General features: G+C 43.9%; 2 protein-coding genes across 4 annotated transcripts in view; both read left to right on the forward strand.

Annotated features, from left to right (window-relative positions):
• Positions 1-9,690: 9,690 nt before the first annotated feature.
• E2f3 (E2F transcription factor 3) lies at positions 9,691-88,981 on the forward strand. Of its 3 annotated transcripts, none has more exons than XM_075969979.1 (7): positions 9,691-10,137; positions 74,832-74,943; positions 76,240-76,459; positions 78,016-78,174; positions 82,274-82,388; positions 84,268-84,403; positions 85,416-88,981. In XM_075969979.1, exons 1-7 carry the CDS (start codon positions 9,766-9,768, stop codon positions 85,676-85,678), a joined length of 1,377 nt encoding a protein of 458 aa, XP_075826094.1. In that variant the 5' UTR covers positions 9,691-9,765; the 3' UTR covers positions 85,679-88,981. The 3 variants fall into 3 exon arrangements, with proteins under 3 accessions (XP_075826094.1, XP_075826095.1, XP_075826096.1); XM_075969980.1 differs by having other exon boundaries at positions 76,258-76,459; XM_075969981.1 differs by lacking the exon at positions 9,691-10,137 and adding an exon at positions 11,066-11,304.
• A 45,285-nt stretch (positions 88,982-134,266) lies between these two features.
• The window catches only part of Cdkal1 (CDKAL1 threonylcarbamoyladenosine tRNA methylthiotransferase), a 514,315-nt gene continuing 504,402 nt past the window's right edge, over positions 134,267-144,179 (forward strand). The window contains 3 exon segments of the mRNA XM_075969982.1: positions 134,267-134,366; positions 134,956-134,999; positions 143,191-143,363. Coding sequence (XP_075826097.1) covers positions 143,194-143,363 — 170 coding nt within the window. The 5' untranslated portion in view covers positions 134,267-134,366; positions 134,956-134,999; positions 143,191-143,193.

The following is a 144,179-nucleotide window of genomic DNA, read 5'->3' on the forward strand; positions in this document are numbered from 1 at the left end:
TAGCTCTTTATTTGACCAATCAGGTGCCTTAGGCAGTCAAGGTGAAACAGACGCAACACATCTTCACACAATTAAACACACATCCTTACATTGTTAAGCAAATGTGGCATAAACAAAAGCAACACACCTTTACACTGTTAAAATAATATTCTGCAGCATAAAGAAATACAACACATCTTTACCTAGTTAAAATAATATTCTACCACAGAATCCGGAGCTTTTTAACTATAGAGATTTTGATTTGGGGGACTTCACATTTTGGATTACAGCACTTGGGATTGTGTCTTTAGAAATTAGGCCCAAATTCATTAACGGAAATATAGTGGAGGCATGTTTCTGTAATACAAAAACATGGCTAAATTTTAAATATAAAATTAGAAAAATTCAGTTAAGTTTATAGATACATGTTGTACCATACATTCTCCTATATGTGTCTAATTTTAAATTTAAGTAAACTAAAGCCAGGTGGAAATGAAAACTAAATTCACTGGTCATGCTAGCTGTTACCCCTGTGCCTCTTAGCTACAAGGGATAGCACACTAGATGCCATGAAATCACAGAACATGCCCACTATTTATAAAGCTCTACTTGACAACAATCCATAAACTATAGTCAGAATGTGTAAATAAGGACTAGGTTATATGGGAAGGGCCTCAAAAGGTAAAACAGAACTACAATATATTTATCGAAATTTCTGCACCTTAGCGTCTATCCAAAAGAACTGAAAGCAGGAACTTGAACATGCCCATCATGCGGTATTATTTTATTCACAACAGCCAAGAGTCCATCCGTAGGTAAGTAGATAAGCAAAACATGGTGCATATGAGCACAATGAAATATTATTTTGACATAAAAAGGAATGAAATTTGGAGATATTTCACAACCTGGGCAGACCTTGCAACCATTACGGCAACTGAAATTAGCCAGGCACAGAAGGCAAAATACTCAAGATTCCACTTATGAGCTGTACCTTGCAGTGTCCAACTGCTCGAAAGTGAAATACTAGCTATAGAAGAATGTGGGAAGCAGGCATGGAGAGTACTACGGTCTGCATGTAAAATGTCCCCACAGGCTAATTTTTTGGATACCTGACTCCCAACCAGTGATGCATTTTTTTAAACGTTGTAAAACCAATGGGGTGTGAGGTTTATAAGCAAGACCTACTGCCCGTTCTATCTCTGCCTTCTGGTCCATGGAAATGTGAACAGGCGGCCCCACGCTCCTGCTGCCACAGTCTAAAGCCACTCCAACCTTCATGCCTTCCCTGCTGTGTTGGACTCAAGCCATGAGCCCCAAAAGTCCTTGTTCCCTTAAGTTGCTTCTTTTCACGTATTTGGTCATAGCAATGTGAACAAGTAAGTCACACAGGACGTTACTGTTTGGTGGGGACAGACTTTCTAATGGGGGACAATGAAAAAGGCTTAGGTACAGTTGTGATGGTTACACATTGTGAGTGTATTTAACTGAATACTTACAAGTGGCTAAATTAATAAATATTATATTGTGCACGCTTAACCACAAGAAGAGGTGGTCCAAAAGAGAATGTGCAGAATAAGAGGAGACCCTTAAGGGAGTATAGAAAAATGTGAAGCCATCAGTGGGATCCAGGAGGTCAGAGGAGTAGAATGGGAATCGAGAGAGTGCTCCCGCCAAGGAACCCAGGGTAGCAAAGAAAGAGCAATTCTTTACCCACAGACCCTTGCCATCTGCTGCTGGCAGTGTGTCCCATCTAAAACCCACTGAGGCACAACCACCCTACCAAATCTGAAAGGTAGTGTGTGTTCTTCTGTTTCTTACCCACAAGAACTGAGTCCCTCGACTCCTGTTCATCTTCACCTCTCCTTTGCAAATGTTCTCTGAGAAACTGGAACTACAACAGCTCCTAAGTCTCCTTTTGATGCTGGTGGGAACATCTACCTAAGTGACACTGGTTCACAAGTCAAGTCGGTGGGTTCAAAATTAAGTATTTTAAAGCAAAGGGAATATATATCTGAAGATGGTAGATGTTCAATACCATTCTCCCATCCCTCCTCACCCCTACGCAAAAACAGAAACGACTTCTAGAAGAGCCCCAAATCTACAGGAAGTGTTTAAACAAAATTCAGTGATAAACCACCTCAGTCCCAAGGTGCAAGTGAATGAATGGCAACTACCAACAGCTCTAGGAGTCCTAGGCAATGCCCACGGGACCCAAGGACAGGAGAAGCCCCAGGTAGCAATGGATTGCCACCAGATGCCAGTTGTTAGATATGAGAAAAGGTTTGTTCTCCAGCAGCAGGTGAAGCCAAGGGACTGTGGCTGGAAGATCTAAAGGATCTGGGGCAATCTACCTTGCCTCCCTCCCAAAACTGACAACCAATTGGCTTGGGAGACAACTCATTCAATAACGTGCTTGCTTTGCAAGCATAATGACCTGAGTTTGACTTCTTAGAACCCACATTTTAAAATTCAGGCTTGGTGACACCCAATTGATAACAATCCCAGCATGTACAAGGGAGGGGAGACAGGAGGACTGTTGGGGCTTGTGGGCCAGCCAGTCTGAGCTACATGGTGAACTTCAAGACACTGAGATACTCTGTCTCAGAATCAAAGTGAAGGGTACCTAAGGAAGAAGAACTAAAATTTTCCTTTGGCACACACACACGCACACACACAGAGGCATAGGCACACATGTCCTTACATGCACACATACACACACATTCCCTCTTACACACATACACACATATGCACCCACATACACCTCCCATCACATAAACACTTATGTACACACACACATACACACACACCCACATACACGTGCATGCACATACAATCTCACCACTGGCATTCCTTTTTAAGGTATGGTCCCAAACAGAGGAGAAATCACTGAGAGTAGAGACAGAGTGGGTCAAGACAGGGATACAAGAGGAGAATGAGAAGTTTAGGTTAGATATAGGAAATGGAAAAGGTAAAACCAAAAAAATCTCAGAAGACATGTCTCCCTGTTCCTGGAAGCTGTGAAGATGGAGTTTTTTTTTTTTTTTTTGCATGCTTTGATTCTTACTCAACCCTGGATGGGTGTGGGGTGCATGTGGTGTGGAGGGCAGAGAACAACCCTGCAGAGTCAGCTCCTATCTTCTACTGTGGGTTCTGGGGATTAAACTTAGGTCATCAGATTTGTCAACAAGTGTCCTTGCTCAGTGATCCTGCCAGCTCCTAATGGGTATATCTTTTCAGAGGGCCAGCAATCAACCCAGTGCTTTCTTCAAGTTAAATTGCAAAAGATAAATTGTAAATGGTTTGGTGAAGAACTATAAACCTAAAAGATACTTTCAAAACAAAGTGACATTTTTGCTAAACAGATGAGACTCTACTGTGGTTCCTAGAAGTATGCCCTCCACAGGTTCACATGTTGAAGACCTGGCAGCCCCTAGTTCTATTGAGAGGTGACTAGATTTTGAGGTTGATAACTTCATTATTGGATTACCACTGATGACTTTAAAGTTGAGTGGATTACTGTATGTCTTGTTCCCGGTGCCTTCCTCACGGTTTCTTGGCTGCCATGAGGTAATCAACTTCCCTTCACCATGGCCTTCTACCTCAGACCAATCCTATGCCAATGGAGTTGGCTAACCATGTACAAACACTGCCATGAGCCAAATTCATCTTTCCTCCATTTAGTTGTTTTCCTCATCGATTTCAATGAAAACCGACAAACAACATGGACGGAACGACTGTACCCATCAGGCTCATGGTTACTTCCGGTGGGAAGGAGAGTTGTGTTCACGCTGGCAAACAAGAATTGGACCTCAGGGAGCTCAGGCAGAGCTCTACTTCTGGACCTCAGTGCAAATCACAAGGGTCTCATAATGACCCACTGAGGCATACATTTATTTTTATATTTCTCTCCATGTATCTAATATCATGATGAAACCATGCTTTAGAAAGTCGAGGAGACACACCCCTTTGAGATGAACCCTTTCCTCTGAGCCCAGCATATTTTGTCGACATCACACTACTTGTTAGCTGAGCAAGGACTTAAGTAAAAGAGGTCACTTCCGTCCGCATTACAGTAGTGTCGTGCTCACAGTGGTAGCAGCTGAATCACAGATGGCATCTATAAGGGAATTTCTGTTATCCTTACCCTTCCCCCACACACACACACAAAACCGATTTTATAATATAAAGATTGATGCTAGGTCACCAGTGTCTGTAGTTAGTGTTTATTGAAGTGTATTCTGTGGGTTACGTGTATCAAAATTACCCTGCTTACAATGCAGATTCCTGGATCCCAACCCATGAGCTAGATTCACAAGATGTGACTGAAGACAGCACCGTATGCCAGAAGCTTATCCGGGATATATTTAAAGAAGCCCTGCCCAGAGCCAGCAAGCATCTCCCTGCCCAAAGAGCTGAAGGCAAGTAACCTTATGCTGGTCAATCCACGCCTATCTATAATGACGTAATGATCAATTTTTTAGGCTATTCATTTAGACATTTTTTTTATCGGTGTCTAATGTGCTAGTGCCTCAAGAACACATACTCGTCTCTTTCTTCTAAATAAGGAAGCTGAAACAGAGTGTTATTTCTTTGTGGGCAACTATTAGATAAAACCCTTAAACTACAAAACTGGTCTTTTGCAGATGCTAAAATTTAATACTGTATATTCTAAATTTGATGTGGTAATTAAATTGTGTAAGGCACAATTTAAACCTTTGCTGGGCTAATGAGTGGTTTCCTTAATCACCTAAAACTATGATTTTTCCATCTGAGGATTCAATATTGAAATTTCATACAACTGTTAAATTTATGGGTTTTTTTTTGTATGGGTGGCTTACAGGGGCTGACGACTGTTTTTCTAAATAGAAAAGGGACAATTGTAGAGAAGATAGTATCAAATTTATATGGCTATAAGATAACATGTTAACACTGTAGGCAAAGGTGTACATATATGTGCATGTAAATTATGTTCAGGAAGGGGAATCCAGCGCTCCCATTAACTGGCAGGTGGGAACACGAGGGAGATTACAAAACAGTGAAGCACCTAGGTACAGGAGCAAGAATAAGAAGAAACAGCTCAGTGGTTACATGTTTGCTGTTCTTATAGCACCCATGTCAGGTGGCCCATAAGTGCCTGTAACTCCAGCTCCAAGGGATCCAATGCCTTCTTCCAATTCCCCAGGTACCTGAACTGAAGTCCATGTGTGTTCGGAATCGCCTTCTTTACACAGAGAATACCTGGAGATTCCTCACCAGAGTCTATAGCCCAGACCACAGTTAGGATCTTCAGTGTTCAACAAGGAAGGGTATGTTGGCAGGAGACCTACCAAGTGAGGAGCTGAGAGCCTTGAACTGCTAGGTAAACAGGATAACGGGCTGTGTTTGTTTCCTAAGATGTCATGCACATCACCACAAAGGGACAGCTCCGTAGAAACGTCTTCTAGCACAGGGCTGGAGGTCAAAAGTCCAAATGCAAGGTGTTGACGGGCCCTGTTCCCTCTAGGTTCAGAGATTCTCTGCCCCCCCTCCCCCGCCTCTTCTGCTTCTAGTGGCTGCCACATGGGCCTTGACTGCAGTCGCTTGCTGCAACCTGCCTTCAACTTCACAGGGCTGTGTGCTCCTCTCTGGATGTATCTTGTTGCTGGATTTGGGGGTACCCCGGGATAAACCCAAAAGATCATATCTTGAGATCTCTTTCCCTTGTGCTGGTTCTGGGACTGAAACGTAGATAGTAGGGCTTAGCAGCAAGTGCACCTGTACCCATTGAAACATCTCTTTGGCCATAATCTTTTCAGAAAAACAAAAGGAAAGAAAACAAACAAAACAAAACAAAAATGATGAAAGTTATGTAGCTAGGAGGTGGCAAACATCACCATAGTTACATCTACAAAGACCACCTTCCCACAGATAGTGTCACACTCATAGGTCCCAATGAATATACGTAGGCCTGTCCTTTGAGGGGCCACTCGATCAAACATGTAGGCTAATTCTAAGACATCTAGCTGGTTGTCAGAGTAAACGAATGGGAGTGGTGGGTGGCAAAGCAGTCTGCCTATAGCACTACTGTAACTCCAGCTCCAAGGGATCCAATGCCTTCTTCCGACTCCCCAGGTACCTCAACTGCCAACATACCCTTCCTTGTTGAACACTGACGATCCTAACTGTGGTCTGGGCTATAGGCTCTGGTGAGGAATCTCCAGGTATTCTCTGTGTAAAGAAGGCGATTCCGAACATACATGGAATCCACGTTGAGGTGGAGGTAAAGAGGGTTCAGAAGTGGGCCACTGAGAGATGAGCAGTTTGAAGTGGGTGGACAACAGAGCTGACTTTAAGCATTACCCTCAGTCTCTGAGTCAGGGTCCTATAATCCATATTCACCAGGACATGACTACAATTTCAGTGGGGAGAAGAAAGGCCCTAAGTTGTACCAGCAAGAGGACATCAGGAGTTCTCCGAAGATTAGAGGTTGGGAGTCAGGTTGGCCTACAAAGAAGGACAAAGCATACTCGTATGAATTAGTACACTCTAAGTGGCTGTCCCTTAGTTCACAGCTGCTGTGCTCCCAGTACAAGTCACGCGTGCCATTGATTCTTTTCAGCACCGCCTCGCAGCATGGGCTCCAGAATCTGAGCTTTCATTTACCCTTTGAGAAAGCAGGCTAGTCAGGATGGAAGCTAGTCAGGTGAGATGGTTCACCGGGAAACAGTGCTTGGCAGAAAAGTCTGATGAGCTGACTGCCATCCCCATAAAGTTGGAGGGAGAGAACCAAACCCACACAGCTGTCCTCTGAACTCTACATCCTTGTTTTGGCATGTCTACACTCCAAAAACACTCACATACATCATTCACCCCCCCACACACACAATACAATAATAAAAAATAAATGTGTTGTACGTAGCAGAGGGTAGAGACAGAGAACAACTTTTGGAAGCCAACTTTTTCTTCCCATCATGGGTTCTGGGGATCAAACTCTAAGTTGTAGCTCTTAGCAACAAATGTACTTTGACCAGCTGAACCATTTCTCTGACCTTTATTTAAAAAAAAAAAAACAAGGAGAAGGGGGAAGGGGCTAACAGGAGTTGGCAGAGCTAGAATTCAAACCCAGACTCTCCTGACTCCTAAGTGTGAATCTACTAAAATCTGCTAACTCTCCACCAAGGACTCATGGATTCTAGGGTCTTGAACTCAGGTCCTGAAGATTTACCAACCGAGCTGTTTCCACAGCCCCCCCCCCCAGGCTGTGGCCTACTTATCTTACTGTTCCTACCTACTGCAAGCTCAAGCTGGCAGAGTCTGGGATCTGGTATTGTCTCTAAGGCCAGAGGCAGCCCTTTAATGACTCTATGTTGCAACACCTCTCCCCATAACCTCCCTACCTCCAAAGGGAAGTTACCAGTAATAGTGTGCAGCTGGCAGCATCCTAGCTTACTGCATCCACTTTCTCCACAGTGACCCACAGTGCAAAGCAACAGTGACGAAATAAGATTTGAGAAGTTGCTATCATTCCTCTAGCTCAGCCAGGCTTTTGTGCCTTTTGAATTCCACTTCTCAAGCCTACAAATACAGCCGGTTCTATCACTGTCCACAAATCTTCAAATGTACCAATACTATGGATCCTCAAGAAGCTTGAAACTAAAGTATTCCCAAGCCTGGTATAGAGTTTCATAGTACTTTTAATTTCACAGAAGGTAATAGGACTGGACTTTTAGAAGGTCCTAACATGAACTGACCCAAATTGTTAAGTTTCCTATAGGATTTGAATGTCAGCTTGGGTAAAGTGATAATCATAATAAACAAAAGTCAGGTGACAGGACTCAGTGTGATGCAACTCTCATCACCCAGCAATCACCCTACCAAACACCCTACATTAAAAAAAAAAAACAATGTGGCTGAGGTAGAATGATTTCTTTCCGTATATCTCAATAGCTGTTTTGCACAATTCTCAGCTGCTAAATGAAGACCTGGTCTTTCCCTCTACATCTTCCCTCAGCTTCCTCCTCTGTCTTAAACACTCTTCATTGTGTGTACATGTGAGGAGTGTACATGTAGGCATGTGCATATGGAAGCCAGAGGTCAACCTCAGATATCTTCCTCAATAGCTCTCAACCTTATTTTTCGGGTTAGGGAAGCTCAGTGAATCTGGAATTTACCAGTCAGCTTCACTGGCTGACCAGCAAGCCCCAAGGATCTTCAGGTCTCCATGTCCCAGCTCTGGGATTGGTGACACTCATGTCATGCTTAGCTTTTAAATGTGAGTCTTAGAGATCAAACTTAGGTCCTCTTGCTTAGGCAGGTAAGCATTTTATTAACTGAACCACCTCTCCAGCCCCATAGTCCTCGTTTTAATGAGTATTTGCTTCAGTGCGGAAGTCAGCTGGACAGCCATTTCATTTTTCCTGACGGCATTTTCTGATTTACATATACACACATATATGCACACATTTTCCCTCTCTTTTAAAATAGGTTAGGTTAGGTTTGGGTTGTAGCTTTCTCTGGCAGTCCCACGTCACCATAAAAGCCTGTCCTTCGGATTACTGCATGGCGGATTAGAAACCCGGAGATCAGTTCTAGGTTAGCCCCGATTAACTCCCCTTGGTGTTTCTGGGCCAGAGAGGGTGTCTGTTAGACTGCAACCTATACTTGCTGTACGAGTTCACGGTACAAAAGAGTTAATTTTTACTTAAACCCAATTCGGGCTAATCATGAAGCTACCAGGAATGCTCTGGAATATGAACTAAAGTGGGCCTGCAGTCGCGTCAGCTGAACCTCCTACCCCCACGGTTCAGTCTGCCCACATGCTTCTGTCTATCAGCCCTAGCCTCCGGATCCGCTCTCGCGCCATTGGTTGGAATTCAGGAAGGAAGAAACGCAGGATTTAAAGGGCTCAGTTTTCCACCTGCCAGGCCGGGTCCAACTTGCCTTTGACACGTATTTGTGAGAATCACTAACAGTTCTTCACTCACTACACTGATTGGTTAAAGGAAAAGGAGTCCCCGAGGGTGTCACCTTGACAATCTCCAAAACCGAAACTTGCGCTCAAGATTATCTCCACACTGCGTCTGCGAGGCAGAGTCCCTGCCCAGGTCACCAGAGCCAGCCCCTCGGGAGGGGCCTGGGAGAGGCGTGGCTTTCCGTGGGAGAGTAGGATTTTGCTCCACCTTCTAAGAAGCCTGCTCTGCTTCCAGCCAATCAGGCTGGCCTATGCAAATAGAGCCCGGGTCACCCCGGTAACCATGCTGTATAGGGACCAATGGAAACCGGCCAGTGGCGACCTCGCTCCAGGATTGGTACCCAAGTAAGGCGACAGGGATCCAATGGACTGTGGGAACAGTCCTCGGCGGGCAGAGGGGAGGAGATATGCAAATATGGTTTGAAAAGCCGGCGGGAAATCTGAGTTTCGCGGGAGGACCTTGGCGCGTAAACCGTATCCCTTCATTCATTGTCAGCAGCAGCTTCCTGGAGCCATTTTTCAGCTGCCGGCCGCAGCACCCGGGCTGCCGCCGCCGCCTCGCAATCCGTTGCATCGGCTGCCCCCGACGCCTCCATCTCCCCTCGGGGCCTGATATCCAAGCGGCCGGGACCCTCCTCTCTCCAGACCCCCGATTATTTTTGGCCCCGGGACCTGTGCGGTGCGGAAAAATAAAAAAGAAAAGAGAGAGAGAGGGTTCGGAAGCGCCGGGAGGGGAGGCAAGAAGGAGAGACTTGGAAACTCCGACTGCAAATAATAAAGAAATTGAAAGCAATACGTTAATATATCGTAACACTAAAAAAGAGCAGGAGCGAGAGATGAGAAAGGGGATCCAGCCCGCCCTGGAGCAGTACCTGGTGACCGCCGGGGGTGGGGAGGGGGCGGCTGTCGTCGCCGCCGCCGCTGCAGCCTCCATGGACAAAAGGGCACTGCTAGCCAGCCCCGGCTTCGCCGCCGCCGCCGCCCCGGGCACGTACATCCAGATCCTCACTACGAACCCTTCCACCACGTCCTGTGCCACCTCCCTCCAAAGCGGCACCCTGGCCGCCGGCCCCCTTCTCCCCAGTGTTCCCGGCGCGGAGCCGGCCACCGGCAGCCTCCTCTACACCACGCCACAAGGACCCTCCAGCAGAGCCGGGCTGCTGCAGCAACCATCAGCACCAGGACGCGGCGGCGGCGGCGGCCCTCCGGTAATACCCTCCCTCCGCAAGGTCCCTAGCCCAGGTGGGAGGCGGGCTCCCGGGAGCGGTGGCTGCGTGAGCGCGAGGCTGAGCATCGTGGGCCTCGGTGCTGTCCCTCGAGCGTGTGCTTATTGTTAGACTTGGGGTGCTTCCTTGCGGACGTTGGGAGGACCTGGGGACCTGGGCAGGCGCGCGGGACAGTGGGGAGTCCCTCTTTGCGAACCTCATTCAACACTCCAAAACTTTTCGCGCCCCCCCTTCTTTTCCTGCACTTTTCCCTACCCCCACTCTCCCCTCCCCTGCAACTCGAAGCTTCCTCTTTCTCGGGCGTAGGAAGGGGTCACGCCCCGGATGGAGAAGGGGGTGGGGGAGGGAGTAGTGCACTGGAGAGTGGGGGACCCCAAGGGATGTAAACTAGGGGACCCGAGCCGTGCCTGCCTCCCCTTCGGCCTCTGCTACCCCTGGGTTCCCGGGGGTCCCACAGGCGTGCTCCAAGCGTACGGGCTTCAGTGCCTGGCACCTTTGGGGACCTAGCTCCCGGCAACAAAGGGGATCTGGGAGGTGGAGGGGTATCGCGGTGGGGGAGGTGGGGCTGCGATCCACGGGTGGGCCAGGGCTCGCGCTGTCTGTGACTAGGGGCCGGCGGGCGGGTGCTCCGGCCTGGGCGCATCTCCGCGGTCGCGGCGGCGGCGCCCGCGTGGCCGGAGCGCCGGGGCCTTGCTTACCGGGCCCCGGGCCTGCCCTTGACCCGCCTCTCCCCTTGCCCCTTCCTTCCCCGCCCTGTCCCCCTCCCCGCCCCCCGGCGACGGAGGGCGGGGGCAGCCGGGTTCCCGTCCCGCCGCCAGGATCTGTCCCTTCTCTCCGGGACCCGCCGGTGACGTTTCGCACACGTGCGCGGAGGACGCGCCTGTGACTGGGGAGGAGGTGGCGGCGGGAGGGGGCGCTGGAGGGGGAGAGGGGGCACCCACTTCCTCCTGCTCGCCGGCTCCCAGGCCTGGGACGGTCCCGGCGCCCTCGCACCCAGCACCGCCACCCTCCCTCTCCCGTCCCCACCCCCCCCACGGCGCCCGCCCTCGCCCGGCGCCGCCGCTCCGCTCGGCCTCGGGCCCCCTCTCCAGCCGGCCCCCCACCTCCCCCGGAGCCAGGCTGCTTTCGGAAATGCCCTTACAGCAGCAGGTTAGTGACCCGGACCGCGCGGGGGCCCGAGCCACGGCCGCGGGGACCCGGGATCCCCGGGGGGCCCCGAGTCGGAGGATAGGCGACCGAGCGGGGTTTTGGAGTGGGAACGGGGGGTTGGGTGCTTGAGGGAAATGAGTAAGCAAGAAAAATCTAACTAAGTAAATCCCCGGCCTCCGCTTTTAGGAGCCCCGGGGCGGGAGTGGCCGCCCCCGGGGTGGGTATAGTGTTTACGTGTGTTTCTTTTGGGGGGTGGACGGATGGGCAATTGAAACCCAGATGAGGGCTTCACGCCCGTGGCCGAGTTGAGCTGCTTTCTGTCTTGCTTCCCTTGTGCTGAAGGGGGAGGGGGCGGGTCAGAGGGTAGGGTGTCTGTGGGGTTCCCAGGCCACCCGCCACCCCCTCCCTTTGTCCCTGTAATTTATAAAGCGCCTTTGAGAGATGATTTAGGTCAGTATGCGTCTTCCCTTTTTGTTGCTACTAGAAAGAAGTGTGGCCCCGAGGTCTCCCCTTCTTCCTTTCTCTCCTGCATTCCTTCCTCCATGCCTCCTGTCTTCACCCTCGTGTTGAGGATTGGCCCAGACCAGGCTCGAACCCACCCGGACTCATATCTGTGGTTGCATGTATAATACCAGTCAGGGACCTCATCTAGTCTTAGGTCTCTATGTGTTTGTTTTGCACAATCAATAATTTGCTAGGGTCTTTTAAGAAAGTCTGTGCACATATATGGGACTTTGGGAGATGGAGTGGGTAGATAAATAATTAATTTTTAGAAATTCCCTTTCTGTTCATAATTTGGCTTTGGATTGGATCTTTAGTGCTTTCCAGCCTGGAGATACTTAGTGGGGATGTGCGATACAGTCCCAGTGAAAGAGGTTCATCCTTTTAGTGACTAGGGTCTGCCAGCAGGGGGGAAGCCGAGTACAGTACCTGCTTACACATACTGTATCCAGTGTGCTAGATTCTCAGGCACAGAATATTCCATGCTTTTATTAGCAGTAAATAATTTTGCCGACTTGATTAAACATGCGTGGCCATACAGTAAGCCTATTTCCCCTACACAATCGCTTCCTATATCATAAATAACCTGAAACAACTGGCTATTGATATGCTTCTTGGATTAGATTCAGATTTTCAGGGAAAGTTATTTTTTGATAATAGGAAATTGTGAGACTACTAAATTGCTCTTTTAAAAAAGAATCTTAAGATTATTTGTTGGACTAGGTCACCAAGGCTGGCTAGCCAAATTTATATGTAGTTCACTGTAGTTAAGTGTTGAAAATATAAAAATAATGGTCTCATCGTCTTCCAAGTTATTTCTAAACTTTATTATCCTTGCCATGAAGTTATTATTCCAGGAATATAGGTTGTTTTGAATTTGGATACTCAAAAATAATGTTTCATTGTAGGAATATAAATGCTTCTTATACATATTCAGAAGTCATTTTATATAAGATTGTAATGTATGCTGAATCACTGGTTAATCTACACTTTCAATGCTGTATCTTCTGGGAGGGGTATGAAGTTTATCTTACCAAGTGCATACAAAGTCCTCAGTATTGCAGGCAAAGTTTGATTTATTTTTTTTAATCAGTATTTTTGTGGGCTTCCAGTTAGCTTGAAATTTATTTTGTATTTTGAGGCAAGGTCTCTTATAGCTTTGAACTCCTGATCTTGCCTCAAGTACCTGTGTTCCGAGATTGAAGACATCCACCACCATGTCTTTGGGAATCCTATTGATATTTTCCCCTAAGCTTGGAGGTTGGGAAGGTGTAGAGAATGAACAAAGATGGGACCATCCAAACATTCTAGAATTCTAGACTCACCTGGGTCCACCTTCAAGTTCTTTCTCCAAACATTTAAGAACTTGACAGAGCAAGTGACTTGCCTTCTCACTAACTGTAGCCTCCTGTCTTTATTGACATGCTGTCTGCTTGTAGACAGAAGACAGATAATCTGTCAGAATTGTCCATTATTCTATAAAATAGGACAATAATGCTAACTTTGAGGCTTTTTCAAGTAATATAATGTATGTACCATCCTTAAGCACAAAGCCTGGCAAATAGTAGCTGCTCCATAAAATTAGCATTCATAAATCAAGTATTTTTATAACTCTGGGACTGCACACATACTGTCCCTTTGTTTACCTATATGAGCAGAATGATCGTAAGTTTTCTTAAGGAGCATGCCATTTCATTCTTCCAGAAATGGAGGATCTATTAATGCAAGAGGCGGTAGCCTATCACGTCAGATTTGCTTTAATTCAGTCCTAGCAGCCTTCTGATTATACTGTCCTTCGAAAGAGCCCTGCACGCCTAAAAACCTCATCTGAGAATGAAGGACTGCACATGCATTTCAGCAGGGTCTTTTTTTCCTGAGCAAGTCTGAAAGAAGAAAAATGTGGGTTCCTGTGGTTCTGTATGCAATAATCTTGCTTCTGCTGAGATGTATGGTTGATGCCAAGTTGAAGCTGGGAGAGAATTTTTAGGCACTACATACCCCAAAATGGAAGTTTTAATATAATGGCAATGCCCAGACGTGGGCAGTACAAATAGCTCCACTATAATCATTCCCGAGGGCGCCACCCTAATCGTCCCTGGCAACAAAGCACCCTTAAACTGAGCTAAAGCACCCAAGCTTGAGAACAGGAAAGGATTTTTTTTTCAATGTGTATTTTTCTAAAAATCGCCACCTTGTATAATACTTGGAGGAAGGACAGAGTCTGCGGAGTTTAGGAGTTTAATGACGTGCTGTGTAAAGTTAACTTGGGAAAAGAATATCTACTCTGGTCTTAGGAATAAATACTAACACCTGGGGGCTGAAAGACTGGCGGGAGGCGGGGCACTATTTGGTGTCTTAGAAATAAAACCCAGTAGTTTCCCCTTACCTTTTCTCATGCTGTCTTCAGTGAGACCACACACACACACACACACACACACACACACACACACACACACACTCTTCCAATTGGCTGTTTTCTCCAACTTACCCCGATTTATAAATAGTCCATATGACTGGCTATAAACATTGTCCTAAGCTAGCCAGCTCCAATTCTTTTTACCCATCTACTTTTTAGTGATACTTTAGTCAGGATGGGTGGAGATCATTTACTTAGTATACCGAGTCCCCCAAGGTCTGTGAAGCTACCTGAAGTAGTGCAAGGAGGAACGATGCCAGTTTTCGTCCCCGTGTTGAGGGGAACATTCCTGAATTCTTTGAGGTGCAAAGTATATGGTTTGGTGTGCATTTTCATGGTTGTTAGCAGTTAAATGATGGTTCAGGGACTGTGTTTACAATTGCTGAAGAGCCCCCGCCCAGTAATACTTCATGGGACTACGAAGATGAGATAAACGGGAAAGTATTATGTATAGGAAACCACAGATGTAGGGCCTTCCTTCTCCCCATCCTGTGTGCCTTCTAAGAATGACTGGGAAAATGATGTCACATGGAGAAGAGGCTTACTACAGAAGCTAGTCACTAGAAAGCAGCCACTCAAGAAACTGGCAAGGTGGGGTTAACACAGCAGGATTATTTAGGTGACTTTCCAGTGGGTGGGGTCTTCAGTTTATCTTCATCTCATACTTTTTCCTTCAAACGTTCCTCTCAAATATTTAAGTTGTAAGAATGTGTTTCCACCCTGCTAGCCTTAATGGGAATCGGTCTTGTGGCCACAGTTACCTGCAACTTCGAAGATGTGGTTAAAGCCAGGATGGAATCCATAGGTCCCCATAAACTTGACTTTGCTGGAGACCTTGAGTACCAGGCTGAGGTTGTGCTTTGTAATGTAAGGCAGGAGCTACGTGAGCTTGAGGTTGAAGACAGTGGGGTGATAACATTGAATCCAGAAGATAATAATGAATGAATGACCGACTTCCCTAAGGTAGCCCAACTGTTTGTGGCCATTCGTAGTGTCTGTGCAGCATTCATATGACTTGACGACAGCATTTCAGATTAGCATATCCGAGACTTGATAAATATGATGGTTCTGGAATCGTAACCTGGGAGTTTATAAAGTGTAGTTCTTAACTATCCAACCCCCTTTTTTTGCAGGTGACAGTTACAGGCCACTGCAGTTAAGTTACGCAGCCAAGGTCACCAGGCAGCAGGGGGCAGGCCAGAAGTGAAACTGGAGATTCTTGCCTTATCAACTCTTCAGTGAGAAGAGGGCTAGCTGACTTAATGCCCTGCAAGGGAGGCATAGGTGTGTGAATACTTAAGTTACCCTCAGAAGCAGTTATACTGGGGTTTCATGAAGACACACACTTTGAACCACCAACTCTGAGGTCCCAACTTATTCCCAGCGACACTAAAAAATCAAGGCTACTGTAGAGACTCAGTGAAATGGACTTTTAAATGGAAAGGAATGACAGGATTTCCTAAATAGTGACAGCAATTTTTTTTTAAAAAAAAAAAACAAACTTGATCTTATATTTGAATTATTCATTGGATGTGACATTTCTGGTGTCCCAGGAGAGATTATTTTACTTAACCAACAACAGCCTAAAAGGATCTTTGGAACTTTCTTGGGAGAGGGACATCATGCGAAGTGTTGTCCTGAACCATCCTGAGTGACAGACAAGAGTTTTACAAGGTTCCCTGGGCCTTTGCCTTGTACCATTGACCAAGAGGCTCTTCCTCTGTGGTTAGCGCCAGGAAGATTTCTGATGTGTCAAAGCCGCCGATCAGTTAACTCTTTCAGAGGAAGTCGTCAAAAGCCAAAGCTCATTTCCTTAAAATGACCTTATTTTACTTGTGGAACTGAGAAAGCTTAAAAATAGAATTGCTTCAAGCTCTGAAGCTGGAAAGTGAAACATAATCCAACATGGTTGCAGCTCACAGCCTGCCCTGGGACAGGGGTATCTATTTATCTGTAATCCGCAAGCCAGGAAGGTCCCCTGTGTGCATGAGGACTGACTTCCTGTGAACCATGAGTAGCAATTGATGAGAGCCCGGTTATCAGTGAAGCTGAGTTCCTCTGGAAGCACATTTGATGGCTGGAGGAGGTGAATGCCCTTGGCCTTCCCTGCCAGCTCTTGCCAGTCTGCCCTGGAGAACCTTGTCGTTCTTCTAGCATGCTGTTGGGTGACTGTTGAGAGCGGCTCTATCCTGTTCTTCTTTCGCATCTGTTACGTGTGGCTATGAACTCCTGGGTGTAGGCAGTGAACACAGACTCTGTATGTTTCACTCCTTCGTGTGGTGGGGCTTTTGGGGAGACATAAGCAGAACAACATCCTTAAGTCTGACACCATCACCTCTGCCCTTCGGCATTTGACCTCTCTGTGTGCAAAGACTGTGTGTTGAGTAGAAAAGCAATGCTCTCCTAAAAGGCATATGAGAAACAGCTAGGTCTAAACTTAAATGGAGGCTACAGGGCCTGGGTTTCTTTTCTGCTTCCACCGTCTGCTACTCTCTTCATTGGCTCATCCTTCTGGGGTGGGGGAGTATTCATAAGGGGGAAGAAGATGAAATCAGTTGTTGCCTGGGAAGTGCTTAAGCCAGTGTCCCACAGAGGTGTAATAGAGTTGCCAGGCCCTTTGTGGCCATCTCTCGTACTGCATTCGGTGACTTGGTTTCTTTCCACTGCCCGATAGTGTTCATTTCACGCCATTTGCCCCTCTAAGAATGCTGGTGTCTGGAAGGGGAAGGAGTGTATCGCATCCTACCGTGGATGTTGCCTAAGTGCTGTCACTGGGCCCCTGGTCTTTGTTACCGTGTTCAGAGCTGCTCGTTGGCTCAGGAAGAGAAAGAAGAATAAGTTTCTTATTGTCGTAGTACAATCAGTAATGCTGTTATGAATGAAAGCTTTCTTTCTCCAATGGAACTTGTTGGTGAGACGGCACGAGGAATGCAAATTGCGCTGTTAACATAACTTCATGTCTGTGCAGTAAGCCATGGTCTGAGGCTAGTTCAGAAACCGGGGTGCCTCTAACTTGGAGATTCAGAGATTCCTTGGATACGTACATGAGGGCCGAGAAAATGTCTCTTGCTCACCAGAGGCCTCTCAGTTTCCCTCTGAGCCATTTCTTCTCATCACTCTGTTTGGTTTTGGTTTGGAGATGGTCTCAGGTAGCCCAGGCTGGCCTCTGGTTCTTTATCTAGTTGCAACTGAGTCTTGTTGGCCCTGAGATCACAGATCCGTGCTGCCACACATTCTTCCTGTGCTCTCTACTCCCCTCTTCTCTTTCTTAGGGGTGAGACTTGCAGCTCTTTCCCTGGCTTTGGGGTATGGTAAAATCTTGGTTTGAATTTCCCTGCCTTGTTTTCCCTGCTTTCCTACGGGGAGGGGCGTACCCCTGTGGGTGTTTTGAGTGGACATAGGTTGCCCTCTGGAGCATTGGTCACTCCAGAGTGACCTTTTTTCCTTTTGCTGCCCTGCCCCATTCTCATTGGTCCTTCCAGCCCACCTGAAGAAAGTTCACACAGAGTACCCCCTGACTTTCCAAGCCTCAGACCGCTTCCCTGAGTGACTTCTGTCTTTCCTGGCGCATCCAGTCTTCCTTATATCCTTTTTGGCTTTTACAAACCTTCCCGCCCAGTGATGGGGTAGCTGGCTCTCCAGGTGCTCTCTGCGGGTCTTTTTGATTGTCGGTCTGTTTGAGAAGAGGCGTTGTCATTAGTTGCCTCAGTGGTCTTGGCATCCCGTTAGCTCTGCTGGGGCAAGAAAGAAAGATGTGTTGGGGCATCTGCCCACTCTTGAATTTGCAATCTGTTTGGGGAGACAAACTTTAAATACAAGTCGATCTGCAGGCAGGGCTAAAAGGAGTCGGAAAGAAAACAAGACTCATGTAGCCCTTTGTATGATGCAGACAGGAATCATTAGAGAGCGATCGACATTCTTTAGACTTCACCGGATTTTCAGGACCAGCGGCCGTGGTTCCTGCAATGGCTGATCTCAGAGCGCATCCATGCATACCCTAAAATGTTCTTGGGTAAATTTGGGCATGGTGACGTACACCTTGAATCCCAAGATTTGGGAAGTGGAAGCAGGAAGATAAAAACTTGGGTAGTATATTAAGTTTAAGGCCACCCAGGCTACTTGAGACCCTATCTTTAAATTAGAAAGAAGTATCTCCCAGGACACAAAAAGATTTTGAGATACGTGGGCCCTATCCTGATTAGCAGTCTCTGAGGATAAGATACAGATGTGTCTTTTTTTCTTTCTTTAAATGACCCAGACAGTGTCAAAATGTGCTGCCTCTTAGACCCTGTGGTTTAAGCTTCTCGAATGCCACAACAATTTCAATATGCCGCCTATTGGACATCCTTGACTAGGCTGGGGAGACTTGAACCCTTGGTAGGAAGCAGGAGGTTGGTTGGCATGAGGGGCACCAGTTGGACTGGTCAATATGGGGATAAGGAAACAGTTGGATGCGTTAGAATTGGGCTAGAAGGACTTAGGAGAATTACTGAGTTCAAGGTCAGTCTGGGCTAATGTGACCCTATCTCAAAAAACAACAAAAAAAAATGGTCTAGAATAGGGATTGTTGCTTTCCTGAAAAAGCGGGGTTAAGGACAAATTGGAGGTATGGGTACGTCAGGCAGAGCTGTGCTTACAGAGAAGCTGGGTGTTATCACAAGGGTTGCGAGGGCCCTCACCTTGCGTTGTGGATGCCAGAGGCCAAGGCTCTCCTGTGTGTTGCCAGACATCCAACCTAGTCTAAAAATTTACCAGTTTTAAAATGTTGGTTTGATTGAAAAGGAAAATGTGCGGGCCAAACAAAATAGGTCTCTAGGCCAGATTTGGCTTAAGGGTTGCCACTCTGCAGTCGATGGTCTGTGGGATAATAATAGCCAGTGTTTACGGAGTGCCTGTGGGCATCCAGGGCAGGAGACTAAGTGCCTTCCTCGCCTTAGCACGTTATCTGCATGGCAACCTACAAAGTGGGTGTCATTTCCATCCTTGTTTCACGCGGGAGGAAGCCGGCTGTCAGGGGTTAAGGGGCTGGCTTAGGGCCCTGACAAGAAGTGGGACAACCAAAATTAAACCCAAGGAGCCTGGCCCCGAGTCTCAGCTTATTTCTTCTTTATCCTTTGTGTCCTGGCATTGGGTTAAGTACATAGCAGGAAACCAAAGTTACCCGTCCAAAGGAAAGAAGTTAGTGTTTTACCTTTGCAGGTCGAATAACCTTTATCCAAAGTGCTTGGGACAGAGGTGTTTGTTTGGGACTTTAAGACAATCACTTACTGCTTAGGCTAGCCTTCACTTAACTGTCCTCGAGGGTGACCCTGACTCTTGCCTCCACCTCCCAAGTGCTGGGATTACAGGAAAATGCCCTACCTGGCAGGTTGGGATTTGTTCGTTTGCTTGTTTGTTTTTAATACAGTGATATTTGCATATAAGTAATGAGATGATTTTAGGAGTGAGACTTCGGTCTGAACACCCTTTGTGCTGTTGCCGCAGCTTCGAGGTCATTTTATACATTGCTTTTGCTAGTTTTGTGCAGGGAACCATTTTATGAAGTGGAATTTTCCACTTGTGGAGACATGGCGGCACTCAGAAAGTTTCAGGTTCTTAAAGTCTTTCGAGATTCTCAGATTAGGGATGTCCAACCTGTGGTCAGTTTAGCCTGAGGCACTTGATCCAGGTAAAGATCTCCAGGTTCCATCCCTACCCTTAGTCGGAAGCTTGACATCTGATCTTGCGAAATGTGTAGGCAGCCGAGAGTGCAGGTTAAGGTTCTCCAGCTGGCAAGAGTCTTGTATAGAATATATGATGCTCAACCCATCGTCCATTGTAGAAAAGAACAGCCTTGAAGACCTTTGTTTGCGCCTACTGTGTCAGTACCAGCTTCTGGATTTCTAGGTCACTGCAAAGCAAACCATCCAATGATCGTGCCCAAAGGGTCCTGGGCATGGTAGCACATGTCTGAATCCCAGCTCTGGAGAGGCAGAAATCAATCCCTGGAGGTTGATCCCTGGAGTTCACTGTCTAGCCAGTCCAGCTTCAGGCTCTGTGAGAGACCCTGTCTCAAGAAACAAGGTAGACCTGGGTATGGTGTCCCCTGTCTTCGTCCTAGCACTCAGAAGGGAGAGGCGGTCATGTCTGAATTGCAGGCCCTCCAGGCTATGCAGTGAGACCCCGTCCGAAAGAAGAGGAGGAAGACCAAATAGAGTGGAGAGTGGTCAAGGAGGGCACCTGATGCCAGACTGGCTTCTGCGTGCATCCAGTCACGTGCCTTTACCTCCACGAGTACACAGATCCCACATAAAAACCCAGTGTGTTACAGGGAGTTTGCCAATGACTGAGGATCTAAGCTTGGGAGGTCAAACTGGGCGAGTTTGCTGTGTCCAGGCACCGACCCCAGCTGGATGCCCTGCCTTGAGCGGTTTAGTCTAATTGCAGGCTCTCTGTTCTGCTGGGAACAGATAACCCAATGAACAGAAAACTGGACTTGAATTAAAAGAGAGCTAGGGTGTGTCTTTGAGGACATGGGTACTGTAGAATTGGAATAACTGGAAGAAGCAAAGAGAAGGGAAAAATTAAAAATCTTTGGCTCAAGATATTTAACTCCTGGGGTGGAAGAGAAGTTGAGGCTGAACTCAACCCTAGGAAGTGCTGTGTGGAGAGAGTACCGGACGGTGGCGAGGAATGTGTGTGCTTTCCAAGGTTCTGGGGCTGAGCCCTGGAAATATTTGTCACTCTGGTACAGAGGTTATATACTGCTCAGAAACCACAGGCCAACAACTAGTCTTTCTAGTTTTTGGAGGGAAAACCGCATAGGTGTAGTAGCACAGAAAGCTTTCGTTGTTTTGCTTTTCTCTGTGATAGGAAGACGAGTCAGAATCATCAGGTTGATTTGATGGGGGAGGGGTCGGTACTGTCAGGATTCCCAGAGACAAAAACCATCAGATGTGATTTGTGATGCTTGACCAGGTGTGCACTTGGCCACTCAGCTGCTTGGACAGAGAGGCTCGGTTTTGCTGTGTCAGAAAAGCACAGGGCCAACAGGGGAGTGACATTTGTAAGGACAGGTCGTGTGATTACAACTGAAACCAGTGTGGCCCCTTTCTTCAGAATATCTACAATTAATTTTTAAAAATATATAACCATGTTGAAGCCTGTTTACAGCACTCCTTGAATTTTGACTGATTTTGTTGCTATATTGGGTAGCAAAGTGTGTACCTATCACATTGGTGATGTCATAAGGCTTCCAGAGCTTCTTGTTACTGCCCTGCTTGTTAGCATCTCAGACACCCTGATTCAGGGAATTGTCTTTAAAGTGAGCTCTCGGCCTTGCAGACCCATGACACAGCAGTGGGGTATGGTAGGAGCGTGGGACTTAGCAGTCTGACTCTAGAAACATGCTTTTCCACTCACCAGTATGTGACCTTTCACCAGTTACATCGGTGAGACACACTTACCTAAAATAGTGATCCGATCTCATTGGCTGGTCAGCCGGATTAAGTGAGATAGTGTTGATAGGAAACACGGTTTGTACTTCACGGCACCCTCCACGTCCCAAGGTAGGAAGTGTCCAATTTTGGCCTAACCTTCCAGGAAAACAAGCTATGTACAGTACTTCATTGTGGTGCGTCCTGCTACTCTGGGGAGTTCAGGAGGTGATTGATTGTCTTTGTGGCCTCAGTAGACAGGAGTGGTGTTCTGTAATGATGAAAATAATGTACAAAGTGGTGAGGGAAATAGCAGTCATGTTTCTCAGGCATCTGAACTTGGAGGCCCAGGGAGGCTCCCAAAGCAGCCTTAGAAAGGTTTAACATAGAGTAGGCTCTTAACCCTGTTAACATCTTGCCGGATCCTTGTTTTGTTGAAGAAGACAGTCCTGTGCATTTTGGATTCTTTGTATGTCTGACCTCCGTGCTCTCAGATGCCAACAGCATCCTGGCAGATGTCATAATCAACATTGACTCCAGGCATTGCTAAATGCCCTGGGAGCAAAACCACTGATTGAGAACCACTGAAGAAAAGAAAGATACAGTGATCGATCATATGTGCATCCCTTCTATAGATGCTATAAATATTGTTGTAAACGTATTGATGTGTGTGCATGTGCATGTGGAAGGCAGAGACAAACTCGGGTGTCGTTCCTCAGGTGTCAACTCCCTTTTTAAAATTTTAAGACAGGGCCCCTCATTGGCCTAGAACTTGTTAAGTAGGCTGGCTGCCTTGGCTGGCTGTTAATCCTCAGAGATCCACCTGTCTAGAGCTAAGGTAACAATCATGCACTTCCATACCTCGCTTTCGGGTTCTGGGACTGGAACTCCAGTTCTCCACCTTGTATGGTAAGCACTTTACCAACTAAATTATCTCCTGACCGTGTGTGTGTGTGTGTGCATATAGTTTTAATATTTTAATATATTTTAAGCGGCATACATTTGCAAGCAAATGGCTCCTTATTGAATTTTCACTTAGAAATGCCCAGCCGCCCTGCGGAACACCACAGCTCTAGCCTCCTGCTCCCACTCCTGGTAGATGGTATTTGTGTGTCTGGCTAAAGCTCTCTGTTTTATGACCAGCATAATATTAATTTGCTGTAACTCTGAAAATAAAGGTTCAGAATCTGCAGTTTGGAGAAATCAGTTTTACATTTACCATTGACTTAGCTACACTGTTAAGAGAGGCTCGCTCAGATCAACTGTTCCACTTTTTAAGCCCAGCTCCCCCACTTCACAGTTTGGAAGTCTGGACATATACCTTCCCTCGATGGCCTGTCTCCTCCTGACATTCCTACACGGCTCGGAATAAGGATCGCAAGCAGCAGTTATGATCGCTGCTTTGCCTGTGCCTGAACACGCTGAAGTCCTTGTCATTGTTATTCCGCCAGGCATCCAGGCCACCAGCAGTCTGCAGCTACTCTTCCTGCTTGCCTTCCTAGGTGGCAGTGTCAGCCACTGGGTGTACTGAGTTATTTAACTTAATTGGCAGGTATGGTGGAGTGACCAGCATGTCACCTTCTGGATATTAGGAGCACAGCAGTGGCAGAACAATAGAATCCCGTGTCCTCATGTGGCCTTACAGCTAATGAACAATTTGCCCTGTAATAAACACCCACTGCTGGTATTGTTTCTGATGCATCTCATGGCTTGTGGCTTGTGATGAGGGACCACAAACCATCACTATCACTTTGGAACTTGTTGGGAATGTTTTCATGCAGGACCCCAGGACCTACTGAGTGAAAAACTTGGGTGTCAGGGCCAACAGGTTATTTTGATAACTGGTCTAGGAGTCAGTGCTTGGGGGAAGAGACCTGGGGAGAACCCAGGGCTTTGATTGGGCCATAGCGTTGTTGTGTGGTATCAAATCAGCGTTGCTCGTGTGGAGATTCTAGCATCAGAGTTTGCAAAGCTGGATGTGTCAAGGTAGTTCAAAATGGCGACACTTTGTCATCTCTTCCTTGTATGGACCAACCATGCTTTAAGTGAGATGACCGAGATGGTTTCTGATAACAGAAATGACTGGTCTCTCATCGGGTTTTCATCAGTCAACATAGAAGTGCTTCCTGTGTCTGGAGACTACCCCCACCCCCCAGTTTGGAGGTAAAGTTTAATGTAGCCTAGGCTATCCTTGAGCACAAAACACATTCAGAGATGACCTTGGACTGCTGCTTCCAACTCTTAAATGACAGTCACAGATCGAACCCACTATACCTTGCCGCCAAATCACTTGTAGTGTGTTTGTTTGACCATTGTTTTTTCTTATTTTAATTTCTTAACTGTTCTTTTATCTGCCCCCATTGAAATCTTTATATGTGTAATCAGATTGCCAGCCAGGCACACAAGGTGTCTGTGGAGATGGAATGGTGGCTCTCCTTACACGTTTGGAAGTTGGGTATTTAAGGATATTGTAAGAAGTGAAACAGTAGAACATGGGACAGCGCCCAGCTGGGAACTGGGCACAGAGTAACCTCAGGATAAATGTCCTTGCAGTTTCTGCCCCATCCCAGTTCATTAGAAAAACAGAGGCATTAAATAAACATCACAGTTCCTTGTACGAAAACTCTGAGATTCGGTTTGCATATTCATTACCATTGTATAATTAAAGTGAGAATCATAGAACCTAAACTTTTGATTTAAGGGTTACTTTATACACAAAAAAGAAAAGAGCTAGGCGGATAGCTCAGTGGTGGAATATTTGTCTAGCTTGAACAAGACCCTCATACCCACCACAGTACCACAAGGGGGGGGGGGGATGTTTCTTGTTTTTTGTTTCTGGTTTTTTTTTTTTTTTTTTTTTTGGTTTTTTCGAGACAGGGTTTCTCTGTGGCTTTGGAGCCTGTCCTGGAACTAGCTCTGTAGACCAGGCTGGCCTCGAACTCACAGAGATCCGCCTGCCTCTGCCTCCCGAGTGCTGGGATTAAAGGCGTGCGCCACCACCGCCCGTTGTTTCTGTTTTTTAATGATGATGAGTTGGGTCTTTATTTTAGAAAAGGTCAAATCTGATCGGCAGAAATACTTTACTTTGCTCTAACCTCAAACATGAATATAATAGCTCCCTTTTAATTTACAAGCATGAATTACCTCCACATTAGAAGGGGTGTTTGGGACCCTATGTTCATTCTTCTTTTAAAAAGACAGTCTTGGCCATGCATAGGAAAGACGATAAGGGTCTTTCACGATCCAAGTGTGCCCCGTTTCTCTAAAAATGATCTCTCTACCTATGGCATTTCCTCTTTTTTTCTGCCCAGCTTGCACTCAATAACTTCTGGCCACAGCAATAGTTTGAGGTTTGCCATTTGTGATTGGTTTTACTGCAGGGGCCATAAAGGGAGGCAGGTGGTATTCAGTTCTAGCTTCCGGTCTTGTTGCAATGTGTCAGGATCGGCTTCTCATTTTAGTGTTTCGGTTTGCCTTTCTGTACAGAGAAGGTGACCCTTAGACATCTGTCATTCATGAGAGTCTAGTTCGATCCAGTACTACTGCCTCTCCTGAAGCCTGCCCTGGGGGCTGAGCCTGAGGCCTCTTCTCTTGACTTACAGAGTAAAGAAATAGAAACAGAGCTATACTGTCTTAATATCAATGAGTTTCATAAATATTTGTCAGAACTTAGTGACTGGATTATCAAAGGGATGAATTTTAATTTCATTCATTTTATTGTGTTGTGTGTGGTGGGGGTGTTGGAGGATAAGGTAGGGGGTGTGGTTCTCATCTGGTGGGTTTGAGGGATGAGACTCAGGCTCCTGGGCTTGGTGACTGTCACCTTTCCAGCTGAGCCCTCTCCCTGGCTGGAGTCTTGCTTTCAGTTTTCATTTCTTTTGTTGCGTGAGTGTGTGAAAATGCCATCACTTGGCTGTCCTTTTAAGAAAGGCACAGTCTCCTGTGGTCTTAAGCCTGAGAGTGATCTCCCTTTGGAAGAGGTGCTAATCACACCTTACAGACTTAGAAATGATGTTTATTGTTCTGGAAGATGCTTTGTGTTAATCAGAGTTCCAAAAGCTGATAAATGTAGAACACAAACTTATTAATTTACCTCAGGAAGTAATAGTGCCCAGTGAACAATTACAGATATTTCTATGCTTATCAGAGGAAGAATAAATGAGTTGAATGGCCCCATTAGTAATTGTACTGCTGTGGTGGCCCCTTTCTGGAGTGGGCCTCGGAGTGGAAGTACTACTGGCTGTCCAAGGAACGCACGGATACTACTTAGTTTTAGGACTTCTTTTAAAATAAGAAAGTAGAAAGAGGGGTGAAAATTCAACCTGCTAGTCCAGAGGGAAACAATAAAAAGATTGGTCTGTCCATGTCATATCCATTTACAAATATATATATTTTTATAAAGTACAACCATTTGTACAAAATATGAAAGGAATATAAACTGACTTGCAAATTTTACCTAACTAGGTCAGACATCTTTCCTTACTAGTGCATACTGATGCTTGTTACTCTTTATGTGGCCACTCTTGGGATATGCCAGAAAGTATTTAGTTATTTTCACTTGGTTTCTGTTATTTTTGGTTCTATTTGTTACTATTTTAAATAGTGTTACATTGGATAGCCACAAAAGCCCTTCATCACCTACCAATAATGACATTATCATTCATCACATATAACACAAAGTAACACTGTTGCCACCGCTCCCACTGCTGCCCCTGCTATTGTGTATTGTGAGATGTGACATCAGAGGATGCTGCCTTTGCTGAACATCACTGATTGTATTTAACAAGCTTAGAGGGCCAGACACTATCACCTATTGTGGTCTATGCACTCAGAAGACTTGGTTCCCATCTAAGTGGGGCTACACTGATAGAAGGTATAATTATGGAGAGGTGGTAACTCCCTTAATATGAGGAACTTAGATCCCTAGCACCCACACAAAAATATCAAGTGTGGTGTCATACACTTGTAATCCCAACTCTGGGAGGTTGAGATAGCAGGATTCCTTGAGCGCATTGGTCTGCCAGCCAGTATCACCAGTGAGCCCCTGATCCCAGTAAAAGACCCTGTCTCAAAAGACAAGTTAAGAAATCCTAAGGTGTGCACCCACCCACTGAGACGGTGGGGCTCATCTAATGGGAGCTCACCAAGGCCAGCTGGACTGGGACTGATGGAGCGTGTGATCAAACCGGACTCTCTGAATGTGGCAGACAAGGAGGGCTGACTGAGAATGGCACTGTGTTTTGATCCTACTGCATGTACTGGCTTTGTGAGAGCCTAGTCTGTTTGGATGCTCACCTTCCTAGACCTGGATGGAGGGGGAAGGACCTTGGACTTCCCACAGGGCAGGGAACCCTGACTGCTTTTTGAACTGGAGAGGGAGGGGGAGAGAAATGGGAAGAGGGGGAGGAGGTGGAAATCTTTAAGTAAAAATAAAAAAATGTAAAAAAAAAAATCCCAAGGTTGGTCTCTGGCTTTTATATTTCCTGCCACATACCCTCACACATGAAGATGTACATACACACACACAGAGTATAATATATAATATAGTAAATGTGTAAGCCAGTAAGTGATGATCGGTTTCCATTATCAAATACTGTGTGTCCACGGTTGCGCAGCGGTCTCTGCTGTTGTGTGACTGGCAGTATGAGTTTGTTTATATCCGCCTCACTGCCATCCCAGGAGCAAGGCACTGCGCTGACTGTTATAACAGCCACCGTGTCACTCGGTTGGAATTTTCAGCTCTCTTGCAATCTTAGGGTGTCAGTGTGGTATACACATAACTGTAATTTTGTGTGCAAATGAGTATTTCTGTATGTCTTGCGATCACAGGGCACATGCATTATCCTTATCCTCTCCCTCCCATACGTCCTTTATGTTGTTTTGCTTAACATGAGATACCTGGTGTTTCTGTGCTGCTCTTCAGTGCTCTCCCCAGTCCCCAGCTCTCACGGAGCAAAGAGTCTGTGGTGTAGAAGACAGACTCCCATATCCACGACTTTCCCGTTTATAAATTCAGCCTCGGGCGCAGTCCACTTTGACTTGCATCTGCACTAACCGCATGCAGTTTCTTCTCGTCTGAACCCTCGCACCAATACAGTAGAGCAGTGGTTCTCAACCCGGGATCAAATGACTCTTGCACAGGGGTCGCCCAAGACCATTGGGAAACAAAAATATTTACATTACCACTCATAACAGCAAAATTACAGTGTATGAAGTTTTATGGTTGGGGTCACCACAGCATGAGGAACTGTATTAAAGGCTCGCAGCATCAGGAAGGCTGAGGACCACTGCTGTAGAGAAATGGCTGCATTAGCATTGCATGGAGCAGTGGGAGGATGGGTGAAGTGCATGGGGAGGTTGTGTGGAAGAGAGACACAAATCCAGTGAGATAAAGACACAACAAGGTGGTGGCGTTTAGAATCCCCATGGAAACCAAAGAATAACCACACAACAAAGGTAATAACATCCTAGGTATTCTGCCCGGGGGAGATGTCTACACAACCCTGGGGGTTGTCTACTTTTCAAAAACAGTGTGTTGTTGTTAGCTGCCAGGGAAGTGACAGAGATCTGTGGGAGGTCCAGAAGTACTGCTTACCAGGCCAACGTGTGTGTGTGTGTGTGTGTGTGTGTGTGTGTGTGTGTGTGTGTGTGTGTAAAGAGACAGAGAGAGAGAGAGAGAGAGAGAGAGAGAGAGAGAGAGAGAGAGAAGAGGAAACAGCCTGTCGTCTACATAACTCACACTCAGAAACTAAAATCAGGTTATTTTAGAAGTACCCTCATAATGGTCTAAGTGAGTTTAAGATTATGTTTAGGCTCACCAGGTAAGGTGGCCCATTGAGTCTATTCTCTCCGGTGTTTTCTGCTATCTCTTCTTGGGTGAACATCAGGAAAGTGATTTTTTTTTGGGGGGGGGGACTTTTGAGGCTGACCCCCTAACAAGGCCCGGTGAGCTCCCATCAGACTTCTGAGTAAGTCTATTTATTGGTGGAATTGTATTGATTGTGTATGTAAAAAGGACCCAGAGGCCTTTTGTAGTACTTTTTCATCAGAACTGCCAGCCGGCAAATAATGACACGGAGACTTAATAATTATAAAAGCCTGCCCTTAGCATAGGCTCGTTCCTAACCAGTTCTTACAACTTAATACATACTTTTATATCTATGTTATTCCATGAGGCTTGTACCTCATCTCCATACTCCCCATCCTACTGCCTTCACGCCTTCCTTCCCAGAGCTTGCTCTCTCTCCAGAAGTCCTGCCTATACTCTCCTGAATAGCTATTGGCCGGTCAGCTTTTTATTACACCAATCACAGCAATACATCTTCACACAGTGTACAAATAGCCCACAATAATCTGTGACCATGGATTATAATTTGATATCTTGCAGAATAACTGCTGAAACATTATATCCTAGAATGAAAATGGTAAGATATTTAGTAGACTTTTCATAATTTAGTTGTGGAGTTGTTTATTCAAGTTTGCTTGTCTGTTTTTCAAAAGTCTCGTGTGGTGTGTGTGTGTGTGTGTGTGTGTGAGAGAGAGAGAGAGAGAGAGAGAGAGAGAGAGAGAGAGAGAGAGAGAGAACAGGTGCCCGTCATGTGCTGTGCTGTGGTGAATGTATGGAAGCCAGAGGACAGTCTTTGGTCTTGATCTTCACTTTGTTCTGTATTTAAGATGGATTTCTTCCAAGAGCTCCTGGTTATTCTCTTTAGTGCAACACCTTCTCTTTGCGCCATGTGCTATGGAACAGTTGGCGAGTCGGGCAAGGGCCTGGAGATTTAAATGCGTGCGAGTGCGCGCGCATGCACACACACACACAGACATGGGTAATGCAAGAACGCCCAGGATGCCCCTTTTATTGTATTCCAGGGCAGCTTATATAGTGCCTTCCCTTGACTAATGGCCAGGGGTAACTCTCAGCTGCAAGCCCCCCAGAAACCACTCCCTGGACATCAGGAACTACTGAGGGCCTTGGTCTCAGCAGCTGCAAAACAAGTGGTTTGCTCAGAGCAGATGCAAACATAGAAAAACAAGTTGTTTACTCTGGCAGGCAGGGGGTCACAGGAAATTCAGCGCCTGAGGTGGCCCCCAACAATTCTGTTTTTGCCTCAGGTAGCAAGCTTTCTTGTGAGACTATCTTTGGACTTGGAGCACCAGTCCCCAATTAACAACTCCGAGACTCATTAAATATGAAAGCTGGGCCTTTAGCTTAGACTTGTTTCTAACTAGCTCTTATAACTTAACCCATATTTTTTAAATCTACATTCTGCCACCTGGCTCAGTTAGTTAGCTCTTCTTAGTACAGCGTGTTCAGCTTGTTCTGAGTCTGCTGGCGAAATCCACTCACTTAGATTCCTTTCTTTTCTTTCTTTCTTTTTTTTTACCTTTGTAGAAACTTTATTTTAATTATGTTCTTTAAATGTATTTACATAGTTGTATGTTTCCATATGACTTTTCAAGTATCTCTGGTTTGGGTTATACTTTTCTTTCCTGTCATACATTTTCCCATGCTAATCCACCCTCAAAGCTCTAAACACATTACTCCCTGTTGGATTTTGTTAGTTGTTTATTTGTTTGGTTGGTTTGGTTATTTGTTTGTATGTTTGTTTGATTTTCAAAATAGAGTTTCACCACGTAGCCCTGCCTGTCCTGATCTCACTTTATAGACCAGGCTTGCCTTGGACTCACAGAGATCTTCCTGTTTCCATCATTCTTAGATTCTTTTCTTCTTCCTCTTTCTCCCCGGAAATCCCATTTATTTCCTCATACCTACCTATTGACTGTTCAGCTTTCTGTTTTACCGATCATAGCAATAGATCTTCACGCCGTGTACAGATAGCCCACCGCAGTTTCCATCTCAGCACAGGGCTTTGGGGTTATAGACAGACGCTACTAGCTACAAGCCCAGCTTTCCCTGGGGCTTTGAACTCAGTTCCTCCCAGTGGTAGAGCTTAGCATTTTGACCCACCGAGCCCTCTCTACAGCCAATTTAATGTGTATTTTATCAACATTTAAATTTAGGTACTTAAGTCAATTTCATAAGCATTTATAAAAACATGGTTTTGCTTTGTTCGCTAATTTATCAATTCATATAATATGATTTTGTCTTAAACTACAAAAGGCACTAGGAGTTCAGGATGTAGTTCCATGGTAGATAGGGGCCTGGCATGTTCAAAACCCTAGGTCCCATCCCAGCCCTAAGACATAGAAAGAAGGCCCTAATCTAAGCCTTCTTGCATTTACTGTATGCCTACGATACTCATTTTATGAAAGCCTAGATGGTTTCCTAGACTGAGGATATGAGTGAGGGTATATGTTAGCATGCTTCTTCTGTCTGCGCTCAGGGCTGAGGTGTCTGTGTGGTTCTCAGCCTCCCCCGGAGTAGTGTCTCTCAAATCACCATCTAGACTCACATTAGCATTATGGCCACAGGTTGACCTTCCTGGGCTCCGCCAGCTAGGCCTTCTATCCTCCCAGTCTTTACTAATACTTTACATGTCTTCTTTCCCATCCTCCCTTCCCCCAACACCATGGCCTTGGCATCTTGGCTTTTTCCATTCTTGACAAATGATCTGTCCACTGTAACTGTAGCTAAGGTGTGCTGATATCTGTTGAAATTAGACCTAGAATCTAAATGTGGCTTCATGAAATGATGGGCGAGACATTTTTCTCTTCAGAGAGTCTGGGTTATTGGCATTCAAACCACCTTCCAGTGGCTTCTGAACTGAGATGTTGAGGGAAGAAGTGGAGTCATATGTCTGAAGCTTATTTAGAGTCACAGTTCCAAATCTCCTGGTGTCCCCTTCTTACAGCCTAATGAGGCTTTGGAACCCGAAGATTTCATTTCTTAATGATGCTTCACTGACTTAGCCAGACTCTGGTCATTTCTGCTAACTGTTCGAAACAGAAATACGGTTCCTGAAGCTGTTTCCATACAGCACAGGTCTGTGACATGCGTGGTTGCGTTTGTCCTGCAAGACGGACCGTTAATGGATGAAGAACTGAGACACTGGGCAGCCACTTGGGTCATGGGCAGTGGTGAGGTTTGCTGTGTAGTCAGATGGGATGCGGGGCCCAGATGTGGACCTGTGGGTTCAGAGACTTAAATCCTCCTTCCCCTCGTCGGTCCACAAAGCCACAGTGAGTTTTCTTGTGGTGGTCACTTTGTGCTGCCTGGTGCAGAGGCCAGAAGAGACTGTCAGATTTCCTGGAACTGCCCTTAAGGGTGGTTGTGAGCTGCCATTGCCGGGCCTAGGAACTGAACCCAGGTCTTTGGTAGAGTAGCCAGTGTTTTGTACCCTCTAGAGTGGTTGTTGCCATCTTTTTTTTTTTTAACTCTAGGACCTTGGGAACATTTGATTGCTAAAGGAGATACAAGGTAGCAATGGTCCTCCTAGACCCTTGGTTCTCAATTGGGGATGCTTTTACCCATTTAGGTGAATTGATGTTGTCTGTAGACATTTTTGATTGTCGTAACTGGGTGTGGGAGATGCTCCTGGCATCTGGTTGGTGGAGTTCAGGAATATATTTTGACAGTCTAATATAGGCAGGATAATTCCTCCTTACAGTAGAGTTACTTAGCCTCAAATGTCAATACGGTAGTTTTGGCCGCAGTTTGACTTGCTGAATTTTTCTCAGCCCTTAGTCAACCAAGAGTATTAAATGGGATATAATAGGAAAAAAAACCACTCTTCCTAAGTGTGTGCTGAGAAGCTTCTGACGGTAGTTCATCCCTTCATCCAGCGTACAGACTCTGTATGAGCTACTGGCCACCCATTAGCTACTGAGTCACCCTATTTAGCGATTGATTGCTGTCATAGGTTTTGTCTTCAAGGAACCTAAATGACTTAATCATGACCTCAACCACAAAACTAGTAATTGTGGCAACTCAGATTTGCCAAAGAGAAAGCTGGGAAGTGCTTCCTTCAAGGGAGAAGGTGGGGGTTGTCAGCTTACAAAAAAACAGTGCGCCGAGATCGCTGCTTCCTACAGTAAGAACCAATCTATCTGTAAAATGGTGAACAGGGAGGAAAGGATGCTGGCTTTGCTGTCACACATCAGACTGCCAAAGTTGTAGTCACAGTGGTGCTCAGACGGAAAGGACGGTAAGGTTCAGAAGACGCAAACAAAGTGTATGCTCCCTGACGCTGTGTCATCCCAGAAAGCATTGTGCTTGCACGGAAACATCTGGAAGGGATGCACTGAAACAAGCAAAGGATGGTTACACGGATGATGGGGAGCGGGGCATTGCTTGTATTTGTTATATTATTTGTGCCTCCTCTTGCAAGTGGTTGGGGTCTGGTGTCTCCTCGATCGCTCCATCTTACTTTTTGAGATGGAACCTCTTCCTAAACCTGAAACTCACCAATTCAGGTAGGCTTACTGGCTAGCCCTCCTGTTTTTGCCTCCCCGGTGCTGGGATTACAGGTGCATGCTACCACACCCCACTTACACCGCCACTTAACATCTCCAGGCATAACTCTCGGGTATTGTATTTTCGAAAGCGTTAAGTAATACATCTCAAGTAATTACTTGCCATAAGGAAGGAAATAATTTCTGAAAGTGATTTACAAAATGTGTTTTATGGTTCCATTCGTTTGTCTCACAATCTAGCTCAAATAAACTGATGTGGGGTAACCTCCTGGGGAAACGTGAGCACATGTCTGTCTACTCCCGACAAGCAAAGCCATCAAACCAAGGAAGCCACACCACCAGTATCTGGTTTGGCAAGCCAGTTTGCATTGATTTAACGGAGTACGAGAGCAAGGGTGCTTGCAGGAGCGCAGGTGATTCAGGCAGCTGCATCACCGCCAAGCCCACCACAACCTGGGTGGTGACTCACACTGGCTGTATCCATGGAATTCCCTGTGCAGCTTGCAGGCAGCGCCACCAAGAACCTCCTCTTTGTCAGCAGTTCATAGCCTTCAACACCTCAGAGAGGGACCCTCCTGAGTCTTAACAAATTTCTGATATTTCCTGAGCCTCCTCCTTCTTCATAGTGGAATGTTTCATACAGGGAGGAGTTAGCTACCCATCAACCTACGGCTAGGCTAGTAATACCCTTTGTGACACCCAGAAACACACAGTGTTTCACCTGTCCCTCCATTCTGGCTGATCAAGAGAATCCTTTTCATCATTGACTTCCAGAGATTGCCTGAAGACCCAGTGAGGCAATGAGACAGGATTTAAATGCTTCACATTGCTTGTGAATAGATTTTATTTTAGTGTTGAGGATCAGTTAAGTAGAAAAGGTAGATGGTGGCATAGAAGTTAGCTTTGGAAAACACACACACCTCCAAAAAACAGAGAAACCCTCAAAGACAGTTCGCAGAAATCTGCTGAAAATGACGGTAGAGACACGGAGTTCTTTGAGTCTCATCAGTGTGAAGACCCAGACCCACCTTGTGGGAGGAGAGCAGCTGTCACGGACTGCCACCACCATCTTTACATCTTTGTGGTTTCAAAACAAGTCCATTGGTGGGGGAGGTGGCTCAGCGGGTAAAGCACTTGAGTGTGGATTCCCCCAAACCAACATTGGTCTATAATCCCATTAGAGACAGGTGAACCTCGAGACTTAGTGGCTGCCCGTCTCCCCGGCAACTGCTCAATGAGAGACTCTGGATAGAGGGGCTGGAGAGATGGCTTTGTGAGTAAGCACGCTGGCCGATCTTCCAGAGGCCCTGGGCTTGGTTCTTAGCACTCACATGACTGTTTACGGCCATCTGTAGCTCCAGTTCCAGGGGACCTGATGCCTTCTTCTAGCCTCTATGGGCATCAGGTATGCACACGGTGCACAGACATATAGGCGGGCAAAACAGCCACACATTAAACACGGAACGATAAGGCAGTGAGCCATCAGAGTGGTTCAGTATGTAAAGGTCCTTCGTCCAAGCCTACAGATCATGTTTAATTCCCCGTATCCAAATGGGGGAAGGAGAAAACCAGCTCTTGGGAGTTGTTCTTCACGCGTACATCATAGTCCACGGAGAGAATAAATAAATAGTAAGATATGATATTAAAGTTGGAGAGCAATTGAAGAAGACACCGATGCTGACCTGTGGCCTCCACATACATACATATGCATACACCAAACAAAATGAGTCCGCCGAAGAAGCGTGCTAGCTTCTGTGACCTTAAAGATGTTTCTGACCCTGTACTCTTTGTGGGCTGCTGACCTAACAGTCCCTCTGGCTCCACATCATGTCCCTCATGGCTCACTTCCTTTCTTCCAGCCGGCTCTGTGAAATCTGGGGTTGTGTTTATGGTGCTGACATGGGTGCACATGGTACACACTCACTCACTGCCTGGTGGTCTCACCAGTAGCTTCCTGATGTCACTCCCTGCCCACCACAGCGCCCTATACGTCAGGATGCTTGGTGCCTCGGGAACAGCCTCTCATCCTGGGGGAATGGAAGCCATAGGGTGAATGCATTGGGGTGCATTTTGGGTGCTTCCGTAAAGACCTATCTCAGCCTTATGACCTGCCTGGTAGACCTTAGTTGATAACTTCATCTCTTTAAAGGCTCTGTCTCCAAATGCAGTAACATTTCGAGGTACAGGGATTGGTACTTCAGCATATGGATGCGGGAGGGAGGGGTTCATCGTAAGTATTTGGCTTTGAGATTGGAGTTGGGTTCACCAGACTTTTTCTGCTTTATCTGAAACTGCCGTAGAGATTTTGAGATGAGTCTGTACTAGGAGAGAGGATGATCCCACTCCGTAGCCATGTTCTCTCATATTTTATGAGTGCCCTTCACAAGTTCTCTTCTGCTCTGAATGCTTTGGTCTGGGAAGGTCTGGAGAGAAAGTGTAACACCTTCACAAGAACACATGACACAAGGTGTGTGTCTCCAGAGTCGCCGGAGACAGGCCATGTGACACCGTGACCTGGAGAGGGTTGTGCTTATGAAGGAACGGTGAGGGTATGTGGTGGCTGTGGTTGAAGGGGATGGTTTCTGGAACACTGTGGCCCTGACATCCTCAGATCCATCATCAGTATGCGGCCTGCAGTGTGAAGGGCGAAGGGTGGGAAGAGCAGAAATGACCAGGCTCCCTCGGAGCCTCCGAGAGACCTGGAGCTTGTGTTAGGAACAAGGAACGTGGAGGAAGGGGTCTGTAATACAGGTGTCCGTGGAAGTATTGTAGGTGTTGCGCTGGCTGCCCTGGACCGTTGCACTTCCTGCTCCCTCCACCTGGCCAGCCTTTTTTCACACCGTAGTGTCTTGTCAGCACTAGTGAACCTTCAGAAGCGCTCTCACCACCATCCGCTCTGCGTCACTCTTCTGTCATTCACCGTCTGAAGTCAGCATCTTTCCTTAGCTGACACCTGCTTAATGCTCCATAATTATTTGCTAAATGAATGAAGGCATCGCAGGCAAAGCCCCTGCATATAAAAAATACATTAAAATTCATTTTTGGAAACAAAGCTATATAATATGTTTTCCTGGTTGGGGTTACTGTTGTCATGGTGAAGCATCATGGCCAAAAGCAACTTGGGAAGGAAGGACTTGCATTTCCACATCGTAGTCTATTATTGAAGGAAGTCAGGACAGGAACTCCAACAGGACAGGATGCTGGAGGCAGGAGCTGATACAGAGGCCATGGCAGGGTGCTGCTTACTGGCCTCGTTCATTACAGCTTACTTAGCCTGCATTCTTACAGAACCCGGGATAGGATGGCACCTGCCACCATGGGTCGAGCCTTTCTGTCAATCACTAATTAAGAAAATGCCTTACAACTGGATCTTATGGGGGCATTTTCTTATTCAAGGTGACTTTTCAGAAGTCTCTAGCTTGTGTCAAGTTGACATAAAAGTATCCAGGACATATCCAAAGAGTTGAGAGGAACAAAAACATGAGATGTCTTATTTACTGGGTATTGACATGACATTTTAACTATTTCTTGTTAAGGTTTAACATGAAAAAACTTAAGATGGAATCAGATCTTGAGGGTCTCATAAGACATTCCAAAGGCTGGATGTTATAACAGATCATCATTGAACAGAATTCTAGAACCCATCCTAGGTCTGTCCATATAGCCTGGCTGGTCTAGAACTCACTGTGTGAAGTCCAGCATGGTGTTTGGCTTGCAGTAATCCTGCGATCTCAGCTTCTGGCCTGTTGGAATTGTAGGTGTGCACCCCCCCCCCCGTACTGGATGTGTAGATACTTTGGGATTGATGTTTACCCTTCCTTTCACTATGAATAAGTAATAAATCATAAGAGAATTAAGGAGACTAGTGACTCCTTCACCTATGCAAGTCCTGCCTGCCTTTTCAGGTCACATTTCACCTGCTGCCCATGTCTTGAGACACTGTGTGTTCTTCGTGGTTTTGTTGTTTTAAAGCTGTAGGAGTTCTTTGGACCTTTACAGGCCTGTTACTGTAGCACACATGTCTTTTCATTGCTTTGAATAGCTGTGTTTCCATACAGAGCATTTCCTTAGTATATTTATTTTTCAGTGGGTAAAAACATTAGGCCTAGAACACTGCCATAGCCTTTGCCAGCTGGCCAGAAGGGAGAGAAGGCTGGGATGCAACTCAGCTGGTACGGTGAGTGCCAAGCATACAGGAAGCTCTGGGTTCAATCCCCAGCACCACATAAACCAGACTTGGTGGTGCATATCATGGGATCAAGTAGGATCAGAAGTTTAAGGCCGGCCTGGAATAAATGAGATGCAAATCTGGGTTAGATCTGTACAGAATGAGCCGCCCTGGCTCCTCATCTTAAAATGCGTTAGTGAAGCTCCCTCCTCACTGCTGAGGGCTCATCTTTCCCTTTGAAGCCCCTTCCACGTCTGTCAGTTGCCTAATGGATGGGGATGATGGAGCGTGGGCGGAGGGTCTGCTCAGCTTATCGGGACTGTCTGCGGATCCTCAGGCTTTGGGGAAGGAGCAGGAGGATCTAGGACAGCTGGTCAAAACAAGCTTGCCCTGCCTTGTGGGAGGGATAGAGCTTTCAGATGATCTTCTGGTTAAGACCCTAATTAAAAACAGCCTCGGTCCACTTGTGGCAAGAATTTATTAAAGGAAAATAACCATGAGCGAGTCGATGTTGTCTTCTCAAACAGAGCACCCACGTGGGAGTCATGGCTTAAATTCTGGTGAACTAACTCAAGGAGCCAAGACACCGTGGACTGGTTACTTAACAGTTCATGATGCATGTAATTAGGGGGAGGATTGATCTCAGAGAGCTAAGAATCTCTGAAGTTGAAGACACTGTGGCTTAATTAGAAACTGTGATATCATGGTGCCAGAAGGAAGATGTATAGTACTTAATTTCCCCTGTGCCACCTCAATCTTAGACTCACTAAGTGCCTTGTTGTATCTGCGGAGTCCTAGTTACTACTAGAAGTATCTTGTTTATTCTTTTTGAAAGCGACAGATTTCTTCTACAGTGAGGGAACAGAGTGTCACTTTTGTTGTGTTTGGGGCCAGCAGGGTTACAGGTGTCTGAGGCTTCCCCGCCCTGACATCCCATCCACTGCTGCATGCTTTCGGGACGCCTGTAAATCCTTGGTGTGAATGAGCATGGGGACTGCTCTGTGGCTGACAGTGAACCTCGTTCACATTCGTAGAAAGAAACCTTGACATACGCAAGGGTGGGAAACCTGGAGAGTGACCTGCTGCAGGCTCTGGAGTCGGAGAAGAAGGTGTGGTAACTTGGTGCCAGAGCCAGAACCCCTGGCACCGGTTGTAGATAGGCGTGGCCTTGAACTGAGCAAGGTCCCTCTGGGTTTATTTGTTCCTCTCTGCAGCTGTTCTTTGAAGTTTTTAAGTGGTGTGTCCATTTTACAGAGGAGGAGCTTGAGGCTTAGGTTAATTCCAGCATGCTCAGAAACATGGAGGGGGGGGCAACCAACCCAGACTCTTGTTGTGAAGCTTGGGTGTTATTATTTGGTCTTTTTATATCAATAGTGAGATCAGAGTGCTTAAGATTAGCAGAAGGCAGCACTAGGGAAGCAGAGAAAGTCAGGGTTTCTCTGTGTACTCTGACTATCCTGGAACACTCTCTGTAGGTAGACAAGACTGGCCTCGAACTCAGAGATAGGCCTGCCTCTGCCTTGAATGCTGGGATCAAAGGTATGCACCAAGCCTGTCATGTGAGACCCCATCTTTAAACCAACAAAGCCTATGAAAACAACAACAAGAAGGATAATAAAAGGGCAATAATATTACCAGCCAGTTTGTTCTTTTAAAAGGAATGGCAGTGTGCGGGGTAAGCATTAGTAAAATTCACGGACTTGCTGGACAGACAATAATTGGGATGACATGGGAGGTAAGAATGAGCTCTGTTGGGTATATATGTAACAATAATAATTGCTGGGGTTTTGTAGTCTTTCCTGGCTTTCTGGTCCCTTCTAACATCCTTAAAGAAAAGGAACGTTCCCAACTAAGAGGAGTGCTTGAGTCTTAGCATACTTGAGATAGTGATTCCAGGCTCTATCTGTTTATTAGATGGCTTCCCACAGTAGGAGCCCTCTTTCCCTCCCATAAAAGTCCCAGACCAGGCAACAGTAATGCATGACTTTAATCCCAGCAGAGGCAGATGGATCTCGGTATGAGGCCAGCCAGCGCTGCGTCGTTCTGAGTTTCAGGCAAGAGTAGGAGCGTAAAGCCAAAAGGAATACCCACACTGCTCATGGTTTAAGTCGTTCCGTTCCAGTGGTGTTCTGAAAAGGAGAGACATGGGAAGGCATCATGGTTGGGGCCACTTACATAGTGCAAAAATCTTTCAGACCTTTCAGGACTAAAAGTTGGTCTGTGGGGAGAGATGGGTCAGTGAATCCACATAAAAAGCCAGGCCTGGCCAAATGTGCCAGTAAACTCAGCTTGGTCCTCTTGGCCTCTGTGGAGCACAGGTGTATTCATGCACGGATCACCAAGTGGTCTGTCTGTGTGCCCAGAAGGGAAGTACTGCTGAGAAGAAGGCTCAGAGGGACCAAGCCTATACGGCTTGGTAAAGCATCAGGTAATAGCAGCTCCTTCCAGTGGCTGTCATTTTGACACGGTTTGATACTTTGTGACAAGACAACGCCAGCCTCAGAAATAGTGTTCACTTTTTGATGCAGAAAGAAGCCCCTCTTATTCTTGATCCTCCTCTGCAGGGCATGAAAACTGGCCTAAGTCAAGGTTAGAAATACAATGAAATGGCACCGCCGTCTGCAGAAAACATTAAAATTGGGGTTTTACAAAAGTAGTTTGTTCCTTTGGTATGGATAGATTGTTCTGCTCCAGTTAAGTAAGAGCTATTTTCATTCAGCAAAGGGGAATGGGACACTTTGGAGCAAAAGCCTCTGATGCCCTGTTCCAATCTGAGAACACTTAAGGAAAAACTAAAGCTATTCATTCCATAGCCTGGTGGGGAAGGGGCTGGGGAGTTTCCTGTCGGCTCTCCCCTATCCTGGCTTGGTAACTGGTCCAACAGAAACAGCTTGCTCAGGACCAGCCAGAGCTTCTGTCCTCCCCCTTCCCCTGCCATCTGCACCCACACTGCTTGCTTGTAAGATTTATTTAATGACATGTGTGACTCTGGGACTATCCACGGAAGTGAATACCACAAATTTGCCTAGGTAACATGAGAGTTTTTATTTGCTTTAAGTTACCTTTAGCTTCTAGTGTGGTGTCATGGGAAAGGGCACCAAACTTGGATCTAAAGCTCTGAGTTCAAGTTTCAGCCTTGACATTAGCTTTTGCCGGCTCGGTTTCCTTGATCCGTGAAATGGGACTCCTAAGGCTCGCACACTTTCTCTTCTGCAGTGACGAAGGGCTTTGTAAACTTGAAATCAACAGGCAAGCCAGTCAGGAAAGTATCAATCCATATCTTTCATGGTCCACCAAAAACACATGCTTGTTTTCAAGTTTTAGATAACCAAATTTGTATACCCCCTCCCCCATTTTATATTTCTGCTTGTTGTTTGTGATGGGTTCTCATGTTGCCCCGATTAACTCTAAACTCCTTATGCTTGGGAGGCTGGCCCTGAACTCCTGTCCTGTCTCCAGCCTCTGTGTACTTAGAGTATGGGCATGCCTCATCATGCCCTTTTTCTGTATTTTTACGCAGTATTTTTTTTTTCTCTATGGAATTCTATATGTTGAAAGTTAGGGCGTTTCTCTAACTAGTGAATAAACTTCAACTATCCCCTCCATATAATTCATCATTCCCTTGGCAAATGCAGTTTTGTTTTGGTTTGCTTTGTTAGGTTTGAGCTGTCCTGGAACTTCCTACATAGACCAGGCTGGCTTTGAACTCAGAGATGCGCCTGCCTCTACCACCCAGCTGCTGGGATTAAAGGTGTACACCATTCCTGGCGTCTATGCAGTTTGCTAACTATAGTCAATAGATGGAAGCTGCCTTGTTTATGCTGTGAGGATACCAGCACACTCCTCACTAGAGCCTGCTGGTTTGTGATGGTCACTGTCTTAAAACAAGTCTCAGCGTGGCTCTGGCGGCAGAGTAGAAGCTGGTAATTGCGCTCCAGTTTTTCTATGGATGTCACCAATCTGGGGGACATGGACACCAGGGGGAGTTTGTAGTGACTCAACTGAGCCGGACACTTGCCAGCTGTCCCTTGTTTCTCTGCTCTGGAGGCCCTAGTCTGAGTGGCTGACTGTTCCTCACACAGGCCGGTCACTTGTTTACAAGCAAAAACTAACTTCATATCAGACTGTCATTTTAATAGAGCTATTCTTGTTTGTAATTCAGAGATCCCCCCCCAAAAAAAACAAAAAAATTATAAGTTTACTTGATTTGGGGGTTTCCCTTGTTGATGTTGGGGTTATAAGAGGGACTCAGGAGTTGATAGTGTGAGGTTTTATGAAACATTCAAAACTTATCTAAAATTCTGACCAAACATTTTTTTCCTTCTAATTTTTCTAACAAAAATGGAAACTCCAGCTGTATAAATAATGATTTTTGTTTGAAACTATTTCTTCCCTTGTTTCTAGAACCATCGAGGGAATTAAATTATAAATAAGTCTTAGCAAAGAACAACCGTCATTGTGGAACAGAATGCAGAGTGGTTCATGCTCTGACCCCCGTCTCAGGGCACAGAGGCAGTGAGGAGCCTGGTGGGTAAAGCTGGCTGTTTGTGGAGGTAGAGAGGGGTTATGCAGATGTTGATTTTATTGAATCTTCATTTTATTTGCTAACATCTCTCAGTTCTTTTAGATGACTTAAACAGAATCTTATTTTTATGGTTATGGGTGTTTTGTCTGCCTGCATGTCTGCACCATGTAAGAAGTCAGAAGGGGGCAGCGGAACTGCTGGGACTGGGATTAGAGTTTTGTCAGGGTGGGAATTGAACCCCAATCCTTTAAAGGAGACACCAGTACTCTTAACTACTGAGGGATCCTTTTTCTTTTCTTTTATTTTTCCTAGTTCACAGATATTTTAACTAGCTAAAAATAGTATTTTCTATGTACTCATTTGCTACTGTGCATGTGTGGCATATGAGTGGGCTTGGGGGTGGTGAGCATGCCCTGCGTGTACATCTGGAGGTCAGAAGTCAACCTCAGATGTTTCTCTGACTTTCCACCTGATCTGGAGACTTGGTCACTCGACCTGGAGCTTAACACGTGGCATCTGTCTCCGTCTGCTGATGCTGGGATTACAGGCACACACGGCCAAACCCTGCCCTTTCCATGGGTGCTGGGAATCAAACTCTGGACCTCATGCTTGCATAACAAGCACTTACACTCACTAAGCTCTAAAATGATGTTTTTCTATAAGAGTTTATTAGATCGCTTTTTAATACTATGTTTCTTTTGAGCCTGCAGCCTGCATCCCCATGTTTTCTTCAGGGAGATGATTTATTTTTATAGAGAAGCTCAGTTGGTAGAGTGCTTGGTTGGCATGTCTGATGTCCTGGGTGCCATTTTTTCTTGCCTATAAATACCAGCATTCAGGGACGGATGCAGGAGGAACAGAAGCTCACGGCCAGCCTGGCCTAAGTGAGACCTTGTCTCAAAACAAAAAGAAATAGTTCGCATTCATTTATCTACCAGACATCATCTGGTTTAGCACTTGTCATAGGAATCCCTAAATCTCTGGCCACCATTAATCTTTTTCTTTCCGTAGGTCTGTATTTTAGTTACGAACAAGGGGCACTTTACGCTAGCCAGGATAGAGTAGGAAACCTTGTCAAGGCACCATGTGCTTTCTGATCTTCCTTGTTGCATAAAAAGGATTTTCCCCCATGTTATTGGGCAATTGGTTTCATCATATTTTTTTGTTTTTGTTGTTATTTTATTTCATGATTGTCTTTTGAAATAGGGTCTCTGGGTGGCCCAGAAACTTATTAGGCAAGGCTGGTCTCAAACCCACAGAGACCCATTTGCCTCTGCCTCTTGGGTGCCAGGATTCAAGGCATGCATTATCATACTCGACCCTTGTCACCCTTTCAAATCAACTTTTCTTCTAGGGAGATTATGCTCTTATCTATTATCTATTCTATTCTTCATTCCACAAACACTTATCCAGTGCATGTCTTTGACAGGTGTGTAACTTCCAAGAAATTGTTGCAATTATTTAACACGATTGTTCAGAAAAAAATATAATAACTTAGATTAGAGGTGTTAACATCATCTTACACTGAACATATTTTCTAGAGTGCTCCAAATTTAACTAGTGTTATATTTTTCACAAGAGACGTACAATCGTTGGTCTAAAGAAACAGGAGGGATTGTGGCCAGAGTAAGGGTACGCTCGCTCCCTTTCTTCTCTCTCCGCTGGTGGCACCCACAGAAAAGAAGGCCGGCTCCTCTCTGCACCCGCTAGCTTCTTCCTTTCCATGCTGGTCTTCAGGGCTGGTGGTCCCAAGAGCGACTTGTTCCTCTTAGGAGTGAAGGCCACACACTGAAGCATAAGGCTGCTCCAACTCTGCCTTCCAGACTGACTTGCGCCTACCTCTGCCAGCAATAAATTCGGTGGACATCTTGAAGGGGAAATGTACAGATGGTTATGGGGAGGGCAGAGATCCGAGGTGGAGGATGGGAAGGTCCTGTCACACAGATGGGCAGGGCCTGCCTTGGTGAGAGAGAGCATCTTAGGGGATTTGTACTGTGTTCCTTTTGTCTTTACTGTGGTAATGTAGGCGGAACATTGCAGGTTTCACTCGGATTTTTTATTTGGTGTGTGTGTGTGTTCGTCTATGTGTGTGTGTACTTTGTACAGACATGGCGGTCCACACTGGAGAGTCCTCCCCTGTCTTTTCCCCATGTTGTCCTCTGAGATGGTCTCACTGAACCTCTTAAGTGGCCAGTGGGTTCCAGGGCCCTTCCTGACCCTACCTCCCCAGCACTGGAATTTCAGGTTCATGTCCCTGCTCCTGGCTTTTACATGAGTTCTCGGGGCCAAGCTCAGTTCTGGTGCCTGCATGCCCAGCATTTTACCAGTGGACCCATCTCCCAACATTTGCCATTTTAACTGTTTTTGGGTGTAGAGTTCAGCAGCAGCAGGTACCTCTGTCATCGTTGTCCATTTCCCAAGTGTTTTCACCCTCCCTCCCACAGGCTCCCTGTTCCCTCGAGCCCTCTAACGAGGTCTCTTCTATTTTCTGCTTTCTATGAAGTTGACCGCTCTAGATAACTTGTACAGGTAAAATCAAACATTTGCATGAACAATTGGCTTCATTTAGCACAATGTCTTCAAGTACCATCCATGCTTGGCATGGCTCAGAACTTCATGCTTTTTATGGCAATAATGTTCCTCTGTGTGTGCCCATTTTGCTTACCATTCATGGGCCGTTGGTAAGGTTCCACTGTTTGGATCCCACAGAGAATGCTGCCTGGATGTTGGGATATTTGCACCTCTGTTTTCAGCAACTTTGGATATGGGACTGAAGAAATAGATGGCTTAGTGGTTAAAGAACACTTACCGCTCTTGCAGAGGGTCCAGATTTGGTTCCCGGTACCTGTATCAGATTATTGGGGTGTATCCCCAGAAGTGACTGTTTGTTGGTAACGCCGTGTGCAGCTTCTGGAAGAACTGTAAGAATCTCCTGCAGTAACTGTGCCATTTTACATCGTGCATACAGTCGAAGGCCATGCAGGGGGCACGATGAGCCTTTTGAATGGCACCTGCCACGTTAACCTAATCTGCCTCATCTTCATTGGTCACTGCATATCCCAGAATTGTTTATGATCTCGTGAGCCCTTCTCCCCTGTTCTACTGGCTTCAGTTGTTTCATTGTTGATCTGGTTGGATGTACCTTTTTCTGTCTGTGCGGCGCTGGAAGGCTTTGACTCAGCTAGAGTGGCCCTGTGCCCTTCAGCATCGGGGAAGAGTTAACATGGTGTGTGCTAACCCGCTGCCCTCCACAGTCTGTCGTGAGCCCTCTCGTTCTTTTGGAAACCATTGCTGTAATAGGTACAGCTTCATGTGAATGAAAAATTCATCCTGTTCTGGCAGCCCAAAGGAGCAGCTCCTCACCTGTCAGAGATTATTTTACCAATCATTTCAGTGACTCAGATGCTTTTCCATTGCTCAAAGCAAGTTTCAGAATAGTGTGAGTTTTTGGAATATTCAAATTTTGAGATATTTTCCACCACTCCATTAAAGGATGTCTTCAGTGGAGGTTTAGGATGATTTGAAGTATTTTCACACTTTCCGTAGACAAGGAGTTGTGTGTGTCCTACATCAGGACAGGATTCCTCACAGGTAGCCATGTAGAGAAAGCCTTTCCTGAGTTGGGGATGTCTCAAATCTTTGTTTCTTTGTGTGTTGTTTTTTTCTCAGGGGCAGCAGGAAGTCTGTGGGTGCCATTATCTTCTTGGGAAGATAAAGAGGCTGTCAACACAGAAATCCAGATCTACCCAAAAATCTTCTGGGGTACCATTTGGGGGCACCATGCGAGAGCTGGATCGTCTGTCCTCTTTCTGTGACCTCCACAGGTCCAGGCTACCTTCCTGACACTTCGTTTGTTTTGGTTTTGTTTCTCTTACGGAATCATGCTACTAGGTCCGAGTGGGCCCACAGTGCTGAACATTCCATGAAAATGTTTTCCCATACCTTGCTTTTTACAAAACACATAATCGGAAACCTTCATTCCAGAGCCATTTCCAGTAACACGTTAGCAAAATTAATTGTAGTCGTTGATACCGTGTGAATTCTGGAAGAGCTGTCCTTCGCCAGGAATGTGACCTGCGTCTGCCACTGCATGGCCTCTGCAGACTGAGTGCTCTCATTGACTTGATGTGAATCTCCTGTCAACCTCTCTGTTGTTTATTAGCTTTAGAATGGCAGGGTGCTCTGCTCTCGAGTCACAAGCTCGGTCACAGCCTTGGAGGTAAAGCTTGCCTGTCAGCGGCCCCCAGCGCCTTAGACACTTTTAACACGCCACATGTTTACAACACAACATACTGTTTTAAGGAGATGTTAACAAGTTCAAATTGGTGGAGACAGTCTCTCTGAGGCCTGGGTTCACCTGCACTCATTCAATATGTAACCCAGCCCGGCTTTAAACTCGTGGCCATCCTCCTGTCCCCACTGTACCTAGGCTAATATCTGTGAGACACTATGGTCAGCTAACTAGTTTATAAAGTAAGCTTGATTCAAGTCCTTGAGGATAACAAGAATAACATGTCTGTGTAGCTACGGGGTTGACATTGAGACAGATGAATGATGTGTTTGGTATTTAGCCCATTCCTCCTGAAAAGAATATCTGATACCTACTATGATCCCTAGTGAGCCCTCAAATGCATTAGCTCTCACCTTTTCCGAAAGTTAGGTTGAGCTGTGTTTTGCTGTCCCAAGTGTGTGTGTTCTTCGTTATACAGCTGTGCCCAGAAATCGGCACAGAAACTCAGCCCTAGCCTTGCAGTTAGGCACAGCTTGTTTGTGTGCCTCTTTACAAGCAAGCAGGGTCCCTGGAAATTAAATGGTAAGTCGACCACAGCAGCAAAGCAGAAAATATATTTTCTTAACTGTTTGATGCAAGATTTTGTTAATAACAAAGTCTTGGAAAAGGTTACAAGTAAATCCAAGGGCCTTGGGAAGTCCCCTTGAGTCACGGACGGGTGTGGTAGCATTGAGATGTAGGCCTCTAGAGCCACACAGATCCAACGCTTTGGTCTGTTTATCCCCATGCCCAGCACAGCTTCTCTAACACAGTAAGTTTTAGAACTGACCTGCATTGACCGCTATTCCTAGTCGTCTGGGTCTTTAGTTCTTCACTGAGGGGAGAGTAGGGGTCTCAGTGCCTTAACTCCTTTAAGACTTCTTGGCGAACCAACGTATCTTCCTTGGAAAGAATACTGTTTGTCTTATCTTCCTCTTTAGGATTACAAGGTTTTGGCAATTCTAACCATCGATCATCACCTATAGTTAATTGGTGCTAGGAACTCCCCTGGAATACTAAAATGCCCAGGTGCTCTAGTCTCTTACATAAAACAGTAAAGTATGTGTTTGCCCTCACATACTTTTGGCCATATCTATTGCAGTGTAATGCTATACTCCTAGATAATGCTGTGTTGTTTATGGGGAATACTAAAACAGATGTGTGTGTTTAGTACAGATGCCTAGATTTTCCCCTGGATATCTTCAGCCCTTGGTTGGCTGTACAAATGCCTACTTTCTCCTTTTTGAAAAAAAAAATATATTTATGTGTGTATATGTATGTTTGAGAGAGACAGACAGGAGTCTAGAAGAGGATGTCGTGTCTCTTGGGGCTGGAGTTACAAATGTGTGTGAGCTGCCTGATGTGTGTTCTGTGGGGTAAGCATCCTCATCCACTGAGCCATCTCTCTAGGCCCATTTGCTCCATTTCTAAGGCATGAATTCCTTTTTCATCTGTGCATTTGAATTCCATCCTTGTTCTTCCTCTGAGTTTGCTGCTAAAACGTGGCCCATCTTGTCGCCCTGGCTTCATGTAACTAGAAAGCTGGTCTTCATTCTTGGAGGCAGTGTAACATGTTTCATCACTAATTGTTATTAGACTTGGGTACAATGGTCATTACAGATTCAATATTCCGGGGTTCTGTAATTGGGTTTCCTTATCAGTCTGACTTAAGGCAGAAGGCCCATCTGTATTAACCATACACTGTCATGGATTTATTTTACCAACGTTTTAGGGGTTTACCCTTGAAGGCATTGAAATGTCAACTTGATATGCATGGAAGGTGTGTGAAACAGGCCAGGTGATGCTCACAGTTGGAGTCATTGCTGAGCATGGTGTAAGATAGCTGTTTGTGGACTAGGACTTAGAGTGAGCTCGGTAACCACTTTATGTAGTATTTGGGACTATGTATACAAGAGAGACGGCTCAGCATTGAAAGAGAACCTAAAAAATTCAAAGCAAAAGCCAAATAAGTATTACCCAATAGCAGGTTTGTGAATTATCACGTTTAGTAATGGGACACAACCACCTTAGACCCAGAGGTGGTCCTTCTGGGAACTGTCTTTCTGGTTAATATCAGGATGGGATAAATTAGCACATCAGCTAATGTCTTGTCAGGGAACAGGTAGGTCTTCAGAGCCTGAGGACTGAAGAATTTCCACATTGTCCTGTGTAATGTCATAGTGGGGGGAGAGTCGCCAGCCAGGCTCTGGCACTCTACAGCTAGTAATAGATGTGGGGAAAGGGCAAAAGGGTTAAGCAGTCCTGTGTTATTAGAGGTGTGTGTGCACGCAGGTAGACGTGCATGCATGCACAAACATGAGAGAAAAAACAGGTAAGTCTTGCTATTTTTGGCTTTTATCAGACAACTCACCCTTGTCCCCTTGGTACAGGAATGCAGTCAACCTCCAAGTCACCGAGTTCCCTGCCTAGGACTCTGGAACTCTGAACTGGAGCAGGTCTTGACAGTTACTACTGTAGCACACCGACTCCCCAACAGCCTTCTGGGGTTTCCCTCCCCTGTAATGACAGTGACCTGTACTGATGAGGCCTCCAAGGGAAGGACACTGATGAATTAGAAAATACACTTTCATGATGCCATCTCGTGCAGACATTGCTGCACAATTAGGAATTCAACTTCTGAGGGAACAGTCTGTGAAGTAATATGTGTGTGTGTATGTGTGTGTGGGGGGGGGGTGATTGCAAGCACATTCGCCAGCTGTAAACTGTCACCAATAGTCACTGCTATAATTTTTTAAAAATTTGTTTTAGTGTGTGTGTGTGTGTGTGCATGTGCTCATGCTTGTGGTTGCCCTTGGAGGTCAAAGTAGAGTGTCAAACCTGTAACTGAAGCCACAGGTGGTTGTGAGCCACCCATATGTATGTGTGGTGCCCAAAGAGGCCAGAAGAGGGCATCACATCCACAGGAAGTGGAGTTAGAGCAGCTGTGAACAACCATGTGGGTGCTGGGAACTGAGCTGGGGTCTTGTGGAAGAGCAACCAGTGCCCCTAACAGCTGAATCTCTAGCCCTTGGTAGTAGATGGGGTTTTCCAGTGGCCAGAAGAAGCCATAAGAATTAAGCCTAGAATCCAAATTTTAGGTATCACACTGTCTTTGGTGTTGAGCAAGTGAGGACCAGAAAGGAAGGTGGGGAAGTGACTCCTTGTGCTAGGGCAGCAGCAAAGACCAGTCTTGCTCTGTCCTTTGGTTCCACGTGGAAAGGATTTACTAAGCTGGCCCCATCCTTTCTGCAGGTAGATGGTAGGAGATGACGGGAGAAGCTGAGCAGTGGATAGTGAAAAGCTAGTTCACCATGGGCTTCTTGCTTTGAGTATCTTGAGTGCTCCAGTGCTCAGCCTAGGAGCCTCTCCAAAGAAGCAAGAATCCGCTCTTCACGGTGTGTGAGTTTGTACAAGCAGCCACGTTGTCTTAAGTGCTGAGGTAAACCCTCCACTGGTTTCTTAGTGTGGAGGGTCAATCAGTGGAAGCGTGCACACATTTTTACCCCATTGCAGGGCTAACAGCTCTGGAGATACAACTCTGGTCCTTCACCATATCCGAGGCAAAGCTGCCTTTATTTTATACACCTGTGCTGCAGCAGCCTGAGCAGATACAGTTTTTATTTTACATTTTATAGGAGAACTTAAAATAAGATACATAGCGGGGCATAGTGTGGTTCATATCTGAAATTTCAGTAATTGGGAGGCTGCAGAAAAAGGATCACAAGGAAGGAAGGAATACTTTTATTTATAGGGCTATAATTGTAACTCAGTGATGGAGCACTTGGTCTAGCAAGCACAGGACCCTAGGCTTGATACCCAGCATGGCAGCAACAGGGATTTAGAGAAAATGTAAAAGCCAGCCTGTCTCCAGACAGACACGGAGACCCTGAAAAACTCTGGGTACTGTGACTTTTGTAGAGTGTCGGAAGGTACCGCCTTCAGCTTTAATTAGTTAAATGGTAAGTTTGAGAGGTGGGGGAAGGGCAGATCAGATTCCTTGTCTGATCTGGGGAATTTTATATTTGAAGTCTTTAATTAAGTGTTCCTGTTGTTTGCTTATTAAAAAAATAAAATAAAAGCTGGGGGTGTCTCCTAGTAAGAAACCTGTGCAGACATCAGAGCTCACTTAAAAGCACGGGCTGCAAAGAAATATAAATTCATTGTCTTAATTGGAAGAGAATATTTATAGAAATTGAATGACCCCATAAAGCTAAAAGCCTGGCTGCTTTCATCTTCAGAGTTCTGCTTTAGTGCGCGTCTCTGAAAAGCCCATGTCCGCAGTGTGGACTTTGCCATGGGAGCCCTGCCATCTCTGAGGTCAGTACCTTTGGCTTAGCTTGGTCACTTCGCTCCTATTTACCAAGTTGGATTTTGTTTTTAAACTTTGGGCTTTGCTGAAAATATACCTGTAAGAAAAGATGTGTCTATGTGCTGAAGTTTTCTCTTTGTGTTTGTGAGAGTGTGTGCATGTGTATGTATGTAGGCCCAAAGTTAGCCTCTGGGGCCCTTCCTCGGGAGACATTCACCTTGTGTATTTACGTAGGGTCTCTATGTTGTCCTGGAGGTCACCCATTTAGCAGGTTGTCTTGCCATTGAGCCCCAGAAATCCAGCTGTCCACTTCCCTGGACTGGGATTGTGCGTGTGTGTGTGTGTGTGTGTGTGTGTGTGTGTGTGTAGAAGTGACAGAAAACCCTCTGCCTCTCCAGTACCTGCCTTGCATTTCTGGCATTTTTAATGTGGGTTCTAGAATCAAACTCTGCACCTAGTTCTTGCACAGTAAGCACTTTGTCAGTTCAGCAATATCCTCAGCTATTTTCAGTTTAATATAGGTGGGTGCTTTACAGTAAATGTTACCAAGGTTTTAACCACCATGGGAAGTTATACTTTGACGATCTTGCTGTCCAGTCTGTACCCATTGCAGCTGTTCTAATGCCTTGTACAGGCCCACAGGGCTGTCACAAATTCTTCTAAGGTTTATGATCTAAGAGTTGGCCAGAAATATGCTTAAGCTATTGACCAAACAGTATTGCAAATAATATAGTTTCTGTATGGTTATTTTGGTTCTGAGCAGCCAGGAACTAACAGAGACAGGCATGTGTGCATTTATGTGTTACACAAAACCATACACTTCTCTATCAGACAAACAACTAACAACCAACTAAACAAACAAAACTTGAAGATAGAGGAAGTGATTAGCTGAGATAATTTTTGGAAGCTATGTAAGAGTTAAAGCAAATCTTCCTTATCTATAAAGTCCCCTCTTAAATGTTAAAATTAACCCATTTCTAATGATCTGTGTATTGCCACATGGCTGTGACTTACCAGCAGCTTTCCGGCGCATCTGTCTCTGGCAGACGGCTACATGGCTTCTCACTGACTCTGCCTTCTTTCTACCAGTATTCAGTTTAGTTGGACTACATGGCTTCTCACTGGCTCTGCCTTCTTTCTCCCAGTATTCAGTTTAGTTTTCCCGCCTAGCTCTATTCTGCTAAGCCACTGGCCAAAGCAGCGTTATTCATTAACCAATAAAACAAACATATACAGAAGGACTTCCCACACCATTTCCCCTTTTTTGTTTAAACAAAAAGGAAGGTTTTAACTTTAACATAGTAAAATTACATATAACAAAACAGGTATCAAGCAAGAATTACAGTTACAATATTTATATCTACCTTATCTTTTATCATAACTATAAGTGATGTATGCTGTGAATATGTTTTATTGCCATTGGTTAATAAAGAAGCTGCTTTTGGCCAGTGGCTTAACGGAGTAAAGCCATGCTGAAATAGAGAGAGTGGGTAGAGTCAGGGAGAAGCCATGTAGCCTCTGCTGGAAACATACGTGTGGGAACTTTGCCAGTAGCCACAGCCACGTGACGATACACAGGTAAATAGAAATGGGTTAATTTAAGATATAAGAGCTAGCTAACAATATGATTAAGTGATTGGCCAAGCAATGATTTAAATAATATAGTTTCTGTGTGATTATTTCAAGTCAGGAAATGGACTAGTGGCCTCCTGACAACATGTCTCCACCTCCCTGGTGCTAGTTTGCAGATACTGCCATGTCCAGCTTCTACATGGGTGTTCGGGATTTGAACTGCAAATCTTTGTGCTTGAGCTACAAGCGCTTTGCCAGCTGAACCATCTCACTGGACCTAGAAGTTACTTTTTATAGAGCAAATTTCCTCTTTTTGGCTTCTGAATTCCACTGCCTCCTCCCCCATAGAAGAGCGGGTTCACATTTCATGCAGAACTTCCATGGTATTATTCTTTTTGTATTTGTGTGTCCCAATACTTTAAAAAGGGTACCCCTGCCCATGGCCCATCTCACCACAATAAAGGTTTTTAAGTGAGTCCACACTATACACTTGGAATAGAAAACTATGGGTCACTGTTTTTTTTTGGGGGGGGGGCAGGGAGCTAGGTCCTTTTGCAGCTTAAGACAGCTCTATCACTTTCTCCTTCAAGGCTAATAATGCCTCCTCGTGAGCACAATGAATGAACAGACTGAGTCCACCTGTATGTTCCAACCTAGGAGGATGATGAAATTTTGCCTTTTGGAACAAATCCCGAGGTATACCTGAAGACAGTCTCGTTTCCCTGAAAGTGTTTCAGTCTTTATCCCCAGGCCTGAAGCTGAGCAGAAATCTCTCTTATTGCCTAAGAACCATGCCTTTTGTGAGTCCTTAATATGGGGATTATCAAAGCATTATCTGCCACAAATGCATGCTCCCATCTGTGACCTGTTACCAAAGTTTTTAGGGCAAATGAGAGTGTGCCTTGTGTGTGTGAAGCCCTGCTACTATATCCCCTGTGCTGCGTACATCAGGAGTGATAGTGCACACTTGGAGTCCCAGCACTTGAGGTAGGAGCAGGAGTTCAAAGTCATCCTTGCTACATAGGGTCAGCTTGAGCTACAAAAGACTGCTGTCTCAAAAAAACAAACTAAAACAAAAAAACAAAAACCGGCTCCAGCTAGGCTTAGCCAGTTAAAGGGATATGTAGTGGTGAAAAGATTTATTCCACGCAAGCACAGGAAGGGGAAGAGATAAGGATTACAGTGACCTATTACTCCCCCTCCTTCACCTCCTAGTTCATCTTCAAGGTCCTGACATTAGGGTTTGGCTTACTAGATGGCAGGAAGTTTAAACAGCCATTCAGTCCCGGTCAAGGAGTGGTCCTGTCCATAATCTCAGCTCCAGGCCTGCGGGTGGTCTGATGTTTAGCTGTTGATCTGTTCCTTGCTGGCCTCCCCATAGTGGATTCCTCCCAAATAACTGATTCTGATGCAGCCCTGTTCTGGTGGGTTGCTTACTGCCCTCGTTTGGATGGGAGGGTCTTCACTGCCCTTTGAGGATTAACTCGTCTAGAGTTTTAGGCGCCTGAAGAGAAAAGGTTAAGGCCCCATCCATGGTTAATCTCTGTGCTTGCAGAGTGGAAGCAGAGATGCCAGGTCTTCATTCAGCTCAGAGGTTAGACATCTTGTTACCTTGTAGACCTAAGCATAGAGTCAGACAGTAAAGATCCCATGTGCAGGGCTGCAAAAGCTTGACTCTTAGCAAGCCTCCTAGGGACTCTGAACACGCTCCCCCAGTTTGAGTCTTGTGGCCTCCTTAGACGTTCTACCTAGTTTTATTTTTTTGTTGTTGCTTTGTTTGTGTTTTATAATAGAAGATCACAGACTTTTGGTGCTGCCTTCTGGTGGGTTGGGGTTGGTCCTTCTTGGCAGGCAGCGGTCCTGTAAGGACTTAGGAAACGGTGATATCTGTTATTTGACCCTGGTGCGCTTAGAATGGGAAATTTCTTGAGGAATTTTCCAGAGCTCTCACGGAGTCAGTGCTGCTTGGGACTCCATTGCATCCAAAATCCTGCCGACCAGGCCAGTGCTTCCCAGTGTCTTGTAATTAAAAACCAGAAGAACAGGTTTCCAGAATATGCTAGGAAGTTTTGTGGCACCGAAAACAACATGCCCCCAACAAAAGCAGCATTGTTCCTCCTCATCCCACCGCCCCTCTGCCTTTAAAAATAATTTGACACCAGAATGGAATACATATTTACTTGTGGTGGCTGTGGGCCATGGAAGGTGGAACTCTTCCTCCGCCGCCGTGATTTCGGAACTTCGCTGTGTCCGCTGTCAACCTGGGTTGCAAGACAGAATCCCCTAAATGCCTTTGAGCAACTTTACTGCTCCACCAACCACATCTGTGGAAATAAATTCATGTCTCAAGGAGGAGACCTGGGAATCTCTTTTCAAAAATTCCCCCAGGATTGTGTATGCACGTTTGAGAACTGAGCCTTTATAAAGTCATGTAGTCTCTTGTAACAGGGGCCAAAGATCACGATCAGGATGCAAGAAAGATATTAGGATGGCTTAGCGGGTAAAGGCACTGTCTGAGGATCTGAGATCAGGACCCACATGGTGGAAGGAGAGAGCTGACTCACCGCCACATGGACCCCATGGCATGTGCATGCCAGTGTGCACATGCGCAACAGATAGAGAAACAAATAAATAAAAGTAAATATAATTTGTAAAGAAAGGCATCTGAGGGTGAGCACAGCCAGAACAAGGAATTGGTCATTTACATAGCAGATTGTATGGAATTAACTCCTGGAATGTTTCCCGTCTCGAGAAGAAAGCAGGCTGTAGTGTGTCTGTCTCCTGCATTTCTTAATGGTCTTGCCCGTTGATTTTGTTGGCTGTAAGCAAATGTGATAATGCCAGAGGCCACCAGTGCCAGGGAGGTCAGTGCTGGACTTTCCTATTTGGCTCTGTTTGGATGTCATTAGCAGATTGATTCGAACCCCTTTCTAGAGACTTTGACCTATACAGGGCTCTGCGGTCTTTGAGAGGGACCATCCTTTCTAGATCTTTTCCTAATGTTTCCCTTGTTAACTGTTCTCTTATCCATAGCAACAGTTGAGAACCTTCTTAGGAAACCCGTGCCTTGCTCTGTTTGCTCTCCTGCATATTTTTCCCTGTTAGAGGCTTTCATAGTTTGTCAGAAGGAAGGGAAGGTGTGGATTAAGAAGAGAACTGCCCATCATGAAGGGAGTTCTGGAGCTGGCCTGGGGCAAGGGTGCCCAGTGACTTTGACAGGAATGTTATATAGTCCAATAGGGTGGAAACGGGAAAACTTCTCTGGTCCCTTTTCCAACACCAGGCAGTTCTTGGAGAGAGCACTCATGGAGATTCATCAGGGGCCAGTTCTCTGTTCATCTTGCAGTTGAAGGTGCTAGGGAGGGAACTCCATGATGCTCAGTGGGCTTCCGTTTTCATTTAGGATTCTAGAATGCTCATAAATTCTTTATGTTTCTAACTGCTCTGCTGAAGTTACTGACCAATTTAGTGTTGGCCAAGGTCTGGTCACTTCTACTTCAACAAAGGAGGAGCACTCCTGAGGCTTAGGGAGCTGGCTTAGTAAGTAAAGCACTTACCACACCAGCATCGCCAAGTCCCCCAACCTGCCTGTCATCCCAACACTGGGGAGATGGGGGGGGAACTAGCCAATCCGCACGCGGCCAAGCCAGTCTATTGGGTGTGCCAACAGCAGGTGCAGTGAGGAGCCCTTTCTCACTGAGAAGACACTGATGTCCACCCATGCTCACACACCCGGATGTGAGTGTGCGCTTATGTGTACAGAAGGCGCCAAGCGTGTGAACCTCACTAGTGTGAGGCTTCAGATGTTGAAGGCATTCCCAGGAAATTTTCTCCTTCACTTTCGTCAGGTGAAACTCAGACTCACTGGCTCTACAACTTGCCTAAGGTTTCTTGCCTTTTATGCATGCTCTTCGGTTAAATAATGAGACGTTATATTTTGCTGCCTTGCAACAACAGCTGTATGCTGGTACAACAGAAGTCGTGTCTTTTTTAACATGTATTCATGGGCGTTTTTTAATTCGCCTTTGTAAATGGCTGAGAATGATGATAGAACACACTCCTAAACTGTGATGTGACCGAGAAGTCCTTGCTCTTGTTTTGTATGAAATGACAGCCCCCATACGTGTATTTTAGTGGGCAGTGAAAGGTGTGGATACATGTAATTGGAGGGGGAGAGCTCAGTGTTGGTTCACTAGTGGAAAAGACAGACCACAATCATTCCAGGATCGAACCATACGACTAAAAACTATCGGGCTTTGGGGAATTGTGTGGTTTGGGTGTGTAAGTAACATTCTCGGACCCATAAGCATTGACTAGTTTGTAGAAATCCTGACATTTTGTTTATCCTGCATGCATGTGTTGCTTTGGAGCTGGGTAGTTATTTTGTATTGGTAATGATAGCCTTGAGAAAAATCCAACCCTGCTAATAGGAATCTCGACATGTGTTCCTGGGGTTCTGTGGAGTTCACTTGGGGTCAGTCATCAGGAAAAGCATCTGAGGTCTGTGAATTAGGTCGCCTACAGGTGAGCTTTCCCAGCTGTGCAGTGAAGGAGGAGAGGCGGTAGGCAGATGTGACAGACACAGGTGGCCTTCCAAGATGAGTGGCTTCTCCCCCATTCCCTTGAGTTTATCTGGAAATGGTATAGTCTAGAGAGAGACTCTGTCAAGTTCAACCAGAAAGGAACTTCCTAGCCTTTGCCACTCACCACCCCGTTCTGTTCAACTGTGGTGATATAGCAGGTATGCAAATCAAACATTTGTTGATTATAAAGAATTTGTTTTAATCAATTCCTTGGTATACATAAAATTTTCCATGTAAAGATGAAAGCAAACTTGCACACTATGAGATGGGTATGTTTCTCTAATACAATACAATCTGAAGACATACTAATTTCATGTTTATCTGAATGCTCCTTTGATACTTAGAAGGAACGATAGAAAGGAAATATTGAAAGTTCTTATTTTCTGTAAATAAATTACCATGTTTCTATAGGTACAGACAGCTTTGCATAGACAGTTAAAAAAAAAGCCCTGTATTTCATAACACATGATAACCTCAAATCTGAGCCAAGGAGTCACAACAGAGTCCACTTGTGTTTCATGGTATGATAGCATACACAGTATAAAGTGTGTGTTGTGTGTTCAGAATCAAGGTTGGGCGAGGAAGATAGCTTGGCAGGTAAAGGTGCTTCTGAGTTCAGACTCCAGAACCCTCACAGTGGGAAGATAATGGACACCTCAGACCTCCACAAATGCATACATATACAATAAATAAATGTTAAAATTTTTTAAAAGTGTCTAAGGCTTTTGAGCACTATCAAAAATGCCCCAATTGCTCCACCTTTGAATTTTAATTTGGTTTGTTCACAGCATATTTAGAGACCCTTGATATTGCCCAGTTTTCACCACACCCTCATTTATTTATGTGACCCCCATAGGAGGCATATGAATGAGCTAATGAGATGGTTCAGTGGGCAGAGACACTTGGTGCCAAGACTGACACCTGGGTTTGATCCCCTAGAACACACAAGATAAGAGAACTGACCCAGGCAAGTTGTCTGATCTCCACAGGCATGCTGTGATATGTGCGTGCACACACACACAACATAAATATATAAATATTAGGAATAGAAGCTTTGAACTATAATATTTTCTTAGTTCTCTGTTTGGTCTCCTAACTAGTAGATGCCTATGAAATAGCATCTAATGCTTAGAATTATTATAAGATACATAAGCTAGCAGTAGTTATAAGATAAATGGATTGGAAAATAAACTCAAAGGAGACAGAATCTCAGAGTAGGCACCGAGCTATACTTTCCAATGACCCATGGGTGAATTCATGTTCTTTGTTATCTAAATTTCTGTTTGAATAAATGGTTGGTTTTCCCGTGGTAATGGAGCTACTGAGTAAAGCAAGGATCCTTGATAACTGTGGTCTGTTATTGATTTTGTCATTAGTAAAAGTTACTCATGTGTTACTCGTTTCCTATACAACACACTAACATTTTCTCCAAGATCCTTTTAATAAGGAGCATATATTTCTCCATGTTCAGTAACTTCAGAATCGCCAGATTTGTATATTTTCAGAGCTACAGCTCTCGTCTCTCAGCCCACAGTCCTCACCACCTTGTTTCCTAGAGTGTTTTCAAGATCCTTTTATGTGCATCTGAAAAATGAGCATGATTTCCTATGTTTCATTAGGAGTCCCTGCCAGAGGCCTTTCTGGTTGATTTTTCTTCAGCACCTCAAAGGTAATGGCTCCTTATAGAGTAGAAAACCACTAGCAGGGGCCTTGTTCAGCACCTTTCATGGGTAAGTGTGAGTCTTCTCAACACGCTCTCAAAACATTTGCCCACATTACTGTAATAGGAAGTTAAAGCCATGCTCAGACAGCAGCTTCATAAAACTAACTGCAGAATGAGAGTGGCGGAGCTGCATTGTGCTGTAGGGATCCGTGCATGCCTCCAACCCCAGCCAGAGTGCCTAAGGATGGATGGCTGACCCTAGCACTTGTCCAGCTAGGCTCCTCCTCAGACTACTGTCATTCCCCTGGTGGCCTCTCTGAAAGCTCCTGGAGATCTCTTGTCTTTGATGTTGCTTACAGGAAGGGCCCGTTCTGATCTTAGAGATAGACAAATGTGTGCCTTGCTTCCCACAGCTTCTGTTCTGTCCTTCACACAGTGAGATTGCTCACAAGTGGGTAGACCTGCTGGGGAGACTGTCATGACAGGGGAGCTAAGCTATTGACTGCTCTATGTGGGTAAGATGATTTTAAGTTCTGTACCCCAGAGATGTTTTCCTGAGGATAACTGGGAGACTCCATGTACTGTTCTGAATGATCCTCTATCATGGGCTCCTATTTGGGAACTTGAAAATGATTTAGTCATTAAGCCTAGTGTGGTGCACACTTTTAATCTGCTGGGGTCCAGCCTCAACGGGGTTCACACCTTTCAGTGTAGGGCCATGTGGATAGAAAAATTAGGTAGGAGGATACACCTCCATTTATTTTCCATATGCTTACATACCCCAATCCAAAAAGTGGGGAAGAAGGCAAAAGACTGCTTTAAGGTGACACAGAGAACAGAACAGTTACTTACTTCAGTACTTGAAACATCAAGTCACTATATCCTGAGTTAAGCATTCTGTTGTTTATGCAGGACATGCAGCCACTACCCCCTTAGACCAGGTATCCTGTAGGCAGCCCCTCCCTGGGTCAAATCGGCTGTCCTAACCTTGAAGGAACAAGAATAGGCTTGAATTCTCTGACCTTTGGTCAAGGTAGAACAGATCCACCTCTGTGGGCCACCTAATAGCCAAAACACTGAGGATAGCTTGTTTGTAGCCAATCCTTAAGTCAGACCTCTTGTCAGTAACTATAAAAGAGGGAGAGTAGGCTTAACCTTCCATCGAGGTGGAGTGGACCCACTCTGTGGGGACCACTTCTGTGGGGTCCCGCATATTCCTCCCTTTTTAGTTTATTTAGTAAACCCTGTGCTTCGGCTATAGGACAGGTGACTGTGTGGGTCTTAGGCATCTTCTTCACTTCCCAGGCATACCGTCATCAGTACATACATTCATCATGTAAGTCCTGTCTTAGGTTGCCTGAGGACAGGAGAATCTTATTTGTCATTGACTTCCTGCCTCTATTAAGAAAGGGTTAAGCCGGGCGGTGGTGGTGCACGCCTTTAATCCCAGCACTTGGGAGGCAGCACTCGGGAGGCAGAGGCAGGTGGATCTCTGTGAGTTTGAGACCAGCCTGGTTTACAGGACAGGAACCAAAAGCTATGGAGAAACCCTGTCTCGAAAATTAAGAAAGAAAGGAAGGAAGGAAGGAAGGAAGGAAGGAAGGAAGGAAGGAAGGAAGGAAGGAAGGAAGGAAGGAAGGAAGAAAAAGAAAGGGTTAAGGGAGAATGCATCTCTAGGTGCTGTGCACCTCTGAGCCAACTTTCTGTCAAGGGAGTTCACCAACAACTAGATAGTCATATACAAGCAGATAACGCTTTCAAATATACATGTGTCTATGGCCAAAATGTCTCCCAATAAAGGAGTGGAGGATGACCAAGATGGGATGGCCTTTTTGAATTGGTCCAGGATGTCTTTAACAGTTTTTAGCTGCATCATTAATCCCAAAAGCTTGGGAGGCTGAGGCAAGTGAAGCCCTTGAGTTTCAGGCCAGCCTGGTTTGTGTAGCAAGGATCAGACTATATAAGGTATATAGTGAGATGTTGTCTCTAAAAAATAAAAAATTGCCTAGTCCTGTGTTTACCTTATCAGGTGGGAGAGCATATGAAGTTGGGTCTCTGTAAGACTTTCCACGGTTACTTGTTCTTTAGTGATACAGCCAAAAGGTACTTAGAAGAAATGGACAGCAAGAGGAAGGGCGTCCCAGGCTTACCTGGTTTTTATTATTATTTTTTAATTTTAATTTTTTTGTATGAGTGTTTTGTCTGTGTATATGTATGTGCACTACATGTGTTCCTGGTGCTTGAGGTGGTCAGATGAGGGTATTGGATCCTCCACCATGTGGTTACTTGGAATTGAACCCGAGTCCTCTACCAAAGCAATAAATGTTATCCATAAACCGCTGATCTATTTCTCCAGTGTGTGGGGTGTGTCTGAAGAGATTTAATTGATCTAGAAATACAGTGTGGGAAAATGTCTCTGAATGAAGAGACTGCTCTGAAATTGACCTGTTATCAGCATACTATACAACTCTGTCTTTAACAAGGTCGATGGCTCCAAAGTTGACCTGGGTTACATCAACAACATACACACACAGCTGGCCAACATGTTGGAATTTTCTGTGTGGTTATCTATTTTTGCACATAGAATATGCATTTGCCATATCATAAATAGTTCTTTATAAAGTGTATGTTTATTTCCTTTATATGTAAATGTGTATGCCTGTGTGTGAATTGTACACATGAGTACAGTTGCCAGAGAAAGCCACAGGTATCAGAGCACCTAAAACAGGAAACTAGTGTGAGATTCCTGGTGTGGGTTCTGGGAGCCAAACTTGGGTTTTCTGGAAGAGCAGCAAGTGTGTTTAACCCCCAAGCCATCTCCATAGCCCCAATGGTTCTTTAATATTTAAAATCAAGGGGAGACGTTGCGCATGTTCCCACTTGGCATCATCTCCTCCTTGAAAGGCTTTAATATTTCTGCTTTGGCTCCACTGCTGAAGAATCTTCTGCAGGCACTGCTGGGGATCAAAACCAGGCCTTTGCTCATGCCGGGCCGGCGGCTGCATTCTCAACATTCTTTTAGCTTTTACTTCTAAGAAAGTATTCTCTCTCTGAACTGTGCAGGATATTTTTGCTAGGTATGAAAGTCATTTGTCATTATCGTTTCTTTCAATACTTAAAAAGCTGTTCTGCATTCTGGGTGCATTGTTAAAATGAGAGCTGTTCTATTATTTTTGTTTTTCTCTTTATCACCAGTTTTAAGCAATGAGATTGTACTGTCTTTAATTTTTAATATTTATTTACTTAGTGTGTATGTATACATCATGCAACACAGCATGCACATACATGAAGGTTAGAGGACAACATATAAGAGTTGGTTCTCTTCTCACTACTGGGGTTTTGTGGTGGTGGTGGTTTGGTTTGGTTTGATTTGATTTAGTTGGTTTTTTTTTTTTTTTTTGAGACTGGATTTCTCTCTGTGTCACAGTTCTGGCCGTCCTGGCTGCCTTGCACTGACTGAGATCCACCTGCCTCTACTTCCTAAGTGCTGGAACTAAAGGTGTGTGCCACCACCTCCCAGCCCTCCCACTATGTTCTAGGATCAAGTCAGGTCATCAGGCTTGGCAGCAAGCAACTTTACACACCGAGCCACCTATATCCCCAGCCCTTATTCTGTATTGTGAAAGGATTTTGGGTAGGTGGGTGATTAATTGGCTGGTTTAGAGGAGCAGACCCTTGTATCTCAGGTTGAACCTGAACTCCGCTTTGACCTCATTCTCCCGCCTCTGGTCCCAAGCCCTGGCACTGTAGGAGGACGCCCCCACTCCCAGCTAGGCCTTTTTAGGAGCCTAGTAATTTTGGACTGGATACGAGTCATTGTTGGATACTGGACATTTCTGTCAATATTCACCAACTTTGTTCTTAGACGCAGCCACTGGTTTCATCTTTGAGGTCTTGCCTTATTAGGTGTGAGCAGAGCGATATTATTGGAGGACTACTTTTCCTCCTGAATGAGGTGACCCATGATTTATAAGGCATGTATTGACTTCCCGGTAGGAACAGGCCCAGTTTCTGTCCCCACAGAAGTCAACACCACTGTGCATGCTGGCTTTTATTGCATCCTTGAGTTTTCCTGTATGTTCTCTGGACTCAACTCTTCTCCATTGAATCCACGAGAGGGACTTTCCATGGATCTCCAAGGGGGTTGGATGTCTTGCTCACTCTCCCTGTTTCTCCAGCCTCTAGCCCCTTCCTTCTGTAACTCTGTCCAGATTCTGGCTGTGTTGACACCCTTCATCCCTCCTTCAGCTCAATCGTCTCAGCTCAAGAACTTGACTGGGTCCACCTGTGCTGCTCCTTCCTCTACTGCAACCTGGAAATCTCCAACCTCTAAATGCAGAAGTTGGAGGTCTGAGTCTGTGTGGAATAAAAGTAGAGTGAGCAGACCCACCCACCATTTGTCTAAGTGTCGGCTCTCTTTGACACAGTGCCAGACCAGCAGAGGTTCCCATCTTTTGCCTGCCTTCCTTATTGGTGAAACAGATTCACTATATATCCCAATTGTCCTCAAACTCATTTAGTCCTCCCTAAAATAGATCTGTCAGCCCCCAAGTAAGAAACTGTTTATGGTTTTTTGTTCGTAGTTATAAAATGGCTAAAGACATACGAAGGCTTTTTCCTCACTGTTGTCTAGGGTTATGTCCCATGATTCAGGTGGATAGCTTAGCCTCGCTTTTCTTTTCAGTACACAAGCATTACCAAGTCATCCTATACCAAAAAAGATGTTCGGATAAGCAATACAGAGTCCATTCCTAAAAATACAAATCCTGCTGGGTGTGTTGGTGCAGACCTTTCATCTCAGTCTACAGAGGCAGAAGTAAGCAGTTTTCCAGGTTGTGGGACAACCTGGCTTATATATAATGAGTTACTGGCTAGCCAAGGCTACACAGTAAGGCCCAGTATCAAAAACAGTTGCACACTGGGAGATGGCTCAGTGGGCAAAGCCCTTTTCCACAAATGTGGGGACCTTAGTTCAAATCCCCAGAACCCATGTAAAGCCTGACACAGTCGTGCAGATCTGTAGTCCCAGCTTTTTTAAGGCAAAATGGGAGGGAGAGACAGGATCTCCAGAGGTTGTGGACCAGCTAGCCTGGTAAATGCAGTAACAAACAAGAAAGCCTGTCTCAAAGTAGAAGGCAAGGACTAACCCAAGGTTGTCCTGTGACCTCCAAACACACAGTGTGACACTCGTGGTGGCAGTCATGCCACGGGAGCATATTCTTTGTACAATCACACAAAGAATTAAAAAGAAAATAGTAAGTTACAAAAAGGAGTTTATCCCCATAGTCTTGGAACTGGCCATGGCCCAAATGCGGCCCCTTGCCTAGTTTATAAATAAAGTTTTATGGGGACACAGCCCAGCCTACTCTTTGATATCCTCTCTGTGACTGCCCCAGAGCCTAACGTACTTGTTTGCCCTTTGCAGAAAATGCTTTTGAACTCCTGTTTAATTTCACGGGTGTTGAAGCAAGATATACAAATCCTAGGGCCAAAAGTCAGGACTCGGAAAGGAAAGAAGGATAAACTAAACTGTAGTAAGTAGAAGGTTCCAGAATACTTGCTGTGAGACCTTTGCATAGCAGGATCAGCCCAGACTTCATCACCACTCACCACTGAACATAGTTGACATGTTTTTGTTGAAACTTTAAAGTAGAAAGTTGGGTGTCCAAAGAGGACTTGTTCCCTTGTATGGGCGGTATTTACATACTTAAGATTAGCGGTCATTTTAAGGAAACCACACATCGCAAATCAAATGAAGGCATTGGAAACCCTTTCTTAAGTTAGCGTAGCTGTGCAGTTCTATCTACCCTGTGTCTGGAAAAGGCTTGTCCCGTTTAGACTCGGAACAGAACAGAAGGCTGTGTGTATGCAGCATTCCATCCGGACCACTCTGCTGGAGAGACCCCTGGACGCAGAGACACAGAAGTTACTTATGGCAGCAAATTGTCTATAAATTATTATAAATATTGCCTGCCCACCTGCCCTTATTTCATGTAAGCTACATTAGGTTTAGTTGGTTTATTAGTCAGGTCCTTCTTCTATTCCAGTTGGTATGGATACATAATTAACCTGATTTTGTTGTTCTAAATGTTTATTTATGAGTGAGTGTGTGTGAGAGAGGTCAGAAGATAGTGTCAGATCCTCTGGAACTGGAGTTACAGACTGTTGTTAGCTGCCATGCTGGCGCTGGGAACTGAACCCTAGTTCTCTACAAGAGCAGGAAATACTCTTAACTTCTGGGAAATCACGCTGGAGCCTGTTGTTTGTTTTATGTCAAGTTCTCACGTAGCCCAGGCTGGCCTCAAACTCAAGATCCTCTTGCCTCGGGGCTGGGATGACAGGCCTATGACCCTGTCTTAGGGTCAGTATTGTGATGAAACACCATGACCAAACGTAAGTTGGGGAGGAAAGGTTAGTTTTGCTTATGAAGTTTCCATATCTCTGGTCATCACCAAAGGAAGTCAGAACAGGAACCTGGAGGCAGGAACTTTCGCGGAGGCCATAGAGGGGTGCTGCTCATGGCCTTGCTTCTTCTGGCTTGCTCACCCTGCTTTCTTATGGAAGCCTAGGGATGACCACACCCCTAATGGACGAATACTACCTCCCTCCCCCATCAGTCACTAATTAAGGATGTCCTACAGGCTTGCCTACCACCGGATCTTATAGACATTTTCTCAACTGAGGTTCCCTCTTCTCATACCACTTTAGCTTGAGTTGCATTGACATAAAAACCAGCCAGGATAACTAACCTCTATGCCTGGTGATTTTTGACTTTTAAGACGAACATCCTGTATACTAGAGCTTGCAAGAGGATGTTATCACAGTTGTGTGAGCTCATCTGCTAACAGACATGTCCAGTGTAGACTTTCTGATGAATGGGAATTGTATTTTTTAAGTTTTTGAGACTGTGCCTGGCTGTGGCCCCAGCTGACCTAGATCTCCCATTCCCACAGGACTGGCCTCAGATTGCCACCTCCTGTGGGCTTCTACATCTCAGCTACAGCTCTAGCTGTCAGGTTTCCTTGCTCCCACTTGTTCCCTTGGTTTTCATCTTCTCACCCACCCTGTGAATTATCTAATATCCTTTCATTAAATTCCTCTTTTGTTTCAATAAACCCGAGCTAGTTCTGCTCACAACGGAGTCAGCACCGTGGTCGTATTAATCGATTGTGTTCCTGGAACATGTCCGAACAGTAGTATGGAACATTAAATTGCATTTCTTAACAGGGATAAAGACATGTATTTTTTACCCTGGTACCTGAGTTTGACTAAGGAGAGAATTCAATGCTGAGAAACCTACAGCTAATCTGAGCCTCATTCTTTTCAGCTTGGCTATTATTTATTTGATCTTAAACTTTAGAAAATTGTTTATTTCTATGTGTGTAGCTGTTTTTGCCTCTGTGTGTGTGTCTGTGAACCACATGCATTCCTGATGTCCTTGGAGGCCAGAAAAGGGAACTGAATCTTCTAGAATTGTAATTATAGATGGTTGTAAGCTGTCATGTGGGTGCTGGGAACTGAACCCAGGTCCTCTGCAAGAGCAGCAAGTGTTCTTAACTGTTGAGCCATCTCTCCAGCCTCATAACTTTGTTGTGTTTTTTGGGTTTTTTTTTTTTTGCTGTTGCTGTTTTTTAAGCGTGTGTTTTGTGTGTGTGTGTGTGTGTGTGTAGCACAACACGCATAAGGAAGTCAAAAGACAACTTTTAGGTACCGTGGACTTCCTCCTACTGTATACTGTGCTTTTTCCCTGCCTAGGTCAAGGGCTTAAATTCTTTCTATGTGTAGCTCTTTTGACTGAGAAGTTTTTATATGACCCCAGGTTCATGAGTAAATATTTTAGGTAACAAACTAAATATTTACTGGTAATAAATTATTTTTAACATTTTCAAACCATATTTTCTAGGCATACGATTTTTCCACCTATTAGGGAGAGGCAAATTTGCATACTAATAAAACACATGTGCTTTTTTATTTTAAAGTGAACAATGAAGTCTTGAGCTAGGAAAGCTCGGTGCTGGAGCACTTCTGTGGCCTGATCAGGCTCTGGGCTCAATCCCCAATATTTGGAGTTGGGGATGGGGTAGAAGGCTTAAGAAATTAAGTCTTGGCATAATACCACAGTAATTAGAGCCTATTCAACCCTTTTCACAGTCGGTTGATATTTTTTCTTTATAATCTTCAATGCTGAGAATACCACTTCACCTAAATGCATAGCTAAATGACAGAAATATGTGTAGGGCCATTTCAGAACTGATTGGAAATCCTGTCTTATTCCCAAGTTTTTCATGAAACTAAAGTCAACATCTCAAGCAGCAGTTTTGGGTTTTCATTTTGTTTTTCAAATCAAGCATTCTAAAACGGTGCACTCCAACGATACTCTAATTTGCTTCTCTTATATGCTAAGGAATGATGGTAGGGAAATACTAAAAAGTCTTTGTTTTCCGTAATTAAGCCGCAGTGTTTCTGTCAGCAGAAAGCTTTGTATAGTGGAAACTAGTAATTTGTAACCTACGATGATCTCAGATCTGAGCTGCGCTATTTCATGCAGTGTTCAGCCATGTTTTCTGGAGTGACGACATGTGCAGTACAAGCCGTGTGTTGTGTGTTCAGAACCAAGGCTGCCATCAGGTTGTATGGTCAAATACTGTCAGACATGTAGGATCAATTCACATGTTTAATTTTTGGTTACGTTTTGATGGTTGCACGTTCAAAAAGTTTTTATATGACTCCCATATTGAGTTATGCAACCCCATGTGGGGTCACAACCTACAACTTAAGAAGCTAGTCCTGGCCAAGGCTCCAGGGAAGCTAGAAACAGAGAGTGTTCTCAGCTGCTGTAGCAGATGGGACTACCTGTGATGCGCACTGATAAAACAGACAAGTTTGCAATACTAGGCAGATAAAATAATGTCTGCCTGAGGCTTTGCACAGTGAAGGAAGATTGCAGAACAACAGCCAGGCTGGGGACCCCATGAAGCTGGGGTGCCCTTTCTGGTAGCATACTCCCTCTGTTTTAAACACATCCACCTTGGGTTTTGCATAAGACTTTCAGCAGTCAAAATGTTAAGCCAGCATATTTCATTTGTTTAGCCCCAAATGGAATGGATTTTGCTTTTCTTCTTATGCAAGTAATCTCTGCATACATTAGAATGGTTCTGAAACGTGAAATGCTAAGATGAAAGTAGAATCACGGCGACTGGTCACTCCAAGATTAATACTTTCTGACACTATTTGGTATGTAGCCGGGCTAGGGTGGTACACTCCTTTAATCCCAGCACCTGGGAAGCAGAGGCAGGTGGATCTCTGTGAGTCTGAGACCAGCCTGATCTACAGAGTGAGTTCCAGGACAGGATCCAAAGCTACACAGTGAAACCTGTCTTCAAAAACCATTCAGTGTGGTATGTATCCTTCTGTGGCTGATTTCTCTGCTTATATCCCACCCCAGTACAGCTTTACCATCTTTACTACACAGAGTTTGCATATGCACTGTATTTACTCCTTGCCTGACATCCCATTGTATGAATCGGTAGTAGCTCGTGCATTTTTTTTTCCCTTCAAGACTTTGTCATTTATGGTAGACATAACTGGGAAAATACAACTATTTGAGAAACTGCTGTTTGCTTGTTTTGAGATGGTGTCTCTTTTGGTTTTTCGAGTCAGGGTTTCGCTACGTAACACCTATGGCTGTCCTGGAACTAGCTCTATAGACCAGGCTGGCTTCGAACTCACAGAGATCGACCTATCTCATTAAGTAGCCCTGACTACCTTAGAACTCACTATGTAGATCAGGCTGGTCTCAAACTCACTGAGACCTCCTGAGTGTTGGAATCAAAAGACGTATGTCACCATGCCTTAAGTGCTGTGTTTATTACACAGATGCCGGAAAGAAATATCCATTCAGTTTATACTGTGGAATTGCTAGCTTGAATGTTATAAGTTTAATGTGTATGTGGATATGGCCCTTTGTAAAGTACAATAAAATGTTAAAAAAAAATAAACATTGTCTTTGCTTCATTTTACTTCACCAAAATAAACAACATCAACATTTGATGTGGATTTTTTTTTTTTAATGATAGGCTCCTTCTCTATAGTCCAGGCTAGCTGCATACTCATCCTCCTGCCTCCACCTCCTAGGTGCTACATTGCGATGGCTTTTCTCACACTTTTCTCCCCGGTGCATATATGGGGGACTTTTGTTCAAGGACCCTCCCCCCACCCCATGTGATCATCTCGTTCTACAACTGTAATTTCTACAGTATCTTTTTCTGAAAGGTTTTCCATGTGGTATGTGGTGGTTAACCTTCAGCCAGTGCACAGATACACTTATATACACATACACATATCCCCTTGGATTGGCAAAAAAGCTTTGTTATTTATCTTCCAAGGGCATTGGGGAATTGATACCTTGTCTTAATCAGTGTAAACAAACAAATGAGTAAATGCAGTGATGGGTGTATCTTAAGCCTTGCCCTGGGAATCCTAAGCTACTTAAGGCTTGAGCTTCTAAACTGAACATGTTGGTACATGCCTTTAATCCCAGTCATACCAATCTCTGTAAGTTCGAGGCCTGGATAGTGAGTTCCAGGCTATATAGGGAGATCTTATCTAAAAAATAAAGCGTCTGGATCGTGTATTATTGTCATATAAATGCTGTGGCAGCCCCCACAAGTCAATGAGGTTCATTTCATAGCATCACTCAGAGTATGTGCAGATCACGTTCACTTGTTAGCTCGGTTCAGAAAGAGTGTTTAATACGTACTCCACAGAGCCATCATCAATATTTATGGAGAAATTATATTTAGATTTATTTACATAGAGCCTCTGAAAAGTTGTCCAAGTAACTTACCAGTACTTATTTTTAAGAAAGGGAACTGAGGATCAGGAGTGGGAGAAAATCTTGATTTTTACATATAACTGTGATGTTTAAAGTGCATTATGCATTTCTTATGTAAAGAAGAGGCTTGTTTTCTCTTAAAGAATAAAGGAATACTCAAGTTTATAATGAAGGTAATATCATGGGGCTGGAGCGATGGCTCTTCATGCTCTACCAGAGGAGTGGGGTTCCTAGCACCCACATTGTATGGCTTACAACTCCTGTTACTCCAGCTCCACGGCTTCAGTGCCCTCTCAGAGCCTCTAAGGACACCTGCATACACATTTGTGTGCACATGCGTGCAAATCAATAAATGAATTATTTATAATTTAAAAAATTATAAAAATTTATTTTTGCAGTTATTTATAAGTAAATAAGGCACTGGGGAAATGGCCCAGGGTTAAGAATGCTTGCTCCTCTTGCAGAGGACTGGAGGTTCCATTTCCAGCACCCCTATCAGCTGTCTCACAACTGCCTATAGCTCCAGCTCTTGCAAATCTAACATCCTCTTCTGGCTTCTGTAGACACCTACACACATGCACATAAGTAAATAACAACTAAAGTAGCACCGGTTTACTATAAGTCTTCAAAGGTCTTTATGTGGTAGTTTTTCCAAGCTTCTCTTATAAGCCCTGGGCTCGTAAGAATGTTCCTAGGTCTTCTACATTAGGGTTTTCTCACATCAAATAGAAGGTCATAGCAACTGCCATACAAAGTGATCATGGAATGGCATGGCATAGTCAGGTTCAAAGTATTAATAACGTCAGTGTGTTGTAAGCACTCAGATTTTACTGACTTGCTTATACTAAGGTCTGTATCAGGACTCTTCTTGTCTTATGCGGTCCTGTTTCAGCTACCTTAAGTTAAAGGGCTCAGTCCCCAAGACATGTTACTTCCAATGCCAGCCCCAAGTTGTTTTTACCTGTAGCATGAGGGCCTGCTTGTTGGGGTTTCTGTCCTGCCCGGTTCCCGCATTCATTAAGTCCCAAGGAAAATCACACAGAGATCTACATAAGTTATAAACTGATTGGCCCATTAGCTCAGGCTTCTTATTAACTTATAACTTATATTAGCCCATTACTCTTGTCTATGCTAGCCACATGGCTTGATAATCACCTTTTTCAGCTGGGCAGGTCATATCTTCCTTCTTCAGTGGCTGGACAAGACTGCAGAGGAATGGGTTTCCTCCTTCCCAGAATTCTCCTGTTCTCATTGACTCACCTCTACTTCCTGTCTGGTTGTCCCACCTATACTTCCTGCCTGGCTACTGACCAATCAGTGTTTATTTAAAATATAATTGACAGAATACAGACAATTGTCCTGCACGCATCATTTACCTGTGCTTCCAACTGAACCAATTGCCATGGGCATTTTACTTATCCCTACTGGCTGCTTGTGAAGGATATTCCAGAGGAAAGAGATGAAGAAGATGGGTGGAGTGAGGTTCACAGAAGGGATGGACCTTGTACATCCTCTTCATTACCTGTTTCCATGTTTTCTTACTCAGAACCTCCTAAACCCCATCTTTTGACTTTTTAATAGAAGCTTCATTATGTAGGTATGATCGGTTCAATTATTGACAATTGACGAGCCAGCTCAACCATCAGCCCCTTTCCCTGTCTGAAAATTGAAGTTGGTACTGAAATCTCTGTTATGCTCAGAGACTGTCAGTTCCCCTTAGGTCCATGTCTCGAATGTTGTTTCCCAGCTGGTGGGGGTGTTTGTTATGGGGCTGTGGAAACTTTAGGACCTAGGTAGAGGATGTAGGTCACTAGGGCATGTCTTTAAAGGATATTCCTGTCCCTAGTCCTGGCCACTCCGCTTCCCCATTTGCTATGATGTTAGCATCCTCCACACTCCAAATGGCATACACCCCACCATGCCTTCCCTCACTCCACCATGCCTTTCCCTCTGTGATGGACTGGAATTCCTAAAACCATGAACTGAAATAAACCTTTCCTCCCTTGTTATTTCTGTCAAGTATTTTGTTATAGCAGCCCAACCCTCTGGTAACCACCATCGTTCAACTCATTAACACACCAATGACAGGTCACTGGAAAAATCCATAGATTTTGGGAGTTGTGTATCAGGACACTGAATGAAAATGAAGGCCAAATACATCTTTCACACCACACTTATCGCCAAGATGCTCACACCGTGAGCAAAGAAAAGTGAGGACAGACTGAAGAGACTCATCGGTGTGTTAGTGGAGGCAGAGCGCTCCCACACTAGTCAATCTAGCTTTTTGTTTTTACTAAGTATATATGATTGAATTTGCCACGTTCAGCATTTAAAACGATGCTTTATCATAGGTCAAAAGTCTTAGTCTTTGCCCACGAGTCCAGTTACTATAGGCTTGTTCAAATCAGGGACTCATAGGAAGCATGTGGTGTATTCAAGTCTAATTCATCCCTCCAGTTCATGAAATGGAAGGGATAGAATAATCCAGCAGAAATACCTGTTTAAGAAAGTGTAAAACACCATATAGTGATCACTTCCTATGGCCCATTGTGTCTTCAGGGATGGCAGTTATGGACTGACTTGGTGGGCATGGGATGATGGATGGAGCTGCTAATGGCCTCCCCTGTTGGCTCTGGGAAGGGTATTTTGGATGGCCTTTCTTCCATAGCTTGTTTGTGGTGGGGGTCTCCAAGCCTCATGATTAAGTCCCTTAAGAGACTGAGGCATTGCAGGCCTTTTGCTCTCTCAGCCAGCATTTAGTAGACTATCAGATATTTAGAATTGGTTTACTTTGCTGATGCTTAGTAACCAGAGGCGCACATGGAAACTAGTTCTGGTGACTGAAGTTAGACTTCGGTCTCTTAGCAACAGCCCTCTGGGAATTTCCTGGCCTGTGACTTTGTGCTTCCTTAGGAGTTTGCTTCAAAGCAAAACAGAATGGCCTAGGGCGAAGAGGCAGAATTCGCCTGTACCTGGGCTGCTGGCCAGAGGGTAGATCTTGACTTAAGGAGAGCATAGATTTGGGGCTTAGGAGCTTTGGATCCCAAACTTAAGCTTTGTCTTTGATTGACTTTGCCTTGGGAGGAGACAGTTGTCTGAACCCTTTGGATTACTTGTCACAAAGAGGACCAGAACACAGTAGCTTACTTTCAGGTAGTCTAACCTCAAAGTAAGACTTTTCTTTCTGTAACTGCTTACCAGTAGCCACAAGAAGTCATGCACACACATGCGGGCACACGCACACCTTTCTACCAGGACCCTGCGGCTGCGCACTGCATCCCAGTCTATCTTCACTGGTGCTTATAACACACACTCTCGGGTTTCAGCCCAAGGTGCTTTCAATACACAGATTTTATTGACTAAAGCAACAACAACAACAAAAATCTGGAGAAGACCAACTACTGCTCCTGTTACATAAGCCAACTCAGTCTCTTTTCTTTCTATCCCTGTTTTCAAGTCTACAACATTTTGCCTGTAGTTCTAGGAAAATTCTTAAAAGTTGTTCCTTCCTCCCCCAGCTTTGGTCTTATGCCATGCAACCTGTTGGATGCTAGGTGGGGGAGGGGCGGGCAGGAGGCAGCACAGCAACTAGGCAAGCCCAGGTGTATTTAAACCTACGCAGGCTCTGAGAGGAGAAGGCTGGTTGTCCAGAGATAGAATGTTGGCCAAGAAAACCAAAATCCACAGAACATGCATGGATTGGACAGGAGAGTTGGGAGCAGGAAAGGAGGTCAGGAAAGCATATTGCTGAATTGTCTTTCCTGGACCATTTGATGAATGCTTAGCTTAACCCTGTCCAATAGAAAGATAATAGGCACACGTGCAAACTGCAGAATACTCTATAAAGCCAAAGTATTTTTTAACATAATCAGTATCAAAATTAGTGAGATGTTGGGCTGGGGGAGATAGCTTGATTGGGAATAAAGCTTGTCTTGTCTGTGACTATCTGAGTGTATTGTGATACCAGCCCTGGGGAGATGGAGACTGGTGGATTCATGGAGCTGGCCGGCTGGACTAACCAATCTACACATTCCAGACCAATAAAAGAATCTATCTTAGCTGGGCGGTGGTGGCGCACGCCTTTAATCCCAGCACTCAGGAGGCAGAGGCAGGAGGATCTTTGTGAGTTCGAGGCCAGCCTGGTCTACAAGAGCTAGTTACAGAGAAACCCTGTCTCGAAAAAGAAAAAAAATATATCTATCTTTAAAAAAAACACTATGGGCAGTACCTGAGGAAAACACCCACGGTTGTCCTCTGGCTTCAATACCTACAAAACTCAGACTATTTTACTTTTTTATATATTTAAAATCCAATGTGTATTTTAGACTTGTAAAGTGTGTAAATTGGGATAACCTGGTGGCCAGTAGCAAGCCAGATAACTATCATCCTCTGTCTGGTCCCTTACCTGTTTCCTGTATCATAGCTTGCAGTTGGGTTGTTGTTATTGTTGTTGTTGTTTAACTCTGGGATCCTGTCATCCAGATCCCAAATAAATACACAGGGATTTATTCTTACTTAGGAATACCCAGCCTTAGCTTGGTTTGTTTCGAGCCAGCTTTTCTAACTTAAATTATCCCATTTCTCTTTACTATGCTTTGCCTCTGGGATTTTTACCTTTATTCTTTCTTTCCTTCTTACTCCGTGGGTGCCTGTGTGACTGGGCCCTGGCATCCTCCTCTCCTCCTTTTCTCGCTCCTTGGTTCTCCCTCCCCCCCAGCCTAGTTTTCGCCTTGTATTTATTCTTTCTGCGTGGCAGCCACACCTATCCTTTCTTTTCTAGCTATTGGCCATTCAGCTCTTTATTAGACCAATCAGGTATTTTAGACAGGCAAAGTAACACAGCTTCCCAGAGTAAAACAAATGCAGCATAAAGGAATGCAACGCATCTTTGCATCATTAAACAAATATTCCATAGCATAAACGAATATAACACATCTTAAACTAATATTCCACAACAATAAGTAGTTGATAAGAGATCTGAAGTTGCAGATCTCACTTGAAGAAGCTACCCTAAAGGGAGTTTAGTACGCTTTGTCCTGCTGGGTGTCTGGTTGGAGACACCTTGCTTTAAACACCCACCATAATCATACAGTACTTCCCAACACCTAGTCTTCTGTCTTATCTTCTGACTCTGCATCCTGAGGAGGAAGAGATTTTTATCCATCTTGCTTACCGAGGTTTCCACCTACAGTTCCCAGCGTGCAGAAGATGTTAGATGGATGTTGAGTGAAGTGAAAAATAAGATAAAAATGTGTGTGACAGCTTCTCGCTTGCCAGATTTAATGATAAGCCAGAGGATGTGCTATTGGTTGTAGCTCCTGATGGTGTATTTGGAACGTTTATTTTTCTGATGAAGGGCCACTTGTAGCCTGTAGCTAGTCGTGTTGCTCTGACTCACGCGTTTGACGAATGTATATAGAAAGAGTGATTGAAAACCTACAGACCCGGGCTCTTCGCCAAGCTCCAGGATGCGATGATAAATGACAAGTGTCTGTCTTGCAAGAAATGAGAGGTGGATAAGTGACCAATAACTATTAGGGTGTAAGGAAACAGTGTCCGAGGAGCACAGAAAAGGGTATCCAACCAAGTCAGATTGGGAGATACCCACGAATGGGAACTTATGTTCCATAATGCATGAGTTGTTCTTAGCAACCAGCCCTGTGCCCAGAACATAAGTTGAGTCAGTAAATAAATGATTAAGCCATAGCTGAGGAGTCACTTTGTTTGCCCATCCAAGTGTGGGGATGCGAGCACCGCCGGGGAAGGGAGTTTGTGTGGCAGGTTGGCCTTCTGAGTAAGACCCCAACTGTGGGGCATGACAAGCCACAGGGTGGGATAGAGGCGGAGAAGGAGGGCACAAACAGCACCGGTGACAGCTCTCTCACTTTCTGATTACAGGCAAAGCGAAGGCTGGAGCTGGGTGAGAGTGGCCATCAGTACCTCTCAGATGGTCTGAAAACTCCCAAGGGCAAAGGAAGAGCCGCACTGCGGAGTCCTGATAGTCCCAAAAGTAAGGGTGCTTTTATCTGTTTCCCTGTGCTCCTTGGTGTGGGACTCCCAACTTGCGAAGCTTGTGGCTGGAAGGATGCCAACGCGTGAATAATTTTGGCATGTTTCTTTATTTCTTCCTGTGCCTATCCAAAAAAAAATTATACAATGTCTCCTGGCACTTAGCAAATGGTGATAGTCACTCCGGTACCTGGATGCGTTTATTTGCATTTTGAACTAGTCATATTTAATTTTCATAATCCCTTTCATGGATATAACTTAAGAGCAAGAAGGGTGGAGACGAATGTGGTGGGGTAAGTGATGTCCCTGCCAACCTCATTCTCTGCTCACCACACAGTAGCTTAGGAACTGGGGCAGTTTGGTTAGTAGAGTCCTTGCCTAGCATATGAGGCCTGGGGTCAATCCCGAGCACCACGGAAACTGAGTGTGGGAGCACACACCCATACTCCCAGCATCTGGGAACTAGAGCGGGGAAGGTTCAAGGGTGTCCTCAACTCCACGAGTTCAAGGCCAGCTTAGGATACATAACACCTTGTCTTAGGAAGGGAAAAAAGGAGCAGAAGTAGTTTACCCAATAAATCACAGCTAATTTCTGCCTCTGTGGACTCTGTCACCATGTCTTTAGAGAGAGAAACTAATACATTATAAATGGCCAAGTATTTCCTAGTTCCTCATTTAATGCAAAAGCTAAGTTAGACTTGACTCTTCTTTCCCTATAGATTCACAAGTACGTATCCCCAGACTGTGTGGGTGTAAGGGTTGAACCTGAGCTCCTGTAGAATAGCGGCATTTTGTTTAAGAGGGGTGACAGCTTGAACTTTTTGAGGTGTTCTTTATCCAAATAAGACTTGTTCTGCAAGATGAACTAACAAGTGATAACACACCGGTGCCTGAGCAGCCAGGGAGCTCAAGTCTGTTTGTTTTGGACAAAGTGGTAGCTTGGGCTTCTTAAGTGAGATTCCCCAAGGCCGCGTCACCTTTTCTTCATTCAGAAGATACTTTTGAGCACCTGTGTGTGAGGTATCTCGTTACCCAGAAAATAGGGGAAGGGAAAGTAGACACTACTGACGGAGACCAAGGAAACGTTATTGCCCGACATAGGAAGTCTGTAATGTCTCTTCCTTTCCTGATAAAGCCATGTCATAGCTTTTGTAACTCACCCCAGACAACAGCAGCTTTGCTTCAGATACTAATCCGGCTGCCTTGGGAAAGAGGGCTTGCTTAGCTGCGAAGAAACCCTTCATTTCTTTACCTTTCCCCCTATCCCCCACCCGTTCGGTTTTTGTTTTTCTTTAAGCTCCAAAATCTCCCTCAGAAAAAACGCGGTATGATACGTCACTCGGTCTGCTCACCAAGAAGTTCATTCAGCTCCTGAGCCAGTCGCCTGATGGGGTCCTGGATCTGAACAAGGCAGCAGAGGTGCTCAAAGTGCAGAAGAGGAGGATTTACGACATCACCAACGTGCTGGAAGGCATCCACCTCATTAAGAAGAAGTCGAAGAACAACGTCCAGTGGATGTGAGTAGGGGTCCCCTTCTCCCAGGCACCAACTCTTCAGGGGGCGTTTGTGACTGCCTCAGTTTCTCCTAATTTCAGTTCCCACATTCAGACCCATACATCTCCCCCCTTTCCCTTCCTCCCTTCCTCCCTTCTTCCCATGTAGAAAGTCAGGGCTGAGGATGGAGCTCAGTTAGTAGAATGCTTGTCTAGAAGGATGACGCCCAGGGTTCAACCCCCAGCTCCATATGAACCAAGTGTTTAACACCAGCAACCAGAAGTTCAAGATCATCTTCCAGTACGTAGGGAGTTCAAGGCCAGCCCAGGATACGTGAAACCCTATCTCAAACAACAAGAAAAAAACAAAACAAGGCAAAAAAAAAAAAAACCTGTCTTTTAGCATAGAAGTATCTTATATAGATACTGCTGGGTCTGTTCTGATTAGCAAAATCCCAAGGATTGGGGAATTGAGTAGACCTCTGCAGTGGTAAATTGGGAAGGAAGCTTTTCACCATCACACTTCGTCTGTGCGTATGTGTGTGATCTGTTGATGCGCGTGCATGTCTCCTATATTGTATTTTGGTCATGTGTGGATGAATATGAACGAACACGGTCTTGAAACCGATTCATTTCTGGTTCTAATAGATTAACACACTTCCTCTGTCAGTGAGGGCAAGACTTCAGTGTCTGATTCTTGATAATGTCATTTGTGAGACCTGGACAGAGCCAGTTATTTTATAAGTACAGCATTGAGCTATGAAATCATATTAAAAGGATCAAAACTGTTTGAGGACTATTTTAAATATATATATAATTTGGCAAGGTGACTCAGCCAGTAAAAGGTTGCCTCGAAATCCTGACAACCTAGATTCGAACCCTGAAACAAACATGCATTAAGGCAGGAGAGAACCAACTCTAAAGAGTTGTTCCCTGGCCTCCATACTCCCAACATAGTAGGGTGTGTCCACATCCTTGCAATAAATGAGGAAAACAAAAACCTGTCTAAATACAGTCAAGGGCTGAGGTGGTAACTCTTCGGTAGATTACTTGCGTTAAAAAAAGGCCCTGTGTTCAATCCCCCGTGTTGAAAAAAACTGAGTGGATTTCTAACGTGTGTGTGTGTGTGTGTGTGTGTGTGTGTGTGTGTGTGTGTGCGCGCTGGGAACTGCAAACTCACTTTGACCTATGCCTTAGAGAACCCTGTGGATGGCTGATCTTTGTTCTTGCAGATGCCTGACACACCTGCCTCTTTTGCCCCCAGGGATGCATGGATTAGGTGGTGGTGTTGGGAACCAGGTGGCTGCTTTTTTGCCCTCAGAATTTGAGACTACTGAACAAACAGGCTTTTTTTTTTTTTTACCCCCCTTGGGGGAAGGACCCTGAGAATGACTGTTTTCACCTGGTTTCTTGGTGTGTGGAACTGCATGGCTGTGCAGATGTGTTTCTGAAGCTCTGCTCAGCCCTTGGCTGACAAACTGCGTGGCACGGGGGAGGGGAGTTGTTGACCCCAGTGGTTCCGTCCCCCACACCCTTCAGCTCCTGTAAAGCGCCCTAAAGCATCTGTGTGTGTGTTCTAGGGGCTGCAGTCTGTCTGAGGATGGAGGCATGCTGGCCCAGTGTCAAGGCCTGTCCAAAGAAGTGACCGAGCTCAGTCAGGAAGAGAAGAAATTAGATGAACTGATCCAAAGCTGCACCCTGGACCTCAAACTGCTGACCGAGGATTCAGAGAATCAAAGATATCCTTTCTGCCGCTGATGGTTAGGCCCTTTCATACTGTTTCCAGAGCCGACAGACGGGCTTGGTCTCCGGGGAGATGGGAGTTACTATGGCATCATGCAAACAACCATTGTGTGTGTGTCTGCCTGTCTGTCTGTCTGTCTGTGTCCACTTAGCTTTACCACAGAAGACAGCATTTTTAATAAAGTAACTTTGGACTGTATGGTATCATTATCGGTGTTGAAAGCCAGGTGAGAACTGTTTTAAAGCATTTATTCACGTGTGGCTGAACATATAGATACACTCACATTGTAAGAACACGCTATTACAATAAAGCGGAAGGTGTCAGTATTAATATTAATGGCAACATTAGGCAGGTTTGTCTTCGCCTTCCCAGATTTTTGGTGGGTGTTAGCTGACACTGTTGGGGTTCTCACTTTCTATTTTCTTTTCGTCAGACATTGTAGCGATTGGAATTTACTGAATCTGTCTGATTGGGCTACCGTTGGGACTAGAAAAGTATACTGTAGCTGGGTGGAACTGCCTATGATCCTGACAGCAGAGAAACTGAATCCTGAGTTCACAGCTACCCTGGCTACAATAGCAAGGCCCTGTCTCCAGAAAAACAAAACAGAAAAAAAGATTGCACTTTGTGATACCTGCATTTGAAACACAAGGGCAGAATTATGAGGAGTTCAAAGCCAACCTGAGCACCATAGCCAGTTCAGAGTTAGTCAGGGGTACATGAAATCCTGTCTCAAATGAAACAGAAAGATCAAGAATCCAAGACTGTCCATGCCTGCCTAGAGAGTTTGAGGCCTGCCTGGTCTGTGTGAGCTCTTATCTTTTATGAACAAAAGAACAAGATAGCATATGGCTTTAATGCCAGTATTTGGAAGGCAAAGGCAGGTGGAGTTCAGCCTAGTCCTGCCTACATAATGAGTTCCAGACCAGCTAAAACTACGTAGTATATCCTGTCTACTTTGTCTCAAAGAATTAAATAAATAAAATTATAAGAATGGAAAGAGCCTGGCGTGGTGGTGCCCTCTAGTAATCTCAGCGCTCAGGAGGCAGGCAGGCAGGTCTTTGTGAGTTTGAGGCCAGCCTGGTCTACATAGCAAGTTCCAGGCCAGCCAGGGCTGCAATTGAAGGCTGCCTTTACATGAAGAAATGAATGGGGTGACTCGGTAGGTAAAGATGCTTGCCTCCAAGCGTAAAGATCTGAGTTCGAGCCCTGGGACCCACGTGGTAGAAAGAGAGATCTGACTCCTGCACATTGTCCTGACCTCAGAACTTCACTGTCATGTGCACTGTGGCCCACATAACCACCCATTCACATGCTAAATAAATACATAAGAGAAATTTTGTAAAAGAAATCAATAGTAGGGCTATTTAATTCACTGTTTAATTGGAATTCCATCGTGGGAAAGCTGTGACTGACAGCTGTCCTGAATATGTGGTTTATAGCATTGTCTCCTATTAACTTTCTCTGGGGCCTTTGTTCAAAAACAAAAAATTTTCCTTGAGGGAAAACAAGAAATGGATTTGGAGGGGGAGAACCACATCACAAGCACTTTTAAGTTTGTAAGATTAGCAAATATATTTATGAAATTTCCCTCAGCCCTCTCTTCAGTTCCCAGTCTGGTACAGCTTGTTCAGAGATGTGTTGAAATCTTCCTTCCTACAGCTTGTTGAATAATTGTGGGTGAGTTTTATTTTTGTAAGCTCTTGTTACATAGCCTTTTGATGGTGGGCTCAAGGTTAAAAACCTGGTTATCAGTAATCTAGTATTCTCAACAAAAACCAGGACAATCCAGTATTCCCCAAAAGCCCCCATTCACTTCTTTGGTAGGCTAATTGGTGACCTGAAGTGGAGCACCATATTTAATTCCGTCTTAACTGCTAAGATTTGGAGAAGACAATCTGTAGTACAGGCAAGTGCATGCGTGTGTGTGTGTGTGTGTGTGTGTGTGTGTGTGTTCATTCGTTTATATTTTAAAAGATGAATAAGGGCACACACCGTTAAGTTCAGCACTCTGGGAGACAGAGGAACACAGATCTCTTGAGTTTGAGGCTAGCCAAGGTTATACAATTGAGACCCCATGTTTCAAAAAACAAAATATAAATATAAAAGTTCTGACTTCCACAGACATCCTTCATACACGTGCACATACCCATATACAGAGAGATACAAGGCTTTATTTAAAAAGAAAAAGAAAAGAAAATTAAGCTCCCTAAAAGGCTAATAAGATATCGCTCAGTGGATAAAAGTACTCTCTACACAAGCCTGGTTGATGAATTGGGTTTGATCTGTGGAACCCATGGTGGAAGGAGAGGACCTGACTCAGACATTGTCAGCTGACTACCACCCTTGCCATGATGCAGGCACATGCACACGTGCACGCACGCACACACACGCACACACTAATAATAATAATAACTAATTTTTTAAAAGCGTTATATTTGTTCCTCCATGTCCATTATCAAGAGAAAGCCTTGAGCCTGTTGTCCCTGCTGCTAAATGTCTGTCTCTAGCTGCGTTCGTGTGCATTTATGTGCGTGCTTTTGGTCCATAGTAGGTACCGTGCTTTTTCATGCTCTCCTTTTAGTCTTGGCTTCAGTACTTGGTACTTGGAAGTAACTACCGAGCAAGAGTCATGAAATGTTCACTTACTCTCTTTCGCTAAGTCCTTGTATCTCCAATTCATTCGGCTGCAGAGCACCTGGGAGCCGCTCACCTCCTTGGGAGCCTGAAGTGTTCATGGTGTTAATAATAACAAGGGTAATTTCTCTAGCAGAAATGAGGATGCGCTGCTGTCTAGGCAATATGTAATCACCCCAGCGCAGGTGCACTTGAGTAAACACCACTGTCTGCCTGCGCGGTAGACTCTGTTCTTCTGCCCGTGTTTGCTGTTTAGTCATTCATTCGGTGGCTGCTGTCACTTGCTAATAGCAAGCAGAAGTAGCTGTTGTCTCAAAAATTTTTGATTAGTAAATCGTGCGCTCCCGCCCCACCCTCAAAATTAGGGCCATCTGTCAATCAGTTTGATTGACGGGGCACTTTACTGGAATGTATAGAATGCTAGTATACAAGATGGGCAAAATAAAGCATAGATTTTTATTATTATTGAGACCATCAACCAGAAGAGCCATGGGGGAGCCCATTATTTGACTATCCAAAAGGGAAGACATATCTATTCTTTTAAGTCATAAAATGATGGACAATTTTTCCGTGTGTGTGTTTTGTCTTTTTATTTATTTATTTGTTTGTTTATTTATTACTTTTTATTCTTTGTGGATTTCACATCTTGTATCCCAATGCCATTCATCTCCCCTTCACTTCTGCCCTCTGTCCTTGCAACCTCCCCCCCAAAAAAAGAGATAAAATTTAAAAGTAAAAACAAAACAAACAAACTAAAATCTCGGCATGGAAGCTGTAGTGTGGCCCAGTGTGTCTCTCCTTTCGTCCATGCATCTTTACTTGTGTTTATTGCAATGAGTCATTGGTCTGGTTCAAGGCCTCCGGCTTCTGCTACACCCTCGATACACTGGGGCTCCTTGGACATCTTATTGTTGCCTTGTGTCGTGGAGAGCCTGTAGCTTTGGATCTGCAGGTCTAAGTCCCTGCCCATACTCCAGAAGTGTATTGATGAGGTGGACTATCAGTTGTCCTGGGCTGGAGCATGGGTGGTAACTGGGTTGGTCAACCTGCCAGGTTTTCCTCATCATCACCACCCAGGTGAGCTCTCCAGTAATGCCTTAGCTAGCTCACCCAGTGTAGCAGACAGCAAGGAGCCGGGCTAGTCCTGCTCTCGCACCCTCTGGTCCAGTTCATCCACACTCACACCACCAGGGCCAGTTCTACTGTTTTGCCCAGGCGAGATGCAGGGCCCGCTGTCTGGATTGATTGGTGAGCGATAAGCCTAGCTCTTCCATTCTCATGTCCCCAAGCTTGGCTCTCCTACCTGTTGCAGATGGCAAGGGGTGAGGGAGAGGACACATTTATCTTACCCTTGTCATCCCATGGTGTACCAGGGAGAGGGCAGCAGCTCTGTTTGGTAATTTGCATAATGGCTATATCTGTACAATGAGATGGAAAATGTCCTTAACACTTCTTACGTTAGCTTATGTTACATATCAAGATATTCGAAAAATTAGTGGCCTTAAAGACCAAACTGTTATAGTTGTGAAAGCCCCTCCAGAAACAAGACTTGAAGTGCCTGACTCAATAGAGGTAAGGAGGCAGCGGCGCGGTCCATCTGCAGAACACATTCCAGAGTACCTGAGCTTGAAGAATCCCTGGCTCATGGTTCAAGTCTGCTCATCCCAAGCACTGGATGGTTCTTTCCCATTTATTTTGACTAACCCAGAGTTTAAAAAGGTCCAGCAGTTTCTTGTTTATTAAATGCTCAAGATGTCTGGTTTCAATTCAGAAGGGTATTCTGGTCACAGCAGTCTCTGATGCTCTGCCTCTCTTGAGCGTTTCTTTTTCACAATTTATTATCTGGTGGTTCTGATCAAATTGAACCACTTGAGAAATGTTATGTTGATTACCTTGTGTACGGACAGTTTCCACCATGAATAGGGAGCACAGTTTCCACCAAGAATAGAGAGCTCCGGGGGCTTTAGAAGTGACTCTGTGACTTAGCACATTTTTAAGAATTCTTAGAAATCATTTGTAGTATGTTTACTTTGAGAAAATTAAACGGGACCTTGGGGTAATCGGTAGACAAGAACAGTGTAAGAAAGTAGAGTGGCATTTTTGTAATTGCTCTCAGGTGTTCTTTGATAAAATCAGCCTAGACTGTAATTATAAGATAAAGGAACTGTGGTAAAAAGAAAATACCTGGAATATTAAAAAATAATACCTAAAATGTTAAATTTACAAGGTAAATTTCTTCCCTTAAGAAATTAAAATGTTGTGACCTAGATGAGGAAGGCCTCTGACTATTATTGTACAGCACTAGAGAGATGGCTCAGTGGTCACAGCACAGGCCACTCCTCCAGCGGGTCCAAGTTTGGTTCCCAGCACCCATGTAGAAGGATCTGCAACTCCAACTGCAGGAAATGCAGTGTCCACTTTTGAACCTCATCAGGTACAAGGCATGGCATGGTGTATAGACATACATGCAGGCAAAACACCCAAATAGATAAATTAAGAGTAATTTTTAAAAGTAAAAGTTTTAAAATCAAAATAAATCTTGGGCTGGAGAGATGGCTTAGTAGCTAGGGGCACTGGCTGCTCCTCCAGAGTATCTGGGTTTGATTCCCAGCACCCGCACTTGGCAGCTCACAACCATCTGTAATTCTGTTCCCGGAGAATCCAGTGCCCTCTTGTGGCTTCCCAGAGCACCAACACACATACATGCTGATGCATGGGCGTGCCTACAGGCAAAGCACTCATGCACATAAAAATAAATGAGTGCAATTTTTAAAAACCCTCATAGGCCAGGTGGCTTACAAGCAACAAGTTGTTTTAAAATGGGTAAATAAAGGTATTTAAAAATCAGTATGGTTTATTCTCTTATTCACTGAAGCTCCTAGCACTTTAGAAGGCCGTTTGTGAGTTGGTTGTTAGAGTTTAACATTAAAAAGTTTTACCATGAGGGAATAGTTTAATGGAAATACATTCTTTGAAATGCTTAATAGACCTTTAAATAATTTGCAGGAAATAATATATCTAAAGAATACCTAGCCACCTCCCCTTCTCCCCCCAAAAATGATGTCTTTGTGGCAGGACTCAAAACACTTTAAAGCTCCACGTAGTAGTTGGCTTTGATTTTGTGAGCGGCATAGTTTCTTAGATTATTCAAGTAATGCACTTTAATACTGTACTATACAAACAGCCAGAGGTAATAATATGCAGGATGAGATTGGCCAGAAACTCTGTCCCAATAAAACTTTATTTACAAAAGTGGTTGGTGGGTTGGACTTGGCTTCAGGCTGCAGTGGTTTGCAGCCCCTTGCGCTTGAAGAATGTCATCCCTGGCAGACTAGGAGTGAGGGAGCACAGTGAGCAATGAATCTTGTCCTTTCCTTTCAGTTTTAGGAGAGATGGGCTTTGGCTTTCATTTCTAACTGACCTTGAGTTGACCTCTTACTTGTGTTCCTAGAGCCTACAAATACATTTGGCAAGTACCCAAGGGCCCATTGAGGTTTACTTGTGTCCAGAAGAAACAGAAACACACAGACCCATGAAAACAAACAACCAAGACCACAATGGGAATATCCCTAAGCCCACTTCCAAAGGTAAATATTCCACTATTGTCTTTGAGAAACAGTGTGTAAAAATGAAGGCGCCTGGAAGGAACCTCTTTCAGAATCACACAGCTAAGTCCTGACAAATGCTCTCTTGCCATTGTGGACAAGAATCATGTGCAACCCACCAAACTGGCCAAAATAACCGAAGTGTTGGGCAGGGTCAGTGCAGAAAGGTGGGCCTGGAATTTATGGACAATACTAGCTGTTCCATCATTCACCATGTTAAAGGCCCCATGTGAGAAGGTGACATGCTTCTCTGTTGGAATCAGAAAGAGAGGTTCCAAGTCCATGCTGAACTTGCTGCTGGGTCCTGAGTATCCACCAATTGGCCCACAGGGCAACGTGCAGCTGTTAACACCTTTATGTTGTGTAGAGGGGAGTGGAAAAGGACCTTTTGTTATGAGAATAGTTTTTAAGTTATTATTACTAGTCTACAGACTAAAATAACAATCTTAGTTAAAATGGTCCCTCATCCCTGATGAAGACCCTTCGGGCTCTTGTAAGCAGAAAACTGTTTCCCTGGTGTGTGGACAATGGCTAGCATGAGGAATGAGGCTGTAGACCGTATTGGGTTATCAGCCATGCTTGACCAGACATCTCTCGAGTGATGCTTTTGAAATCATTCGGGATGGAAATGGGAAGAGCTTGACGAGAAAAGCCTTCCTCAGAACCTTGATCTTATCATCCTCCCCACTGCAGTGAGGAGAGGATAGGGTCAGCAAATGTCAGGAAGGTAGCTCGCTTTTCTCTCTTCCTCCCGCTGAGCTCCAGCTCAGATATAAAGACACATAAAACCTTTCCCAAAAAGAGAATGAAGATAAGTAGAAAAGGACGAGGCAAAGAGATGGGTTCTTGGTGCTGGTTAGCCTAACGATGATGATGTGTGGCCTCCAGTCGCGTGCGCCATTGAGCTAAGGGCAGCATCATGCACGTTCATCCAGGAAAGGCAGATTTTTACGTTTCTCCTAACTACGCCTCCTCCCCCTTTCTTCCTTTTCAGACTTGGCTTCTAACAACTCAGGACATAGCGACTGCTCCGTTTCCACAGCAAACCTCTCTCCTCTGACCTCCCCAGCCAACCTTTTACAGCAGACTGAGGACCAAATCCCTTCCAACCTCGAAGGACCCTTTGTGAACTTACTGCCTCCCCTGCTCCAAGAGGACTATCTGCTGAGCCTAGGAGAGGAAGAGGGCATCAGTGATCTCTTTGATGCGTATGATTTGGAAAAGCTGCCCCTCGTGGAGGACTTCATGTGTAGTTGATTGGGCTTTGTACAAACTGTCCTTACAAACCAATATTTTTTTATCACGGAATAGAACGTGTATCGCAGTGTTGTCCCCTCCTACCTTCTTCCTCCAAGAGTATCATGAAGTAAACTTCAGAACAAAGCTGACATTTTGATGAATTATTATTATTTTTTTTTCCCTAAACGCACAGTTGCAGGCTCCCTTGGGAAAGCCCTGCCTGGTCCCAGGCTCCAAAATCTTCCTGATGAGTCAGCAAGTGAGAAGATGTGCAATCAGGTGTCTCTCACCTGCCCTTTTCTCCCCTCCTTCCTCTCCTTCCCTTGCGGACTGGCTTGCTGTGCCTAACGGATGGGCTGTTGAATGGGCCTGGCCACGCAGCCCGCTGGCAGACAGCATTCTCCCTTTGACAGCATTTCAAGCCGTGCCTTCTCTGCAGAATGCATGTCTTTGTGAGTCTGCTAACCTGGAATGGAATTCTGCCACAAATGCAAGCTTGAAGTCATGCAAAGGAATGACTCGGATTTCTTCAGCTCTTAGGAATATTTAAATTACTCTCATAATTCAATGTAAGCTATGGGCCGCGTGTCCCACTCGGAGGTTGCAAGAGCCTCCACAGCCTTTTGGATGAAGAACTTGTTTGTGAGTGCTCATTGCAGAGACAGAGACTAGGAGAGTTCTGCTGCTCGACGCTGTTGTGGATTTTCCTGTCTCCATACCCCACCTGCTTCCACTCCCCCCATCCTGCGTGTTTGTGAGTTTCCGGTTGATTACTTGCAACTTAGGAGTTCCTTGTGGGTTGTTTTTAGAATTTTTATTTTTCTAGCTGCCATTGAAGCATTCCTGTGGCCCCCATCAACCATTTCAATTGAAGTGTTTACCTTAAAGCGGTTTTTTGCAAATTCCTTTTCCTTTAGCAGAGGGAGAGAACCTCTCCTGATCAAAGCATCTAAACCTGTGCGACCTAAGGTCCACCAGCCTCTGCGAGGAGCATCCTCTGTCCTGCTTCCTTTCCCAGAAAGGAAGCTTGGAACGAGAACAGCTCTCGAGCTCACTGACTCGAGTGGCCCCCAGTGAGGACCTCGGGCCAGATGATAGAGCTGTCCCATGGAGCAGCAGGCATGGATCCCTCCATCCTTGGGCTTCCCGGGCCCCTGCGACCGGGAAAGGGCTCTAATGCCACACTCAGGGAGACCACTTCTCAGGGTGGGGTCAGGTGGAGAGGCCCTAGGGAGAAAGGCATCCCGTTGTGTAAGTGGCATTCTATCAGGGACACTTCCTGAAGTTGGGACGAGGAGCTCCCACTGTGTCAGGGGGTAGACTAGCTCTGTCCAGAACCCATCACCCTTCCTACTGTGAGTGGGTGAGTTGGGCAAAGGGAAAATGGGAGATAGGAAACGCAGTGATAGAATGCCAGGGCGTCTCCCTCATTACGCCTCAGGAATGGTGTCCCAAACTGGAGGCTCTGTGTCAGCTATGATCCTTCCAGTTACTTCCAAGAATAACGTTCCCACTGGCAGGTGGCAATGGCCATCACGTCCTGGTGTTGACTATGGCATAGTACCTCAAATCCATTCCTTGGATGCTAAGGGCTGCGGAAATGAGTTAGTCATAAAAACTAACCTCCAGCTGAACGGTTTGAAACACTATGTGCCTGACCCACCAGGGAGGCACATAGTAGGCACTCGACTCATATACACGTAACCGTGTTGAAAATATCCCTTGGGAAAACATTTTACTAAACCACAAGAACCCTGGCCAGTTTACTCTAGATAGATTTCCACAATATGCAAAGCGGTGGTGGGGGTGGAGACAGAAGACACCGGCACTTTAAACTCTGTGTGTGGGTATGCGTGGTGTATGTTTGGGAAGAAAAATCAAAGGTGCAGACTATCTTCCTCTCTCTTCTTCAGCCTCAGCCCCGGCCTCCTCCCCTCACACACTCTGGACTTGGTACAGAATAATCCGTGTGGTCCGAGCTGAAGCACTGGGGTGGAGGAGGGAGGGGGAGCTTCGTGTTAAGTGCCTACTGGAAATGCACTGTGGGTTTTTTCCTGTATGGGAAACCATTTATGCCAAGCTTTCCCCCATGTCCTCTATTTATCTCATCTGGTTAGCTGCCTCTGCTTCTGGCTTTGTGTAAATTCTCTTTGCCAGCTGCATCGAGCTGGGTTTCTTTCCCCCGAAGTCTAATGACTAAACTCACCTGGCTCCAGGTTGTTGTATGTTTGGTTGACTTTGCTTTGTTGAAACTATTCGTATTGTGATACCATATTTATTATTTTAAGAAAGGAAAGGAATACTAATGAGTCTTCAAGAGTTCTTTCATGCATAATAAGACTATTCCAGTTAATGGGCTTCATTGGCGTACGTAGAGGAGAGGCGTCCATATTATATTCTGTTTGCATTTAGGTCTTTTCTTTGCTCTTAATATCTGGCACACAAAGTAGATGAGTACTACAGTATTTGTGTTCCTTTAAGTCCTGAGAGTGCAGGTTCCCTGGTACCATTAAGTTGCTGCTACTTAAAGCTCACATGCGGATGGCTGAACGTTCCAAGTGTGCGAATGGTGATGGCGTGAGCCTCAGAGGATTAAACTGTATAAAGGGCAACACATGAGCTGTCAAACAGTGTTAGGCGTGTGTTTGTGTACATAGCAGTTTTATTTAAGTCGATACAGTCCGCTCACATTGCCATTGTTTTCCAGTTTTTGTACAGAGATAGCGATTCATTTGTAAACACTGCCAGAATATTTTCTAGCTGGTTTGTAATTTTTTAAGACTGTTGCCTTGGGTTTTGTTTTTTGTTGTTTGTTGTTGTTGTTGTTGCTCCTGTGACTCTTGTTTGCCTTTTGGGTCGTACGTGTAGCTCTGTCTGTAAATAGAACCGCAGTATTTAAAGCTTTAGCTTTCAGGAAAAACGAAGTAAGAATCCAAGTGTGTGCATGACACGTTGTGCGTCTGAGAAGGGATCTGGAGGAAGATGCCTTGTGGAGGAAGTTGGGTGGCAGTTGGCAGGGCGTGGGATGTCTTTCCTATGGGGTACATGCTTTTTGTAAAAAGGAAGTGTTTCTCCCAACGTTGGGAGTGCGCAAACTACTAATCAGTTTAGCTTTGTGTTGTATGCTAGTTACAAAAATAAATAATGTAATATAATGTAAAAATAGACAAACAAACAAAAAAAAAAGCTTTTATGATGGATTTTGTAAATAGATTTGTTACAGGGTGACCTGTTCTAGCTGTGATCTTACCACTTCAAATGGATGTAATTTGAATAAATTTTGTATGGTAAAGGGTCAATAAAATGATTTTTTTAAGAGTTCAGACTTGTAAATGGATTTTCTTACATTATCTTAATCTCTGTGTGTGTGCGTGTGTGTGTGCACACGTGTGCGTGCACGTGCATGTGTGTATGCGTGCACATGTGGTTATTTTTTAGGCAAGATGTCATGTGCTCTAGGTTGGCCTCATACTTGCTATGTAGTTGAGTGTCGCCTTGAATTCCAGATCCTTCTGCATCTACCTCCTGAGTGCTGAGATTATAGGCCCATGGTGTGCTGCCATGCCTGGTTTGTTTTATATGTTGCTGGGGATTGACCTCCATTGTATGACTATGCTACAGTCTATTTAACCATCGGTTGATATATATTTATCTTGTTTCCACTTGTAGACTACTGGAATTCTAGGCGCTTTCTTTAATGTGCTTAAGTGAATGCTCTGGGTGTTTTCAAAGCATGTATGAGTAGCACATACTGTCTTCTTCCGCTCTAGAACATAGGTTCTATGAGAAAAAGTTTTCTGTTTGGGTCACTATTGTGACCTCGGTCCCTAGAACAGTGCCTGCGTGTACTAAGTTCCTAGTGAGTACTTGACGAGAGGACTGAAACTGTTGGTAAAACACAGCCAAGGGCAGCATCCTCAGTTCAGGATGTTTTGTTTCGCTTCATGGTGAGTGGTGGGGCCTGTGCTTTTCTGTGTTTCCCTCTTGAACTTCACTGTCATGTGTTCTCGTTTGTGTCCATTTTTTTTACATTTCATCTTTGTTCTGTGTAGAGGTCATGTTCACCAAGAGCTTAAGACCTGGCTTTTCTGTCATCTCGCATGGCTGCTGTTCCTACCCGAGGATCTACGTATGGGTCATCAGGTCATGGAGTCTACGGTCAAGCCAGTGACAGGAACAGAACAAAGCAAAGATATTTTCCTTCAGCAGCCTGCTGGCACAAAGCAGGCAAATCAAAGAATTTCTCACCCACAAAAACAACCAAGAAGTTTAGACAGATGAATTTGAATCCAATCACATAGGGTTGAATTACATAGAAACACAGATTAAAGACAAGGATCTGTAAATATTTCAGAACCATGTTTATTACATAGAAACGGTCTCTATGATGATGAAAAGCACATTTACTGCCAAGCTTGATGACCTGAGTTATATTTCTGTAGCCCACACAGTGGAAGAAGAAAACTGACCACTGCAAGTTGGTCTCTGACCTCTAACGTGGATACACATCATAGATAGATAGATAGATAGATAGATAGATAGATAGATAGATAGATAGATAGATAGATCATAGATAGATAGATAGATAGATAGATAGATAGATAGATAGATAGATAGTAGCAAGTAAGATAATTCACAGAAAAGTTTATGTTCACTCATTTAGGTGAGTGGTTGTTTGAATGAACAGAAAGTGATGGTTTCTGTACTAGGTGCTAGAGTTGATAGCGTGTGGGGAGGGCATAGTGATTTGGCAGAGGAAGAACTTTTAGCTAAGAGAAGCAAATGTGGATCTTTTCACACTTCACTTTCTAAAGCCATTTGTGGAAGACATAGAAGAACAGATGGTTAGAGGCAGAAGCCGAAAGGAAGGTTGGATACAGCCCTGTCACTGGGGAGCTGTACCGAGGGAGGGTGGTTTGGGGCAGTGCCCAGTCTCAGGCCTGTGCATCTGAATTCGGGAGTGCTCAGAGAAGACCCAAATAGGCACAATTCTGACTACTAGACCGACTGGTCCTTCGTCTGCAAGGGATGCTAGCCTCATCCTAGCTCAACTATAACCTCAACGTGAAGAAAATGACAAGATTCAGTTGTAAATCCGTGTGGTTTGAGTAGAACACGCCCCTTGCATGTTCATGTGCTTCAACACTTGGTCTCTACCTGATGGCACTCCACTATTAGATTATGGAACCTTAAAAATGACTTTTAATATATTTTATCACTTAATATGTATGGGGTAAGTGCACATCCATACAGGCGCCCTTGAAAGAGGCATTGGATCCCCTGGAGCTGGAATTACCCACATTTAGTTGTGAGCCACTGACTTGATTGCTGGGAACTGAACTTGGAACCTCTCGCTACAAGAGCAATACATGTTCCTAAGCACCAAGGCCTCGCTTAAGCCTGGGTTATAGAACCTTAAAAAATGGAGTCTCACTGGAGGAAGTGAGTCACTGATGGTGGGCCTAGAGCGTAGGCCACATCCTGCCCATTCTTTCTGACCATAAAAGCAGTATATAGCCAGTGACTTTAAAGCTCCATGAGTTCCCCGCCATGGTGGACCAGATCCCTTTAACTGTAAACCTTCCATTTGCATTTTCTCAGGTATTTGGCCACAGTAATGAGAAAAATAACTAATATGGCCATCCATTAGAGACCTACAAGAATTCCTGCACTGACTAGTTAGAATTAACCAGCCTGAATTAACTGAGTAACACTGCCAATTGCTTCTAGAATCTACTGAGGCTGTGTATGGGTGTCAGCAGAAATTCTGCAGTTACATAGCAGCTTTCTGGAAGGTTGGTCTCTGCCACCAGCGAAGAGGAATTGAGCTCTTGAAGTGCATCAGAATTCTTGGAACCAGAGTAACATTCAAGTTCTGGGGTACCATGGTGTTCTTGAACTCTCTCCCATGCAACTCCCTGAGTGAGAAGAATCAGGCTAAGAAGGGAGAGGTGGTAATCCCAGGAGAGAAGAAATGAAGGCGCAGGGACACCAAGGCTTGTTTGGCTGAGCTACTCTGGGGACCTAGAAATAAAGAACACTCACAAGTCAGGAAAGCTTAGAGCACCCTGCAACAAGGTCTCGGTAGCGACCACCCAGACAGAGGTCTTTTAGATGCAAGAATTAGACACAGATAAACCTCAATGATTAGATTAGTACGGGGGTCTGGCTGTAAATGGTGTGCTTGGCGTCAGCAGGCTGCTCTCTGAACTCTGAGCTGAGGTCTGCTCGATGTCCACTTTCTTCAGCTTCCTCCCATTGTGTGGTTTATTGCTGAATGGACTCTGAAAGCACTAAGCCAGGCAGGAGAAAACCCCACGCCCTCCAGTGCCCCCAGCAAGTGCAGAACTGATTTATGCTCTCTTCGCTGACACACTAGAAGTGTGCTCCGTCACTTGGACATTTGCATCGCACGCAGGGTACACACACCTGGGAGAGGGGACCATTGGAGCCACTGAGAAAAGGCCTGGGGCAGTCTGACTGCCGATTGGCTGTGGGGCGGACATACAGTGCAGTGGGACAATACTGGCTGCCACTTGACTGTGGGGAAAGATAAAATGTGCAAGGCCCTCTGATGAATGCTGGAGTAGCCTGATCTCACGTCCAGACACCACCCACCTATACAGTGGGAAGAAGGAAGAACCGCAGTAGATGGTTTCAGCTCCTCCCCCAGACCTCACAGATTCCAATGCAAGAGGGCCCAGAAAGAAATTTCTCCAATTTATATTTTCCTTTTCCCACTGTTACTTTTAATATTTTTTCTATCTTATTTTTAAGTCTTGGCTGTTTCTCTTTCATCCGAATTTAGATGTATTTTAGATGTATTGTATTGGTCTCTGTATGCACACACATGTGTGTGCTTGCCTGTGGGAGCCAGAAGAGGGCATCAGTTCCCTTGGAGTGGAGTTACAGGCCCTGGTGAGCCACCCAGTGTAGGTGCTGGGAACTGAACTTGGGACCCCTGGAAGAGCAGCAAGCCAGCAAGTGTTCTTCAGCACCGAGCCATCTCTACAGCCCACTACTAGATGATTTTCTCTCTTGCTTCTCTTGCTTTTCCTTTGTCAGTGCTTTCTTTCTTCTTTTTTTTTTAATATTTATTTATTATGTATACAATATTCTGTCTGTGTCTATGCCTGAAGGCCAGAAGAGGGCGCTAGACCTCTTTACCGATGGTTGTGAGCCACCATGCGGTTGCTGGGAATTGAACTCAGGACCTTTGGAAGAGCAGGCAATGCTCTTAACCACTGAGCCATCTCTCCAGCCCCCTGTCAGTGCTTTCTTTAATCATGCTCTTCATTATTTCCCTCCTCTTTCCCTCCCCCTCTCTCTCTTATTTGTTTTTTGTTTGTTTGTTTGTTTGTTTTTCTTTTTTGGTCTTTCAAGATGAGGTTTCTCTGTAGCTTTGGAGCCTGTCCTATAGATCAGGCTGGCCTCAAACTCACAGAGATCTGCCTGCCTCTGCCTTCTGAGTGCTGGGATTAAAGGAGTACAACACCACAGCCCAGCTCCTTTTTTGCTTTTTAATCCGTTCTACTTTTCCTCTTATGAGTTTCATAACTTCATGCATTTCCTATGCTATTTTCTCCTCTCACTTTGGTATAAGGGTGTTTATTGGTTTGCAATTTTTCCTGATATGCTGCTGTTGTGGAGGCTTGCTTTATCTTTAGTAGTGCTGGGAATTGAGCCCTCCAAGAATGATTGCTCTCCGGGGCACTTGTGGCACACGCTTTTAATCCCAGCACTTGGGTGGCAGAGGCAGAGGGATCTCTGAGTTCGAGACCAGCCTGGTCTACAGAAGAATTCCAGAACAGCCAAAGCTACACAGAGAAACCCTGTCTCGAAAAAACAAAACAAACAAACAAAAAAGATTGCTCATCCAGATAAATCTGGAAGAGGTCTCCATCCCTGCAGATGCACAGATCTTCACAAAGAAACCAACACACAAAACCAATGAAAAAGCCAAGCAAGGACCCCTCCAAAAGCTGCTCTTGAATCAATAGACCTGAGATGCCAACTAGTTGAACGATCCCTGTCCTGGGTTGATTTTCATTTCTCTGATAAAAACTGATCGAAACCCACTTTTAGAGGAAGTGGCTTGTCTCAGCTTAGGTTTGTGGCAGCTGATCTGGCTGGTGACCGCCTCCAAGCCAGCTTTCACATACGCTGCAGCGTGTGAGGGGTTTTCTCGATCAGATTATCTGATGCCGGAAGACCCACAATGATGTTGGTGGTGGCACAGACAAAAGGAAGTGAAAGGAGGAAGCTCTTTGCTGTTTTGTCTCATGCACTCGCTCTTGATGACAAGTTGATCTAGCCTGTGGCTGAAGCATTCCTTCCCCTACATGAGAATCAAGTTCTTTCAACTTCCAGTGGGGACTGAAGACCAGCCGCTCTCTGGGAATCCTCTAGGCCTTCACCAGATTGGGATTGCAGAGACATCCAACCTCAGGGAATGACAACTACTGGATTTTCAGTGAGCGACAGCCATTGTTGAAACCTGGACCCTCTGCTCTAGTTCTGTTCCTTTAGTGAACTTGGACTCACACAAGGTCACAGTTCTGCATCTAGGGAAACCAGGTGTGATGGTTTGAAAGACAATGGCCCCCAAAGCCTACAGGGAGTGACACTGGTAGGAAGTGTGACCTTATTGGAGTAGATGTAGCCTTTTGAAGACAGTGGTCACTGGGGGCCGATTTTGAGGTCTCAGATGCTCTTGTCATGCCCAGTGTGGCAGTCTCTTCCTGCTGCCTGCTGATCAGGACTGTAGAACTCTCAGCTACTTCTCGAGCACCATGTATGTCTACCTGCATGCAATCATTCTTCCTGCCATGATAATCTGTAAGCCAGCCCCAATTAAATGCTTTCCTTTATAAGCGTTGTCATAATCATGGTGTCTCTTTACAGCAATGAAACCCAAACACCAGGGCAGGAGTTCAAGGCAAGAACCTGAAGGCAGGAACTGAGCAAAAAAACTATGAGGGAACATTGCTTACTGGTTTTCTTCTGGCTTGCTAAGCTACTTTCCTTCTAAGATTGATATTTTTATTATCAATGTGTGCTATACCTGCATGCCTATGCCTACAGAGGCCAGAAGAGGGCATTGGATCCCTTGGAATTGGAGTTATGGATGGTTGTTAGCTGTAGGTGCTGGAAATCAAACCCCCATCCTTTGGAAAAGCAGCCACTACTGTTAACCACTAAGCTATCTCTCCAGCCCCCTTCACTACCTTTTTATACAACCCAGACACACCTTCTTAGCAATTAAGAAAATGCCTTGGGGGCTGGAGAGATGGCTCAGCAGTTAAGAGCACTGACTGCTCTTCCAGAGTACCGAGGTTCAGTTCCGAAAACCTGTATGACAGCTCACAACTATTTGTAACTCCAGATCCAGAGGGTCTGACACCCTCACACAAACATACATGCATTCAGACAAAACATCAATGCACATAAAATAAAAATAAATAAATAATAATTTAAGCAAAGTTAAAAAATGCCTCACGGACATGACTGTGAACCAATCTGATGGAGGCGGTTCTTCAGCCTAGGTTGTCTCTTCCCAAGCATGTCAAGTTAACAGTGACAGTGCTGGCTTTGGAGCTGCTGCTGTCCCCAGTCTCTGCTCTCTGCAGCCATGGTCAGCCCCACCCTGAGCCCTTGGGCTGCATTTCCTCTGAACTGTTTGCATACAATATAAGGGTTCCTCCTTTCACAGGATTATTCCAGGATTTGGGTCCCGGGCTGGTGACTTCACATGCCATAATGGCACTGGTGGCAGGAATATCTACAGGGAGAAATTTGAGGATAAGAACTTGATCCTGAAGCATACAGGTCCTGGCATCTTGCCCATGGTAAATGCTGAACCAAATACAAATCGTTCCCAAGTTTTATCTGCACCACTAAGACTGAGTGGCTGGGTGGCAAACATGTCGTCTTTGGGAAGGTTAAAGAAGGCATGAGCATCATGGAAGCGAGGAAGCATTTGGGGTTAGGAAGAAGATCACCATTTCTGACTGTGGACAATCAAATTCCTCAACTCTTGGGCATCTTACCCACCAGACCATTTCTTCTACAGCTCAGGAGAGAAAGCCCACCTCATCTGTTCAAATTGCCCTGTAATCTCTGCTCTCTCTGTTCTTTGGGTTCCATATTTTCCTTATTCCCCTCCAAGTCTAACTGGTTTGCAGAGGTAAGTTTATGATCATAAATAAAAACTAAATAAGATTGTTAAAAAAAATGGCAGTGCTGTTGTTTTAAGTGACCAATTACCCTGGAAAGAATTAAAATAAACAGAAGAATGAAGTAAGCAAGTTAATTCAAGACTTCGATGAAAAATTCAGATGCATGTATGATGAATAGATAACATATTCTGAAGGCTGGGGAAATGGCTCAGTTGAAGTACTTGTAAAAACATAAGAACCCGAGATCAGATGCCCAGAACCCACATTTAAAAAGATTGTGGTTGTGGTGTATCTCTGCAACTGACCATTCTAACCAATCTGTGAGCACTGGAGTCAGCAAAAAACACAGTCTCAAAAACATGATGAGCAACTGAGAAAGACACTGGACAGTGACCTCTAGCCTCCATACACACGTGCACACGCACATGCCCATACACACACAGGCATACACATGTGCATATACATATACACAAAATATATTCTAGGCAAACCAGAAATGTTGGCAACCCATTTTCAGAACCCCTCCTTGCTACTCTTAACACTAGTCAGTAAAAACTTTGCCAGCTTACCTTTAAAAATCAAGAGACTGGAGATGTGGCCTGATGGTTATGAGGATGCACTGCTTTTACTAAGGGTCAGAATTCAGTTCCCACCATCCAAGTACATGTGGGTGCACGTGAAAAGTATTCAAGGCCATTTACATATGATTAAGAGCTCAAACGTAATTCTTTTGACTTAGAAGGAAAAACAAATGATCTAAAAACATATAAACCATAGACAATGAAACTATACCAGAAAAATTCCCAAATCTGGGGAAAACAAAAGTCAAAAAACCACATTGATCATGACACAGGCTAGAGTCGTCTGGATAGAAAGACCCTCAGTTGAGAAAATGCCTACTTCAGACAGGCCTATAAACAAGTCTGTAGGTCATTGTCTTGATTAATGATTGGTGTGAGAGGGCCCAGCCTTCTGGGGGGTAGGATCACCCCTGGGCTAGTAGTGGTCCTGGGTTGTATAAGAAAGCCTGCTGAGCAAGCCATGGAGAGAAAGCCAGTAAGCAGAATTTATCCAGAATTTATCTCTGCTTCGGTTCCTGCCTTAAAGTTCCTGCCCTTTTTGAGTTCTTGACTTGGATCCCTCAATGATGGACTGTGATTTGGACATGTAAGCCAAATAAACCTTTTCCTCCCCAAATTGTTTGTGGTTGTGGTTTATCATAGTAATAGAAGACAAACAAACACACAGTCCCACATAGAACTAATGAAAGAAGAACCTCTCCATGGTATATGCCAAGAGTAGAGGCCAATAAAAGAATACAGAGAGTTACAAGGTGAAAAAAAATCCAAGTTACTTAAGAATGACAAAGCTATTAGAATAACACTTCTCAAAAGAAATCCTAGATGCCAGGAGAGTGTGGAGAACTAATGGGCATTGTCTTAGCTGGGATTCTTACTGCTGTAAAGTGAAACCATGGCATCATAAAGAAAATATTTAACGGGAGTGGTTCACTTACAGTTCCAGAGGTTCGGTCCATTATCATCAGGTTCAGGAGCACAGCGGTGTGTGGGCAGATGTCCCAGTAGCTGAGAGTCCTACAGCTTGCAGGCAACAGAAAGTTGACTGACAGTCATACTGAGGGAAGCTTAACAAGAGACCTCAAAGCCTGCTCCCACACTTCCTCCAATCCTCCAATAAGACCACACTTCCGGATAGTGCCTCTCCCTTTGGAGGCCATTTTCTTTCAAACCACTGCATTCTAAGAATCCCAGCTAAGACAATCCCTGGCCCCCAAAAGATTATAGCCAAATCATAATGCAAAAAATGCATTCTGTCCAACTTGAAAAGTTCCCATAGTCTATGACAGTCCCAAAACTTGCTTCAAAGTCCAAAGTCTCTTCTAAAACACATGGCAATCTCTTAATTGTAATTCACCTGTAAAACTCAAAATGAGAAGAGCAGGTCACATACTTCCAACATATAATGGCACAGGATATACATTACCATTCCAAAATGTAGGGAAAGGAGTATAGTGAGAAGATACTGGACCAAAGCAAGACCAAAAACCAGCTGGGCAAAGTCCAAACTTTGCATCTCCACGTTTGATATCAGAATGCTCTTTAGATCTCAAGCTCTGTCCATGTTTGACTGCAGCATCCTTCTTTCTCTTGGACTGGTTCCATCTCTGTTAGTAGATCTCCTCAGCAGGTATCCCATGACCCTGACATCTCTTATATCTAGTGTTCTCCAAGTCAATATAGGCTTCAACTTCACTGCTTCACTCAATGGCCTTTCTACTAGGATCCCCCTAAGGGACACTCCTGACACATGCCTGGTTTCATTGGCTTTATTCCCTAACTCCTTTCTTCTATCCTTAACTTTAAAGCCGGAACCATGTAACCAAAGTTGCCAAGTTATGATGCTTACTGGGGCCGGAACATGGTCTCCTCATTCAATTACGCCTTCATCAGCTTTCTGTCTTTCACTGCCTGAGCTTGGCTGTCCCTGAACTTGCTCTGTGGACCACAATGGCCTCAAACTTAGAGATGTGTCTACCTCAGCTTCCCGAAGGCTGGGAATAAAGGTGTGCCCCACCACACCCAGCTCTAGGTTTTTCTTCACTTTCTTTTTACAAGATGGAAACTTAGCTGGGTGGTATCTTGCCCTGAGGTCACCACTCTCTTTATTCCATTTCTTAATCAGTTTATCTCCTTGAACACAGGATTTAGCTGCATTCCACTTTCTGGTGCTCTTTTTCTCCTCAAAATTTACCCTGCTCAGCTTGCTCCTTTTCATTATAAATCTTCGTTAGCATTACCATTAATATCCACATGACAGAGTCTATACCAGGCTGTTTTGAGATTATTTTTTTCTGCCAATAGAATTAATTCAAAATTCAAAGCTCTTCACTTTAGCCACAGGCAGACTCTTCAGGACAAGAGCAAAAGGCAGCTACTTTCTTCACCAAAATATCCCAAGACCAGTCTCTAGACCACATCCTAACATTCTTCTCCTATGGAACCTCTTGAGAAAGCCCCTACAATTCATCAAATCATGTTCAGCACCACTGTCTTCTATGCTCATACTAGTATGGCACATTAAGCAGTGCTTAAAGTATTGCACTGCTTTCATAACCCAAATTACCGAAGTCCAAATTTCTCCAAACAAACGCGTGGTCCAGCCTATCATAGTAACACACCATTCCTGGTACCAATTTCCATTTTGGTTAGGGTTCTTTTTATTTTTTTACGATTTTTCGAGGTAGGGTTTTTCTTTAGCTTTGAGCCTGTGCTGGAACTAGCTCTTGTAGACCAGGCTGGCCTTGAACTCTCAGAAATCTACCTGCCTCTGCCTCCCAAGTGCTGGGATTAAAGGCATGTGCCGCCACCACCCAACCTTAGTCAGGATTCTTATTGCTATGAAGAGATACCGTGATCATGGCATTTTTATAAAGAAAACATTTAATTGGGGTGGCTCACTTATATTTTCAGAGGTTCAGTCCATTATCATCAGGACCAGGAGCACGGAAGTGTGCAGGCAGATGTAGTGTTGACCGCTGGAAGTCTGGTATCTTGCAGGCAACAGGAAGTCAACTGTCAGTCACACTGAGGGAAGCTTGAACAAAAGAGACCTCAAAGCCTTCCTGCACTTTGACACACTTCCTCCAACAAGAATACTCCTAATAGTGCCACTCCCTTTGGCGGCCACTCCCTTTGGTCGCCATTTTCTTTCAAACAACCAGAAATGTCAAGTTCTGAAACAAAATAATTATCAATCAAGATTATTCAATACCATCTTTTTTTTAAATATTTATTTATTTATTATGTATACAGTATTCTGTCTGTGCGTATCCCTGCAGGCCAGAAGAGGGCACCAGACCCCATTACAGATGGTTGTGAGCCACCATGTGGTTCCCAGGAATTGAACTCAGGACCTTTGGAAGAGCAGGCAATGCTCTTAACCACTGAGCCATCTCTCCAGCCCCAATAGCATCTTTTTTTATTTTGAAGAAAAGGAAAATTAAATGCTAGAGGATTCAACTTTTATATGCTATCGATGAAAGATAAATTGACGCAGTAGGATGGAATTTAAATGTGTGTGTGCTTGCATAATTTCGTGCGCACCACATGATGCAGCAGTCTGTAGAAGCCGGAAGCGGGAGTTGAGTGAGTCCCCTGGATCTAGAGTTACAGGTGGCTGTGAACCACCATGTGGGCACTGGGAACCAAACCTGAGTCCTCCGCAAGAGCAGCCAGTGCTCTTGATCTCCGAGTCATCTCTCCAGTCCTGGCCCGCTCGTCACCAGCTCTGTTTCTGAGGTGTACGGCGGTCATGTTCTCAGCTCCCACACAACAAATTGGGAAAGATGAAAATTGTTTGGAAGAAGGGTCTGGAAGACATTACAGTGTTTTGCTTGTCTCCAGTATGCAATAAAAATGGATTTTTCTTATTCACATAGAGGAAGAATCAAACTGGCAGGGACTTCTATATAGAATATTTAATTTTCTCTTTGAAAAATGTTGCCTCTACAGACTGCCTCTCAGCTTCAGAATTCTTTAACAGTGTCTCTACATAATTAAATTCAGAAGTCTTATTGATGCTGTAAATTTTGTTTTTGAATAGTCCAGAGCATGTCAAGGTCTTCCCAGAATACAATTATTTTCACGTGCCTGTCTCTTCACTTCAAGCCGTGTGCAACAGTTAATAATAACTAATCAATCTGGAAAATGAAGAAGTGTGTGTGTGTGTGTGTGTGGTCCTATAAATGAAAGAAGAAAGTGTTTGGCTTCAGTCCACACCCTGGAGACACCAGGAACCAAAGAGAATGCTACACTTTCACAGGAGAGATCTGAGATGCTATCGGGAAACACAAACTGTGTCAAGGACGATGTTTGTGGTGGTTGAATTAGCATGGTCCCCATAGGCTCATACACCAGAATGCCTGGTCATGAGGAAGTGGCACTGCTTGAGAGGGATGAAGAGCTCTGGCCTTGCTGGAGTATGTGTGGCCTTGTTGGATGAACATGTCACTGGAGATGGGCTTTGGGGTTTCAAAAGCCTAAGCCAAGTCCTAGTGTCTTCCTTTTTCTCTTGCCTATGACTCTGTATTTAGAACTCTCAGCTGCTTCTCCAGCACCATGTCTGCCTTCATGCTGCCATGCTTCCTGCCCTGAAAATAATGGACTAAACCTCTGAAACTGTAAGTCAGTCCCAATGAAATGCTTACTTTTATGAGTTGCCATGTTCATGGTGTCTCTTCACAGCAATAGAACACTGACCAAGATGCTGTTCAACCTAGTAAGAATAGCAGAAGGGGTGTGTGTGTGTGTGTGTGTGTGTGTGTTTAGGAGTAGGAGGAGACAAAATGACACCCACGATGGTTTTTTTTTTTGAGGGTTTTGTTGTTGTTTTGTTTTTATTTAAGACAGGATCTCACTAAAGACCTCTGGCTGTCCTGAAACCCGCTTTGTAGACCAGGCTGGCCTCAAACCCACAGAGACCTGCCTGCCTCCACCTTCCAAGTGCTGGGATTAAAGACCTTTGCCTTTAAAGGTACTTCGTCAATTTAAGATGTTAAAAAAAAAAAAACTAAAGCTACACTCTGTCCTCAGCAAGAATCCAAAGAATGGATGCTCCTTCAGCCAATAAGGCAGTATCATCACCGTTGATTCGGAGTTTGGATTTTGTTAATGGATGCCAGTGAATTCTGAAGGGAAGAGCAGGCATCGGCTGTGGTGAAGGACAAAGAAGATGGGAAGTCTGGAAATAATCTCCACACAGGATCCTGGCAGGAGAGAAGCCTGCAAGGAAGGGCCACACTTGTAAAAACAGAAAAGGCATTGGATGAGATGCCTGCAATGTCAGATTAGAAAGGCATAAACCCCTCCTTTGACAAAGAGCGCACATTCAACAGGAAGCATAACTTTGTTTTATTGCCGACAGCATGGGAAATTCCAAAAGAAATGGCACAAACCCAAAAGCTGGGCTGAAAACCAAGTCAAGAAGTGTGCACATTAGAAAGACAATGATGGTGTGGGCTTCCATCGGGCTGGAGTCACAGGAGTTTGGAAACCGCTCTGTGAGCGTACTGGGAACTGAACATGAGTTGTCTGCAAGAGCAGCAAGCACTCTACTGCTCAGCCATCTGGGTTAGCTGCTCCTCTGCTTGCAGCAATAAAAGGCCTGACAAAAACAACCTAAGGAAGGAAGGGGTTATTTTGGCTCAGCTCATCATCATGGATGCAAAGTGGTGGCTGCAGGAACCTAAAGCAGCTGACCACATTCCATTAATAGTCAGGGAGCAGAGAGAAATAAATGTTACTACTCAGGTTACTTTTTTATTTAGTCAGCAATTGGAATAAGTCGTCCCACCTCAGCTAAGTTAATCTAGAAAATCCTTCATAGGACTGACAAGATGACTTGGTGGGTGAAAATGTTGGTGCCACGATGGAGACCCAGAGTTTCATCCTCAGAACACATGTTGTGTAAGGGGAGAACTGACTCCCACAAGTCATTATCTGACCACTACATACACACACACACACACACACACACACACACACACACACACAAACACACGCAGAGTCGGGGACAGCAAATGTAGAAAATCCTTCACAGATCAAGAGATCTGTCTCCAAGGTAAATAATTATACGTCCTGACATGTTGACAGTCAGTATAAACCACAACACCATCACTAATAGCAGAAAACATGAATTATGCAATTAGATCTTAGATAATTCTGAAGGAAGTAATAGATATGGAATATAAGATGCTTGTATATTAAATGATAAAAAATAAATAAAAATCGGGGGTGATGAGACAGCTCAGTGTGTAAAGACACCTGACAACCTGAATTCTAGCCCCAGCCCAGTCACAAATAAATAAATAAATACATAAATAAATAAGTATTTAAAGAAATAAAATATGGCATTTCAAAAATGTGTGAGTAAGAAAAGAATATCATAATTTACCAGATAGATTAGAGAAAGGATAAAATAAAACACTAGAGTTAAAAATACAGTTACAGAAGCTCGGCATAGTGGTGCACACCTTTAATCTAGGTACTCAGAAGGCAGAAGCAGGTAGATCTCAGAGTTTGAGGCCAGTCTGGTCTACAGAGTTCCAGGACAGCGAGGGCGACACAGAGAAACCCTGTCTCCGAAACCAAAACAAAACAAAACGAAACAAAGAGCAATTACAGAAGAAAACAACAACAAAAAGCAATTGATGACTAAATCAACAAATTAAAAATAGCTAAGAGAGAGCAAGTTGGAAAGAAAATCACCTAGACCGTAGCACAGAGAGAACGGAAGATGAGAAAGGTGAGCCTTTGTTAAAAGATGTGACAACAGGTTTGCCTTACTTTTCTGTGAAGAGTGAAGGAACAAATATTTAAGGCATAAACTCTGCTTCTCTGTTTGTGTATGCTCCCACAGATTCTAGAAATGAAGAAATGAAAATGGCTGTGCTCCATTGCGGGGCTTGAGCGATGGCTCAGTTGACAATGTGACTATTGTGCAAGCATGAGAACCTGAGTTCGAGTCACCAGCCCCCATGCAAATAACGAGTTGAGTAACAATTTTTGACATACAACTCCCAAAAAGATGATCCATGAAAAAAGAAATAAAATCCAAGTTAGAGATTCTCAAAAGTATGAATTCATTGTGTGGCAGTGGTAAGTTTGCAGGTACTTATTTTACTATTAAGCATCAAGTTTACTTTTATGTTCTTTATGATCTTATTGTATGTAATATTATTAACAAATTAAGAATATATTTTGAACTGGATGAGCATATCTTTAATCCCAGTACTCAGGAGACAGAAGTAGGTGGATCTCTGTGAGTTTGAGGCCAACCTGGTATAAATAACAAGGTCCAGAGTAGCAAGGGTTATGTAGAGAAACCCTACACACACACACACACACACAGACACACAGAGTTTTTAAGATAAGGTCTTGTACATACCAGGCTGGCCAAGGATGAATAACCTTGAACTTCTGAGCTATCTTCTGGGAATACTCCCACCATGGAGTACAGGCAATCAAATTTGAGGCTTCATTCTTGCTAGACAAACACTCCAGCAACTGAACTACATCATCAGTCCATGAATAACTTTCATGAGGTTAAACTCCAAAATAACACAAGGATAAATATAAAAGAATAAAGTCCTTTGACAACTGTCCTTTTGAGTATAAAATGTGATTTCTCATTATGCAATTGCAATGTATTTGTGTGGAATATAAACGAATTATAGGAAAATAACATGACACAGATTAGGGAATCTCTTTTTCTTGCAGTGCACTACACTAAAGGGTTTGAATGAAGACATAAAACAAAAAATTGAGGGCTACACAGCAAAACCCTATTTCAAAAACATAGACCAAAACAGAAAATTGAGTTAAATTAAGGGAAAGGTGGAGATTTCTAGTTCAGTATCTTTTTAAAGTTGAGTTAAATCAGACACGGAAAATTTAGAAGGTAAAGAGTGAGACGCAAAGGTTAGGCTTTTTATTGCTTCTGGTCCAGACCCAGATATGTTCTGTTTCCTTCCCATCAAAGCACTGTGGACAAGGGCCAACAGGGAAGGCCTGGGAGACCAGCTGGTGCAGAGGAACAAGAAACATGCCTGGTGCTGCTCTGTGAGCCCTTCCCCTTTCTCAGTATTTCATGAAAGTGTTAAGGAGAATAATCTAGAATTCCTTTCTATCTCCTCTCTTGTTACACCCCCATCCCCAGGAATCAAGTCCAGGCCCGCATGCATTCTAAGCATTTGCTCTACCACAGAGCGTCAACCCCAATTTCCTATTTATTTCTTTTGGATTACTTTATTTTATGTGTGTGAGTGTTTTGCCTGCATGTGCACCACATGCATGCCTGGTGGCTTGAGGAGATCAGAAGAGGGCATTGGATCCTCTGGAATTGGAGTTATAATGCTTGTGAGCCACCAGTGGGGTGCTGAGAACTAAACCCATGTCCTCTACAAAAGCAACACGTGCCTTCAGCTGCTAAGCCCTCTCTCTAGGCTCCCAATTTACTGCTTTTTAACTCTAAGTGATCTCTAAGTATCCCTGCCTAGCCCTGCATCTGTCTTTGCCTTCCCTGCTTCTTTCCTTTCTTGAGCTGGTGTGGGCTTCTCATGGATGCACTTACTGAACACTGACAACCACCCGCATACAAGTTCGTGTCCTTCTTGATAGGGAGTGCTAGTATTTGTATCTTAGATCTTAGCGTTTCAGTTCTGGCCTTCACAGTATGCATGTATCAAATAGAAGAGGAAAGACAGCAAGCTCACATTCTCATCTTTACTTTTTTGGAATGGCTACTCAATTCAGTTTAAGACCTTCAGGCCGGTGCCCTTGCTCCCCACACCACTTATTGCATAATGCAGGGGTGTGTCATACAGTCTGTACCCACCCCTGTGATGGTTTGGATGACAGGTTCCCCCACTCTCAGGCATTTGAGTGCTTTGTCTCCAGTCGGTGGCATAGTTTCGGGAGGATTAGGAGATGTGGCCTTGTTAAAAGAAGTGCATCACAGGAAGCGGGCTTTCAGAGCTTAAAGACCATCACCATGTTTAGTTCATTCTCTCTGGTTCGTGTAGTAATATGGGCGGCGGGGCTGCGTCCCCAACACCCCGGCCGCCTGCTCGGCTAGCTTATGCCCGAAATAACAACACACAAACTGTATTCATTTAAACACTGCTTGGCTCATTTCTACCTAGCCTCTTCTAGGCTAACTCTCGCACCTGGACTAGCCCATTTCTTATCATCTGTATAGCACCGGTCTTACCAGGAAGATTCTAGCCTAAATCCATCCTGGGTCGGAGCTTCATAGCGTGCATCTTCCCTGGAGCGGGGAGCATGGCGTCTCTCTGAGGCGTCTGCTCCGGAGAGGAGAGCTGTCGAGTCTGAGCTCACTTCCTCTTCCTCCCAGCGTTCTGTTTACTCCTCCCACCTATCTTCTAACCAATGAGGACCAAGCAGTTTCTTTTAATTTAACCAATGACCTTCCTCCATCAGGTTCGTTCTTACAGTGAGATGTGAGCCCTTGTTCCATCACCATGGACTGTAACCCTCTGCAATCATAGGCTCAAATAAACTCTTCTGATAGTTGCTTTGGCTGTGACGTTTTTATCACAGCAGCAGAAAAGAAACTAATACAGCTTCTCATCGTTTCATTAGTTAGCTCTCAAAATGAAAATTGCGTTATTCTATGCGATGGCATTCCCAATTTCTTCCCCTCCTATCTCTTCAGGCCATTGTTTGGCGTGTCTGAAATAGTACTTGTGATGATTATTCTTGGTTATCAGCTTGACTACATGTGGAATTATCTAAAACCCAAGCAAACTGGGTACAGTTGTGAGGGATTTTTCTTCATTAAGGCCTTGAGATGGGAAGACCCACCTGAAATCTAGGCCACATCTTCTGGTGGCAGCCAATATAAATGATATGGAAGACAGAAGTGCTTGTTCTTTGCCTGCTTGCCTTCTCTCCCTGGCAAGTTCATTCCCTCGCTGACATTAGAACATTCTTCTCTGGGATACAGAAGACCAACTGAGATATCCAGCCTATTGAACTGAAAAAATACTGGATTTCTGGACTTTCCATTGAGAGATAGCCATTGTTGGATTAGCTGGATCACCCATGTAAATGATTCTGTTAAATATCACACACACACACACACACACACACACACACACACACACACACACACACCATTCTGTTCCTCTATAGAGTTCTGACAATTAGGGAAGTAGTCTTTTAGTGAAATTCTATATCAACTGTGAAAACCTCTGCTATAGAGTTGCCATATTTTTCATGTAAGGCAAGGAGGTGAATTGACAGTAGAAGAAATGGAAATTACCTTATGGTTATTTCCTGTCTCTGTCGTACTCCAGGGTTATTGCAGAATACCAAATGAAGATGACATAGAAAGCTGAAACCTTTAGAGCGAGAATTATAGTAAAGTTCTCCTTGCTTCCATTTCCAAAATTGTAGCGATTGTTTGCACTATAACTTCCCACACTTATACTATGTACAGAATTAATAAAGGGCACTTTGCCTGCTGTTCTGGAAAATTCTACCCACAGTCATGTTTGTTGAACTGATTCAGATGCATAATCATAAAGACCTCCCTCCACCCTTTGTTCTGTGTCTGCTCAACAAGGTTATTCTTTTTTGCCTTCCCAGCCCTACCACTCAACCACCGAACAAAGGGTCACTTTTAGGATAAGTCAGCATTTTGGTAGGTCAAAAGATGAGCAAATCTAGTAAGGAAAAAAATGTCTGAAGGTAGACAACGTATTGAAATACTTAGTTGACTTCCAATTAGTTGCTTTCGAATAGTGAGAGATTGATGAAATGATTGGAGTTTCTTTTTAGAACTGTGAACAGGAATTCTAGCACGGAAAGGCTGTCAAAGTCAGACTGCAAGACAGTGTTGGTAAAGCTGCAAACTGATCATTTCAGAGTCTTTAAAAATGGGAGATCTTCGTCTTTGCTCTAAAAAAAGAGCAGGAGTTTTTGACAAGTGTTTTCTCAGTTAATTTATACTCTAGTCACAAAGGGCTGCTAAATAAATTAAACTTCAAAACAAATTAGTAAGGCAATTAAGAAATGAAAAACAAGGGTTTCAGATATATTACATACATAGGAATATGATTAGAGTATCCAAAGTATCTGTAAGGTGTTGTATAGTTGTTAAAGAGAAACACTGATTCTACGATTTGTCTAGAACCAAGAATAACACAAAGACACAATCCATTACACAATTCAGAGTTAAAAGAAGCCAACCAAGGCTCAGGAAAAGGTCTAATGATTCCTAGTTTGAAGACTCCCAAAAAATGTCCTATAGACATGCTTTTAGTTCTGTCTGGTGGAAGCAATTGAGGTTCCCTGGTCTCAGGTAATTCTGACTTGTGTTGAATTGACAGACATTACCAGTATAAGAAATAGAGTGTTTAACCATGAAGAGAAAGCAAGTAACTGTTCAAGAGTGCTGCTGAGCATCTTCCAAACAGATCAAATGACGGAGCGGGTCATGGCAATTAGGAAAAGGCTGCCTGGGAGTCAGGAGAAACAAATGTGAGTGAGGGAGCACTCGGCTTGTGCCTCCTGGAGCCAACTGCACTGGGGCTTGAGCTTTCCGTGATGCATCCTCCATTTGAAGTGCCTCTGTCTCTTGCAACCAAAATACTGTAATAAACTCTAGCGTGCTGGACAATTTTTCATCCACCACCCAATTAGACGAAAGAGCAGGGCCAAAATGGGGCAGTAGAAAAGATAAGGGAAAGTCAAAACATATAGTTTCTATCCTGCCACCCTTCTAAATGGTCAAACACATACAAAAAAAGGCACAGTCTCCTCTGGAAAGAGATGTTAGTAGTCAAGAGAGCATAGGATAGTAAGTGAGGAGATAGTCAATGTTTCCTTATTCAGAAAACAAAACCAGGAAACTGAGTTGAACTTGAATTTCAGGTAAACACTGGGTAATTTTTTAAATGGAAGTTTGTCCAGCAATCTCTGAAACATGTTGTTTAAAAACAAACAAAAAACTGCTTAATTCAAACTCAAGTATCTGAGAAGTCTTGCTTATTTATTTAGTTGGTTATTTATTTCCTAGAGCAAAGAATACTGGAGTTGTTTTAGAGGACATGTGATATATGAGCTCAGATGGTGAAGAAAAGGTAGGAAGAATATTCGAGTAGAGGAAAGGGAGAGAAAACGGAGCAGAGGAAGCCCTGAATGAATGTGTAAGAAGAGGATGATGTCTTGAGAGAATGTGTAATATTGATAAGGACCTCAATGCTTCAGACCTTTGGGAACTGGAAAAGCCTTTTTTTTTTTTGGTCTAAGTATGAGTGTTTGTCAACAACTGACAAGCGTGTGCAAAACCCAGCAACTGTACCTTCCTCCTCCTAGAGGACTAGCTGACCCCTCCTTCCTGCGCTGCACATAGTAAACACACTGAGGTTCATAATAAACACCCCGAGGTTCTGTGTTGTGTAGATGCTGCTCTTCCATCAGAGTGAGAGCAGCATGGTACTCCAACCCAAAGCCAACACTTCTTGGGTGGCCAAGAATCTAAGACTAGATAGACCATGGACTTATGAGAAAACCAATACTATTGTTCTGCCAACTGAACATAGCGAGAAAGTGACTCCTAATCAGAGTCTGCTATACTCATAGATCAGTGTCTTGCTCAGTCATCATCAGGAAAGCTTTCTCCTGCAGTAGATGGGATCAAACATGGAGACTCACAGCTGGACAATGTGCAGAGAGCAAGACACCGTGAACACTCAGTCCTGAATGGGATTCTCCATCAAATCTCTCTCCTCAGGGCAGGGAACTCTGTGGAAGTGGAGGCAGAAAGATGGCAAGAGCCAGTGGGGATGAAGGAAACCGAGGAATAAAGACCCTCTGGGCACAACAGGGCTGAAGCACACATGAACTGACAGAGATTATGGCAGCATGCACAGGGCCTGCAAGGGTCCAAGCCAGATGGGGGCCTAGTTCTGAGAGGGGAAGTAGATACAAGCCCCCATCCCTAACTCAGACACTGTCCAATTGACAACCATTCACAAAGGAAAAATTAGTTTTCTCTGATGGAGTTTCATTGGGTATGCAAACCCGGCATAGTGGCCAACCAACATAACACAAACTCAATGTTATCATGGGCTTCTCATATTTTGTTTGGATTTTTTTATTAACCTTGCATGTCTTTTTCTTATATATTATCATTTCTTATTTTGTGTTTTTATGGGATTTCTGCGTTTGTGAGTGTATGTCTCTGCAATTTTATGTTTCTTTTGCTTTTTCTTTGACTCTTTTTACTGTTTGTTTTGTCCGATTCTTCTTTCCTGATTTCTTCTATTGTTATTGTTTGGTTTTTCAAGACAGGGTTTCTCTGTGTAACATCACTGGCTGTTCTGGAACTTACTTTGTAGACCAGGCAGGCTTCGAAACTCACAGAGATCTGCCTACCTTGGCCTCCCAAGTGCTGGAATCAAAGGCGTGTGCCACCATGCCCAGCATATTCTTTTAAGTCTTTTTTTTTTTTTTGGTTTTTCGAGGCAGGGTTTTTATGTGGTTTTGGAGCCTGTCCTGGAACTAGCTCTTGTAGACCAGGCTGGTCTCGAACTCACAGAGATCCGCCTGCCTCTGCCTCCCAAGTGCTGGGCTTAAAGGCGTGCGCCACCACCGCCCGGCCCAGCATATTCTTTTGTTGTTGTTGTCACCTGTCTTTTTTCTAATTAGAGAGAAAAGGTATGGATATGGGTGACTGGGGAGATAGGGAGGATCTGGGAGGAGTTGGGGGAGGGAAAAACCATTACCAGATTATATTGTGCGAAAAAATCTTTTTTTCAAAAAAATATCTGAAAAAAAAAAGTCAGTAAAAACAGTATGGTGGCCCCTACCTTTAATCCTGGCTCTCGGGGTTCAGAAGTAAGCTGATTTTTGTGAGTTCAAAGTAAGTCTGGTGCACATAGTGAACTCCAGGCCAGCCAGGGTCAAAACAAATCAAAACAGCAAATAACTGATTGAGGGGAAGGCAAGGTTCAGTGAGTAAAGAAAAGCACTTGCCACCAAGCCTGAGTTCAGTCCCTGGAACCCGGCACAGCATAAACCGGGCATGATATCACATTTCTATAATCCTAGCATTCAAAAGTGGAGGCACGAGGATTACAAGTTCAAGGCCATCCTCAGCTACTACTTGATGCCAGTCTGAGATTCATGGGCCCATGAGACATGAGACCATGTCTTCAAATAAATAATAAAATGCCCCATTTTGACAGAATCCTTTATGCCCAGATCTAAGGGTGTGAATGCCTCTGCGCCTCACTTATCACATGGCCCAGCTTTGATCTGACACATTACAAATTGTTTCCTTTGATGAAAACTTGAAGCTACTGATGCCCGAGACTTTCGTGTGGGTGGGGAAATATGCTGCTTAACACAGAGCCACAAAGTACAGATGAACAAAAACGAAACAATGGACAGAGGCGGAGCGCCGGCGGCCAGACGCACAGAGGCGGAGCGCCGGCGGCCAGACGCGGCGGAGCGCCGGCGGCCAGACGCGGCGGAGCGCCGGCGGCCAGACGCGGCGGAGCGCCGGCGGCCAGACGCGGCGGAGCGCCGGCGGCCAGACGCGGCGGAGCGCCGGCGGCCAGACGCGGCGGAGCGCCGGCGGCCAGACGCGGCGGAGCGCCGGCGGCCAGACGCGGCGGAGCGCCGGCGGCCAGACGCGGCGGAGCGCCGGCGGCCAGACGCGGCGGAGCGCCGGCGGCCAGACGCGGCGGAGCGCCGGCGGCCAGACGCGGCGGAGCGCCGGCGGCCAGACGCGGCGGAGCGCCGGCGGCCAGACGCGGCGGAGCGCCGGCGGCCAGACGCGGCGGAGCGCCGGCGGCCAGACGCGGCGGAGCGCCGGCGGCCAGACGCGGCGGAGCGCCGGCGGCCAGACGCGGCGGAGCGCCGGCGGCCAGACGCGGCGGAGCGCCGGCGGCCAGACGCGGCGGAGCGCCGGCGGCCAGACGCGGCGGAGCGCCGGCGGCCAGACGCGGCGGAGCGCCGGCGGCCAGAGCGCCGGCGGCCAGACGCGGCGGAGCGCCGGCGGCCAGAGGCGGCGGAGCGCCGGCGGCCAGAGGCGGCGGAGCGCCGGCGGCCAGAGGCGGCGGAGCGCCGGCGGCCAGAGGCGGCGGAGCGCCGGCGGCCAGAGGCGGCGGAGCGCCGGCGGCCAGACGCGGCGGAGCGCCGGCGGCCAGACGCGGCGGAGCGCCGGCGGCCAGACGCGGCGGAGCGACACCGCATTCAGGAAGAGGCTTTGGGAGACCAGCTCGGCAGCAGACGCAAGCAGCAGAGTCAGGCGGGCAATAAGGAGAGCAGATCGCCCTACTACAATCAAATCAAAGAGGTAGGCCTTTGTTTGGCCAGGTCACTGGCAAACGGGGAGCCTGGTCCTGTCCGGAAGACACTTCGGAGGGGTGAGAGGGTTCTTGGCCTGAGGCAGAAACCAGGAAACAGAGCGAGGGCATTTTGTAAGCGGAGCCCTGGGCCAGCAGGGAAGCCTGATCCGGTTTTTAAAAGACCTATTAGATAAGATTAATAGGAGGAGATGGGCAGACGCCAAGGCAAGAACTCACCCAATAATCTGAAAAACAACATGAAAACACCAGAACCCAAGGATCTTACAACAGAAGTATCTGAACAATCTAACACAGAAGAAGTGGAAAAAATTGACTTTATGAACGCAATAGAGTCCCTTAAACAACATGTAAAAAATGCCCTTATAGAAATGGATGAGAAGTATAACAAAAAGTTTGAAGAAATGAGTAAATATGTACATGATACCCTGGGAAACCAAGATAAAACGATCAAACAGGTAATGGAAACAGTTCAAGAATTGAAAACTGAAATGAAGGCAAGGAAGAAAATACAAACTGAGGACCAGCCGGATATGGAAAATCTAGCTCAACGAGCAGAGTCTACAGAAACAAGCATAATCAATAGAATACAAGAGATAGAAGAAAGAATCTCAGATGCTGAAGACACCATAGAGAAAATAAACGAACAGATCAAGGAAAACAGCAAAACCAACAAATTCTCAACACAAAACATTCAGGAAATATGGGACACAATAAAAAAACCAAACTTAAGAATAATAGGTATAGATGAAGGAGAAGAGTCACAGCTCAAAGGCCCAGAAAATATATTCAACAAAATTATGGAAGAAAACTTTCCCAACTTAAAGAAAGATATTCATTTAAATATTCAAGAAGCATACAGAACACCAAACAGACTGGATCAAAGAAAAACATCTCCTCGCCATATAATAATCAAAACACAAAATATACAGGTTAAAGAAAGAATATTAAGAGCTGCAAAGGAAAAAGGGCAAGTAACTTATAAAGGTAAACCGATCAGACTTACACCTGACTTCTCTATGGAAACTATGAAAGCAAGAAGGTCCTGGATAGATGTTCTGCAGAAGCTAAGAGACCATGGATGCAAGCCCAGACTACTATACCCAGCCAAGCTTTCGTTCACTATAAATGGAGAAATCAAGACATTCCAGGATAAGAATAAATTTAAACAATACGTAGCCACAAATCCAGCCCTACAGAAAGTAATAGAAGGAATATCACAACCCAAGGAATCCAACACTGCCAACACTGCCTACAATAACCCAGGCATCTAGTGACCCTTCACCAGCACATCTCAAAGAAGGGAGACACACAATCTCTACAACCAAAAGCAATAAGAATAACCGGAGTAAACAACCACTGGTCATTAATATCACTTAATATTAATGGGCTCAATTCACCTATAAAAAGGCACAGGCTAAGAGATTGGATACGAAAACAGGATCCAACATTCTGCTGTTTGCAAGAAACACATCTCAACCACAAAGACAGGCACCTACTCAGAGTAAAGGGTTGGGAAAAGGTGTTTCAAGCAAATGGTCCTAAGAAAAAAGCAGGTGTGGCCATATTAATTTCTAACAAAACTGACTTCAAACTAAAATCAATCAGAAGAGACCGAGATGGTCACTTTATTCTCATAACAGGAACAATTCATCAGGGTGACGTCTCAATTCTGAATATCTACGCCCCCAATATAAAAGCACCTACTTATGTAAAAGAAATATTACTAGAACTCAAAGCAGACATCAAACCACATACACTAGTAGTAGGAGACTTCAACACACCTCTCTCTACAAGGGACAGGTCAATCAGACAGAAACCTAATAGAGAATTAAGAGAATTATTGGAGGTAATGAAGCAAATGGACTTAACAGACATCTATAGAACATTCCACCCAAATAGGAAAGAATATACCTTCTTCTCTGCAGCTCATGGAACCTTCTCAAAAATTGACCACATACTTGGAAACAAAGGAAACCTCCACAGATACAAAAAAATATCAGTGTCCACCTGTGTCCTATCGGATCACCATGGATTAAAGTTAGAAGGCAACAACAATGCTACCCACAGAAAGCCGACAAACTCATGGAAACTGAACAGTCAACTACTGAACCACACCTGGGTCAAGGAAGAAATTAAGAAAGAAATTAAAGTCTTCCTTGAATTTAATGAAAATAAAGAGACAACATACTCAAACCTATGGGACACAATGAAAGCAGTGCTAAGAGGAAAGTTCATAGCAATAAGTGCCCACTTAAAGAAAACGGAAAATGCATACATTAGGGACTTAACAACACACCTGAAAGCTCTAGAAAAAAAAGAAGCAGACGCGCCCAGGAGAAGTAGAAGATTGGAAATAATAAAACTGAGGGCCGAAATCAACAAAATAGAAACACAGAAAACAGTCCAAAGAATCAATGAAACAAAAAGCTGGTTCTTGGAGAAAGTCAACAAGATCGACAAACCCCTATCCAAACTAATTAAACGACAGAGAGAGAACACACAAATAAATAAGATCAGAAATGAAAAGGGGGACATAACCACAGACACAGAGGAAATTCAGAGAATCATTAGATCTTACTACAAAAGCCTGTATAACACAAAACTGGAAAACATAAAAGAAATGGACACTTTTTTAGATAAATACCATATACCAAAGTTAAACCAGGACCAGGTGAACAATCTAAACAGACCTGTTAGTCGCGAAGAATTAGAAGAGGTTATCAAAAACCTCCCTACCAAAAAAAGCCCAGGACCAGATGGTTTCAATGCGGAATTCTACCAGAACTTCCAAGAAGAGTTAATACCTATACTCCTTAATGTATTCCACAATATAGAAACAGAAGGGTCATTACCAAACTCCTTCTATGAAGCTACAGTTACTTTGATACCAAAACCACACAAAGACTCAACCAGGAAGGAGAATTACAGGCCAATCTCACTCATGAACATCGACGCAAAAATCCTCAACAAAATACTGGCAAACCGAATCCAAGAACACATTAGAAAAATTATCCATTATGATCAAGTAGGCTTCATCCCAGAGATGCAGGGCTGGTTCAACATACGAAAATCTATCAATGTAATCCACCATATAAATAAACTGAAAGAAAAAAATCATATGATCATTTCATTAGATGCTGAAAAAGCATTCGACAAAGTTCAACACCCCTTCATGATAAAGGTCTTGGAGAGAATAGGGATACAAGGATCCTACCTAAATATAATAAAAGCTATTTACAGCAAGCCAACAGCTAACATTAAATTGAACGGAGAAAAACTCAAAGCCATCCCACTAAAATCAGGAACACGACAAGGATGTCCACTCTCTCCATACCTCTTCAATATAGTGCTTGAAGTTCTAGCAATAGCAATAAGACAACATAAGGAGATCAAGGGGATTTGTATTGGAAAGGAAGAAGTTAAGCTTTCATTATTTGCAGATGATATGATAGTATACATAAGTGACCCCAAAAATTCTACCAAAGAACTCCTACAGCTGATAAACACCTTTAGTAATGTGTCAGGATACAAGATCAACTCCAAAAAATCAGTTGCCTTCCTTTACACTAAGGATAAGGAAACAGAGAGGGAAATCAGAGAAGCATCACCTTTCACGATAGCCACAAATAGCATAAAATATCTAGGGGTAACCCTGACCAAGGAAGTGAAAGACCTATTCGACAAGAACTATAAGTCTTTGAAGAAAGAAATTGAAGAAGACACCAGAAAATGGAAGGACCTCCCTTGCTCTTGGATTGGGAGGATCAACATAGTAAAAATGGCAATTCTACCAAAAGCAATCTATAGATTCAATGCAATCCCCATCAAAATCCCATCAAAATTCTTCACAGATCTGGAGAAGACAATAATCAACTTTATATGGAGGAACAAAAAACCCAGGATAGCCAGAACAATCTTATACAATAAAGGATTGTCTGGAGGCATTACCATCCCTGACTTCAAACTCTATTATAGAGCTACAGTATTGAAAACAGCCTGGTATTGGCATAAAAACAGAGAAGTCGACCAATGGAATCGAATAGAAGACCCTGACTTTAATCCACAAACCTATGAGCACCTGATTTTCGATAAAGGAGCTAAAAGTATACAATGGAAAAAAGACAGCATTTTCAACAAATTGTGCTGGCAAAACTGGATGTCAATCTGTAAAAGAATGAAAATAGATCCATATCTATCACCATGCACAAAACTCAAGTCCAAATGGATTAAAGACCTCAATATCAGTCCGAACACACTGAACCTGATAGAAGAGGAAGTGGGAAGTACTCTACAACACATGGGCACAGGAGACCACTTCCTGTGTATAACCCCAGCAGCACAGACACTAAGGGCATCATTGAATAAATGGGACCTCCTGAGGCTGAGAAGCTTCTGTAAAGCAAAGGACACTGTCACTAAGACAAAAAGGCAACCCACTTACTGGGAGAAGATTTTCACCAACCCCGCAACTGACAAAGGTCTGATCTCCAAAATATATAAAGAACTCAAGAAACTAGACCGTAAAAGGCTAATCAATCCAATTATAAAATGGGGCACTGAGCTGAACAGAGAATTCTCAACAGAAGAACTTCAAATGGCCAAAAGACACTTAAGGTCATGCTCAACTTCCCTAGCGATCAGGGAAATGCAAATCAAGACAACTTTAAGATACCATCTTACACCTGTCAGAATGGCTAAAATAAAAAACACCAATGATAGCCTTTGCTGGAGAGGTTGTGGAGAAAGGGGGACACTCACCCATTGCTGGTGGGAATGCAAACTTGTGCAACCACTCTGGAAAGCAGTGTTTCGGTTTCTCAGGAAATTCGGAATCAACCTACCCCTGGATCCAGCAATACCACTCTTGGGAATATACCCAAGAGAGGCCCTATCATACAACAAAAGTATATGCTCAACTATGTTCATGGCAGCATTGTTTGTAATAGCCAGAACCTGGAAACAACCTAGATGCCCTTCAACGGAAGAATGGATGAAGAAAGTATGGAATATATACATATTAGAGTATTACTCAGCAGTAAAAAACAAGGACTTCTTGAATTTTGCATACAAATGGATGGAAATAGAAAACACTATCCTGAGTGAGGTAAGCCAGACCCAAAAAGAGGAACATGGGATGTACTCACTCATATTTGGTTTCTAGCCATAAATAAAGGACATTGGGCTTATAATGCATGTTCCTAGAGAAGCTAAGTAAGAAGGTGAACCCAAAGACAAACACATAGGCATCCTCATGAATATTAACCTTCATCAGGCGATGAAAGGAGACAGAGACAGAGGAGCACGAGACAGAAATCTCAAGGTCCAAATCAGGAGCAGAAGGAGACGGAGCACGAGCAAGGAACTCAGGACCGCGAGGGGTGCACCCACACACTGAGACAATGGGGATGTTCTATCGGGAACTCACCAAGACCAGCTGGCCTGGGTCTGAAAAAGCATGGGATAAAACCGGACTCTCTGAACATAGCGGACAATGAGGACTACTGAGAACTCAAGAACAATCGCAGAGGGTTTTTGATCCTACTGCACGTACTGGCTTTGGGGGAGCCTAGGCAGTTTGGATGCTCACCTTAGGAGACCTGGATAGAGGTGGGCGGTCCTTGGGCTTCCCACAAGTCAGGGAACCCTGATTGCTCTTCGAGCAGATTAGGGAGGGTGACTTGATCGGGGGAGGGGGAGGGAAATGGGAGGCGGTTGCGGGGAGGAGGCAGAAATCCTTAATAAATAAATAAATAAATTAAAAAAAAAAATAAAAAAAAAAAATAAAAAAAAAAAAAGTACAAAAACGAAACAATGACATGAAATGAACCCACGCACACCTGACGAAAACCAAGTAACAAGATACTCACCACTGTGGTCATGCCTGCCCCTCAGGCAGCAGAGGCAGGGAACACCTGCACTACAGGGAGAAGACTACACAGAACCCCCAGGCCAGACTGGTTGCATGCCATACTCCTGCCGTAGAAAACCGACAGAAAATGTCCTGGAGAGATGGCTCAGATGATAAGAGCATTTGCAGTTCTTGAGGAAGACCTCAGTCAAGTTCTCAGCACCTGTGCACTGTGACTCAGTTTACCCCTGTAACTCCAGTTACACAGACCTGACACCCCCTTCTGTCATCCTCTGGCACCAAGCACACAGGTGGTGTACATATGTGCATTCAGACAAAACCCTGTAGACGTAAATTAAAAATAAACATGGTTAGTCAGGCGACGGTGGCACGTGCTTTTAATCACAGTACTCAGAAGGCAGAGAGAGACTATCTAGATCTCTGTGAGTTCGAGACCAACCTGATCTTCAGAACAAGTTCCAGGACAGGCTCCAAAACTTCACAGAGAAACTCTGTCTTGAAAAAGAACAAGACAACTGCCAATATGTTCTAGTTTCATTCTGTTGTGATAAGACACTGACCACCAAGTGATGGTGGTGCACACCTTTAATCCCAGTACTCAGGAGGCACAGGCAGGTGGATCACTGTGACTTCAAGGCCATCCTGGTCTACAAAGGGAGCTCCAGGACAGCCAGAACTCAGAGAAATCCTGTCTTGAAAAAGAAAGGATTTATTTACCTTACACTTGAGGGTCAGAGTCCAGCACTGATGGAAGCTGGGGCAGGAAAAGCACTGCTTACTCACTTGCTCACTCATGCGCATGCTCAGCTAACTTCCTGATACCAGCCCAGACCAGCTATCCAGCTTGGTCCACAGTAGGCTGGGACCTTCTACATCCATTAGGAGTCAAGATGACTAGTCTCTCAGTGGCATGCATGTGGAGTAACCTTACAAAATTGAGTATTTCATCTTTGGTTTGTTTAAGACAGGCAGACCTGAAACTTGCGGTGTAGACCAGTAAAGCCTTGAATTCACAAATACCTGCTTCTGTCTCCCAAAGGCTGGAACTAACAGTGTTTGCCATCACGCCTGACATCTGAGACCTTTTTCCTGTCAGGTTGACAGTTCACTCAATCTGACCACGTGGTTCTGAGTCAGGGAACCTTCTGACGTTTGCTCTAGCTCTGAGCCCATCTGACTTTACTCATAGATAGCATAGATAGAGTTTTGGAGACAAGTATGCCCTACATAGCCTGAAGGCTATTCTTTATTAATATTCTATCTGTCAGGCCACCTCCAGTCAGTGTTACAGTAATCATCAGGGAATTTGACAATATGATCCCTGACAAGTTCCCTGAGGGTAATAAGTATCTCTTGCTGGGGACGAGCACAGAAGACGCAGTCTCCTGATCTTTACTAACTGTTGCATTTTAGCTCACGCCAATCTCCTTGTTCCTACAGTCCTTTCTTACTAGTCTATTCTTTCCCCATCCCAGAACCTGTGAATTTCTGTTCTCTGGAATGCTTTTCCCACTAGCTCCTCATGCTCTCCATCCCTACTCCACCCCCTAAACCCTACCCTCCCTAACCCTTCCCCTTATCCCAGGTGCCTGCTTAAACATCAGCACCCCAGAGAGAATGTCACTGCTTTCTTGGGGCTCAAACAGAGCAATGGCCACTCATAATTGAGGGCCCTGAGCTATGTCTCTCAAAGACACACTTGAAGAGGAATCTGTTGTCCCCAAGGGAAAAAAAAACCCAGTAGAATAACATGGAGGAAGAAAGGCCCTGTTCCTTCTGTTGTGAACAATACTGATAAAGAAAAATATTGCTAGTCAGTTGGTATTTTGATGTCAGTTGTAACTTTGTCCTCAACTCCTTCAAGACTGAGCTTGCATAAAAATACTAGTGAATAAATAAAAGGGACTTTTCTGAAAATGTCAAGGGAAAAATGAGAAAATACAACAAAAAAAATCCCTTGGTTTGTCATTTTTCAAAGCCTCTTTCTTTCTGCTCTGACATAGGAATATTTTATTCAGTGTGATGCCGGTAAATGTTGACTAATTCTTCGTGGGCAGGGTGAAATCTGATTTGCAGAGCTGCAGATTTTATGGTCTCTAACTGTAGGGCTGGGAAATCATGCCAGCCTTCAGCCTAGAGAACCATGGGAACCGCTCAGGAACACCCTGCAGCTCCTTCCAAGCCCTCTCCCATGGGGTTTCTTCCTCATAGACTTGCCCACTCTTCTAGTTAGACTGATCAAATTTTGCATGTGCAAACTCTGTTAAATTCCCTAAAAAATAAGGAGAATTCAGCCTTGCTGGAACATATTAGGAGAACTTGACTCTTGGTATCCCAGTCTCAAGGAACACACCAAACACGTCTCCCAATTTCTTCTGTTAGATCATGAAAGGAATTTAAGAAAGTGATGTTTCTTCTCTCTCCTTACACTATGCTGTCTGTATTAGCTACTTTTCTTTTGCTCAGACAAAACACCATGACCAAGGCAACTGATGCAAGGAAGAGTTTATGTGGGCATCTATTTCCAGAGGGTTAGAGTTCTCAGGTGGGGAAGTGTGGTAGCAAACCACAGTCATGGCAGGATGTTGAGAGATCATATCTTGAATAGAAAACTTGGAACAAAGACAGTGAACTGGAAATGGACACAAGGCTTCTAATCTCAAAGCCTGCCACCTGTGACATGTTTATTGCACCAAGGCAGCATCTCCTAAACTACCCCAAACAACATTTCCCACTGGGGGCCAAATATTCAAATACCAGAACCTATGGGGACATTTCCATTTGACCCACAATATTTATCAGATGGTGTTATTGGGATATTTAATGTCTCACCTTTTCAAGTAGGAAAATGAAGTTCATAGAGTTCAAGTGTGTTGGCCAAACTTATGGAATTAGAAAATGGCTTTCCTAGAATTCAAAGCCTAGTCTATTGCAAGCCTAGTCTATTAACCTTTACTTTGCATCACAGGAGACCAGGTGATGATCACTGGCATAGAAGAAACCTTTCCAGGATGCTGCTGAAGAGGTGCAGTATTAACCCTGGGGCATACTTAGGAGAGCAGATTGTGCATAAGGTAATGCAGAAAATGCCTTTCATGTCTACACATAAAACATGAAGCCAGGAGAAGCAGCAGAAACAGCACACAGGTCGTGTTAGGCAAAGACTCATTCAAGGACCACTCTGGCAGTAATCAATGATGTCTATAAAGCTTGAGTGTGCACCACTATCCTGTGGTACCCTTAGAAAAATCAGTTCTGTGATATAAAGTAATTGCATGGATGGCCAGCTGTCCTTTGACTTTCTGTTATGATGGTATCATTCGATCTGGAAGCCAAGTCCCCACAACTTTATTGCAGCAGAATGGCATAGACAATATTTCATATGCATTATAAAAACAAGCTGTGTAATTCACTTAATTAACTCAATATAATTTCATTCTATATTTGACAACACCAAGACTTTTTATACAATACTTTATCCACTCAGTTTCTTCCTATTGACATTGGAGAATTAAAAGTCTCAGCATAATTTTGAATCTTAAATTGTCCCCATTTCTAATACATATTCACCAAAGCTTGGCATTTGGGTCACATTTCTCTTTTTCTAACTTTTGCCATTTTTCTAAGCAAATTATACATCACAACTTTTTTTTTTTAAAAAAAAGTTTATCTGAGTGTCTGTGTGTGTGGGTCTCCAGGAAAACCAGAAGAAGGTGTCAGGTCCCCTGGAGCTGGAGATTGTGAGCTGCCCCTCATGGGGGCTGGGAATCAAACCCAGGTCCCCCAAAAGAACAGCAAGTGAGTCATTTCCTCACCTTCTGCATTCCATTTCTTAGCCCCGAAGGGCCTTGATCTATATAATTATCCCCTCCCTTAGCAACCCCCTGTGCCAGCCACATCCTGTATCTTGTTCTAACTTAGAAGGTGACAGCTCATTCTCCGAACCGTCTTCTATCCTTCCTCTCAATACCCATGTAACCATGTCACCAACTCATTTGTCCAGCCTCCTCCTTAATAACACTGCCCCTTCTTTCAGTTGGGCATCTCCCATTTGCTGTTCTCTTCTTTCTCAATGCACCTTGTCCATTCTTTGCAGAAATCTCAAGGACAGACAGAGCACACCTTAGAAGGCAGGCAGAGTTTATCACGAAGTAAAGAAAAGAAAGTGCCCTAAACCAGGTGGGGCAGCACACACCTTTAAACCTCATCACTTGGGAGTCAGAGGTGGGAAGATCTCTGATATCAAGGTTAGTTAGATTTAGAGAGCAAATTTCAGGACAGCCAGGGCTACACAGAGAAACCCCGCCTCAAAAATCTGATGATGATGATGACAATGACGACAACGATGACAATGACGACAACAACAACATTAATAAAAGTGTCCAGAGGCCAAAAAGGAAAACACAGAGTGAGAGTGGCCAACGGCCAGAGAGCCTGTTGTACCAACTTAGGTTTTTAGTTGGGTTTATACTATTTCTTAACATTGCTGGACCAGATAGCTTCCTGGAGGGTAATTTTCTGTCCAGGTGATTGACGGATCCTTTCGGGTTAACTCTCAAGGAAGGGGAACGATGGCATGTCTGTGTTCTTTTCCAGAAACTTTCAGCTAGATAGCAATCTTCTGATCTTTCAGGAAGTTTAGGATATCCTGTCAGGGATACCCACCCAAGCCAGCGTTTCCTTTCAGATCTCATTCTTTGGGGTCTTGCTGTCACGAGCGCAGGTATGTAGTTATAAGGTGCACCCTCTATGACCTCACCATCAACTTAGTGGTCTCTTCGGTCTCTTTCAACTGCTGTTTTTCAGCTATCTTTGTCCTCAGCAAATCCATCAACCTTCTCTGCTGGCAATGCCTCGGGTGGCACAGTCAGTTGTCAGTAAATACCGTTGACAGGGAAACCCACTAGATGAGGCTAGCTTTAAGAAAGGAAATGGTTGACCCAACTTGACGACAAGTCTACTCTAGACTGATCAATAGAACTGGGGAACATTGTCATAGTTTTCTCAGTAGGACCTAGAGACTCTTAGCTGTTACCATGTTCTCATCTCTGGGCCTATTGCCGGGGAGGCTAAGGTATGCTGAAGGTGCCAGCCACGGTCATATGTCACCACGAGATCCACCACCGTGGCCCGGGATTATTAGGCTCTGATTGAACTTGCTTAGTCACATCCTCACTGAGGCTGAGGTAGCTCAGGCTGGCCTGGCTCAAACAAAATTAGTGCAGGTATCGTGAGTGAGCTACACAGAAGCATAGACACACATACTTGCGTCTTTTCACAATATCAGAATTTGTTGAATAATAATAAATTCACAAGGCTTAGTGTCCGAGTTAGGATATATTGCTGTGAAGAGACACCATGAACACGGCAACTCTTATAAAAGAAAACATTTAATTGGAGCTGGCTTACAGTTCAGAGGTTTAGTCCATTATCTTCATGGCGGGACATGTCAGCATGCAGGCAGGCAGGGTGCTGCAGAAGGAGCTGAGAATACTTCATTTTAGTCCTCAGGCATCAGGAAGAAAGCTAAGAAGCACTTCTTTCAACAAGGCCACACCCCTTCCTACAAGGCCACACCTCCCAACAGTACCACCCTGTAAGAACCTATCCGGGCCATTTTATTTCAAACCACCACACTTAGTCATTCCAATAACAGGAATTTGTAATAAAATTTACCTACTTTCGTAGTTTGGCCAAGGAAAAAGGAAGTTCTTTATTCCAGTCTTTTTTTTTTTTTCAATATAGCGTTTTTCAGTGTAGCCCTGGCTGTCCTGTAACTCACTCTGGCCTTGAACTCACAAAGATCCACTTGCCTCTACCTCCCTAGTGCTGGGATGAAAGATGTGAGCCACCACCGCCTCGCTTTTATTCCAGTCTTAATTAGTAATATTCTCTCTCCTATCACATATCACATATTATTTGTGAATATGTCTCTATATTAGTGTACAAGTTTATGGGGTACGGGAAGAATACAAGTAAAAGAGGATGCGTTCAGAAGGGGCTGAGAAAGACTCTGTGTAGAAAAGATAACAAGCAGACCAATGCCAGGTGGAAGCTGCTAGTAAAAACTGCCGGTGGAGATGCAGAATTCAGCTTTGAAGTGAAAAAGGCGAACTAGGCTGGAGCAGGAAACAGTTGGTCAGGTCCAGAAGCGTGAATAGGTGGAGGGGTCAAGTAGGCTGTATCCATAGCAGGAGCTGACACAAGCCAGAGGGCCTTGACACACACACACACTAGGTATTAGATGACATCTTGGCATAGTTTGTGTCGCTTTATGGGGTCCAAAAGAGCGAGTTACAGCCCTTCTTCTAACTGATGTGTTCCATAAATTCTTGGGTCTAGTTCTCTTGACAGGAATTTAAAATGCCTGTGTGACCCCAGTTTTAATTCTCTCCAATGAACTTAGAGAGTAGCTTCCTTTCTAGTCCCAGGAACTAGTCAATCATCAGTCTGGGCCAGGTGTGTAGTGCCTGCCACATGACGCTCTTCCTTGATTCACTCAGGGGCTGTAGGGTTCAGGGTTCTTCTGCCTCAAAATGGAGTCCAAAGCCTCTTCTAAGAGAAGGTCTCCCAGAGCAAAGGACAGCCTCAAAAACCACTGCTTCTAAGCAGTATGGAATAACTTAGGGTATAGCCTGACCTCAGTAGTTGGCCACAACAGGTTCTTTTCTATAAGAAAAAATATATTTACTGCCTGACACAGTTGCTCAATAATAGACAAATAAGGAAAATGAAATAGTAGTATATTATTTGTGTTTTAATAAATAAAGCCTGTCTGAAGATCAGAGGGCAAAGCAGCCAACTACTAGAGAGACCTTTTACCTTTACCAAATATTCAGACCGAATGGTCGAGATCCTGTCTCTACGAATCCTCAGACTCCATACTCCACTGAGTTCCTGTCTCTTCCTCTTTATATTCCTCTCTCTGCCCAGCCATATCACTCCTGTCTCCACCTCCCCTGCTGGGCTTAAAGGTGTGTGACTCCCAACAGCGATTAAAGGTGTGAACCACAACCCTTGGATCTGTTTTTTGGATCCAGAGTAGCCTTGAACTCACAGAGATCTGTTTGCCTCTGTCTCTGAGTCCTGGATTAAGGTGTGTGCCACTATCCATGACCTACTGTATGGCTGACTAGTATGACTGCTTTGCCCTCTGATCTTCAGGCAAGCTTCATTTATTGGAACACAAACAATATACCACTATAGGTAATCAATTACTGTCCAGTTTTTGTAAATTAGTGTCTGTGGTACCAGGCTGTGGGAGAGTGCATCCTTGCCCAGTGGTTTTCAATACTTTATTTGCAGTTTTAAAAAAGGATCTTAGGATATGGAAAACATATTTTATTGTTAACTATTAACAATTTCACCCCCCAAAATTAAATGCAAATGCCTTTGGATTTTTTTTGTTAACCCCTATAGTTTTCTTTCAATTAAAATTATTTTATCATTTTATGTGAATGCAGGATGTTTTGCCTGCATGTGTGTCTATATACCATGAGCATGCAGTATGTGCATTCCCTGCAGTAGTCTGAAGATAGCATTAGATCCCTTGGAACTGGAGTAACAGACAGCAGCTCAATGCTTTTGCCTCTGAGCCATCTCTTAATCCCCATCAATAAAACTGATAGCCCACATGAATTTACTGGAAGCAAAACTACCCCCAAACTTGATTTGTTTTTGTATGTAATTATAATATAACTTTTTATGAAGATACACATTAGTTTATTCAATTGAGTCTTGATAATCTTGGCTAATGTAGGAAAGCCTATGGAGATATGGGCCAGTAGTCGCTAGTCATGACTGCTCTTCCAGAGGACCCAGATTGATTTCCAGTATCCAAATGATACCTCACAAACCTTCTGTAAGTCCAGTTCTAGGGATCCCTTGCCCTCTTCTGGCCTACTCAGGCATCAGGCGCATATGTGATATGTATATATATATATACACACACACACACACACACACACACACACACACACACACACACACACACACACATACACGTAGACAGACACTTGAGCACATAAATTAAAATCTTTAAATATATCACTAAATTTTACTGATAGTTATCTGTAATACAAACAAATATATGCCTTGAAAATAGATGTCTGGGCCATTGGGATGACTCAGCTGTTTAAGGCCCCTTCCACTAAGCCCAAGGACCCCAGGACCTGAATTTGGTCCCTGGGACACATATAGTGGAAAGGGGAGAACTGACTCCTGGAAGTGGTCCCTGTGGCATGTGTGTGCACACAAAATCAATAAACTGAAAGTTAACAACAATTCTTTTTTGAAAATGGTCTCTGCAACAATTCACTGAGTTCCTTTTACTAACCATTTTTCTCTACCTCCTTACTAACATTTGAGAATTTATAGTGGGAAATATGAGAACCCGACTTTAAAACAAAAGACCTTTTGTTGGCCTTTTCTTTTGCCTTCCTTGTTTTTCCTTTTGATCTCTGCTCCTAACTCTCCTGCTGAAGGGACAGCCTGGGAGAGGGCCTTGCAGATGTTTAGAATAAGTAAATAAGCCAAAATGGAATACTTCTGCGGCCCTTTCTGTCTGTAGGTTCAGGGAGTGCATTCTCATGGAACCAGCTGCTAGCAGCTTGTTCTATTCGCTGAGAGAGGCCTCCTTTATTTCGCTATACATTCTAAGACTCGCTTGGTGGAATTGTAAGTCTGAATTTTGCCTACAGAGTCAGTGTTTGTAAAGTTTGTGTGTTGGGGGGGCATCAAACCAGTGAGAAATGTAACACTAGTAAATGTGTAAACGTGGGGTGTGCAAATGTGTCTGTGTGAATTATGTGTCTGTGTCTCTCCATTGTATGTGTGTGTGTGTGTGTGTGTGTGTGTGTGTGTGTGTGTGTGTATTTGTTCTCCCATCAAACAAAAGCTATGAATGCCCTACGGTTACAAAAGTAAATGGGCTTAAAATTTTTTTATTTTCTCTTTCCACACCTTTCTGGCCATGACCAACCAACCACATTCTGGAGCTTGCCAAAGAAATACATTTCCAGTAAAATATTTTAGCTGACCATTGATAGTCATGCTAACACCTTACTAGGAAGCTTTGGTGTTTTTCTGTTTAATGTAATTTAAAAATCTTTGGTTGTTGCTTTAAAAACATTTTTAAGCTTAAATTTTAAAATACCACTCACCAAATGTTTGTTTCTGTTTTTTGAGATAGGGCCTCTTGTACTCAGGCTGACCTCAAACATCTACTTAGTTGAGGATGACCTTGAACTCCTAATATTTCTGGAGTGCTTGGATTTAGACCTTTATGTCATGTTCTTCCTGACCTGTTTACAGTGTGTGCAATCTGGGGCCTCCCGTATGCTGGGCAAGCACTCTACCAATTATCAACTTAGCTACATTTTCAGCCTGTTTTTAAATTTTAAAATTTTAGCTTTTTGCTTGTTTTATCTATCATCTATCTATCTATCATCTATCTATCTATCTGTCTGTCTGTCTGTCTGTCTGTCTGTCTATCTATCTATCTATCTATCTATCTATCTATCTATCTATCTATCACCTGTTTATTTGGTTTTTCGAGACAGGGTTTCTCTGTGTGGCTTTGGAACCTGTCCTAGAGCTTGTGCTATACACCAAGCCAGCATCGAACACACAGAGATTTGCCTGCCTTTCCCTCTGAATGCTGGAATTAAAGGTATGCACCACCACCACCCAGCTTTTTTGTTTATTTTTGAGAAAGGATCTCACTACGTAGCTTGGCTGGCCTGGAATTCACTATGTAAACTCACAGAGATCCACCTGTCTCTGCCTCACAAGTGCTGGCATTAAAGGCGTGTGTCACCACTCCTGATACTTCTATTTATTATTAAAATAACTTTTGTGTATTCTTTAAATATTTATATCTAAAGAAATAACTCCAACAGACCCCCTCTCTCTGCTACATTATTATCTTCCCATTTCCAGGGGACTTAGCATTTAAGCATGCTCCTGTTTATTTTGACTTCAACTCAGTTCTTCTTTGGGAACACACCTCTCCCACTGCCAAGGTCCCAGCTCCAGGTTGCTCGATGACATCCTGTCTTCAGTCAGCATCCTTTGTCACCCTTTAATTTGCTCTGCTCAGATTTTACTCTCATCACTGCACCAAAAGCTGCCCTTTCAAGTTGCTCAGTCTGATGGTTTATTCTCAGCGTTTGTCTTACTCCAACTTCAGCATCATTTAACACAGCCTACCATTCCAGTCTCCGCCCTATCGCTTGCCTTCCAGGACACCAATCTCGTTTTTCTTCTTTTCTATTGGCTTTTATTTCTCACTATGCTTTTCTAATTCTTCCTCTTCTTCTCCAACTCCATATTGGCATGCTTCAGGCTCACCCATGGGTGCTCCCATTCAGTCTTGGCTTTGTATATTACCTGTGTGCCAATCACCCCCAACTTCTCAAAACTTTAGAAACATACATTCAGTTGCTAGGTCAAGGATGTGTATGGATGTCTAACAGACATTTCAAGTTTGCCAGGCTTAAACTGTAGCTTCTGGAGCAGTCATACCCAGATGCAATAACATACTGTTGCTCATATCATTATTTATATTTTGAAAGATGTATTTATTTACTTAATTTTAGTTATGTGTTATGTGTATGAGCATGTATAAATTTATATGTATATGTGGATGCAGTAGTTCAAAAGGGCCAGGAAAGAGAACATTAGATCCCCTGCAACTGGAGGTCCAGGCAGTTCTAACAGTTTCTATATGGATGCTGGGAACTGAACCTGGGTCCTCTGCAAGAGCAGTAAATGTTTGCAACTGCTGAGCCATCTCCTAGCACCTTGCCTTTTCTTTCTTTCTTTCTTTCTTTCTTTCTTTCTTTCTTTCTTTCATGTCATGTGACCCAGGATGGCTTCATGCTTGTTATGTAGCTGTTTGTTCCCTCTACCAAATTCTGGGACTGTAGATGTATTCCATAATGCCTGGCTTCCTATCTTAGTTTCTAAATATCATTTGAAACTGACAGGAACTATAGTTCTATGGAGAATAGACAGATTGCAAGGACTGGCCAGAGAAAGTACAACAGAGCTTGGGACTTACTGCAATAACAGGAAAAAAAGCATATATGTATAGTTGAAAGGCAGACATGTCCAAAGAACATTGAAGGCAACCCACAGCCATGGCCAAATTTTGGATAATTTGAACAACAAAGTAATAGTAACAATGGGTTAGAAGCTATAATGTAAGTTGAACACTGTGCATCCATACCAATATAAATAATTGAATGGATAAATGAGACGGGAAAGCCCATTTGATAACATAAGTAGAAGGAATGATAGAAATGGAAAGTCCCCATTTGGCAAACACCACAGTGATAATTGTTCCCTGCAGGGTAGTTTAGAGATGCTGCAATTAGAGGCAGCAACATGCTCTGAAACAAGATGCTTCTGTAATCTCAGCGTGTCTTCCCTCACTGAAAACAGAGGGAAGAAGAGTCCCTGTACAGTGGTCAGACCAAGTGTTTGAAGTACATCCCTGGTAATGAGATGCATCATATGCTTCTGTTGAGATCGGCCAAGGGGCACAGACAACATTTCTCTCGTGGTGTTCTTGCCGCAAGTCCATTACTAAAATATAGCTGTGCCGTGTGCACATATCTTTAATTCTAGTACATGTGCATCTCTCTGAGTTACGGGCCAGCCAAGGCTACCCAGTGAGACCTTGTCTCAAAACAAAACAAAATATACAGAAAACAAACAAACAAAAACCACGAAGGTAGCTGTGAAAACATCAGTGGACTCAAGTTGAGGGACATTTTACGAAACAACTGCACCCCTCTTCTTTCAAAGTATCAAGATTGGGGAAGATAAGAAAATAAAGACTTCCCCAGGGTTGCTGCAGTTAGAATGGCATCATGTCCTCAGTAGTTTCTTGGCCCTGATCACTGTTCTTAGGTCCAATGAAGCATCATTATCTGGGGATGAAGATTTATATATGCATCAATTACAATATTTTGGCAACTTTGAAGAAGTTCGAGATTAGCTGGGTTTGATGGTGAATGCCTTTAATCTTAGAACTTGATAGGCAGAGGTAGGCAAATATTGTGACTTTGAGGCCAGCCTGGTCTTACATGGCAAGTTCCAGAACACCCAGGACTATAAAGAGAAACCCTGTCTCAAAAAGAAAAAGGAGTTTGAAATTGTTTCCAGATAAAAAGTTTAAAAAATTAAAATATAAAAATATTAAAAAATTAAATATAAAAATCTTGGGAGGGAAAAGTGGTGAGGGTGTATGAGAGGAGCTGTTGGATGGGAGGGAGTCTGGGGTGGGTTTTATCAAAACATAGAATATGCTTGTATGCATGAAATTCTCAAAAAGTAACTAAAAATTACTTTAGAGCTGGGCAGTGGCGCATGCCTTTAATCCCAGCACTCAGGAGGCAGAGGCAGGAGGATCTCTCTGAATTTGAAGCCAGCCTGGACTACAAAAGCAAGTTCCAGGACAGGCTCCAAAGCTACAGAGAAACCCTGCCTTGAATAACAAAACAAAAAAGGTAACTTATCTCATTTAAAGAGAACAAGGATTTTCTATTACTCTCCATTCAAATGCCATTAATATTTGGTAGGAAGGCTAACACATTTATGACATTTCTTAATGTATATGTCTGAGCACTTATTATGAAACAACTTATCAATTGTATGGTGGATGGAAAATAGATATGACTCTGTATTCTTTATCTTTCTTTTCTTCTCCCATATTTTTCTCTATCTGTAGCCTTTTCTTCCCCTTATTTTTCTGTCCATGGAAATGTCATTCTTCTCCCTGGCAGGCTTTGAACTCACTGTGTAGACCAGGCTGGCCTTGAACTCACAAGATTCACCAGCCTCTGCCTCTGAAGTGCTGGGATTAAAGGTGGACTCAGTAAAATCCTTTTTCTTTTAGCTTCTTTAAAAGGCTCTTTAAAACTCTTTAAAAATCTCAAGTCCTGGGCTAGTACGATGGCTCAGTTGGTAACGGTGTTTGCAGCATATGCCTGAAAATTCAAATTCCATCCCCAGGACACATGTAAGATGGAAACAAAGTTTTCTAACATGCAAGTCTATCTCTGTCTATCTGTCTGTCTGTCTCTTTCACATACACATGGGCACACAGTAAAAAAAAAATCTAAATGTCTGATTTTTGATGCTCCTTAATCTGATGTCATTCTTATTTGGCTATCTTTGTCTTCATTATGAATACAGTACAGGCCAGGGACATACTTTTAATTCTAGCACTAGGAAGGCAGAGGTAGGCAGAGATATAGTTTTGTGATTGTGAGGCCAGCCAGGTTTACAGAGTGAGTTACAGGCCAGTCAGTGTTATACAGTGAAGCATTGTTAAAAAAGGAAAGGAAGGAAGGAAGGAAGGAAAAGAGAGAGAGAAAGTTTAGTAATTTTATATCATTGTGTGTGTGTGCGCGCATGCGTGCGTGCTTTCCTGCCATGCCTGTGTAGAGGTCAGGAGTCAGATATATTTTCCTCTCTTGTTTTGCACTATTTATTTAGGCAGGGTCTCACTATGTATCTTTCGCTGGACTGAAACTCACTATGTAGACCAGGCTGGCATGGAACTCAGAGATCCCTCTGCCTCTACCTCCCAAATGCTGGATTAAAGCAGAGTGCCACCATGCCTGACTATATTTATTATGTTTTATCTGCTACTCTCTGAAAAAGAAAGGAGCTTTGCTGTTTCTTCTCCTGAGCACGTAGACTGGTCCTTAGTGTATTGAATCTTGTAGTGAAGATTATGTAACTCAGTTCTTGTAAGAACAGATCTACCATTATTATTAGTGCTTACAGCAGTGGAGAGCCAACCTAAGGTCTTCAACATGCAAGACAAGGGCTCTAACACGGAGCTCTATTCCCCCAAAAACAAATGTGTTAGTATTAGTTCTTGCATTAGAAGGATGGAGAAAACATCATGTCTCCCACTAATATTTATAAACCATGAGAATGTTATACAATGTCTGTGAGTTAATATTTTAAATCATTGGGAAACTATATTACAATAAAAACAGTATGTGTTGATATATGCCTTTTAGAGTAGCATTTGGAAGGTGGAGGCAGGAGAATCAGACATTTGAGTTCATTCTTAGCTACACAAGTAGGCTTGGAGCCAACAGTCTGGGGTAAATGAGAACCTGACTCAATAAAATTAAAACCAAAACCAAAGCCAAAACATCATCATCATCATCATCATCATCAACAACAACAACCACAACAATGGAAAGAACTATTTTGGTTGCAAGAGATAGAAATGACTTTGGGTTGTTTTAAGAGAAAATATTTACTTGTGCACAAAACTGAACAACTTGGAAATAAATACAGTGCTGGGTGTGTGGGGTAGCAGGGGTCTTAACATTGTCTTTGGAATTTACTGACCTTTTCTCTTTTCGTAGGTATCTAATGTTTTCCTTTGAAACAGCCTTGTCATGGGCAGGGTTTTCCCACATCATTCGTTTGTTCGTTAATTAATTAATTAATTAATTCATTCATTCATTCATCCGTTCATTCACTTTGTGGTAGCCCTGGAAGATTCAGCCTCAGATTCTTGCAGATGACAAAGCCCAGAATTCTGGGCTCGGTGTGGTTTACCTGCTCTACAGCAAGAGACTGTGGTGTTCTCATTGTTCTGACTGGCATTACAGGCCACTTGTATAGCCTTTCAACCACTTGTACTGAGAGTGGGAGAATGGAAAGAGAAAATTAATTATGGAATTCAAGCAACCATATTTATGTGAAGTGACAGACCGGACTAGCTGGTGTCAGAAGTACAGCATTCTGACCCCTAGTGGTTACTTTGTAAGATGACCTTTCAGCATCCCTCTAAAGATAATTAGGTGGTTTCATGTCATATTGTCTATCATTATTTATGAACTTCAGTGTCTCTCTCTTACCTTCTGCATGGAAGTACTCATCCACTTGAAGCAGTCTTTCTTTTGACGTTGATATAGTATTCCTTGTGTTTTCTCTTTGTTCCTACAATCACTTTTTCTGTTGGGTCCATCCAACTCTTGAGAAAAAAAATTCCTTCAAAATTTCCTGTTGATATATGGTTTTCAGTCAGGTTTTTTTTTATTCTGTCAACAATTTCTCATATCTGATCTCAGTTCCTGCATCCAACATTGATTCTTGTGTGCTAACCTATCCCCTTGTTGCTTAAGAAACTGGAGCTAGATTTTGAGCATAGGCTGTTGAAAGTCAGTATAAATCATAGCATAATTTCCCGATGCCTGGTGGCTTCCCGAACATCACAAACTAAGAGCACCTACACTTTCCTGTTAACCTAACAGATAGATTAACCTGCCTTAAGTCTGCCACTGTTACGTTTATCTAATTTCCGCATTAAAAATTCATATGCATTTCTGATTTTCTAAGAGCAAATTAAATACACGAATTGTTTATTTCATGAAAAGGTCATTGATTGGCTTAAATTAATTAATCCAATAGATGATGCTATATTTGTTTCTAAATTTGTATAATTTTTGGATTTACTCTTTCTTTGTCCATTGAGTGTAATAAGAACTCACTGACTTGGTTATCCCTCACATTCTTTCTTTTCCCTTCAATATTCTCGGTGGACTAATATGAAAGTAAGGGACTGTAGCTTGGGCTCAGCGGTGCAGCGCTTGCTTAGTCCCAATGCATGGACTGTCAAAAAGCCATGCAAACCCAAACCAACCAAATCGAAGCCACTCACCCTCCAGCATCTTTCTGAAGACATAAAGATTTTATTCCATATTTTTCATATCATTCTTTTCTTTTTGCTCTATTTGAAATTATGTGTTACTTGTAAAGAAAGCATTACATTTTATTCCTAAGTATTTTTATGAAATTATTAAATGAAACCAGACTGCCTAGGCTTAATTGTTTCTGTAGAAGCAGAACTCTAAGCCTAGTGCAGTGGGTCACAACTGTAGTTTCAGCAGTAGGAGGCAGATGCAGGCCGAAGAATCAAGAGCTTGAGGTAGCATGGCTTGCAAAATCTTTTTTTTTTTTTTAAGAAATCAAGGGGAAAAAAAAGAAAAAAAGAACCCCTAAATTTCCTTAAAAGCAGACATCAGTGTTAAATGATTTCTATTCTTATTCAATAGACTAAACATTCCTTGTCTATTCTTTTCTAAAGAAAAGGAGGGAATTACCTGGGCATCGTTGTGTGTGCCTTTAATGCCCACATTTGGGAGGCAGAGGCAAGATAATTTATCTGAGTTCGAGGCCAACCCGGTCCATATAGGGAGTGCCAGGGCAGTCAGGAATACATAGAGGCTGTCTCAAAGGAGATCGAGATCGAGATAGATAGACAGACAGACAGACAGATAAAGGAGTCAAACTGGTAAAATGTAATGAAAAGATTTCCTCCGGGAGTAATTACTCTGGGAAGTATTCACATTCTCGAGTTCCTTTTTCTGAACTTGGAATATTAATAATAAACGGCGAGATGTTCGTGTTAATCTTTTAGCTGTCCGGAAGAGATTATAAGGACTCAGCAGAAGACATAATGAGAACATAATGACGGAGGAGTTTATTTTTGTTTTATTTTACAGAAAAATGTAGCAACAAATATAAAATTAAAATCCTACGCAAACTTGAAACAATGGCGCGTTTTGACTTCTCCCGGCTACCGTCGCGGAGCCTGCGCAAATAAGCCTGGCGGGACACAAGTGTCATGGCGCGCTCCATCTGAAGTCTGTGCAGTTTCCTGACAGAGGCGTGTGGTTTTTCTCTCACTTTGGACAGGTGAGTTTCCCGACTTGTGGATACGAGGGGCAACTGTACCGAAGCCGAGCGACTGTGGGCCGCGCTGCTTTTTGGGCGGAGTTTCGTTTCCGCAGATTTTCCTCCAAGGGCCGATGGCTCGCTTGTTTTCGTAGTTTGAGAAACATCTGGCAGCTGGGACTCGGAGACTGGAGCCCTGCCCCGAGAGGCCCGTGTAGCCTCGGATGATGCTGGCATAGTCAGCTAGTTACAGTCCGGCCTAACCTCGTTTCTTCCCTCACTTTTCTCGGAAATGGACTTGTGCTGGGTGATCAGGCTGAGCAAAAGAGGGTTTTACACTGAAGTTGGGCATAGGCGCAGGTGACTTGAGCCCCCCCCCCCCCCTCCCGTCCCTGTGCTTAGAAGACTTTCCTGTGTCTTCACGAGAACACTTGTGTCTTACTTGGTGAATTTCACTGAGCTGTGGTGTTACAGTGCGGGCTAAGCAATTTTCACTGTGGCCAGATGCTGCCCCCCCCCCCCCTTTTTAAAAGGTAAATGTAAAGAGGCCTTAGAGTGGTTTTGGGAGTTACAGGATACTTGCATTTTCTAATTAATTTTAATTTTCCAGATTCATCTTTCAGGAGGACTTGAGGCCAATTTCTGATAATCAAGGTATTGGTTTATTTTAAATCGTTTGAGTGATTGAAGATGTCCTATTTCTTAATAATTTCTTAGTCTTTTTTTGCATTTCTTCTTTAATCTTTCTTTTTCATTAAGTATCATGGACATTCGCTTTTTGCTGTCTTGTGACACATCTAATTTTTTTTTTCGGTTTGACTGTTGCTTAATCTTTGTTATATCCTAATTCTCTGATATTAAATTTGACTTTTTAAAAAAATAATTTATTTTTTATTTTATATGTATTGGTGTTTTGCCTATATGTATGCCTGTGTGTGGGTGTCAGGTCCTGGAGTTAGAGACAGTTGTGAGCTGCCACATGGGTGCTGGAAATTGAACTCAGGTCTTCTGAGAGAGCAGTCAGTGCTCTTAACTACTGAACCATCTCTCCAGCCCACATATGGCATTCTTGAGGCTTGTTTCTATATCTCTTCTAGCTGGATTATTTTATTTCTTTTCGTGTGTGTGTGTGTGTGTGTGTGTGTGTGTGTGTGTGAGAGAGAGAGAGAGAGAGAGAGAGAGAGAGAGAGAGAGAGATGTTGTCTTAGAGAGAGAGAGAGACGTTGTCTTAATGTGTATTCCTGTCTAGCCTGGAGCTTTCTGTGTAGACTAAGCCCCCAAGTGCTGATGTTAAAGATGTGCAGCACCATGCTAGGCCTGGTTATTAAGATTTTTTTTTCTGTGCGATGTGATTCACTGCTGTTAACCTGGTTACCTGTCTTTGTGATTCTGGCTGTCCCAATGAGCTATATCTTAGTAGGTTTGAATGGCCTTTTCCTTATGGCTCATTTTATTTTCAGATTTCATGTGCTTACCAGGTACTTATAGAGCTTCTTTGAAAATATGTCTGTTCAGATCCCTTTCCCATATTTTAATTTGGGTTGTTTGTAGTTTTGAGTTCTTTATTTACTTTGATACTAGGCCCTTATCATATTATATGACTTGCTGTTTTCTCCTACTGCATGGGCTGTCTTTTCACAACTTCCATATTGTTCTTGAAGCATGAAAATTGATTTTTTTCCCTCCCGAGAACAGGTTTCACATAACCCAGGTTAGTTTCAATTTTGATCTGTTTTTGAGGACAGCTTTGAACTCCTCATTTTTCTGCCTCTTCTTCCCAAGTGCTGGGACTACAGGAGTGTGCCACTGTGCCTGACTCACACATTTTAATTGTGATGAAATCTAATCTGTTGCCTTCTTTTATTGCTCATGCTTTTTGGTGTCATAACTAAGAAACCGGTGTCTAATGTTGGCAAGATTTATACTTGAGTGAGTTATAAGAGTTTCGTAGTATTAGGTCTCCTAAATTTAAGTCTGTAGCTCTGTTTGAGTTGATTTTTGAGTATGATGTGAGATGGGGCTCCAGCTCCATTTCTTTGTTTGGCTATCTAGTTGTTCTAATATCATTTGTTGAAAAGACTTTTATTTCTTCCATTGAATTGTTCTTATACTTATGTGAAAAATCATTTGATTATAAAAAAGCCCCCAAAATAATTTGATTCAGTAATGTCTGACATTCCTTCCTGTCAGTCTTTATGAAGTAGTAACTCTAGAACAATGACTAACAAACAAAATTATTTGGAGGTTTTGTTGAGCCTGGCTTCACTCAGAATAACTGATTCAGAATGTCTGTGGTGAAGGCATAGACTTTATTTCGTTCAGGTCCCACCCGACGCCATTGCTGCTGTTGGGAATCTCACTGTGGAAAGTGCTGATGCGGCACATTGGGTTGTGTTCTTGGCTGGTCATAGGAGAGAATTGCTGGGAGTTGAATCTATTGATGCTCAGGTTCCGTTCCTAGGCTCAGCTGGTCTAGGGTTTCGTTGTTGGTCATTTTCTCTCTTCTTTCATTTGTTCCTCTCCCCATAGAACCCATCTTGTTGGAAGTAATTTCCAGAAGCTCCTCGGGGATTCAGAATGAGCTACTGAAAATTCATGGTTATGGGTATTTGGTATTATGAGAAGTTCCTGGCAAATTCACTACTCTACCATAGTCTGTCCTTTCTGTCTTTATCCCTCTATGAAACTTGACTTCTTGTGCCTTTGAGAAGAGTTTTTAAGAGATCTTTGTCTTATAGAACTATTACCTTTTCCCCCTAAAATTCATGTCTGTGGTACTTAAATATTTTTGAGAATTTAAGTCTTTTTTTAATCTACCAGTTTGTCTGATGTAAAAACTTTAGCTTCTTCATAGAGATAAATGAGACTGTGAAACTGATTATGATATAGAGTCAGACTTGAGAATGTCTGTATTATATTGCATTGATTTGACTCCTTAAAGTCAAATTCTAGTGATTGAGTTGCTGGACGAAAGATGTGAGTGTTGCATAGCTTGAGATGTATTGGCAGTGGTTCCGCAGAAAACTGTACTAACTGTGCCATGCTTTTAGAGAGCCACAAGGATTTGGCTAGTCTAACTTCTCATCAAGGTAATGGTAGGTAACTTATTGTTTGAGTACTTATTGTTTGTGTAGTTGAGCATTTGATCCTGTTTTTATTGGCATTTTCTTAAATGAATCTTCAGTTTTCTGGGATGTTTACTTCTCAGTATTATACTAGACTCTTACATGGTTTATGCTTTTCCATTATTGAGAGAAGGCCTGGACTCTGATTCTAACTTTATTAATGTACAAGTCTTTGGCAATGTGGTCATTTTAGCTGTGGTGGTTGGGAAAGGCCTGCCTTGAAGTGATGTCCTTTGGATCAGTGTTGCAGAAAGCCTTGCAGATGATATTCCAGTCGAGGAGCAGCTTGTGTGAAGACTTAGTTTGGCTTACTCAGCATGTCTTAGCTTCAGTGGTACTAGCTTTGTGTGTTTGGCAGTAGTGCCTAACTCAGTAACCATGTTGTTTAGTATTGACTCCTTTTATCCCTGTTTTAAAGTTTTGTTTTGTTATTTAAATTCCCTCCAGTGGACCTGATGTAAACATTGTGTAATTTTTTTTGGAACTTTGACTTTTCATATGATATTTAATCATTCACCATCCTTCAGTAGTTCTTAGTAATGTGCAGAAGTGCTCGCTGGTTTTAGCCTTTCTCACTGTTATAGTGAAGGATAATAGTGGTAGAAGAAACTCAAGAGATTAAGTTTTTTTTTAATCACAGATTCCATTATATATAATATATAAGAATATCCTCTTGTAGTTTGGAAAGACTAGGTAAGTTTAACATTATCAAGCATTATTTATTTATCTAGTCATTAAGTATTGTGTGCCCTCTGTGTGCCAGCGTGGTTGGAGGTGCTGGCAGTGGAAGTAAGATATGCGTTGGGCTTATGAATGTTAAGTTGTAGTATGAGAAGTGCAGGTACCCATGCTGTCAGGTACTTAATCATGGGAAGAAAATTGCAGCACGCATAGAATTAGACTGTGTGCCCTTTGGCAGTGTGGTCATTTTAGCTGTGGTGGTTGGGAAAGGCCTGCCTTGAAGTGATGTCCTTTGGATTAGTGTTGCAGAAAGCCTTGCAGATGATATTCCAGTCGAGGAGCAGTTTGTGCGAAGACTTAGTTTGGCTTACTCAGCATGTCTAAAGGTTAGTACAGTGGCAAGTTATGACAATCAATCTTTACTGACATAACAGAACTTAGACTCTCCTAGGAGACAGCTCTGGGTGTATCTGTGAGGAGTTTTCCAGAGAGGTTTAGATGATGAAGGAATTCCTGTTCTGAATGTGGGTGCACCACCTCATCGGCTAGATTTCAAGACTGAATTAAAAAGTGTACTAATGGAGGAAGCTGCCTGAGCACACACGTTCATCCCTGTCTCTTTCCTGACTGTCGTGTAATGTGATGACCCTCCTAATGCCATCAAACCTCCCTTGCCTGGATACCATATCTTCCCAGACTGTCAGCCCAAATAGTCACCTTTTTTTTTTTAAAGGTACTATGTGACAGCGATGAGAAAAGTATGTCAGACAGAGGTAACCAGGTCCATACTTTGTTATACTGGGTGGTCTGTGGCAAACCACCCACTGAGCAGCTACAGGGTGTTAGCTACAGTCCTGTGTGCTGTAGGGCAACCAGAGCAAAGCCCCTAAGATCTCTGCTCTTCCCAATGTGTAGTCTGGTAGGAAGAGAGTAAAAGACATGTGGGCGGATAACTAAGTGCTGCAGTTCAAAAGAAAGAAAGAAGCAAAAACAACATTAACAAAATAAGGCAGTGGTGGTGCACACTCCTTTTTTAAAAATTTTTATGTGGATAGCTGTTTTGCCATGGGTATCTGTCTGGTCCGCTGTAACTATAATTATAGACAGTTGTGAGCTGCCATGTGAGTGTTGGGAATTGAACCTAGGTCCTCTGGAAGAGCAGTCAGTACCCTTAACCATTGAGCCATTTCTCTACCCTCGGTGGTACACACCTTTAATCTGAGCACTCAAGGCAGAAGCAAGTGGATCTCTGAGTTCAAGGCCTGTCTAGAGAGTGAGTTCAGGACCACCAGGGCTACACAGAAACTATGCCTGTAAAAAACAAAACAAACAAAACAAAAACAAACCACCACTAACAACAAACTCCCAAACCCCCAAACCAAAAACCTCAAACAACATGAACAACAAGATTAGGGAAGGATGATAGCAAATATGGGGTGGAGTAGGGGTTGCTGACTCTTGCAGCTTGTCCTCTGACCGTCACTCAGGTACCGTGGCACACACCTGTCTGCACTAGCATTCCTGCACTTTGACACATACCATGCATATAATAAATAACAATATGTAAAGATGATGGCTTGGATCATGAATATTATTTGTGCGAGAGTGCTCACAAACAGAGCTTTAGTATATTTTGAGAGAGGCCAACAGAATTTATTGGTGGATCGGATTTAGGGAGAATGCAAGAAGGAGCCAAGGATAATCTTAGGGTTTTGGGTCTAAGCATATTGGCTTGCCCCTAAAGGAAAGAGGTAGGGCTGTGAGGTGATGCAGTGAGATAGGGAGAGGACCAGAAGTTCTGTCTTTGCCTTGTAAAGTTTGCTTTGTCGTCAGGCAGGCAGGCAGCTGCACATCTGGGTGTGAGTTCCGGGGAAGGACAGGCTCAGGGTTGGCATTTCAAGGCCTGAGTGTGATGAAATCACCAGGGGTGACTGTAGAGAGGTGAATTCCTGTAATGGAGCCATGGGCTCTTCCAGGGCTGAGGAGCAGCACACCAAAGACTCTTGAGGTGTGGTTCATGTAGTAGGAGACCTAGGAGAGTGGCATTCTGATGCCCATGAGAATGAAAGAAGCTACAGAATGCTTGCTTCCAAGTAGTGAATTTTCAATAGAGCAGAAGCTCTTGACTGCAGCAGGAAGGGAACATTGCTGGGAACTTCATGCTTGAGCTGGGCAGTAGTAGGCTTACTCTTAGGCAATGGGCAGTTTACACAGTGACCTATTGGAAGGCAGAGCAGAGCACATGGCAGTAAATCATTTCCCAGTACAAGAGGGAAGTAATCTCTGTGCAGTGTAGGAGGGTTGAGGTCTGTCTTGGACTACCCCCCCCTTTTTGTTTTAGTTGCACCTCCCTTCTTTAAAGTTTCTCTCTCTTTCTCTCTCTCTGAGACAGGGTTTCACTGTAACTTTGGAGCCTGTCTGGTAACTTACTTGGTAGACCAGGCTGGCCTCGAATTCACAGAGATCCTCCTGTCTCTGCCTCCCAAGTGCTGGGATTAAAGGTGTATGCCACCACCGCCTGACTTAGTTTCATTCTTAGTGAACAATGTCTTGGATATCTTGATTGGGATTGAAGTGTATCTGTAAGTATCTGTATTGGTAAGATGATTATATTTATAGTATTAATTCTACCAGTCTGTGCTCACTTTCGCAGACAGACAGACAGACACACACACACTAATTCTACCAGGAACATTGGGAAGTCTTTCTATTTGGTTATATCTTCCTGAATTTCTTTCTTTCTTTTTTGGTTTTTCGAGACAGTGTTTCTCTGTGGCTTTGGAGCCTGTCCTGGAACTAGCTCTGTAGACCAGGCTGGTCTCAAACTCACAGAGATCCGCCTGCCTCTGCCTCCCGAGTGCTGGGATTAAAGGAGTGCGCCACCATCGCCCGGTCCTGAATTTCTTTCTTAAGAGGTTTAAAGTTTTCATTGTAGAGGTCTTTCAATTTCTTGGTTAGATATTTTATTTCTTTCTAGAGGCTATTGTGAATGGGATTATTTTCGTGGTCTTTTTCTGAATAAATATGTTATTAGTATATAGAAAGACTACTGATTTGTATAAGTTGATTTTGTATTCTGTCACTTTGCTGAAAGTGTGTCCTTTCTAAAAATTTTCTGGTAGAACTTTTGGGATCTTGTAATATTATATCACCACAAATAGGGATGTGTTGACTGATTCTTTTTCTGTTTGCATTTCTTTAATTTTCTTCTCTTGTCTTTTCACTCTAGCTAGTTCTTCAAGCTCTGTATTGAAAAGGAAAGAGAATAGTGGACAGCCCTCTCTTGATTGTTGGCTTTAATGGGGTTGCTTTCAGTTCTTTTTCATTTAGAATAATGGTGCCTGTTTTTGCCATGGCCTTGATTATGTTGAAATGTTTGCTCTAACCCTATTCTCTTTATGACTTTAAGAAAAAATTAATAAGATTGATTATTTTATTTATGAATGTTTTGTCTGAATGTATGTTTGTGTATTATATACATGCCTGGTGCTCTTGGAGTTCAGAAGAAGGCATCCGATTCTCTGGAATTGGAGTTATAGATGGTTGTGAGTCACTATGTGTGTTCTGTGAACAGAATCCAGGTTCTCTGCAAGAGCAACATTTCTTTTTTTTTTTTTTTTTTAAATCTGCTAGACCATTTTTCAATCTCCTTCTCTGGGAATTTTATCATGAAGGCATGTTAGTTTTTTTTCTAAATACTTTCTTTGCATCTGTTGAGATGATCATGTTTTTGTCTTTAAGTTTATTTAAATTATTTATTACATTTCTCTGACTCTTTGGGATAAAATCAACTTGATTTTCTTGATATATACCAGTGTTTGGTTTGTAAGAATTTACTCATTATTTTAGCATCTGTATTTTTCAGGCATATTTTTTCCTGTGTGTGTGTCTTTATTTGGTTTTGATATTAAAGTAATACTTTATAGGTGTTTACCAATACTAGTTTTGACTGGCATAGCTATCTAGTGAGTCGTACACATACACACACACGTATATACACACAAATGTATATATATATATAAAATTTAATATAAAAATAATTTTATGTGTATAAGTGTTTTGCCTGTCTGTCTATTCACCAGAAGTGTGCCTGGTGCAGAAGGAGGCCAGAAAAAGGTGTCAGATTCCCTGAATTGGAGTTATGGTTGTTGTGAGTCTCCATGTGGGTGCTGGGAACTGAACCTGGGACCTTTTCCAAAGCAACAAATTCTCTTATCTGCTGCACCATCTCTCCAGCCCCACCAATCAATCTTACAGGCAGGCAGATGAATTTCTTTAGATGGTGGTACGGGATAATCATCTATATTTTGTCAATTATATTTTAAATAAACACTGATTGGCTGGCAGCCAGGCAGGAAGTATAGGCGGGAAAAACCAGACAGGAAATAGATGTGGGGCAATGAGAACAGGAGTATTCTGGGAAAAGGAAGCCCATTCCTCTGCAGTCCTGTCCAGATACCGAAGAAGCAGGATGTGACCTGCCCCACTGAAAAAGGTACTGAACTAGGTAGCTAACATATACTAGAATAATGGACTAATGTAAGTTATAAGAGCTAATATGAAGCCTGAGCTAATGGCCAATCAGTTTATAACTTATGTAGACTCTCTTTGTGATTTTCTCTGGGGCTTACCGGCTTTGGGAACTGGGCAGGACAGAAACCCAAAGAAGCAGGCCCTCATGTTACAAGAAGGCCCCTCTTGAGGTTTCCTCATAGCACTGAAGGCCTTGGTGATCATTGGCCTCAGCAGCAGTGGCTGAGGGGAGTTGTTTTGCTTTCAGTTTCCTTTCTCTTGAAAAGACCCTGTCCTACTTTTTCTTCCATGGTATTAGTTCTGACAGTTACAGTTCAATCATGGGATAGTCTACTATCAGCAGGATTTGCATAATTGTTTTTGGGGTTTATCCTCCTACGTTTTCTATGAACTTAGGCTTTAAAGAGTTGGTTTAGATTTAAGCTTGGTGAGAATTGGGTACCAGCACAATGTTAAGCAGATGTTGTTAAACCTGAGCTATTTGTAACTTTTTTTATGTGGTACAGAAGATGCCTTCTGCATCCTGTGATGCTCTCCTGGATGACATAGAAGACATCATGTCACAGGAAGATCCCAAGCCACAAGACAGACATTTCTCAAGAAAGCATGTGTTTCCTAAAGTACGAAAGCGGAATACCCAAAAATATTTAGAAGAGGAGCCCAGGCCACCAAGTGATAGGTAAGCATCTCAGAATTGCCTCTATGTCCATCCAGGGAAGAGACTGGCACAGCTGGCCTACACCATACGTGGAGTAGCTCCAGTTTTAGGATATTTGTATTTATAGTAGGAAACATGGGTTTAAAAAGTTGAGTGGTTTCAAACCTGGTAAGAAATAGGTTAAAAAGGAAGAAATACCTGGGGAATGGAGAGTGGATCTAGGAGGAGTTAGGAGGATGAACATGACCTAAATATATTTTAGGAATTTTCCAAGAATTAATTAAAAACAAAACAGAAGTCCAGATTGTATGCTCTTTGAAGGAACAGGCTAGGACACTAGGAGTCATTTGATTTGACTATAGTCAGGTTAAATCTTCTGTAATTGCAGATTTAAACTTTATTGAGATTTGTGATTCTTATGCTACAGTGGTGTTTTGGACATGTGATTTTTCTTACCATATTAGTGAATACTCAGGAATTGGACAAAGGCACTGGGCACAAAAAAATCATTGTCCTTTTTACACTATTGTGGTGGGAAACAGTCACATAGTTGTACAGTTAGAATTAGCTCATAATTGTTTATCTGGTAAGTGTGGAAGGTTTAATAATTACTTTGTTTAGATTATTGAGCTTTTCAAGCCTGTGCATTTAGAATGTGCTTGTGTTTTAGTTAAGTTAGTCACATTTATCTCAATCATGTCTATTGTTATTTCTGTTTACTTATAAATTATTAGGGCAATCTAAGGGAGAATCTTTTTTTCCCTCCTAACTTGTTTAGAAACCTGTGAATGCAGTAACTTTAATCATAGAGTTTTCAATTTTGCTTATTTTTAATCT

The sequence above is a fragment of the Microtus pennsylvanicus genome, chromosome 4, assembly GCF_037038515.1.
Source record: "Microtus pennsylvanicus isolate mMicPen1 chromosome 4, mMicPen1.hap1, whole genome shotgun sequence".
Lineage (NCBI taxonomy): Eukaryota > Metazoa > Chordata > Mammalia > Rodentia > Cricetidae > Microtus > Microtus pennsylvanicus.

Bases quoted from the DNA above. Each gene is read 5' to 3' on its own strand.
- E2f3 (XM_075969979.1), top strand. From the start codon at position 9,766: ATGAGAAAGGGGATCCAGCCCGCCCTGGAGCAGTACCTGGTGACCGCC. The intron at 10,138-74,831 runs GTAATACCCTCC...TTCTGATTACAG, and splicing joins GCGGCGGCGGCGGCCCTCCG to GCAAAGCGAAGGCTGGAGCT. The intron at 74,944-76,239 runs GTAAGGGTGCTT...TTTTTCTTTAAG, and splicing joins GAGTCCTGATAGTCCCAAAA to CTCCAAAATCTCCCTCAGAA.